This window comes from Spinacia oleracea, chromosome 3, assembly GCF_020520425.1.
Source record: "Spinacia oleracea cultivar Varoflay chromosome 3, BTI_SOV_V1, whole genome shotgun sequence".
Classification (NCBI taxonomy): Eukaryota; Viridiplantae; Streptophyta; class Magnoliopsida; order Caryophyllales; family Amaranthaceae; genus Spinacia; species Spinacia oleracea.
In genome coordinates, this window is record NC_079489.1 from 61248649 (window position 1) to 61366294 (window position 117646).

A 117646-nucleotide genomic window follows, 5' to 3' on the forward strand; every position below is an offset into this window, starting at 1 on the left:
TTTCCAGATTTCATATTATGCTTGAATAATAATTTAATTTTCAAATTATGTAATTGCCTTGAAATAATGATTTTTAATTATTTAAAGCATGAATTTTAAGGTTTTTGTAGTTTTGAAACCATGGTAGGATGATTATAAGTTATTAAAGTTATTGTTTTTATAATTTCAAACATGTTAATTATGTTTTGGAGCAGTTTGAAAGTAGTTATATTGCTGGAAATTTAAAGTATGATGCTTTGAAGAGTTTTCAACGAATTTCAATAATTAATATAATAATTATGATGCTAGGAAACCAAATATTCAAGTTTCGATATTGGAAAATGTTCTAATTATGTTTAGGAGGGGTTTGAAGCTCCCTAATGTTGCTGAAAATTCAATATGAATTGATATGAGTCTATATTGGTTGTTGTTAGGTGGAGAATTCTCCGTAGGCGACTTTTGAATTCTTAAAGTGGTCTCGCATTTTGTTTACACAAGGTACGTACATACCTGTGTGCTTGGAATGTGTGCTAATTATTGAAACCATGTTGAATTGTTGATGAACTTGGTTATGTTGATATCGTTGATGAATTTAGTCAGGTTGAATATTGCATGTTTAATACTGTTGGTTGGACATATTGAACCTATATTGCATTTTGAGGATTATAGCATGTTAGTATGGATGGTTGATACAAACATGTTTGATTGGGAACACTAGATTACTTTGTATATAATTCAGATCAGTGGATTGTTGTTCCCTTTTAGCTTTTTCACTACTTTATGAGGGCCGAGGACCTCATTTAGTAAGTTGAAACCTTATACCCATATACAGGGTTGATCAGTATTAAAGGAAGGATTGGAGTTAATTGGAATGAGTCTTGTTTGATGCCTTTGTGATCACTTACTTAATTCCAAGATAAAAACAGTTGTAAATAAATGTGGATTGTATGCCTTATGTGATTGTTGAGTCATAACAGGGTGTCAATTTGTAAATCATGTAAAGTGAAACTGAGTAGCAATAGCTTTAGACTGTGCACGTCTAAAGTGACGGACAAACAGGAGTTGGGGTTCATGGTGGTAGCCCATGGCCTTTATCTCGGACCGGATTGATCACCGTGTCCTATTTTTATTCAAACGTTCCTCGATATCGCAGGTCACTGAGGTTACGGAGTCGCGCCCGTACCTCGTCTTCCTTAGTGAAGCCTCTAGCTAGAAAACTCGGTCCATTGTCTATTTCAACTAAAATAATATTATTGTTATTAAAGTCCAGTCTAGCCTAGTCTAGTTAAGTATGGTCGTCAAATTATCATGTTTTGTCTGCCCTTGTTTATGTTCATTAGTATCATGTTAGGGTTGTTCGTTAATAGTATCATGTTAGGATTATTATTGTTTTAGTATGTAGTACTCAGCTTTGCTGATTACGTGCTTTGTTTGTGCATGTTGATCATGGCTATGCCTTATTGATCCTGTGATGACCCAATCTTGGTGAGCAGTCTCTAGGGATCAATAAGCATCGTCCATTACAGGTTTGAAGGTGATGCATCATGGGGTTCGGGATTGAAGAGCTGTGTAGTTATTAAATTGTTTTGTTTTAAGTTTGATGTTGAATTTGTTTGGCCTGTTTTAAAGAGACTCGAACTTTGTTTTAATTAATTACGCTGACTTTGTTTTGTCGGTTGGTTTTAGATTTTATTCCGTAGTTGACTTATTTAAATTATTAAAGTTAGTTATTATGTTTTCCGCTGCAAAATTCTGAATAAGCCGATACGTTTTCACACGGGCGATAATGCCTTGATAATTCTCTACGTTTTATATAAAAAGGTTATTTTAGAAAAGAGACAATTTTCGGGGTGTTACACTATCACTACCCTCAATTCCACCCCTCCGCCTCTCCCTTCCCCTCCAATCTTGGTTCGCTGGTACCCCCCTCCACTCGGCACCTTCAAACTCAACTTCGACGGCTCCAGTAAATCTTCTTCAGCAGCAGCAGGAATCATCATCCGTAATAATGAAGGAATTTCGATTTCAGCATGTACTTTTAATCTTGGTCAAACTCAAGCTTTCATGGCTGAAGCCATCGCTCTCCACAAAGGTCTACAAGAAGCTAGGCGTCTTCAGATCGATAATCTCCTCATCGAAGGTGACAATCTTCTTATCATTAATGCAGTTAAAGGGGTGTGGTCTACTCCTTGGAAGATCAGTAACATTATTTCTGATATCAAACATCTCCTCAACCTCTTTACCACGTGGGATATCAAGCACATTTTCAGAGAAGCAAATTCGGCTGCAGATTGGATAGCGAATGTCGGTCACCTAATTGTTGGAAATATGTATATAGATCCTACTACTAGCCAGAGATTAGCTACTATTTTGTGTAATGATTACTCAGGAGTGACTCTCGTGCGGAGAGGCTCCTAAGTATATTCTCCTTACCCTTCAAAAAAAAATATATATATATACTAGAAATAAAATAGGGTTAAAGTGAATTATGTGAATAGTGCAAAAAGTCAAACCGGTGCGTGTATTCCGGGACGAAGGGAGTATTTGATACTACAAATATTATTGTCTAAGTTTGTATGTATTAGGATTCTAGAGTTAGAGTTGTATAGGCAATACTTTTTTATAAATATGATGAACATATCAATGAACGAGAGCATTCAACCTTTGATGATAACAAGAACACGGTAGTTGTTCATATCCATGACGACAATTAAATTCCTTGACGGCAAAATTCTTCGCTCTTGGTTGGTCTCTTTTAGCCGGAGTCGGTTTCTCTACACTTACGCTTTAAAATATGAACTTTATGGTAAAATTGGTTCAAATTATTAGGTTACTGGGGTATAATTTGAATAGCTTTTACATCAGTTTTGATGCTTTCGAACTACTTAAGCATAATGTTTGAAAAAAATTAGTACTTCATTTGTGTACGTAGTGTAGTTGGCACTTGGCAGCTGAAGGTATAAGAGTAGGAAGAAAATCTCCCGAAGCTCGTTCTCTGGAAGATTGATAATTGATGATTTTTCTTTTAATAATTTTTTATTAATTAATTAGGGACCTTTTGGTAATTTTATTTTCTGCATAAAGAAAATATTTTCTGCATTAAGTAACACCCTATAATAATTGTGGGGTCATTCCTAATTTAGAAGTGTAACAACTAATCTGAGACGGACGAAAAATAGAAAGTGTAACAACTAATCTGGGACGGAGGGAGTAAATGACAAAATACAAAATCTGAAGAAAAAAAAATAAGGGTGTAGCTAAATGCATAATTAATTTTCTTAATAAAAAATCGAAAATGACAAAAATAACCTCAAAATGTAAAAAAAAAAATTGTCACCTTCCCACTTGATCGGTTAATGACGCTTATAAGTTGAAGGAAGAACGTCGTTAATGGCGGATGAAATCAACCTCTTTATATGAAATCCTTGGATTTGGATTTTATCATCCCTGAGTGCCCCGATTCTGCAGGGGACATGTTTGAAAGGCTTGCAAAAATTCAAGCCCCCATACTTCAAGGGGCAAGCAGATCCCACCTTCATAGAAAACTAGATTAGGGAGTTTGAAAAACTATTTGGGGCGGTAAACTGTCCTGAAAACATGAAAGTAGGCCAAGCTTTCCTTTACCTAAAAGATGAGGCCGATCTGTGGTGGAGAGAGAATAGAACTAGGCTAAGTGTTGTTGAAGGATTTAATTGGGACTCGTTTGTTGTTGCATTAAGGGAAAAGTTTTATCCTCCTTTCATGAGAAACCAAAAGGCACAAGAATTCATCAACCTTAGGATGAAGAATATGACCATTGCTGATTACTATAGCAAGTTTATAGTGTTGTCGAGGTTTGCACCTGAGGTTGTATCCACAGAGGAGCTAAAGGCTCAGAGGTTTGAGCAAGGGTTGACCGATGAGATCCAGCTGGGATTAGGTGGGGAAACCTTTACATCCTTAGACATTGTGTATGGGAGAGCTGCCCATATTTATGGCTTGCAGTTCAGAAGGGACAAGAAAAAAGTTGTTGTTGGGGATAAAAGAAAAGAGTTTAATGCTGGGGGAAGTCAAGGGAACTTCAAAAGGAATAGGAATGGAAATGGTAACGGGATGAGAAACAACCAGGGAAATAACTACAACAATAGAAACCAATCTGAGAGAACGTACCACTGCAAGAGGTGCAACAATAACCACCCTGGGAAGGACTGTAAGGGAGAATTGGTGATTTGCAACTACTGTCAGAAAAAGGGGCATAGAGAGTTTGAGTGCTTCACTGAGAAGAAGAGGGAGCAGAATGGTAGTAGGATTGGTAACCAAGGGAAACCAGGGTTTAACCATTCAGGGAACCAAAGTTCAAAGCCTGTAGGGTCGCAAAATATCCAGGGAAAGCACAATAAGTCTGTCGATGAGAACAACAACCATAATAAGGCTCCGGGTAAACTGTTCGTGATGAGTAGGAATGAAGCTGAACATTCTACAGACGTAGTCCATGGTAATTTTTCTATTAACTCCGTGCTAGTTAAAACGTTGTTTGATTCAGGGGTAATTCATTATTTTGTTTCGTCATCTGTTGTTAAGAGTCTAAATGTAGTAGATTTTGAGGTGATTGATTTACCTGTTAGTGTACCTACTGGTGTAACCATAAGGTGTATCAAGTTGTTTAAGAACTTGCCTTTGAAGATAAAATATTGCGTTTTCCTTCTGATTTGATAAATTTTAATCTGGGAAACCTAGATGTAATTCTGGGAATGGATTGGCTAAGTTTGTACAAGGCTAAGATAGACTATGAAATTCAGAAAGTAAGTTTAAGGAACCCTATTGAAAGGTTGTCCTCATATAGATATTTTAAGAAGTCAAAGAACCTTTAGTTATTTCTGCAATGCAAGTGAGAAATCGATTAAGAAGGGGTGTGAGCTATTTTTCTGTAGTGTGCTAGTTGGGAGTAAAGAAGTTGGAGTGAAGATCGAGGATGTTCCTAGTGTGAATGAATTCATTAATGTGATTCCGAGTGAAATTGCGAGTATGTCACCAGCTAGAGCCTTTGAGTTAACTATAGAGTTAAATTCTGAAACGACACGTATATCTAAAGCACTGTATAGCATGACACCTCCTAAAATGGGCGAATTAAGACACAATTGCTGATATGTGTGTTTTATATAGAGTTTTTACCCCCGTCCCTTAGTACTTTTTGATCTCAAATGAGCTCTTCGGAGCGATTTTTAGTACTAATGTGCTTCTTGTAGTGTGTTTGTAGTTTCAGGTTCATCATTGTAGGAATTAGCACATTTTTGTGCATTTCCTACACATTTGAATCAATACAAGAGATTATGTACTTTCGAGAGCACAAACATAAAGTTTGAAGAGTTTTGAAGCAAAGCGAATAACGAAGGAAGTACAAAAATGACTATAGTCCACTATTTTAAGCATAACTCAAGTTCTACAACTCCAAATGATACAATTCTAACTGGGTTGGATTCTAGACTTCAATATCTTTCCAACAAGTGGTCACTCGCCTAATTCCGACGAATAACGAAGGAGATATGACGTTTTGAAGATAGAGGATCGTGCAGTTTCAACACGCGCCCGATCGGGCGGGCTTCGCCCGATGCGGATCGGGCGGTCATTCTGGGCGTTGTTCTGGGCATTTTGCAAATGCCCGATCGGGCGGAATTTCGCCCGATCGGGCCGACTATCGAGCACATCGCCCGATCGGGCGAAGCGTCGCCCAATCGGGCGACGCCAACCTCCAGCGTATTTCGCGTGTTTTTATTTCCGATTTTGGGCTCTATTTTGGGCAAACTATAAATACTAGCCCCTTATATTTTTAGTGACATCTATTATTCTAGTTTCTAATACTTAGTTTATTTCTAGTTTTCCCTCCAATTGTTCAAATACTTAGTTTTAAATTTCAAGTAAAGATTCAAGCTTTATTATTTATTTGTTCTTCAATTCGGTATTATTTCCTACCTTAATTTATTTTGTTGCTTTAATCATGTTTTCCATTATGCTAATTGCGTTGTTATTTATTATCATGAGTGAGTAGTTTAATTTCTAGGGTTTAGGGGATCCATGAATGCATGATTGGGATTATATGTGGACTTGATTATTGATTGAGTTTATTTCTAGTTTATTTCTAATACTTAGTTTCTAATACTTAGTTTATTTGAGTTTGATTAACCTTAGATTATGCGCCGAGAGGTATAAATATGATGTTTTTGGTCTGTGGCTATTAGATAGGAATTATTTCTAGTACGTAGCGAGAGCCCGCTAGTTGTTCTATCCTAAGGAATTCATAAGATTCGAGAGATGCATGATTTCCTAGTTATTATTGTTAATTGATTGTTATTGTCCGTTGTCCAATCCCGGTTTGTGCTGCCCTAGATTCCCTTAATATTGTTATATTCCAGTTTGATTTTTTGCCTTAGCTTAATTTACAAACCAATCCAACTTTTTGTTACCAGTAGTCTAGATTAGTTAATTAATAGTAGAAGAACGTTGTTTCCCTGTGGATACGATCCCTGCTTCCCTTGCTATATTTTTAGTTGGTGAACGTTAGGTTTATCTTTGATAGGAGTGCGATTTAGCCTGTCAAATTTTGGCGCCGTTGCCGGGGAAATGGTTTTATTTTCTGTTATTAATTGTTTTTTTCTAGATTATTGTTTGTTACTTCTCAAGGGACTCCCGTTCCTTGAGATCGGATCTCACGACTGTTTTCTAGTTTTTGCTTGTTTATGCCCAGAACTGTCCATACCAGCGATCTGACTTCGTTCGATCCTGAACCTGAACGGACCTTTCGTAGACGGCGTAGATTCGTTGAACAGTTGAGAGACTATTCTGACTCTAAATCCGATTATCTGATTAGCAATCTATTTCATACAGATTCAGAGATGGGTGACCAAGCATCACCATCGCCACCGCCACTTGTGCCAAGGCTTACAGACTATTCTAAACCAAGTCTGTCTATGCTTCCCAAGGCAATCATGCCTTCCATTGCGGTCGAGAATTTCAAGATCGAACCCCAGCTGATAAACATGATCGAGAGACACCAATTCGGTGGGGAAAAGGGTGAAGATCCCAATCTCCATATTCAGTCTTTCATCCAGTATTGTGCCACCATTAAGCAGAAGAATTTAACACCGGAGCAGACTATGGAGATACTCTTTCCATTTTCATTGAGTGGGAAGGCAAAGCTATGGATTAACAGTCTCAACCGCGCAGCTATGAAAATCACCGATTGGAATTCCTTGGCCCTTGCGTTCTATGTTAAATATTTCCCACCTGAGAAGACAGCTCGTCTGAGGGGTCAGATACTATGTATCTCTCAACAAGCAGATGAGAGTTTGTTCGAAGTTTGGGAGAGATTCAAGGATTTGCAGAGAGAGTACCCGCATCATGGTTTGGATGACTGGTTTCTGGTTCAGTAGTTCTATAATGGTCTGGGTAATGAGTCTAGGTGTCTTTTGGATTCAGCTGCCAGTGGGAGATTTATGCAACTGGAGGTGCCTAGAGCTTTAGAGGTGATTGAGGAGATGGCCATCCATAGTGCCCAATATGGGAATCCTAGAAGTTTTGCCGACCGGGGTGTTAAGCATGAGATGAATTCTATTGAACAACTTACTGCTCAGCTAACTGCCCTACATCACAAGCTAGACAATATACAGATCGCATCTTCCCAATCCACCCAACATGCTAGTGTCGCTGCAATGAGTGCCCAATCTGCCAATGTCTGTAATAGTTGTGGGATGCAAGGCCATTATGCACAGGAATGCCGGAGCTCTATCGAACAATGCAATGCATTCCAGTCCTACAAGAAGAACAATCCGTACTCCAACTCTTACAATGAGGGGTATAAAAACAACCCCCTACTATCATATAGGAGTACTAATGTCCAGAACCCCCATCAGATTCAACACCCTCCACCACCACAACAACAGTACCAACCGCCACCACAACAGTCATACCAACCGCGGAGTAACTACAACCCGCAGCCTAGTGGACCACCTGGTTTTCCTCCACAACATCAACCCACACAACCTGATCCCATGCTTGTAGAGATGAGGAATATGATGTTGGAATTGCAGAGATCTCTGAGCGAAAAGGATGCCAAAATCGATGCCCTCACTGCTCATAACAAGATCATGGATAAACAGTTGGCACAAATGGCTACTACTCTTGCAGAGAGATGTCAACTCCCTTCACAGCCTGTGACCAGAGAGTCTGTAAATGTTGTCACTTTGCGGAGTGGATATGAGTATGATGGGCCGCCTATGACTATAGAGGAAGAGGTTGAAGTATCTGTCAGTGGTGCTGTGCCAAGAGAAAGTGAGAAGGTGGTCAAGGAGAAGGAAGCTGACACAAGGGTTGAGAATAAAGTTGAGATACAAGTTCCACCTATCAAACTTCCCTTCCCTCATCGTCAGCTAAAGAACAAGCTAGACAAGCAGTTTGGTAAGTTCTTAGAAGTGGTAAAGAATCTGCAGGTAACGGTCCCTTTCACCGAATTAATTACTCAAGTACCTGCATATGCTAAATACATGAAAGACATCTTGACTAGGAAGAGAGAATTTAGTGAGGTGGAGACTGTTGCATTTACTGAAGAGTGCAGTGCCTTACTACAAAATAAGTCTCCACCCAAGTTGAAGGACCCCGGGAGTTTCTCTATCCCGTGTAATATTGGCAACCTTTTTATTGACAAAGCCTTATGTGATTTAGGTGCCAGTGTTAGTGTCATGCCCCTGTCTGTATGTACTAAGTTGAACATGGGTGATTTAAAAGTTACCAACATAACTCTGCAAATGGCTGATAGATCTGTAAAATACCCCCTAGGTGTTTTAGAAGATGTGCCTGTTATAGTGGGTAAATTTTTTATTCCTATTGATTTTGTTGTGTTGGACATGGAAGAGGACAGGCAGATTCCTATTATTTTAGGTCGACCTTTCCTACACACTGCGGAGGCAATCATAGATGTCAAAAATGGTAAGCTGACCTTGAATGTAGGGGATGACAAGGTTACTTTCAATTTAACCCATGTTGCTAAGAGCCCTATGGTAGAGGAGTCATGTTTTGGAGTCAATGTTTCTAATGATTATTTTAACACTGAATTGACTCATACTAACTCTAATAACTCCTCGGAAAAAGCGCATGTTTCAAATTGTTTTGCAGGTGGAGGCGATCGGAGTATGAACTCTTTGGCATGGGTTCGAAAGGAAGCACGATTTGATGATGCTGAGACCCGAAAGGCCGAAAGCTCGGTGAACGGTGGGCACCGCATTCATGATAGGGGTCGTGATCTGTCATTTCCAGCACCACATAGCTCATCCAAGGCATTTGAATTGACACCAGATGGCATCATCTATAGTGCCCCCATTCGATGAGTTGTCGTGGCTCTCATCCCCTTCCTTTCGTTGTCTACACATAAACTGAGATTGTGTAATGGGGACATTGCATCAATCTAATAGGGGATGAGTATTTCACTATCCATTTATTGCTTTTCGTAGTGTATTTTTCGCTTTCGTTTGTGTGTTTTAGTATAATTTTTGAGCAAGTGTGTGTTTCATTGTAGTTTTTGGTGTTAGAGAGGTGAGAAGAGGGTATTTTACGGTTTGGACGTTTAATGCTGTGCAGGTCTAAGGCTCCAAGTTCGAAAAAGTTGAATTCAAGCTGAAACGGAGTAGTCTGCGTTTCGCCCGATCCGGATCGGGCGAGGAGCGCCCGATCGGGCGCTTGTCGATTCAAGGAAAATGTTGGAAAATCGCCCGAACGGGCGACGGTTGCCCGATCGACTCAAAGGGCGAGTCAAATTCCCGATCGGGCGGTTGGTGATGACGTCAATTCGAGGGTTTGAGATGATTCTGGGTTGGAAATAGTCGGAAAAAATGGGCAATGCATTTCGCCCGATCTGGATCGGGCGAGGAGCGCCCGATCGGGCTCGCACAGATTCAACGAAGAGGTTCGAAATTAGCCCGATCGGGCGATCTGCTGCCCGATCGGGCGATTTGCGAATCAGCGACAAATAAGCCACGGGTTGCTCACTTTTCTCATGATACCCCTTGAGCCAATGAGGACATTGTCTGCTTTAGCTTGGGGGTGTGAGGGGGTCGAAAAAGCACGAGGCTAATGCGTGACCTCGTCCCTCGTGGACGTGACGTTTCTTTTTGTCAAATCAAGTGTAATTGGATTTCCTGTGAGTTTACACCCAATTGACTAGTAATATAGGAGTCGCCATTCAGTTTTTAACGACAATGAGAAAAACAGACAAAACCCGGTTATCGTGACATAAAGGGAGTGCAATTATGTTTGACCACGATGGCCATAGGTTCCCTTGTGATCCCTGGTGTGGGGATCTCTCAACGTACACCCGCAAGGTAGAGATTGAGGGTTCGGGGGACTGTAACTACCGAGAGGAGTACTCGCTCTTCGATAACTCCAGAGGCAGGATATCCTTACTAGCCCAGCATAAATAGTTGAAGGGACATGCGTTAACTATTAAACTAATCTGAATTGATTTTAACAATATGCAACACATAATACTAGATCGATCGTGATTATCTTGTTTAGATTGATTTAAGGGACTTAGCATGATAGTTCAATTTCCCAATATATTATCTTTATTAGGCGTGATAGAACAATCAGATTTAATAGTTTAACAGTTTTATAAAAGGGCGAGGAAAGCGATTAAATCATGCGAAGGGACACATTACGACGCACCCTTGAGAGGTGCGTCACGGTTCTCAGAAAACTAACCACTTTGGCTTTGCTATTTCTCCTTTTATTTAACGAATCTCAAGTTTCCGGGCTTAATTCTTCAGCTACAAGGGACAGGATACGTTGTGTTCGATTTTTGGAACGATTGCGACAGAACGCGGGATCAATTTCGCAGCGTGAGGCTTAGGCTTAGGGGTTGGAGTCAATACTCAGAATATGAGTTGTGTGTTGTGTTCCTTTCACGTCGAATTTGGGGCTGTATTTATAGGGAAGAGTTCGTGGAAAGATAGAATTTTAGTGCTCTAATCCAAGAAGAATTAGGAGAGAATACGTACCCAGGTAATTTCAGCGCCCAGGGCTGGGCGCCGAAGATTTCGGCGCCCAGAGCCAGGCGTTGAAAATAGGGTCTGGCCGTATTTCCTTGTCAGATTTGGACTCGTGGAATACGGAGTCTTTGAGACTTATCCGTGTCTTTTAGCGCGTATTAACTTTATGACGGAATGCGTCTGGGCCCGTTACGAACTCTAGGCTCGTTAGGATTTTAATTAATACGTAACTCTTTATTTTCGAATTATACTAGGAATAGGATTCCTCTTGCAAATTCTATCTCTTTTAGGATTTATGTTGGAGTGTAACACCTAATTCTGACAGGTTTCTATCTTTTATGTCTTCCCACTTTTAGCAACTACCCGTTACGGTAGTTACTATTTTTAGCAGGTTTCTATAAATAGCAGGTTCGGGTGAAATGAAAAGGGTGATCGAGATTCGTTATTTTATAGGAGATGCGTTGCCAAGTGGAGATTTATGTTCTCATCATCGAACCTTCCCTTTCGGGAATGGGGACAAAAGTAGGTGTCTACAGGGGGGTGTTTCACTCACTTGTACATATTAGGTATGTTTTCCTTTTATTTTTGCATTTACTTATTTTTGTGTGTTTATTTTGGTGTGTTTACTGTTTCCTAGAGTAGTTTATTGCTTTGAAAAAAAAAATACAAAAATACGTTCCGATGAATACAAAATCATGCTTCCCTGTACCCGTTTGATTGAAAATTGTTTTGATTCTTGGTATTTGATGGCGAGCAACGTAGATGTGTTAGCCATGATTTAATATTCGATTACGTTTATGCCATGACATGAGTCAACTCTGACTAACTATTTGTGGACTTGGTGCTTGGCTAGTTGACTTGGTTAGGAATGTGTGATAGGTTCCTGGTGTGCCATTGATTTTGAGTATTGGTTTGCAACTGTTAGTAGTGTTTTATGACTCATATACATGCACATTGTGGAGGACGAAGGCATTTTTTTCTATTTAGGTAGCCTTCAGATGAATTTAGATACGTTTGTTCCCTCTTTTTTCTACCCATGTTGTGCTTGTGCCCTTTATTCGGTGACTAACCACATTACAAGCCCGTGAATTCCCCATTGGTTACTAGTTCCAAGCCTAGCTTGGGGGAGCTAATAGTAGTGAGGTGAGGGAGTTGTGGTATGGTACATTTTGAGCATATTGAGTATTGGAAAAGGGAGTTCTTCTTATCATATTTGTTGTTGAAATAATGAGTTGAAAAATGAAAGAGATGAGAAGAATAAAACAAATGTGAAGGTTTCTAAAAGAAAAAAAAAAGATTGAAAAAAAAAGAGAAAAATCTATTATTCTCAGAAAAAGTTCAAAGTATTGTTTCAATCAAGTTTTGCAAGTTCATATCCTTATGCGTGGTTGATTAGAATTGTGAAAAAAGGCAAGAAAGTATAGTGTGGTTTGTTTGTTGTTTTATTCATGTGTTGAGTGGGAGAGTTGGGTCATCATTTATGGTTGATCGTGGTTTGCTAGGATTTATGCTCCCCAAAGCCAAGGCTTTAAAGCTCACATTATACCCCAAACTTACCGCACCCTTACCTAAGCCTAACATTACAAGCTTTGAAGACCTTCCGACCTTTGTGCATAGAGTCGTACTTATGTGAAAATAGTTGTTTATCAATGCAAGTTATGACATGACACATTTCGAGTCGACTACTAGGTTGAGTGTATGTTTTTCTAGACACACGAGTGTTATGAGTTTGGGATGGCATTGTTCACTTATATGTTGGGAGGAGAGCGAACGGGTACATCTTTTATCCGCCACATAAATGAGTGACGAGTGTGTGAGCACTAGTCTTGAATTCCATTGTGCACTTGTGGTTTGCTTTGCATGATGATTGTTAGGGAGGATTTGTGGTTGGGTGGATTTGATTGGTTGACATTGATGCATGCTCGTTGGATTTTGCCTTGAATTATGTTTTTCGTTTTGAAATATGTTGGGGGTGAAGTTGGTCTTGTATTCATCGATGATTTCCTTGCTTAGGGACAAACAAGGATCTAGCTTGGGGGAGTTTGATATGTGTGTTTTATATAGAGTTTTTACCCCCGTCCCTTAGTACTTTTTGATCACAAATGAGCTATTCGGAGCGATTTTTAGTACTAATGTGCTTCTTGTAGTGTGTTTGTAGTTTCAAGTTTATCATTGTAGGAATTAGCACATTTTTGTGCATTTCCTACTCATTTGAATCAATACAAGAGATTATGTACTTTCGAGAGCACAAACATTAAGTTTGAAGAGCTTTGAAGCAAAGCGAATAACGAAGGAAGTACAAAAATGACTATAGTCCACTATTTTAAGCATAACTCAAGTTCTACAACTCTAAATGATGTAATTCCAATTGGGTTGGGATTTTAGACTTTAATATCTTTCCAACAAGTGGTCACTCGCCTAATTCCGACGAATAACGAAGGAGATATGACGTTTTGAAGATAGAGGATCGTGCAGTTTCAACACGCGCCCGATCGGGCAGGCTTCGCCCAATCCGGATCGGGTGGTCATTCTGGGCGTTGTTCTAGGCATTTTGCAACCGACCGATCGGGCGGAATTTCGCCCGATCGGGCCGACTATCGAGCACATTGCCCGATCGGGCGACGCCAACCTCCAGCGTATTTCGCGTGTTTTTATTTCCGATTTTGGGCTCTATTTTGGGCAAACTATAAATACTAGCCCCTTATATTTTTAGTGACATCTATTATTCTAGTTTCTAATACTTAGTTTATTTCTAGTTTTCCCTCCAATTGTTCAAATACTTAGTTTTAAATTTCAAGTAAAGATTCAAGCTTTATTATTTATTTGTTCTTCAATTCGGTATTATTTCCTACCTTAATTTATTTTGTTGCTTTAATCATGTTTTCCATTATGCTAATTGCGTTGTTATTTATTATCATGAGTGAGTCGTTTAATTTCTAGGGTTTAGGGGATCCATGAATGCATGATTGGGATTATATGTGGCATTGATTATTGATTGATTGATTATAATTTCTATAGCTTATTTTTATTGCTCGTCAATTCTGTTCGGCCGGACTATTTTGATTTGAGCTTAATTAACCTTAGATTATGCGACGAGCGGTATAAATCTGATGTTTTTGGTCTGTGGCTATTAGATAGGAATTATTTCTAGTACGTAGCGAGAGCCCGCTAGTTGTTCTATCCTAAGGAATTCATAAGATTCGAGAGATGCATGATTTCCTAGTTATTATTGTTAATTGATTGTTATTGTCCGTTGTCCAATCCCGGTCTGTGTTTATGGTGAACCGTTGCCCTAGATTCCCTTAATATTGTTATATTCCAGTTTGATTTTTTGCCTTAGCTTAATTTACAAACCAATCCAACTTTTTGTTACCAGTAGTCTAGATTAGTTAATTAATAGTAGAAGAACGTCGTTTCCCTGTGGATACGATCCCTGCTTCCCTTGCTATATTTTTAGTTGGTGAACGTTAGGTTTATCTTTGATAGGAGTGCGATTTAGCCTGTCAGTTGCAAGTGTTGTTTGTTAAGAAGAAAGATAAGAGTATGGAATTGTGCATCGATTTTAGGGAGCTAAACAATGTTACCATCAAGAACAAGTATCCTTTGCCTAGAATAGATGACGTATTTGACCAATTGAATGGCAAGAGTGTGTTTTTGAAGATTGATTTGTGTTCGAAGTATCACCAATTGAGGATAATTGATAAGGATATACCTAAGACCTCATTAAGATTCGTTATGGTCATTCTGGGTTTACAGTAATGCCTTTTGGGTTAACCAATGCACCTGCCATAATTATGGATTTGATGTTTCTATGAATTCCTAAATATGTTCGTTGGTGTATTTATTGATGAAGTGCTGATTTATTCAAATAATGAAAAGAGCATTGAAAACTTGAGTATTATGTTGGAGACACTTATAAAGAATCAATGGTATGCCAAGTTCTCTAAGAGCGAGTTTCGTTTGGAGAAAATAGCATTTTGGGGTCACTTCGTGAAATCCAAGCTGTGAGTGAGTGACCTATTCCAAGAACGTGTCCGATATCTAAAGTTTCTAGGCCTAGATGACCATTATAGGAGGTTGTGAAAGAATTTTGGAAGAAAGAAAAACCAATGACCAACTTGTTGAAAAAGGAATCGAAATTCAAGTGGAGTGAGAAATGTGAGAAAGCTTTCCAGATTTTAAAGGAGCGTTTGACCTCCGCACTCGTTGTCACGTCAGTTGAAACCTTACGAGGCTAATTACCCTACCAATGACCTAGAGCTAGCTGCTATTGTATTCTCCTTGAAGATTTGGAGACATTACCTTTATGGGGCAACATGTAAGATCCTTATCGACCATAAAAGTCAGAAATTTTGGCAAAAAGGTCCAGTGAATCTTGGGGACAACATTGAAAATGAGTATTGCTTTCCACCCTGCAAACGATAGACAAACTAAGATTACTAACGAAATATATGTTGAGAACCTGTGTTATGGATTTTAAGGGTAATTGGGAAGACCACCTAGATTCGATTGAATTTTCGTGCATTAATAGTTACCATGCGAGCATTACGATGTCACATGTTGAGGCATTGTGTGGAAAAAGTGTAGAAGTCCATTTGCTGGAATGATTTGAGTGAAAATATAGTATTGAGGGGCAGATTTCGTTGAAGGAAATATATCCTAAGTTATTTTCTGAGGTAAGTTACGAGGGCGTAACTCGTTTTCTTTAAGAGGGGTAGAATGCGATAGAAATTCGCGCTTTTTACCTATTTTTATGGTGATTTTATGCATTTTAAGCCTATTTTTTTTAGCAAATTATACATGTTGATGCAAGAAAAATGTGTCCATGAGTAACACAAGCAACTTTAAGTTGACAAAAGAGTGCACATGTGTGGCACAAGTACTTCTTTACGTAAGAATAAGTTGAAAACTTTTGAAAAGGGTGTGAATTTTCGTGTCAAGTTTCGGGACGAAACTTCTTTTAAGAGGGGTAAATTGTAATTAATCCCCCGTAAATTTATAAACGTTATTTATATAATTTAACGTATAGTTAATTATATTTAAATAGAATTTACGAATTTAGAAATAAAAATGTAATTAACGGATATTTATTTTTATACGTTTTAAATATTTCAACGATTTATGAAATTAAAATAATTTTAGAATTTTACGTTGAAAAGAATTCGAATTACGAAAAAACGTTCGATTGAATTTAGAAAAAAATCCTAAGCGGTGTTGAATTCAAATACCAAACTTAATCCTATTCCTAGCCCAATTTGGTGAAGCCCAACATGATAAACCCAAATTTCCTTCCTCCCTTCTCTAATCCTAATTCACGTGAAAAAAAAAAAAAAAAAAACAAAGACAAAACCCTCCCCTTTGAAACTTCACGTGAAAACCCAAAATAAATAAGCAAACCCCATCTCTCTCCTTCCCTCCTTCACGTTCGTGGCTCTGCTCAGCCACCAACCTGCAACCGCCGCACCACCAGTGCACGCGCAACCCGCCGCCACGCAGCACCGCCGACCGGTAAGCCACACCTCCCTTCTCACCTTCGTTTTTTCTTTCCCCCCCCTTTCGTTCTTTATCTCCTCCTTAATTGTGCGTTTTGTTGCTGCGAAAGCTTCCACCACCGCACGCACCACCAGGTCTTTTCCACCGCCCATCCGCGCCGCTCGTCAGCACTGCCTCCGGCCGCGCCTCTAAGTTAACTAAATTAAACGTTTTAATTATATATTATTAATTTAAGTTATGTTTTGAGTTAATTATATTTATGATTTTTATGACTTCTTTATGACTTTCAGATTGTAATATTGCATAATCAAATTATTAATTTTCAGATTTCATAGATTGATTGAAACGAGAATTTGAATTAGTTAAAGCGGGAATTCTAAGTTTTTATTGGTGTTGGATCATGGTAGAATGATTAGGATTGATTAAAACTATTATTTTTATACTCTAAGTATGTTAATTTGGTCTTGGAAAAGTTTTTAAACGTGTTATATTGCTGGAAAGTTAAAGTATGATGTTTTGAGGAGTTTTCAACGAATTTCAATCTTTAATTCAATAATTGTTATGCTAGGAAATCAAATATTCAAGTTTTGATATTGGGGAAGGTTCTAAATATGTGTATGATGTATTTAGAATGCTTTATTATAGTTGTGAATGATTAGAAGTTGATTGGGAATCTTTGTTGGTTGTTTTAGGCGCTGTAGGAGACTTTCGAAAGTGTTAAAGTGGCCTATCAGTTTGTTTACACAAGGTACATACATACTTCTGTGCTTGGGGATGTGTGCTTATATTGAAACTATGTTGTTATGTCTTTGAACTTGGTTATGTTGAAATTTACATGTTTAATGATGTTGGATGAATGTGTTGAACATGGATTTTATTATGAGAATTATAACATGTTAGCGTGGATGATTGATGCAAGCATGTTGGTTGGGAACATTATATTATTTCATATATATTGGTTTAGATCGATTGATCGTTGTTCCCTTTTTAAGCATTTCACTACTTTATGAGGGCCGAGGACCTTGTTTAGTAAGTTGATCCTTTACACCTATATAGAGGTGGTTAACCATTGGTAAAGGAAAGGTTGAATTAATTGGAATGGGTTCTTGATTGATAACTTTGTGATTGCTTACCTAATTCCAAGATAAAAACAATTGTGAATACTTGTTGATTTTATGATTTATGTGATTGTCGGGTCATAACAAAGTATTAATTGGTAAATCATGTAAAGTGAAACTGAATAGCAATAGTTTTATACTGTGCACGTCTGAAATGACGGACAAACAGAAGTTGGGGTTCATGGTGGTAGCACATGGCCTTTTCTGGGACCGGATTGATCACCGTGTTCTATTTTATTCAAAAGTTCCTCGATATCGCAGGTCACTGAAGTTACGAAGTCGCGCCCGTACCTCGTCTTCCTTAGTGAAGACTTCTGGTTGGACAGCTCGGTCCATTGACTATTTCAATTAAAATAATATTAATGTTATAAGTCTAGTCCAGTCTAGTCTAGTCTAGTCAAATGTTATTTTCAAGTTAATATGTTTGGTTTCCCTTACTTATGTTTTATTAGTATCATGCTAGAATTGTTCGTTTAATAGAATCATGTTAGGATTACTATTGTTTTAGTATGTAGTACTCAGCTTTGTTGATTACGTGCTTTGTTTGTGTGTGTTGATCATGGCTATGCCTTATTGATCCTGTGATGACCAATTTTGGTGAGCAGTCTCTAAGGATCAATAAGCGTTGCCCATCTACAGGTTTGAAGATGATGCATCATTGGGATCGGGATTAGAGAGCTTGTATTTATTATGATTTGCTAAGTGACTTGGTTTGTTAAATTGGACTTTAAACTTGTCGTATTATCTACATTACTTTATTTTCGTTGATTGGTTTTGGGAATTAACTTTGTAATTGATTATTTATAAACCTAAAGTTAGTTTTATGTTTTCCGCTGCAAAATTCTGAATAAGCCGTTACGTTTTCACACGGGCGTAATTCTCTATAGTTATATTATAAAAAGGGTTATTTTAGAAAAAGGAGAATTGTCGGGGTGTTACATTTCTAACATATTTCATGGACTTTGGGTTTCCTATTTTCTAAGTAAGCCAATAAATTTCTATCACTAAGTTCAACCTTGGAATTCGACTACCCTTTTGGGGTGGGATTGCAAAAATCAAGTCGGTGTTAGGCTTCTTTTTTTTTATTGGCCAAGTTTGAGTTCTTGGCATGTGCTAAATGCGAAATGTCAAGGTCCCAAAACTTGCATTTACAAAATCCTAAATACAGGTATCCGAAATAGGAAAGAAGCAAAAAAAATACAAAAAATTACCCCCTATAATATGTGAATTAGTTGCTTTCAGAAAACAATTCAGGTTATTATAATATAACCTTAGGTTAGGAGTGTGTCAACCGACCAAAGGCTTGTAAGCCTTATGGTCGGCCAACACAACATCCCGCAAGCACGTTCAGCGCTGGGCATTGGGCCGCGCCCTAAGCTAGCGGCTAGTGCTGCTGCTGTTGTTGTGTTCCAGCCTGCGAGCGCGCCAAGCAGCATGGACATGGGTCGTGCGCTGTTGGGCTTGATATGCGCGATGCTGCTACTCCCATGGGCCTTGCGCTTGCGCGCCTTGGCTCGTGGGATGGCAGCTCCCTCGTATGCGTACGATAGGCCTTGCGCCCAATATCGATCGTATAGTACTTGAAGATCCAATGTCGTACGATGCGATTAAGATCCAACGATTTATCGTATATTTATATTTTTCGAACTAAATTCCCGATTAGGCATTAAATGAATTTCTGATTCATTTAATTCGGCGATCTGTTATATGTCATTGTTGTGACCTTGTAGGTTCAAACAAGAGTAAACTACGAGCCTAATAAGGATTAGAACTCACTAATCGGATACATTGCTCCAACTAGCTGTTCCGATCACTTGATCTTACTGAATTAATTATTCCATAAGTAATTTGAACCTTAGTATTAGAATAATGCACCTTGGGTGAAGGACACATTTCCTTCACTGCGATATTCTCCTCTCTGAACTCCATTAGTAGCGATAATTGAGCTAGTTCTTAATGTAATCCCCCGTAAATTTAGAAACATTATTTATATATTTTAACGTATAGTTAATTATATTTAAATAAGAATTTACAGATTTTAGAAATAAATATATAATTAACGTATATTTATTTTATTACATTTTGAATATTTTTAACGATTTACGAAATCAAATTAATTTTAGAATCTCACGTTGAAAATAATTCGAATTGCGAAAACCGATTGAATTTAGAAAACGATCCTAATCGATTTTGGGTTAAAATCCTAAAACTAAATCATAAACCTAGCCCAATTTGGTGAAGCCCAAAACATTAAATCCACAACTCTCCCCTCCTCACCTCTCTTTCAATTTCACGTAGAAACAAAAAAAAAACAAAAACAAAAACAAAACCAAAACCCTTTCCTTGCTTCAGTTTCACGTGAAGTATTGCTGCAGCTTTCCTTGCTTCAACGCCGCCGTCAACCACCATCGCCTGACCGCCGCCTGCACCACCGTATACCTCGCCGTCGGCGTCTCCTCCTTCGTCCGGTAACTCCTCCATCTCTTGCTTCGTTTTTCTTGCTCCCCCTTCGTTTCTTACGCTCTCCTCTTGGTTACGTTATTCCTGTTTTCGCGCAGCGAGACTGCCGTGCTCGCCACCAGCACAGCCGTCGCGAGTTCTTCTCCGTCGCCTGACCGCCGACCTGCTCGGTAACTTCTCCTCCCTCCTTTCCCTTTTCTTTTCGTTCTCCTTACTCGGTGGATATTTCTTGCTTTCCTCAATTGTTTTCCTGCTATTGCACAGCCACCGCACGACCCAGCCACGTCGCAACAACCACCGGAACCACCACTCGCTGCCGCGCCTCCCTTGCCGCCGGCCAGCATCTCCTTAAACCTTTATTTGGTTAATTTCTTAAACTCTAAGCTATTTAAATGTTTTAAATTATGTTTTAATTATGTAATTTATGTTTTATTGAATTAAATGTTTAGTTTTTATTATTCAATTATGAATTTCAGATTTATATATTTTACATAATTGAATTATTAAATTTCAGATTACATAATTTGATTGAAACGAGAATTTGAATTATTTAAAGCACGAATTGTAATTTTAATAGTTTTGAAATCATGGTAGGATGATTATAAGTTATTAAAGTTATTATTTTTATGATTTCAAACATGTTAATTATGTTTTGGAGTAGTTTGAAATTAGTTATATTGCTGAAAATTTAAAGTATAATGTTTGCGAAGAGTTTTCAACGAATTTCAAACATCGAATTCAATAATTATGATGCTAGGAAATCAAATATTCAAGTTTTGATATTGGGGAAGGTTCTAAATATGTTTAGGATGTATTTAGATTGCTTTATTATGGTTGCGAAAGATTAGAAATTGATTGGGAATATTTGTTGATTGTTTTAGGCGGAGAATTCTCCCTAGGTGACTTTTGAAAGTGTTAAAGTGGCCTATTAGTTTGTCTACACAAGGTACGTACATACCTGTGTGCTTGGAATGTGTGTTATTTGTTGAATCCATGCTGAAAGTCGTTGATGAACTAGATTATGTTGGAATTTCATGTTTAATATTGTTGGATGGACATGTTGAACATATATATTTCGTTATGAGGATTATAACATGTTAGTAGATGATTGATGCAAACAAGTTTGATTGGGAACACTAGATTACTTTATATATATATTGATTCAGATCGATTGATTGTTGTTCCCTTTTAGCTTTTCACTACTTTATGAGGGCCGAGGACCTTGTTTAGTAAGTTGAAACCTTATACCCATATAGAGGGGTTGATCAGTATTAAAGGAAAGGTTGGATTTAATTGGAATGAGTCTTGATTGACATCTCTGTGATCACTTACTTAATTCCAAGATAAGAACAGTGGAGAATAATTGTTGATTGTATGACTTATGTGATTGTTGAGTCATAACGGAGTTTAATTGGTAAAGCATGTAAAGTGAAACTGAGTAGCAATAGCTTTAGACTGTGCACGTCTAAAGTGACGGACAATCAGGAGTTGGGGTCATGGGTCGCCTATGGCTTTCTCTGGGCCGGATTGATCACCGGTTCTATTTTATTCAAAAGTCCCTCGATATCGCAGGTCATTGGGGTTTACGGAGTCGCGCCCGTACCTCGTCTTCCTTAGTGAAGAAGAAGAAGTTTCTAGTAGACAGCTCAGTCCATTGACTATTTCAATTAAAATAATGTTAATGATACAAAGGTCTAGTTCAGTCAAATATAGTCTTCAAGTCAATATGTTTTGGTTATCCTTGCTTATGTTTTATTTAGTATCATGTTAGGATTGTTCGTTTAATAGAATCATGTTAGGATTATTATTGATTTAGTATGTAGTACTCAGCTTTGCTGATTACGTGCTTTTGCTTGTGCATGTTGATCATGGCTATGCCTTATTGATCCTGTGATGACCCAATCTTTGGTGAGCAGTCTCTAAGGATCAATAAGCATTGTCCATCTGCAGGTTTGAAGATGTTGCATCATTGGGATCGGGAATAGAGAGCTTGTATTTAGTTTTGATTTGCTAAGTTGACTTGGGTTTGTTTAATTGGACTTTAAACTTGTTAGTTGATCTTATTTTCGTTGATTGGTTTTGGGATTAACTATGTAATCGATTATTTATAAACCTAAAGTTAGTTTTATGTTTTCCGCTGCAAAATTCTGAATAAGCCGTTACGTTTTCACACGGGCGATAATGCCTTGATAATTCTCTATGTTTTATATTAAAAAGGTACTTTAGAAAAGGGAGAATTGTCGGGGTGTTACAAAGTGGTATCAGAGCTAAGGTTTTACTTTGATAAATTTTTAGGCGCATAACTATCTAGTTATTTAAAATAAACTTCTTAAAATCGAGCTTCTACGTATTATAGTGTTCAAAAATTGGTACTTTTTTTTGGGGGCCGATTTCCTTTTTTCTAGTTTGAAAGTATATAATATTTCTTATTTAAGTTTGAAATTAAATTATTTATTCAAGTTAAAGTGATACTTTCGACATTTTTATTTTTCTTATTATTTATTATTCAAAAAAAAATGAGTACACTTATTTTTAAAGAAGTTCAAATTTTTGTTAGTTGTTTCAAGAGTTAGAATTCGTTATTTAGGAAATATAAATGTTTTTCGAATTAATAACTTTATTTCCGAATTTATTCGCTACGCATTTCCTTTATTTAGTTTACTTCATTTATTTTATATTTTTATTTATGTTATTATTCTATATTATAATTTTCTTATATTATCGTCATTTTACTTTGTTATTTAAATTATTCCAATGCTTTAGTTTATGAGAGATGGGTAATATAGGAAAGGGCATATAGGATAGAATTATATGTGCATTAGTAGTAAATTGCTAGCATAAGAAATTAATTGCTATGCGTGTGTTAAATGTTTAAGTGTTGCATGTAAATGTGCATAGAAATTGTTTGATTCCACCAAACTTATTGTTTTATTAAATTCTGATTATGCTTTGGTTGGGAAATTGTTAGTAAGATCTTAAGTTGTTTGTTTCATGAATAAAATGCTTCTTTCCAAGTACACCAACATAGGATCCTTCGAGAAAATCGACGAATACTGAGGATCTAGATTTCACTTCACAAATTTTCAAGGAAGGAACAGATAGACAAGATGCCTTAAACATTTGAAGTTGTAATAGTTAGTTTGTTCTTAAATGTTTTGGAGAATAAGTAGCAAAGCTACAACAGTTTAAAGTTAAAGCAATAGGAGTTTGAGTTATTATTTATTCTTTTTAGGGATGTAATAAACCTTTATAGAATTAGCAATAAAAGTTCAAGTATTATTTTCATTTTGAGAATTCCATAATACTCCAAGCTCTAAGTAGTTCGCAAGAGATTAATTTTTTTATTGTTTGCATACTCAATGTGAATTGTGGAACAATTGAATTGCCACAAGAATAATAAGTGATTTGAGTGCATAAAGGAAATGAGGGGAAATCTAGACCCTTATGACCGATATGATTCAAAAATGTTATGCCTTAGGTGAATATTTTTACTGGATGAGTGATGATTACTCTAATGATTGTGTACTTTCCTGGATAATTGTTTGTTGATGCGATCTCTATGGTCAAATCAAAAATTTCCTTTTAGAGAATACATATAAGTTATGCATCGAACCTCAAATAGAATCAGTAATTTCAGGTCGCATAATAGAATGACCACCAACAATAATGACCTAGCTGCTGCTATTCGCCTCTTGGCGGAAAAGCTGACACATGAGAGAACTAAAGGCCCTTATCCTTCTGGGGGCATGTTTGAGAGACTAGCCAAGGTTAAGCAACCTTACTTTAAAGGGCAAGCTTGTCCTACCTTCTTAGAAAATTAGGTTAAAGAGTTTGAGAAAATGTTTGGGGTTGTGAACTGTCTTGAGAACATGAGAGTGGGTCAAATTGTACTGTACTTGAAAGATGAAGCTGAATTATGGTTGAGAGAAAATGAAGCTAGACTTAGCGTTGTTGAGAGATTCAATTGAGATTCGTTTGTTACTGCCCTAAGGAAAAAGTTTTATCCTTCTTTTATGAGAAAGCAAAAATCACAGGAACTCATAAACCTTGGGATGGGGAGTATGACCATCGCTGAATACTATAGAAAATTTATAGCGCTGTCGAGGTTTGCACCTGAGGTTGTAGCCACAGAGGAGCTAAAGGCTCAGAGGTTTGAGCAAGGTTTGACTGATGAGATCCAATTAGGATTAGGTGGGGAAACCTTTACATGTTTAGATATTGAGTATGGAAGAACCGCCCATATTTATGGTTTGCAGTCCAGAAGGGACAAGAAAAAAAAATTTGTTGGGGAGAAAAGAAAAGAGTTCAATGCGGGAGAAAACCAAGGGAATTTCAAGAGGAATATGAATGAGAATAGGAATGGGAATGGAAATGGAAATAGAAGTTTTCAAGGACGGAACACTCAGGGACCATATAGAATGACACCTCCTGAAATGAGCGAATTAAGAAACAATTGTAAGAGTCGTTTCGTTAAGGGGTATATTAGGCCTAGTGCATAACAGTGGGGAGCTCCTGTGTTGTTTGTTAAGGAGAAAGATAAAAGTATGGAATTATGCATCGATTTTAGGGAACTAAACACCATCGAGAACAAGTACCCTTTGCCTAGGATAGATGACATATTGGATAAATTGAATTGGGCTAGTGTGTTCTCGAAGACTGATTTGTGTTTGAAGTACCACCAATTGAGAATAGCTGATAAGGACCTAAGACCCCGTTAGGATTCGTTATTGTCATTATGGGTTTAGAGTAATGTCTTTTGGGTTAACCAATGCACCTGCCATAATTATGGTTTGATGAATAAGATTTTACACGAATTCCGAATTAAGTTCGTTATTATGTTATTGATGATATCCTGATTTATTCAAGGAATGAGAAGGAGCATGACAAACATTTGAGGATTATTTGGAGACGCTTAGAAAGAATCTAGTTTTATTAGATGAAGTATACAAATCTGAAGTCATGTGTGTATAAGTGACACCGACGGAAAAGTGAAGGACTAAATTGATTGAAAACTACGTTACGTAAAGGAATAAATTTAAGAGAAGATTCGAGTGGTCCAGGATCGTTAAAAATCATTTGTTGTCTTGAAAAGATGGGGGGAATCATATGAATTGGTGAAAGAGCTAAGAGTTAAGCCCAAAAGTTATGCATCCATGAGAGGCGTGATGAGGTTCGGTAGAAAGGAAAAGTTGAGCAGAAGGAGTTTCTGTAGATCCTGCTAAGATTCAAGCTGTGAGTGAGTGACCTACTCCAAAGAACGCGTCCGATATCTGAAGTTTCATAGGCCTAGATGACCATTATAGGAGGTTGTGAAAGACTTTTGGAAGAAAGAAAAACCAATGACCAACCTGTTTGAAAAAGGAATCGAAATTAAAGTGGAGTGAGAAATAAGAGTAAACTTTCCAAGTGTGAAAAGAGCGTTTGACTTCCGCACTCGTTGTCGTGTTAGTTGAAACCTTATGAGGCTAATTAACCTACTCATGACTTATAGCTAGCTGCTATTGTGTTCGCTTTGAGGTTTAGAGACATTACCTTTATATGAAAACATGTAAGATCCTTATCGACCATAAAAGCCTGAAATTTGGGAAAAACGTCCAGTTAAATCTTGGGACAACATTGAAAATGATACTGCTTTCCACCCTGCAACCGATGGTCAGCCTGAGAGCACTAACCAAACTACGGGAGATATGTCGAGAGTGTACTATTGGCTTTAAAGAGAAGTTGGGAGATCGTTTAGATTTGATTGAATTTTCGTGCATCAATAGTTACCATGCGAGCATTACGATATCACATGTTGAGGCAATGTGTGGAAAAAGTGTAGAAGTTCATTTGCTGGAATGATTTGAGTGAATATATTGTATTGGGGACAGAATTCGTTGAAAGAGAAATATCCAAAGTTATTCACTAAGATGAGTTACGAGGGCGTAACTCGTTTTCTTTAAGGGGGGTAGAATGCGATAGAAATTCGCGCTTTTTACCTATTTTTATGGCAATCTTATGCATTTTATGCTCATCTTTAGCAACTTATTCATGTTGATGCAAAGTAAATAGATTCTCCGCATAAGAAAAAGGTGTTCATGAGTAACACGAGCAACTTTAAGTTGACAAAAGAGTGCACATGAGTGGCACAAGTATTTCTCCAGTAAGAATAAGTTAAAGACTTTTGAAAGATGTGTGAGTTCTCGTGTCAAGTTTCGGGACGAAACTCCTTTTAAGAGGGGTAGATTGTAATCCCCCGTAAATTTAGAAACATTATTTATATATTTTAACGTATAGTTAATTATATTTAAATAAGAATTTACAGATTTTAGAAATAAATATATAATTAACGTATATTTATTTTATTACATTTTGAATATTTTTAACGATTTACGAAATCAAATTAATTTTAGAATCTCACGTTGAAAATAATTCGAATTGCGAAAACCGATTGAATTTAGAAAACGATCCTAATCGATTTTGGGTTAAAATCCTAAAACTAAATCATAAACCTAGCCCAATTTGGTGAAGCCCAAAACATTAAATCCACAACTCTCCCCTCCTCACCTCTCTTTCAATTTCACGTAGAAACAAAAAAAAAAAAAAAAAAAACAAAAACAAAACCAAAACCCTTTCCTTGCTTCAGTTTCACGTGAAGTATTGCTGCAGCTTTCCTTGCTTCAACGCCGCCGTCAACCACCATCGCCTGACCGCCGCCTGCACCACCGTATACCTCGCCGTCGGCGTCTCCTCCTTCGTCCGGTAACTCCTCCATCTCTTGCTTCGTTTTTCTTGCTCCCCCTTCGTTTCTTACGCTCTCCTCTTGGTTACGTTATTCCTGTTTTCGCGCAGCGAGACTGCCGTGCTCGCCACCAGCACAGCCGTCGCGAGTTCTTCTCCGTCGCCTGACCGCCGACCTGCTCGGTAACTTCTCCTCCCTCCTTTCCCTTTTCTTTTCGTTCTCCTTACTCGGTGGATATTTCTTGCTCTCCTCAATTGTTTTCCTGCTATTGCACAGCCACCGCACGACCCAGCCACGTCGCAACAACCACCGGAACCACCACTCGCTGCCGCGCCTCCCTTGCCGCCGGCCAGCATCTCCTTAAACCTTTATTTGGTTAATTTCTTAAACTCTAAGCTATTTAAATGTTTTAAATTATGTTTTAATTATGTAATTTATGTTTTATTGAATTAAATGTTTAGTTTTTATTATTCAATTATGAATTTCAGATTTATATATTTTACATAATTGAATTATTAAATTTCAGATTACATAATTTGATTGAAACGAGAATTTGAATTATTTAAAGCACAAATTGTAATTTTAATAGTTTTGAAATCATGGTAGGATGATTATAAGTTATTAAAGTTATTATTTTTATGATTTCAAACATGTTAATTATGTTTTGGAGTAGTTTGAAATTAGTTATATTGCTGAAAATTTAAAGTATAATGTTTGCGAAGAGTTTTCAACGAATTTCAAACATCGAATTCAATAATTATGATGCTAGGAAATCAAATATTCAAGTTTTGATATTGGGGAAGGTTCTAAATATGTTTAGGATGTATTTAGATTGCTTTATTATGGTTGCGAAAGATTAGAAATTGATTGGGAATATTTGTTGATTGTTTTAGGCGGAGAATTCTCCATAGGTGACTTTTGAAAGTGTTAAAGTGGCCTATTAGTTTGTCTACACAAGGTACGTACATACCTGTGTGCTTGGAATGTGTGTTATTTGTTGAATCCATGCTGAAAGTCGTTGATGAACTAGATTATGTTGGAATTTCATGTTTAATATTGTTGGATGGACATGTTGAACATATATATTTCGTTATGAGGATTATAACATGTTAGTAGATGATTGATGCAAACAAGTTTGATTGGGAACACTAGATTACTTTATATATATTGATTCAGATCGATTGATTGTTGTTCCCTTTTAGCTTTTCACTACTTTATGAGGGCCGAGGACCTTGTTTAGTAAGTTGAAACCTTATACCCATATAGAGGGGTTGATCAGTATTAAAGGAAAGGTTGGATTTAATTGGAATGAGTCTTGATTGACATCTCTGTGATCACTTACTTAATTCCAAGATAAGAACAGTGGAGAATAATTGTTGATTGTATGACTTATGTGATTGTTGAGTCATAACGGAGTTTAATTGGTAAAGCATGTAAAGTGAAACTGAGTAGCAATAGCTTTAGACTGTGCACGTCTAAAGTGACGGACAATCAGGAGTTGGGGTCATGGGTCGCCTATGGCTTTCTCTGGGCCGGATTGATCACCGGTTCTATTTTATTCAAAAGTCCCTCGATATCGCAGGTCATTGGGGTTTACGGAGTCGCGCCCGTACCTCGTCTTCCTTAGTGAAGAAGAAGAAGTTTCTAGTAGACAGCTCAGTCCATTGACTATTTCAATTAAAATAATGTTAATGATATAAAGGTCTAGTTCAGTCAAATATAGTCTTCAAGTCAATATGTTTTGGTTATCCTTGCTTATGTTTTATTTAGTATCATGTTAGGATTGTTCGTTTAATAGAATCATGTTAGGATTATTATTGATTTAGTATGTAGTACTCAGCTTTGCTGATTACGTGCTTTTTCTTGTGCATGTTGATCATGGCTATGCCTTATTGATCCTGTGATGACCCAATCTTTGGTGAGCAGTCTCTAAGGATCAATAAGCATTGTCCATCTGCAGGTTTGAAGATGTTGCATCATTGGGATCGGGAATAGAGAGCTTGTATTTAGTTTTGATTTGCTAAGTTGACTTGGGTTTGTTTAATTGGACTTTAAACTTGTTAGTTGATCTTATTTTCGTTGATTGGTTTTGGGATTAACTATGTAATCGATTATTTATAAACCTAAAGTTAGTTTTATGTTTTCCGCTGCAAAATTCTGAATAAGCCGTTACGTTTTCACACGGGCGATAATGCCTTGATAATTCTCTATATTTTATATTAAAAAGGTACTTTAGAAAAGGGAGAATTGTCGGGGTGTTACACTTAATGTGGTTGAGTTCAATATCATCACGCCTTTCCCGTGCATTATTTTCCATGAATTCGAAAACCCTTGTTTCATATATTTTTTTCACTCCTTGTTCTTCAATGGCGGCGATTTTTATTGTCCATAATTTTCTGATGTTTAAATGGGGTATGCATGCCTTTTTTATTCAAGATCTGCGTTCATAAGTTTATGATTTTCAATATTTTGTGGCCTTCAAATTTCACGAATATCCCCTCTAGTTTTTACGGATTTTTCATGAAATACCCTGACTTTTTCCATAATTAACCAAGCACCCATCAAGTTTCAATAATTAATAAAATACCCCTATTTCAATACTTAATACCTCAACTACCCTGGTGACGTCATCAACCCCAATTTAACCTAATAACCCCTAATTAACCCACTAACCCCTAATTAACCCACCCATTAACTCATTTCCGCCTTTTTCTTTCTCTCTCCCCCTTTATTCTTCCCTGTTTTTTTTCTCTTCGCCGTGGATTACCCCTTCCACCCTCTTCCCAGATCCCCAATTGACCACCACCACCAACATTTCCGACACCCTCACGACTCAAATCTTTGTTTAGGTTTTTTGCAAATCTTGCTCACTGCCATTCTTGTCTCCTTCTCACCACCCATTCTAGTCGATTCACAATCGAACTCCCTCCTCCATTCCCCCATATAATCTCCAGTCTTCCTCTTCCCTCTAAACCAGCCGCCACGCCTGAACCTGTCACCACCAGCTTGTCGCCGCCTAAACCTACAACCCATCGTGTCCATCGCTGATACTTAGAATAGATCTAGAAAATTCCCACCCAAAATTTCTAATTTCAATTTCAGCTCAATTCTTTCAAAATTCAGCACAACAATGGCAGAAGAAGACGAACAACATCAATCACATCCACAAAAAGCTTCGTCGCTAGGGAAACACTCTTACCGGTTTTGAATAAGCTGCAAGACATATGCTCGCAGTCAGGGGTTTCGATTTAGGGGAAAACATAAAATCAAAAAATTGATAACAAAAGGAAAAATTAGAGAGATAATGGGAAGAAAATTGATTTGGGGAGGAATTGATTTCAATGTTCTTTTAAAGAAAACCAGAGTTTGGGGAAGAAGAATGGTTGCGAAATTTCCATTGAACAAAAGTAAAAGAAAAAAGAAATGGGTAGGTTAAATAGGGAGTTAATTAAGGGGTTAATTAGAAGTTAATGAAATACGTCATTTATTTTTGGTGTATTAAGTATTGAAATAGAGGTAGTTGGGGTATTACGTATTGAAATAGGGGTATTTTATGTATTATTGAAACTTGATGGTCATTTAGTGAATTATAGCAAAACTCAGGGGTATTTCATGAAAAATCTGATTGGTTTATTATAGGGTCAATGACGTCATTAAAAGTATTTGTTGTATTAAGTATTGAAATAGGGGTAGTTGGGGTATTTTATGAATTATCGAACTTGATGGGCGTTTGGTGAATAATGGCAAAACTCGGGGGTATTTCATGAAAAATCCGTATTTTTTATTGTTTGAATTTTTTTTTTTGCAGCAATGGTTGTCTATAATTTTGCAGTGTTCCATCACAATATTATGGATATTATTAAAAAAATTCAATCTTTTGGCTGGGGGTTTTTATGGTCTAGGGTTTTTCCTGGTTGATTTTAATGTTTCTTCGGTTATGTTTGATTTTGTAATTAGGTATTGAATGTCATGGTAATCAAGTAAGGTAACTCTAAGTAAGAGTGAACTGTTGCTTGGGGTTCAAAATCTTCCCTGATGTTGGTGGTTCTTTGGTTTTCAGCCGATTTGTTGTGTAGATTGTCCCTGTAAGTAAAATTCTTATACCCGGTCCAAACTAACTTACTTTGGACCAAAACTTAATAAAGGAAACATAATAGTTTCGCACCTGTGAGCTTTATCATTATTCTTTCTCTCTCATTCTTCTGAAATTCTGCTATTTCCAAAAAACTACGCTCTTGTTTTTTCTCTCTTCGTACCTTTTTCTCCATGAATTATGGCCAAATTTTCAGATTCTTTTGTTTACAGATTTAACAAATTCATCTTGAATTCAAGTTTTTCATTTCTAATTGGTGATCGATTTTGCAATTGGGTGCTTCACTCTATTTATTATGCGATTGATTATAGAGTTTTCTCTGAATTGCAGTTGGAATTGCTGGAGACCAATTAAAAGTTGCATCAATCTGAAGCTCATGTTCATTCGAAGGTCAAAATTCAGGTCAATTTCATCTTGTCTCTTCTTCGTGTTATTTTATACTCCTAATCATAAAGTTGGTAGGTTTAGATTTATGATGCTAGAATTTCGAATTCGTAGCATAAATTCTCTGATAGGTTTTTGATTCTGAGTTAATTTTTGAATTTGGGGTTTCAGCTTCTTTAAATTTGTTGATTTTGTGTAGTTTATATAAGCTAAAGGATGTAACATGGTTGGTGTATTGTTTAATTTTGTTCCTTTTTTGTTTCTTTTCCTGTTTGTTCATGTATTCATCTTAAACTAGTTGTGGAGTCTTTTATTTCTAGGATTCGCTTTGTCTTTTTTTCTTCTTCTCTCGAGATATAGTGACTCTTTTTAGTGAATCAATTACACCAGGGATAATAGGATTACTTTCATTTAAAAAGGGTGTTTATTTATTTTAAGGGTCACTATGAAAAGCAGAGGGTCACTATATACATAAAAGGATCATTATATACGTAGAAGGTTCATCGTGTTTAGGAAACATCAGGACTGCAGACTAAATACTAAAAGATACTAAACAGAAGTCTGAAGTTATCCGTTATTTCCATTAACGAACTTTTTCTGTCGAAAGTCATAACAATTTACTTCTGTAGCATAGTAGCATGATCCAAAATTTACTTGAAAAAGGTAGATTAGTTTACTAATGTCATCAGCTACACTAACCAAAGAGTTAAGACTATGTCAAATTGTCGATAAATACAAGTTCTAATTTATTGGGATATATGTAAAAGCATAGAGCAATTTTTTTAAATAGGCAACCTTCTTACAGGCTCTTAACGTTGAGCTCCAATTGATACATCAATTGCAGTCTTTATACCCAATTTCTTCTTTATGTTGAGCCAATGACATTCCTCAAACAAGCACTTTGCTTCCTTTGTTGGTTGAGCCACATCTACTGGGCTCAGGAATATAGGCCCCTACGTAGGTGTTCCATCCTCAAATGAATAATGGGTCAGCCTCCGAATACCCGAACCATCTATATTTGCAATGAAGATCTCCCCATAAGCTAGGTTGGTAAGCTCGAGCAGTTTATTTACCAATACTACCATTACTGTGATATGTAGGTTATCTACCACAAGAAAGGGTGTTCAATTTATTTAAGGTTACTATGGAAAAAAAAGGGTGACTATATACGTAAAATGGTAAATATATGTTTTTTCGATTCTAACACTACTTATGTTTTTTAATAAAAAAAATGGTGATATGAGGTCTATTAATTAGCACAATTGGTAGATACGGAGATGCTTTCACCTTTTTCAATGTATTCAGGGATATATTTTGTGCATCATTGTGGTTAGTGTTTGGCTGGATTGAAGTTAAGGTTATGAACTTAAAACATGTTTCGTATTTGATAAGAATGATTCGTTACATTGAGATATAATGATTCTTTTTAGCCAAAGGGTAACCGTTGGTAGAAAGGGTTACATACTATGATTCTAAAAAGGTCACTATATTTGGAAAATTGTGTTTGATTATTTATTTACGGGTCACTATGCGTTAAAAAGGGTAAATGTATATGTTTTTGGGAGTTGAGTTACTTGTTAAAGGAGATGCATTTCTAAAAAGGTCACTATGCGCTAAAAAGGGTCACTACATATGTTCTTGGGAGTTGAGTTAGTTGTTAAAGGAAATGAATTTCTAAAAAGGTCACTATGTGCTAAAAAGTGTCACTATATATGTTTTTGGGAATCGAGTTAGTTGTTAAAGAAAATGCATTTCTGAATGTAAAGCCTATTAGCCCAATTGGTAGAGTTATGTTCTTTTCCACATGATGTAGGTTCGAATCCTACATAGGCTATTCCAACATATTTTATTGTGTATATTTTAAATAGGGTCACTATATGTTAGAAAGGGTCCCTGCATATTTTAAATAGGGTCACTATTTATTAAATATAGTTCATTTAAGAATGTAGCCTGGGTTAGGGTGGGGTGTGAATCATTTTTATTTTAAAGACCAGAAAACATAACTTATCCAAGATATCTGTCTATCAGAGTAAGACATGTAAAGATCTCTCTATAAAAAGAGAAATGATTTACTACAAGGTACAGGAGGTCCATGAACACGCAAAAAAAACCCAGCAGATCCTCAATACTATTAATGATTCATGATTTTGTCAGTAAAACTCGAAAGTAGTTATGGTCAATATGAGGAACTTACCTCTAGTTGATAACTTCATATGGCAAAGGAGACTAGAAGCTCCCGAGGTAACCTATTTTTTCCTAAAAATTGCACTAATATTGTTAACAGGATTACCCCCTAATAGACACATAATTAGCTACTAAGCACTACACTCATGTTCAGCACTTCAGCCTCTGTCCAAGTCGATAACAGAGGATCAACTACGCCAAATACACCCAAACATTTCCTGAAATCAAACTCGAAATGACCACAAATTATAAACACAATCACAATGCATATACACTGATCTTATCAAAGCTTTTTACAAAAATACAATCAATAGCCTATGTAGGATTCAAACCTACATCCTTTGTGCAATGCAAGTACACAATGCTCGTCCAGTTGAGCTAATATCCTTACCGAAGACCCCTAGGTCAACCTGGTGTACACCATATACAAAGAAAAGAGGTAGCTTACACAAAACTACAACTCTATTTACTACCTCAGCTCCATGTGTAGTAGGAAATTAATTCTTAAGTAATTGCAGCATAATATGCTCTCCAATATCAAAACACATAAGAATCACAAATCCTCCCCCTCAAAAAAATAGAAGACGAACACAGACATAAATAACCTGCTAAATCCAGGAAAACCAAAATGAAATTCAATCTCAAAATCCGCAAAAATTGGACGAAATTCATATCAAAAATAGGATTTCGAAATAAAGTACTAATATTGAAACACTAACACGGTCATTACCTCACATTATAAAAAAGGACGATTATAAATTTTATTGAAATAGGGATCACTATATTTTAGAAAAAAGATGATTACATCTAAATAGTGATCACTGGATTAAAAAAAAAAACAGATATAAAAAGGTCACTATTTGTTAAAAGCTTGAAAAATGTACAAAATTTATACGATTTTAATACCATTTAATGATAGTAATGAAGTACATTACTCATGTCATCCTCAAGCTTGGATTATATAAGTAGGAGGATAGTGCAAAGAGATAAGAGTGCTTATATTTTTTAATCTTTTGAGGTTTTCTACCAGATACCAAATCTACAATTGAATTCGATAATTAGACCTAATAGAACTGGACTAATTGACGCAAGCAACAGAAATAAATTAGATCTAATCAATAAAACAAACTTCAATAACACCATCGGAGAAGATTAAACTGTATGCGCAGGATTGAAAATACCATCTACATCTACAAAATCGTTCAAATACATCGATCGAATTCTTAGCACAATTTAAAACAGATTTAGGTTTTCGATTTGAAATACCTCTGTTTATTTTTGCTTGACTGAAACTTGATAGTGGATTTGTGGAGATGAATTTGAGATGTTTAGTTGGGTTTTGAAAGGAAGAAACATAAAGTAACGGCGTGCGCGTGAGATATGGAGATAGTGAGTGGGTAATAGAAGTTGTGTATTTGGGATTACTCCGTATTTCAGGACTCTGTATCTGTAAGTTCGTTTGCACGTGTAAAATCTGGGTCCACAATAACTTATGTCGACCAGGACACCAAGTCCACACAAGAATAACCCTCTTTGTAATATCCTCTTGTGAGCTCGCTTGGAGTCGCGGTCAAGTTTTCTTGGTGAGTCACTGAGCTCTTTCCTCTATTCGTGCTTTATTTTGATAAATTAGATTTGGAACTTGTGTTATTTTGTTGGTTGGTTTTGTTTATACATTATGGGATTATATTGTTCATTTTTTTTTGGGATGTTTCAATTTGGTTGGCCTTTTCTTTTATTTGATGCATAGTGAATAGAGTGATTTATCCGAAATTGAACTTAAATTGAATAACCATGGTAGAAGATAAAACATTCAGTTTTAGGAAATATCCCACGCCAATCGGTGTCTTACTCTCTTCTACATTGATGTTTTTTTTGTGTGAAGTTAATTCCAAAGTCATAACGAATTGAATATCTAGCATGTGTTTGTTTCATCATTCAAATGTTATCAAGTGTGAAGTCGTGTAACAGTTCATGCTTGATATAAAACAGTTCAAACTTTGTTGCATTCATGTTTTAGATGTATTCTCTCTGACTCATATTGAACTTTAAGCGATCCAGTTGCGGTTAGGATACACATGCTTTTCGTTGATAAAATCAAAGCCACTGGATTTTTTTTCCTTTTAGAAACAAACTCTCTGTTGGTCTTCTTTAGAAGGTTGCATGATCCATCCATATCTCGCCTTTGGCAGAATCCGTGCTATTTGGTTGTTGTTAACTTTTACCTACATTACATTTTTTTAAACGAAATATTTATTTAGGACGTTATTTTAATAAAATAGCACCAAATGAATGATTTATTTCAGATGTTTTTGAGTAAAAACGTAGGAAATTATTGATTTATTTGAGACTCTTTTAGGAAAGAAGTCGCAAATGAATTTGTTGTGTTTTTTAATGGTGCTAATAACAACCTATTGATTTGTGGCCCCTCTATTAGCAGTTATGCCAAAAACGCCGCGAATGAATGAAAAACTGTCGCCTTAAGTAATTTTTTTTCTACTAGTGGCAATGATGGAAGCATTTCATGAGCTAGAGCCTAAAAGACTAAGTAATGTGTGACATTCCCTACAGCATGTTTGCGATGAGATGTTAAAGGCAAATGGGTCAAATGAATATGGTTTTACCACATGTAAACAAGCCAAGACTAGAAGCTGAAGGCAGGTTGGAAGAGCAAGTGAGAGCTCCAATGTGGACAGTGATATAAGCACATGAAGCAGTACATGGGGACAGGCAGACAAATGACCAAGAGAACATTACATCAACATCAAATTCACAAACAAACAATTCATCAACATCCAAAGCACACACTTATATACCAGAGAGTTCAAATGCATAAAGAAACAGAACATCAAATACACAACCCAATATTGCTTTAACATCAAATGGGAAAGAGATATAATAGGGAGTTTAAATGCACTGAGAAGCAAATACAGAAAATCAACTACACTAAGAATTTTTTAATTTAGAGCAGGTGTAATGAAATGCATCAGTTTTATGTTTTGGAGGCATGTATTAAAAGTAACAAATACATACATTATGTCCCTTTTGTAAGCTTGTATATTAGCAATACATGTAGGCCAAACATTTTTGAAAGCTTATATGAATGAAATTCAGTGTTATGTTTTACAAATTATAGGACTTCAATCTCAATTTAGTTCATTTTCATCATTTGATCGATCATGTGTTTCATAATTGAACATGACTTTATTGTACTTCTGCCGAATGGAATGATTGATATTCACATTGAGGAATGTGAAAAGACATTCACTCCATTCAACATAAGTCATCAAGAGTGGTAATGTTTGAATAAATAATATCAAATTTCAACGTTTACGTCATTGAAAGACACAAACCATTACCACTAACACAAACATGGAACAATCTTAGTGTAGTTAATTTTCATCATTGATCATGTTTTCATTATTGATCATGACTTTAATGTCCTCCTGCCAAACAACATGATTAATTTTCATATTGTGGAATGTGTAACATAAGCCACTAAGACTGAAATAATATTAGAGTTTCAACATTGATATCATTTAACAACACTAACACATAAAGGGGGTAATTTATGAAAAAATATTTTCAGATTAACAACATTGAAAGACATAGCCCTAACCATAAATACACATTAAGTTGTGGTGCTATCAAAGGAGTATGAGTGACAATATAAACTACAACATATCACACATTCCCTTTGGAAGCACCATATTTAAATATGTCATGTCTTAGAATGTCCCCAAACATCGCAGAAACAAACCCTAACAACTAAAACTTAGCACCCAAAAAGCCTCAAATCAGTCAATATAGACTTAACCGCAAATGGCACAGAGTTTTTAGAGGAATTTAGAGTTTAAGTCTCAGCAATTGAAGACTCGTCACAAATTTAGAAAACAAGATTATAATTATATGACATTAAGCGGTACACGTGTGAACAGGAAAGTGAGTGTACGCCATGACATGAATTGACTTAATATCTTGATTCTAATTGGCATGTGAAAAAGAATCAGATTTCATTAACATTTCAACTAGAAAAAATATCTAGTCAAAACAAACCAATCTTCATTCGACACGGATTCCAACACATTATCTCAGAATGTCCCCAAGCATCACAGTCACAAACTCTAACCACGTAGACTTAGCACACAAAAAGCCATAAATCGGTCATTGATTTTTGACTTGTTGCTAATGGCACAGAGTAGCTAATGTCATTTAGAGTTTGTTTCTCAATAAATAGAAGACTCATCATTGACCAATAAATAAGGAACATCAATATCATGATAACATCATCACGAAATATGGACATCAATATCAAAGGGGACATCAATCTCAAGATAACATCATCTTAAACATTAACATGATCATGATAAAAATAAAAATAGGGGCATACTCATCACAAGACATGGACATACTTATCATAAACCAGGACATACATCATCATAAAACAGAGCATGATAAATCATCAATAACCCTGGCGAGCAAGAGATAACACTTGTTGGCATCCATATTAACAACATACATCCTCTAACAGGCATCCATGATTTAGAATATTTATCTATGGTTTCTCAAAAAAACAAGATGTTTGATGAGAGAAGAGGTGGATCAATTAGAGTTCAAGATAAAAGACGAAACATAGAAAATGAGGGGAGAGAAAAGAGAGAGATGAAATTTATCGAGTGAAATGAATATGATGGTTGAAATTTTCTAGATTTAAGGAGAGAGAATGGGTGGTGAAAATCTAAAAAGGGGTGTGCATCCATTAATTGAGGGTTAAACTCATCCCCCTTTCTAATTTATTTATTTTAATCCAAGGGCACCGTTTTTTGGATAGACTTGGGACAAATGAGGATTACTTTATGGTGATGAGGGTATAATGAGAATATTTCAGTACTATAATTTTGGGATGTCCGACATGGAGAAAAAGACTATAATTATGAGACGAAGGAAATATTATTTTATTCAACTCTAACATTGAGTCTTAATTTAAGACTTGGTAATGTGTCATATGCTATGTCAGCATAATTCGAGCCTTAGACTTGGTGCTAATTATGGGCAACCAATTTTCCCTCTATGATGCATTACACAGTTGAACTGGTGTTATTTTTTGGTGACCTCCTTTGTTTAAACATCTAGCCGTTTATGATCAAAGAGTGAGCGTTATCTTATTTAGGCGATAAAGAAAAAGAATCGGATATTTCATGAAATACCCCCGAGGTTTAAGTTAATTCACCAGGTACCCTCGTTGTTTCAGTAATCTACCAGGTACCCCTCAGGTTTCATTTTCTCGCATTAGATACCCTTAATGACACTAACTGACTAACGGCGTTAAGTAGGCGTTACTGTGCTTTGACTCTTTTGCCCTTATTCTGGCGCAATTCTAAGTAACTGACATAGACAGCCAGGTCTCCAAAAATTCAAAACCCCAACCTCTCTTCTTCCTTCTTCCTCTGTTCTTCTCTCGAAAAACCACGCAAACCCTAAAAATAATTTCACGATTCTTGAGGAGATTTTGGGGGAAATTATGTGGAATCGATAAATTGGGGTCTCCATACTTCAATTCACACTCTCGGAAGCCGAAAGTCCAAGAATTTCGGGTTTTTCAAGTTCATCGGCAAAAAGGTCGTTTCGAAGTAATCAATCAAAGGAAGGGTGATCTGAGTGTTTCTCTTCTTCAAAAGGTACTCTCTTTAGTTCGTTTTGTTTACTTGCATGTTTTGGTTGATTTATCTGCGAAAATTCTAGGGTTAGGGTTTATTTTTTGTGATTGGTTTATATTGATAAAATTGATGTTGTTCAGTTGATTATGGGTTGATAAATTTGATGTTGTTCAGTTGATTATGTTTATTTGTGCTTTAATTCTTGTGTTAATATTCTGTAATTTTTCGATTGTTTGTTTAGGAATGAGGAGAGCATTGTGGTTGTTGTGTCACTATAATGGGTCAGATTTTGATGTTAGGATAGAGGATGTTCGTGCCACTGATTTCATGGGGATGCTTAGGAGTATTTTTTTGGATTCAGTTAAGCAAGGTGTGTTCTTGTCTAGGAATTTTAGATTGTATTATAAGGATCCTAAATCGGGCAAGTCAATCGAGTTATATGAAGATGGTCATGTTCAGTTGATGTTTGATGAGTTTAGGGGAACAGATACTATATAGGTATTCTGTGAGAAATCAACATTAGACCAAAGGGTTATGTTCAGGAAACTTGTCAAAATAATGGAGGATGAGAAGCGAGCCGAAGAAGAATCTCTTAGATGTAGGCAGGAGGAAATTCAGAGGGCTAGGGAGGAGGAGTTGAGGAGAGAGCAGGAAGAGTTATTGAGAAAACAAGAACAAGAGGAGTTGTTGAGGTACACTGTGGCTGTTGAGGTCCCGATAATATTGTGCGATGACATGAGTGTTGAGTATTATAGGGTGTATAGTCAACCTGAGGAGATGGTAAGTGGGATGTCACAACCACCACCTGAATCACAACCACCTACCCATCCCTCATCTCCACCACAAACTGATCATTCCCACCCCTCTCCACCACACACATCACCTACCCATCCCTCTTCTCCACCACATACATCACCTACCCATCCCTCATCTCCACAAAGATCTCCTATTCAGTCCCCCCTTTCACCCCCACAAACAGAGCCACAAACAGAGCCTCAAACTGACCCTGCTCCACAACCTCAACCACAATCAACTGCTAAGAAGCATAAAACTCATCCACCTAGACAAGCAGGGTTTAGGGTTCCTAGAAGTAGTGCTAAGAGGCTTGGCATATTTGTAGCAAAGGAGAGGAGTTCTAACAGAAGCAGTGGCAGGTTTAGGAGGGGTGGGCAATCTGAGGAGATTCCAGTCAGGGAGGGTGATGGTCCTATGTCAGAAGATGATGATGAGGAGAGTGAGGATGAGGAATTTTCTGTATCTGATGAGGGGGAAGATGATGATGTGACACAGTTTGTGGATTCTGATGTGGAGGAGGAAGACCTTTTGGAAGTGGATGTGGGTGAAAAGACCTTTGAGGATTCATTAGACGGGGAATCACATTTCGATAAGGTGTACAAGAATGGAAAACTTGTGGGGGAGATGCTTTATGGGGAGATTAAACTGGAACCTTGGATGATTTTCTCAAGCAAAGAACATTTCCTAGAGGTGTTAAGGGATTTCTGTATCCAAGAAGGGTTTGCTTTGACTCCGGATAAGCATGATTCCAAGAGGTTCACAGCAAGGTGTTATCAAGAACAATGCAACTGGAGGATTCATGCATCTATGTTCATAGATGGGGTTAGTTGGGCAATTAAGAGTCTGACAGGGGAGCACAAACTGTGTGGCAGATTAGATTCTAACCCCATGGTTAGTTCTGAGTGGTTGTGTAAGAAACTCATGGAGGATATTAAATCTAATCCTGACTATCCTGTTGAGGGCCTACAAGAAAGATGCAGGGTGTGTTAGGTTATGATTCATATGACAGTTCATAAATCATGCGGAAAAACCATAAAGCCAGGAAACATATTATTTACACATAATCATTTAGCATAGTTTAGATGCATACTCTTTGTTGCGTGCCTTCCCTAGCTGCGCCCGAACCGAACAAGAACAAGTCTTTAGGACTCCAAGTGTCGTCCCTCCGTAGATAGTCCACAGCACGTCCGGATCCGCCTTAAGATTGACCAACTAGAATCGCCCTTAAGGTTCTAATATTTTCGGTTAGGTAGGCAAGAATATTGGCTGATTTTTCTGCTTAAAAATCTTAGTTTTGAATACTTAAAACTTGTGTATAAATTATGACCCCTAGGCCTTTATTTATAGAGTTATGGAAAAGGAATCGTAATCCTAGTAGGATACGAATTAATTGGAATTAGAATCCTACATGAATTCTATTTAATTAATTTATCCAATTAGGAATAGAAATTTAATCATACACTGACTCTTGCAGTTTTAGGAATCACGCATGAGCACAAACTCACACACACACACGGCAGCCTCAAGGGCTGCCCATGCGCATGCGAGCAGCAGCCCACGCAGCGCGGCCCACGCATCCGTGGCCTTGGTGCGCGCTGGGCTTGTGGCGTGCGTGCTTGCTGGGCGATGGCCCGGCTTCGTGCTGGGCCTTCGTCCGGCAGGCCTCGTCCGATGCTAATTCGTACGATACGCTTCCGATTAAATTTCCATTTCCGGAATCTATTTCCGATTCGAACAATATTTAATATTTCCGATTCCGGAATTAATTTCCGTTTCGAACAAATATTTAATATTTCCGTTTCCGGAATTATTTTCCGATTCCGGTAATATTTCCGATTCTGACAATATTTCCGTTTCCGGCAATATTTCCGATTCTGGTAATATTTCCATTTCCAATAATATTTTCCGATACGTACCATGTTTCCGTTTCCGGCAACATCTACGACTTGGATAATATTCATATTTCCGATACGATCCATATTTCCGTTTCCGGCAATATCATCGTTTCCGGAGTATTCATTTCTTGCATGTGACGATCTTAGCTCCCACTGAAACCAAGATCCGTCGGTTCCGAATATTCATAGATGGAGTATTTAATGCCATTAAATACTTGATCCGTTTACGTACTATTTGTGTGACCCTACGGGTTCAGTCAAGAGTAAGCTGTGGATTAATATCATTAATTCCACTTGAACTGAAGCGGCCTCTAGCTAGGCATTCAGCTCACTTGATCTCACTGAATTATTAACTTGTTAATTAATACTGAACCGCATTTATTAGACTTAACATGGAATGCATACTTGGACCAAGGGCATTATTTCCTTCAGTCTCCCACTTGTCCTTAGGGACAAGTGTGCATTTCCTAATTCCTTTGTCGCTCGATGCTTGCTCTTGAACATAAGGTAAGAGTTGTCATCCTTATTATGTCCATAGGTGTTCCTCGGTTTCAGAGTTCAACTGATCAAATAAACAGATAATCATAGCCTATGATTCATCCGAGCACGGCCATGCATTTCACAGTTTCTAGCTCTCCGAGTGGCCTTGTACAACTTTTAAGCATCTCTTCCCGATTTATGGGAGGACAATCCCAATCTTGCGATCTTGAGATTAGACTTCGTTTGATAGGTGATTACCTGAGCGTTGCCTTTATAGCCTCCTTTTACGGTGCGACGGTTGGTCAACGTCAAAGCAACCAGTTCTCAAACAAGTAATCTCAAATCACTCAGGTATTGAGGATTTAGTGTCTAATAATTTAATGAAATTTACTTATGACAGACTTTCATCTCTTACAGTAAAGTTTCATAGGTCTTGTCCGATACTAGTCTTCCCAAAGTAAGTATCTATGCAAATGATTATGACATTGCCATGTCCACATAGTTCAAGAAACAGAACTACTAGTCATCTTGCATTCTAATCGTCTAACGTTTTCTATGCGTCCAATTTTATAGAAAACTCCGATTAGGGACCATTTTCAACCTTTGACATTCAAGTTCACTTGATAGACATTTCTTAGTCACAGGACTGGTCCTGACAGTCTATCTTGAATATATCGTCAAATTTGAAGGGACTCATCATTTAATACTAAACCAAGATTAAATGGAATATGAAAATACATTTCATATATGATAAATGTTCAACCCCAATGTTTTATAACCATGGGCCTCAAACCCATCTTCTAAAACAATTCATGGAATTCAAAGCTATGCTTGATTTCCAGTGCTACAACGTGAGTGTTGCTTCTCACTTATTGCATAGGTTTAGTTATCATGCTTTGCCAATCTTAATATCCTTTTCATCGAATGTTCTTCGAGATATGATGATAAGATCTTTTCGAGTTTGTTTATTATGTGATCTAGTCTTTCTTACTACATTAGTGGTTCTACGCATTTTGCAATGAAGAACCATTAAGTTAGCAGACGTTTTTCTTGCTTCAAGAGTGGTTCCACGCATTTTTCAATGAAGAACCATTAAGCCAGCAGATAGGTGATCTACCCAAGTTCAGTGAAGAACTTTAAACAACCCTGTTTTATTGCTTCTTAGGCAATAATTACTTTTACTTCAACTGCATAGGTTGCTAGTGATGCTTTGTTTGGATTTACCTATCCAAGCAGTTCATAGATATGTGGAAGACTCTCCAACTATATCTTAGAACATAGAAATTAATATTTTAATTTCCCACGCAACAACTCATGGTCTCCAATCCATGTTGCCATTTCAAAACACGATGCTCTATAGCTCGTCCTTATCAATGGTTAACTCCAAAGGGTCTTGCTTGATCCTTTGCCAGTGTTTATGCGTGTAGCATCAATATCTAGCGTATCTTTATTTCCTTGAATCAAGAACTATTCCTATGTACCTTTTCAAGTACCATAAGTATTCTTGGTCTCAATCTAGTTGATCTTCACTTAGATCAATAGAGATTGGTATATGTTCGTCATGGCTAAAGTCATACGATACGTTTTTGGCGATCCTCATATTATATCATACATGATAAATTCTTTTGCAGAATAATTCCCAATTGAATTCTATTCATGTAACTTTAGCTCATTCAATTTTAGTAGATACTGAATCCAGCTAAATTCTTTGACATATAATATAGGTTAAGAATCTCATTTAGACTCTTTGATGTTTAACTTAGTAAATGCTTATACATAGTTCAAACATTCTTTACTTAGATTTATTCACATGGGTCGAATATCTCCAATGGAGACTTTCGTGTTTGATTTAGTAAATGCCATTACTTAATCCAAAACAATATCATAAGATCTTTGTAAATAGATCTTAATACCCAGTATGTACTAAGTTTCGCCATGGTCCATCATTGATGAATAATTTCAAATCTAAGTCATTAGCATTTGAATGTTATTTCACAATAGAGAGATATGTGTGTGATACACATAGGACCAATTAAGTTTTATGTACTCCCACTAAACTTCTTATACATCTATAAGAATCATGTACATTTTATGAAACTAAAATGCTTATTAGCTTCACTTAAATACAGTTCCAACTCCCAATTGCTTGCTTAAATCTGTACTTAGATTTTATAAGCTAGCTTTCCTTTTCAAGCATTTATTTGGATCCACAAACTCTATGACATACCATGTACATATTGTATTCCATCATTTGATTGAGGAATACGTTTTGTCATCCAATTGCCATATGTACCAATATGCAATCATTGCTTGAATTATAGACTTAAGCATTACGATTTTGCATGAGGTTTCAACACAATCCATGCCATGAATTTGCTTTTAACCTTTAGCAACTAATCTAGCTTTGTGTGTGAACACAATTCCATGTTTGATGGTTTTTATCCTTAAAACAAACTTGCAACCAATAGGTGTGAAACTATTCTTGCAAATCAACAAAATTTCAATTTTGTCATCAAAACATTGAGTATGTTTTATGGCCTTTAACCAATTAAAACATTTGAGTCTATATATGGCCTCTAACCATTTTAGGGATTCTGGATTTCGTCATAGCTATCTTACAAGTCACAAACTCATTAATCTACATGATAATAGTTTGACTGTAAGTTGTAGGTTTCTTCACTATTTAATAGAAGAATTGCATAGTTTCAGTGAGTTGAACTCTATGCCTACTTGGGTATAGAACATCAAACAATAGAATATCAATAGTCACTTGAAAGTCCTTTGAATATTCTATTCTCCTTGAAGCACTTGTAAAGTCTTCTAAGAGATGTTTATTCTTTAAAGCCACTTGTAAAGTCCTTACAGAATAAGTTCGGATTTTCTGAAGCACTTCGAAAAGCCTCCGGAATGTCCGTTTATGTTTGTTGTTCGCCTCGAAGATTTTCGAGGTCTATTTTCTCCCACTTGTCATTTTGGAAACGAATCTCCAAAAGGACATTATTTCGAGCAAACAAACATTATGTTCTCAAAAATTCGTGGTAGAAACAATACCCTTGTGTCTCATTTGAATAAATCACAATGAAACATATATCTAGACTTGGGCCTTAGTTTGTCGAATGACAAACACTAAGCTCCCACTGAGTTTTGCAATTCTCTAGATATTTTATAAAAAGTTATTCTGAAATTACTTTTCAAAAGCTTTGACGAATTTGGTTTAGTTTGGTGGTAGTTGAGCATTTTGTTTTAGAAATTATAGGAAAAGTCTTTATGATTCATCATTGATCGAATCAAGTACTAATTGACTTCGATCATTCCAACGTAGATATGCCATATCTTATGGAGCTAGATTGTGAAATTACAACACACAATCATTGATGATCATATTTGGTCTCAAGTAATCATCAACATGATCTAACCTAGATCTTTTATGATTTCTTGCCGAGTGGATTTTATACTTCTGAATCTTTGAACTAGCCAAACAGATTCAACTTATATCACATTTGAGTAAATAAACCTATATTCACTCAAATCCATGTGAAATAATAAAGTCATAAAACCTTTCTTTAGCTTTGAACTCTATCGTCTAGGCGTTCTAACAATAGTTCATATTCTTTGTTACTTTCAACAAGTAAGACTAGCTTGTCTTAAGTTGATCTAGAAATCAACCAACTTTCAAAAGTCCATCAAAATAGAGCTTATGAATGTTAACTTGTTGATATGGTCTAAGCAACAATGCCAAAGATTTAATGGAACTCAAATCAAGGGTTTGATTTGAACCTAGTAAAGTTCTTTTAAGAGTTGTTTGTTTTAATCAAGCATATTGACTCAACCAGTAATTGACCATTTCATTCAAATAAACAAACAAACAAGCATTGTTTTTGTTCTTCTGAATGTGAGTCTTTCTGTGTTTGAAGCAGAAATTTAGGTATGCTGATTATGGAACAAAATAGCCATTAAGTTCCAGCCTTTGAAAGGACTTAAAACAAACTAGATGACCCTACAACTAATGTAGCATTGCCATGCTTCATTTCCCACTTGTAGGTCATTAGTGTATCCTAGCTTCCATTGTTTGAGTTATTATCGAAGTAAGAACCTCAAGCGGTATATGATACCAGGGAAGTTTGATTGCTAGGTTACTTCTCTTTAAACATAAACTTATAGGTAGAAACGAAATCGTAAATTCCTTTCATTTGTTCCTCGTTTTCCTATTTCTTGTACCTTTTCTTATAGTCTTAAGAATTGAATTCTTTAGTGTTGACTTTTATACTTTGTTAGACATGTCCAATGTCACCAACAAGGTTCTTTACCATTTTAATTTATGTTGAATATTTTGTTTCAACTAGATGATCTTACCAGAAGCTTCTAAAGTTCTCTAAGCATCGATCTATTCGAATGTCTAGGGACTAGACCCATTCGAGAATTAAATGGACAAAGGATTTTAGGTTGTTAACCATTGGTAAAGCTGAGCGTTTAAACTCAATGCTTTATGATCTCAAAACTACAGTGTATTTTGAATTCACAAGCACCAATTGGTTTGCCATTCGATTTTGATACTCGAAAACAACCATAAAAGTCGATATAAGAAACGTACATTTTAAATTGCTCACTTTCTCTCATTTCCGTGAATCGTTCTTGGATTCACTACCAATCGAGGAAATTTACTGTTACCTTTCTAAAAGGATTTATTGCAGTGCAAGATATTTAATTATAAACAATAATTAAAACATACATTGAAGCATGCAAAGTCTAAACATTTATCATGAATAATAACTTGAAATTAAAGCAACCATGCAATTCAAACAAGTTATTAGCATTTTATTCGATTTTATTGTTCCGGCAGGTGTGAATAAAATGATTCCAAGATCCTAAAATCATTGAAGAACTAAGCACAGTTTGTCGACTTAATCCTAAAACATTTTAGGTAAGCAAAAGCCTTTTGCTAATAGTCTAGAAACTACTCTTGGTTGATAGGTACGTCTAAGAACTTATTAGGTAAACCTATCGATTTTGCCACGACATAAAAGGACTCCTTACTTATATCGTTGAGTTTCACCAAAACTAACATGTACTCACAATTATTTGTGTACCTTGCCCCTTTAGGACCAATAAGTAACACCTCGCTGAGCGAAAACTATTACTAGATTGATGTAAAGGATATCCAAGCAAGTGTATATTTTGGCATGGCACCTTTTAACTCAATTTTTAAGTTTGGAACTTAAGGCTCTTACTATGTTGGTTAGATTTTAAGTGAACTAAAATCCTTAATCATGCAACATAATCAAGCTTTTGATCTCATGCATTTTAAGACATATTTAAAACAATAAATAACTTAAAACATGCATAAGATATTTGTGATCTAGTATGGCCCGACTTCATCTTGAAGCTTTGACTTCAAAGTCCGTCTTGAAAATCTCCGTGGGAGGCACCATTTTCTTCAAATAGGATAAGCTATAACTAATTACAACTATTTGATGGTTCGCAGACCATATTTGAATTGAAAAATAACTTTGGTACTTTAGACCAATTACATCCAAATTAATGGTACGCAGACCATATTTTCTATCCTATTTGGGCCATACTAGTCACTTCATAACCTGCAAAACAGTACATATACAATATATACCATTCACCCATTCATTATCATGAATGGCCCACATAGCTGGTTAGTAAAACACATTATGCATCACATAAACATTTGCAGCAATTAATCAAGGGCACCAATAATCTACCAATTATTCAGTCCTTATTAATTCTAATCAAGTTGTTTTAACCTTAAGGATTTGTAGACCTAATCAAGAGTTTATGACTAAAAAGCGCTCCCACTTAAACCAATAAATTCATATGCTTTACCAATTTTAAACATAAAAATGTATTTCTAGTCTAACCGGAAACATACAAATTTAATTAAAATTTAAAGCTCATATCAATTTATAATTGAATCCAAAAATTTAATTTAATTTCAGTCGCATTTAAATTAATTTATGATTTTAATTTTAGTAAAATAATTAGAATAAATTCCATTTATTATAATTATAATATTCAAAATCAAAATCCAAAAAATTAATTCAAATTATTAATTTTAAAATTAATTAAAATTACGTGAACTGAAATTTTCAAATTAAACATTCAAAACGATCTAATCGTAACGCAAACACCCTACGCGTTGCACGCCCATGGGCCGTACGCACACAGCCATTGCTGGCCATGTGCGCGCAGCCCATGCGCTCGTTGCATAGCTGCTGCTGTCCTATCGCAAGCCTCCGCACAGCGCCCCATCGCACGCGAGCTATCGCTCGCAGTGCGCGCGCGCGAGATCGCTCGCTGGGCGCGCGACATCGCTCGCTGGGCGCGCTGGCTCGCTCGCTGTGCGCGCGAGCCATCGCTCGCTGGGGCGCGACATCGCTCGCTGGGCGGGCGACATCGCGCGCTGTGCGCGCGAGCCATCGCTCGCTGGGGCGCGACATCGCTCGCTGGGCGAGCGACATCGCGCGCTGTGCGCGCGAGTAGTGCTGGGCGCAGCGCTCGTGGCACGCGAGCTTGCGCTCGCTGCGCGCGAGGCTGCGCGCACTTGTGCGAGGCAGCGCGCGTTGTGGCGCAGCTCGCTTGCTGCCCACACGCGACTGCCTTGGCTCGCCCCTCGCCCATGCCCATTCGTTTATTGCTCGTGGCACACGACACAAGGCAGGGCTGCTGCCTTGTGCTCGTGCACTACGCCCTTGCTCATTGCATTCGTGCCGCACGGGCGACGAGCTCCCTTGCTCGTCGTCGCATGCCCGCATTATACAACACCCCTTAAGGGTAACATGAAGCGTCCATTGCTTCGTGCGTGCAAGTTATTTGAACGAATCGCATAAAAGTTTAAAATTTATATTTAAAATTAATGACAAATTAATAAATAATATTAATTTCATAATTTTAGGGCGAAAAAATCGAAAATTTATTATCCAATTGATTTCCGATTGATATGGATTCAAGTCTAGGTCATAAAAATTTAAAATTTATCGTAAATTTACAATTTTTATGGTGGTTTTTAATCATAGGTTTCTAATTAAATTACAATTAATTATGAAAATCAAATTAATTCTAAATTATTCTAATTTTCAACAAATTAATCATAATTACAAATTAGATTGCATAATTAACAAGACTAGGCATTCAAACTTGTTAAACATATGCAGTAGGTCAATCAAAAATTCAAGATTTATCAACAGGAATCGCAAATATTTAATTTAACATCTTAAACTTACGAAATTTTGCATTCGAAAAACTAAAACCTTCGAAAAGTCATAGTTAAACTTCGAATTTGAGAATTCTGGGTTCGGCAGAAAAATACTATTTTTGTCAAAATTTTAGAATGCCTTTTACATGCGGAATTGACACAAAAATCACTCAATTCGGATGAGTAATGAAGAAACTGCCGAAAAACTGCGTACATATAATTAAATAAACGCAATTTGCAATTAATTAACAATTACGAAAATTAATCACCCCTTTTAATTCTTGCAAATTTGTAATATTTAACCATGTTCATGCAATTTAGATTATGAAAATAATAAGGGGCTCGTGATACCACTGTTAGGTTATGATTCATATGACAGTTCATAAATCATGCGGAAAAACCATAAAGCCAGGAAACATATTATTTACACATAATCATTTAGCATAGTTTAGATGCATACTCTTTGTTGCGTGCCTTCCCTAGCTGCGCCCGAACCGAACAAGAACAAGTCTTTAGGACTCCAAGTGTCGTCCCTCCGTAGATAGTCCACAGCACGTCCGGATCCGCCTTAAGATTGACCAACTAGAATCGCCCTTAAGGTTCTAATATTTTCGGTTAGGTAGGCAAGAATATTGGCTGATTTTTCTGCTTAAAAATCTTAGTTTTGAATACTTAAAACTTGTGTATAAATTATGACCCCTAGGCCTTTATTTATAGAGTTATGGAAAAGGAATCGTAATCCTAGTAGGATACGAATTAATTGGAATTAGAATCCTACATGAATTCTATTTAATTAATTTATCCAATTAGGAATAGAAATTTAATCATACACTGACTCTTGCAGTTTTAGGAATCACGCATGAGCACAAACTCACACACACACACGGCAGCCTCAAGGGCTGCCCATGCGCATGCGAGCAGCAGCCCACGCAGCGCGGCCCACGCATCCGTGGCCTTGGTGCGCGCTGGGCTTGTGGCGTGCGTGCTTGCTGGGCGATGGCCCGGCTTCGTGCTGGGCCTTCGTCCGGCAGGCCTCGTCCGATGCTAATTCGTACGATACGCTTCCGATTAAATTTCCATTTCCGGAATCTATTTCCGATTCGAACAATATTTAATATTTTCGATTCCGGAATTAATTTCCGTTTCGAACAAATATTTAATATTTCCGTTTCCGGAATTATTTTCCGATTCCGGTAATATTTCCGATTCTGACAATATTTCCGTTTCCGGCAATATTTCCGATTCTGGTAATATTTCCATTTCCAATAATATTTTCCGATACGTACCATGTTTCCGTTTCCGGCAACATCTACGACTTGGATAATATTCATATTTCCGATACGATCCATATTTCCGTTTCCGGCAATATCATCGTTTCCGGAGTATTCATTTCTTGCCTGTGACGATCTTAGCTCCCACTGAAACCAAGATCCGTCGGTTCCGAATATTCATAGATGGAGTATTTAATGCCATTAAATACTTGATCCGTTTACGTACTATTTGTGTGACCCTACGGGTTCAGTCAAGAGTAAGCTGTGGATTAATATCATTAATTCCACTTGAACTGAAGCGGCCTCTAGCTAGGCATTCAGCTCACTTGATCTCACTGAATTATTAACTTGTTAATTAATACTGAACCGCATTTATTAGACTTAACATGGAATGCATACTTGGACCAAGGGCATTATTTCCTTCAGGGTGATGTTTAGGATTGAAGTGAAGTTGAGGTTGTTGTATAAGGTTAGAAATATGGCTAAGGAGTTGATTCATGGGGGGTTTAGTGAGTCCTATGGTCTGCTGCCAGCTTATGCAGAGATGATCAAGAGGACAAATCCCGGAAGCTATGCTCTTGTGACATGGACTAAGGAGATTGTTGGTGCAACCCCTCACTTTAAGTCATGTTTCTTTTCCTTTGCTTGCATGATCAAGGGGTTTTTTGAAGGTTGTAGGCCAATTATTGGCATTGATGGTGCTCACCTCAGTGGAACCTACAAGGGACAAATGCTCACTGCAATTGCCATAGATGGGAACAATGAGATATTCCCAATTGCTTATGGGATTGTTGATGGAGAAACTGGAGACACTTGGGCATACTTCTTCAGATGCTTGAGACAAATGTTCAGAAACTTTGGTGTGCACAGAGAGGACTGGACTTTCATAAGTGACAGAATGAGGGTAAGATTTATTGCTTTTTCATAGGGGTATCTGGTGAAAATCTAAGATACCTCAGGGGTATCTGGTGAAAATATAAGATACCACAGGGGTATCTGGTGAAAATATAAGATACCTCAGGGGTATCTGGTGAAATAAAGTTTATGAATTACCAATGAATTGTTTATGTGTCTAATGTAGTGTTTATGTGTCTGATGTAGTGTTTATATGTCTGATATAGGGTGTGGATGGTGCTGTTTATGAAGTGTTCCCCCAAGCAACAAGGAGAGTGTGTGCCCAACACTTGTACTCCAACTGTAAACAAGCTGGCTGGCATGGAACTGCCTTCCATAAGTCCTTCTGGGTTGCTGCAAATGCATACAACCCATATGTGTACAACAAGGCAATGGAGAAGATTGCCAAAATTGATCCAAAGGCTGTGGATTATCTGTCCCAAGTGCCAGAGCAGTGGTCAAGGCACAAGTTTGAACCGCATGTGGTTTGTGATCACAACACCACCAATTTTGTTGAATCTTTCAACGCTTGTACCAAGCCTTTTAGAGACATGCCAGTGTACACTCTCATGGAAGGTAAATGTTCTGTCTTTGGCTGCATATGTTTTACACCACCCATGTCCTTTTTTTTAATACATTTTCTGTTTTGCTGCTTTATTTTGTTTGTGCTTGGATGCTTGGATCTAATAGAGGCTAGGAGTTGGTGCATGAAGAAGATTGGGTCTAGATTTGACAAGGCTGTAGAAATGGGACCAAACCAATTGACTGAATATGCTGCTGGGGTATTAGAAGAGAGGAGTCAATAGTCTAGGTTTTGTTCTGTAACAGTTGCTGGGGGAGGGGAATATATATGAAGTGAAAGAGGGGGATGTCAAATACCCTATTAAGTTTGATGCAAGGACTTGTGGTTGTGGAGTATGGCAAATATCTGGCATACCTTGCAGACATGGCCTTAGGGTTATTTACCACCAAAGACTTGAGGCTACTGATTTTGTGTCTCACTACTTCAAAGGGCAAGCATACAAGTTAACTTACTCAGAGCACATACACCCCATGCCTGACCCAACCCAATGGCCTTCTTTTGACCTTCCTATTATCCTCCCACCACCCATGAAGAGAGCATCTGGTAGACCCCCTAAACTGAGAAAAAGAGGTAAACATGATCCAAAAAGGGGAAAGAGAAATAGCACTGTGAGGTGTGGTAAGTGCAAGGAGGTGGGACACAATGCAAGGACATGCAGAGGTGGGGCCACTGCAAAGCAAAAGAAGGCTGCTGCTGCTGCTGCTGCTGCTTCTGGTTCTGCTGCTGCTGCTGCTGCTTCTGGTTCTGCTGCTGCTGCTGCTGCTTCTGGTTCTGCTGGTGCAGCTGCTGCAGCTGGTTCACAGCAAGGGAGAGATCAAGGTGCTTCCAGTTCACAGCAACAACGTAATGCATCAAGTAAGGGAAAAAGGAAGCGTACTTGATTTTGTGATTTATGCATAACTTTTTGCTAAACTTATCATGTATATCTTTTGCCAATGGGAGCAAGTTTTTGTAGAGCTACACTTAAAGTTTTTGCGTGTCGGGGGCACACTTTTGTAAAGCTACTTAATTCGGAAATGAAATATCATATTATTGATGAAATGTCATCATTCACTTTCTCATTACAAATACTAGAATAAAAAACATTACAATGCCAATTTTGATAGTTCCATGCATTAATTTCTTTTGTTGCTTGAGTTTCTTCTTCATTTGGTGAATTTCTTCATTCAAGCTTCTGTTTTCTTCAATTTCTCCTTCCTTTGTGCTACCTCTGTTGTTTCTGATTGGCAGTGGTTGCTCAATGCTTCCCTTGCACCACTTGAAGTTGTCACATAAGTCACACTTGTAATATAGTCTTTGAGGATTTTTCATTGTTTCTGAACTTCTTATTGCAAATTTTTTCCCACATATGTTGCATGTTTTGTTTGGAACTACAACGTATGAGGATTGATACGTTGTAGAAGAAGATTGGGAGTGAGAATATGAGATCATTTGAAGGTGAGTTGGGAATTAGGGAAAATATGAGTTGGTTAAGGGGAAGAACAGAAATTTGTAGTGAAGAGTTGCAGCGGCTCCCCCTTTAAATAGAGAAGGGGTGTCTGGTAAAAAAACTAGCCGTTGGTGAGCAGGGGTATCTGGTGAAGTTACCATAAAGCACAAGGGCACCTGGTGAAAATCTATAAAACCTCAGGGGTACCTGGTGAAATAAATTACGAGAGTACCTGGTGAAATAAAGTTTCTAACGGCCACTTAACGGCAGGGTTAAGTCATGCGAGGTACCTAGTAGATTACTGAAACAACGAGGGTACCTGGTGAATTAACTTAAACCTCGGGGGTATTTCATGAAATATCCGAAAAAGAATTCATATGAAATAAGAAACAAAAGAATAGAAGAAAAAGTAAGTGTAAAGTCGAACAATCGCATGTTTAACACACAGGATGCAGCATTGCCAACCAAACTGACCAAGTGCAATTGATAAGAAATGACAGTAAAACTCTATAAAGACTTTGGATAGCATTTCTTTCATGCCAGGGAAAATATACACAGTGCTGCGCAGCTGAAAAGTGACGGGAGTTGAAGTGAAGGTATCACTGTGAAGCAACTAAAATTTCAGGAAGGGAAGTTGACGACAAAAGTGAACCTTGGGTCCATCTCCTCAGCATTTCTAAGGCTGCCTTGGGTTGATCCATAGGAACCATATGACCAGCGTCATGAACCTGTTAAATGCAACATGCGCATTAGCATTGTCAAATTACTATCCTGTATCAGAGAAGCAATTTACCATAAATTGATACGGGAAAGAGATTGAGAACTAAAAACATAATAAACCTTGAGGAAACTCAGAGGGCCATGGCTCTTAAGTATTCCTGCCTCGTAGCCATCAACTTCAAAAGGAACCTCAGCTGATGTTTCAAAATCTTGCTGACAACTCCATTTCATAGCGTGTACCCATCTTGAGTTACCTGGTTTATACAAAAATACAACACAACATGAAGCAAAAACTAGAGATTGTTTTCAAGTATGGAGATCAAATTGAGATTAACATGTCCCATATATTGTTTGTACAATTTACCAAGCCAATTGCAGATGAGATCGTATTCTCCAGCATATACAAGCAACTGAATCCCATCCTCAAGAAGAGCTGGGATGCCAACCTCAAGATTTCTCATCCAATCAACAAGCAAGGCCTGATGCACAGTGGTGCTACAAGACTGGAAATCAATGTCACCAACACCAAGGGCAGTCCTAACAGATTGCTGATTTAACAACTTTTCCATGTTTGAGAAGTCATAGCAGAGGGGACCCTCACACTTTTTCCTGATATCATAATACTGTAAATACCAAAAAAGTTCCAGAATTCATCAATTTCACGTAGCAGTATTTCTTAAGAAAAGACTGTCATTCGTTTTATTATCCTCAAAACAAATAAAAAAAGGGTAATCAGAAGGTGAATTTTTCTAGTTTAAGAAAAGCTCTTCTTTCTCCATCAACTTCAGCAAAGAATTAATTCTTCTAAACATACTTAAATTATTCCGACAAAAATGAAAGATGCAAAGCTCATACATTAGTACCACCAATTTGCAGTTTAATGCTTGCAAATATTGTGTTGCATAGTAGGTATGAAGCCATACAAGAGACTGTACCCTTTGTACCTGAAACAAAAAGACAAATTCATTAATTAGAAAATCAGGATAAAGGTATATATGGGTAATATCGTCAGATGGTTTTTTTATTCTTTTTATCCCCATATATTCCCAAAATTAAATTAATTAATTCAATTACTCAAAAGTCATCAATTTATTCCTTATCCCCTATTTTGTTCTCACAAGTAAACAGTTTTTCATCAAAATGAATGAAATTTGTAATGAAGAATGGGATAGTCAGAAACAGAAACAATTACCACAGAGTTTTACTGCCGTTTCACACAGAGGAACCATCTTGGTGATCACATTGTAAGATGATTTCTTGATCAAACCCATCTCTAGTGCATAATCAGGATAAGCTTTATACTGCACTGCAGGATCAGTTAGCCCATTCCCAATAGCAAATCCCTGTTTGATGGGTTCAAATGCATTATGGTTGGCAAAAGTCAGAACATATATTCAAGTATCTCTTGTGAAAACACCCCCAAAAAAAGTTGCAGACCTTGAGGTTGATATGGATTCCTTTCTTAGCTTTGTTGCCTCTATGAACACAAGCAGCAAAGGCAGGAATGTAGTGACCAGCATATGATTCTCCAGTGATGTAGAAGTCATTTTTTGAAAAATCTGGGTGCTCGGTAAAAAATGCCTAATATTTAAAATGGAATTCACCAAATCAGAACACCAACAATGAATTAATGGTCATATACAACCTAATGACCTATATCTTGTGATTTCTGGAAAGGCAAAGGAAGCCAATTAAAGGCTCGTTCGTCGTAGTTTTCGGATCTTTTGAAAACTAAAAACAAGTGGAAACAAAAAAAGTAGTTTGCATTTTTTGTTGTCAGTTATCTAAATTTACGCCGTTAGTATAAGTACGACTAATTTCAAACTCATTATACAACGTAATGACTTATACCATAAGATTTTTATACGCCAAAACCCAGAAATTGAGAACTGGCCGTTATACCAAATGGGCCATTAGGAAGTAGTTCTTCTCGCCTAAGAAAGAAAAAAAAGAATTCCAAACAAATTCTGCAATTTGAATAAAATCAAATCTCTGAATTACTGAAATTTTACAATAATAAAAACTCCTCTGAATAATGGTAAACAAATGTAAAAGACAACTACAGCACACAACTAAAGACAGAGAGGAGGTCTCAATAACAAGCACAGTGAGTACGAAAAGATAAATCCTACATAAACAAGTGCTATGCTCAGGTGCCTCAGATTTTATACTTCGTATTAGTGTTATGTTTCAAATAGCAGTACCCTTTTACAGTCGCAGAAGAATAACTCCCCAGGATTTTGATACAAAATGAAGAAGCCGGCAGAGAGTACACACGTAGAATAGAGGACCTATTATCTGGGATTCAAGATCAGTGCAAGATACATAATGCCAAATTACTTGCTGTCTAGGAAAAAAAACATGGCTAGTGGAATATTATTCTCTGTCATTTTCATGTTTCTAAAGCTGGTCCTCAGTTCATCATGTACCTATTTCCACTTTCTACGGGGGCAAACAAGGGTGAGACCGTGGGAGTAACATTTCTCGTATAGTCACATTGTAGAAGAAAGTCTCATGATTCATGAGTGTAGTAGAGCTTGAACAAAATGTTCATAAACAGTTGTTGAACAACCTAGGTCAAACTGTCTAAATTCAGTAAAGCTTAACCAAACATGATCAGTTATTTTCAAGCATGCTCAAAGAATATGAAGAGCTTGAACAACATAAGTAAAACTTATATATATTTATGAATAGGTCAATGATAAATTTATCATCTTCAATACTCTCACTTTTTAATTACTCAGCAAAACTCATGGCCTGGCCGGCATGTTTCCAACATCTCAAATGGATAAGAGTACTTGGGTGTGACCTTGTGATTGTTTGATCCTTGATACATAACACGTCGATGTCAAAACAGCTTTTTGCCTTCTTGTCGGATACTTCAGCAATTTCAAGACACCCAAAAGTCCAAGTAACATAGAATTACATGTGAATTACATGTAATGATGGTACGTTTTCTGTATAATATTAACTCCCTGTGATTCCACAGAAAAAATGTTGGCTACTGCTATGTTTAATTATGTCCAAAAGAATCTATTTCACCTCATGTTTGCCATTTTTTTCTTAAAGTATACTTCCTTTGTTCCAAATTAGTTGACATGTTTCCTTTGGCACACATATTAATGAAAGGTGAGTTAGAAAGGAAAAAGACAAGTATGCCCTTACCCACCTAACCCACCTAACCCACTTACCCTTGTCCTTTTTTTCCATTAGATGCAACTGGTTTTTTTTAAGATATCCATCCTTCTGGGGATTTGGGGATTTCAGGACAAGCTGCAATTTCAACTTTCTTTTGAGGATTTCCAATTAATTTTCTTAATTATATTTATTTTTCTTCGTAGATCTGTTGGAGAAAATCAAGTGTTTAAATAAAATCAACTGAACTGGAAGCATATCTAGAAAATCTAGTAACGGAAAAGATGGTGTGGAATTAGAGGCAGGAGGTCAATGCTTTGGAAAAATCATCACTCCTCTCTTCATGGAAGCTCCTGCCATCAACGCGCCACCTCTGCCGAAGTTCCTCTCGCCGGAATACATAGCCATGGAACTCGGAAATGAACACCTTCGCGCTACAGATTGAGATTGTGATTTAGATCTGAACATCTCCATTGGAGGGTGTTGGAATAGGAGGTGAGAGAAGATGAGAGAGTAAGATGAGACGGCGGCTCGTGATTTTGTCGGCAAATTTTGTCGGCTCGTGATGGAGGCTGTGGAGCCAGTAGAGTGGTTATGGGCAGTGCAGGAATTGGGTCAGGGAAGGGAAGAAAGAGTTGAAGAGGTCAGTTTGTACGGGGAAGAGAGGAGAGAGAAGAAGGGGGTAAAATTGACATTTTAATAAACAAAACTTACCTAAAGCAGAAACGTGTCGGCTAAAAAGAAACTTCCCAAAAAGGAATATATGTCAACTAATTTGGAATGGAGGAAGTAGAAATTAAGCCACGATTTCAAAGATCATCTAACTTAGAAGTTAGAACAATTTCTATGTGTAGGATACTCGATGGTGTGCGATGGTGTGCGATGGTGTGAGCTCTACTGGTAAGTCGATAAGCGTTCTGTAACTAGAAAAGCATACCATTGTTTCATTATCTTTATCGTTACCCCATTGCGCTCCCGCAAGAAGTGGGGTAAGGGGGGGTCGGACGTATGCAACCTTACCCCTGCAATTGCAGAGAGATTGTTTCCAATTTACCGAAAAGCGATAATGGGACGACAACAGGACGACCATCTTCTACTTCATGGAAAGGAAGAGAAGAGTTATTAAGAGTCATTTTCATTTAGTCCATTACATCCCACGGCCAAAAGAACAAATGAATCTTTTGCTCTATCAGAAATGGACAAAAGCATACCATTGTACAGTATAAAAATGATACTCCCTCCATCCCTCTTTGATTGCCCCATATTCCTCTTTAGGGTGTCCCTTTGAGATTGCTTCATTCCTTAATGATAAGTTTTCCCACTTGTTGTCTCTCTATCCCTCTCCTCATGGGTTGACTTTATCAACCCATATGCAAATTTTTCATCCAATTCTTAATAAAGTGACTTTTTGCTATTGGGCAATCAAACAAGACGGAGAGAGTATTTATCAAAAGGTAAAAAACAACAAAGCCTTAGTCCCAAAATGATTTGGGGTCGGCTAACATCAATCGTCATAGGAGATCGTCATTGTAACCAAAGCAAACCAGAAAGGAGCGGGAAGTTAAAAGAATAAATAATAAAGAGGAAGAAAAGTGGAATTATATTACATTAAAATATTTTAGGAGATAATAAAAATAAAAGTTTAAAATAAATATACGTAATATAAGCACATTTCAAAATAGCATTTAAAAAAACAAAAAAAAAGGTCAAAATGGAAGATGTATAAGTCAAATGAAGTCATCAACGTATATTCTCTCCCTCCACTCTGTCCTATCCAACGCCATATTCTCCTCATCTCAAGTAGGCCCATATCGTGCTCAATCACCTTGCCACCCTTCCCCTTGCAATTCTATCACTTTGCCACCCTTCTAACCTCCTAATCGTGGCATCGCTTGATCTTCTGCTTACATGTTAATGGGGTTACATTTTAACGGGTTAGATTCTACCACAATATTAATTTAGGGAGTAATCTTTCATTTCTAAGGTTTGGCAATAGTCTTGTAGTAAAAAAAAAGCTCCTTTTCTCTTCCTCAACCTCTTTAGCCATAAACGGCAGCCACCATGACGGTGATAAATTAATACCACCATGAGCATCGCCTCACTAGAAGGATCAGAAGCCCTAAACTTTTATTCAAGTGTTTCATCAATTAATGGCTCCAATTCGAGATCTAAGGTTTTCGAAAGTAAATCACTCGCTGACGAACAACCACCGTTATTGGCCGGAATCAATGATGCCTCTCAACTCCATCGGTGGCAAGGGCTGCCTTGATGGTGGCCTATTGATTATGTTGGGTGGATATATATGGAGGTGAAGAAAAAGAGTGACTCAGAGAGTTTGGTGAGGAAAGAGTTATTTCTACGAGAGTAGTAATTACCCTAGGGGGGAGGTGGTCAGGTGGGTGACAATTAACCCCCATTTTAGAGGAATAAGTTACCCCATTAACTAATTACCCCAAATCCAAACTATAAAATAAAAAAATAAAAATAAATAAAAAAAAAACTCAAAATTGTTATTGCCTTATCTTTTCCCCATCTATTACTGCCATACCAGACGGGTCCTCAGTTTTACATTCAAGCCTAAATGTAAGTGAATTGGGTAACCATGATCCATTTTCTCTTCATTATCACTGTAGTCGCCACTCTGCTTAAAAAGGTCGTTTCTTCCTTCAGCTAATATAGCCTCAAAAGGTACTTAGGCATGCATATACAATGATTCATAAAGAAATAACAAAAGACACAACATTGTTGTATAACATACACAGGGACTAGGGAGTGACCCAATTCTTCTCAAAGAGATAGCCAAAGATAAGTTGTATAACATACATAGGGACTAGGGAGTGATCCACTGTCTAAGACCAAGTTCACACATTTCCTTTAGTTATTACATGTCACAAGAGAGATAAATATTTCAACCAAACATCCTAGAAAGAACCATGTAGAAGAATAAATCACAAAGGATTTATGTTCCTAAAGACCGAGAGAGCGAGAGGATAAGAAATAAGCATTGTTTAAGAGAGACCAACCTGTAAAAAGTCATACAAATCATTGCTAATCCCACTCTCATCACGTCGTATATCACGTCTGTCAGTGGAGTAACTGAATCCAGTCCCAATAGGCTGGTCAACAAAGATAAGGTTGGCAGCCTGCAGAATAACAATGAGTCATGCTATTAAACAGCATTTTCAATAACAGCATTCAACTAGTTCTTGGAATCTACACTCTTATGCATAATTTTACAACCAGTAGATAATTTACAATTCTAAATAATGGGCTACAGCTCTAAGAAACTTTAAATATTACCTCGAGAAAAGGATTACTCCTAAAACTGAAATGGACAAAAGGAGATATGGAAGATTATTAGCCATAATCTGATCATCCGTTTTTCAAAAAATATAACTATTCTACTCTTAACACATTCTACATTTCAGGCAACATGTGAATAAGAAAGTTACACACTTTTGTATGAAAAGTAATAAACAGCTTCGCCAGATGAAGTAATAATCATTTCATGCTACTAAGAGACTTCATCAATAGAGGCTACTCAGGTCATGGAAACTGCAAACTGGGCATACACAAGTACACAACCACTTTTTCAGCATTCCCCTTCCAGAAACACGCTTTTGTGAAACGCAAAGCAGCTGAGCAGTAGCTCTACGTTCGCTATATTCGCAATAGCGAAGGCATGGATCAGTAACCTAAGTTAATTTAATTTTACAGCCTGTACTAAATCCTTACCCCTCCGACATGGATATGGAGTATTGTCAATTGATTTTATAATGGAAAAAAGGATAGAAAATTTTAAAAATAGAGTCGTGTTCGACAATTAGACACATACCCGTATAAGACACTCCAAATAACATAGACTTCAAGTTTTGTAGCCTCAAGGTTGTTGCTACTCAGGACAAAGATCCTACCAATTAGACAGTAACAATCTACTTGGGCATGCGGCCTCGAAGTTTGTTTACTGCCACAACATTGATGACTGTATTTCATCGTTCAAAATATCTAAGCACATAACCCATGCTAAAATAATATCAAGGATTCATGATTGGTAAGAAGAATTTGATTTTACAAGAGACAATAACACATGGAGCATTGCACAATTCACATATCTTTATGTAGTTCAAAACGAAACCAAAAGCTCTGAGTGACTAAAGAAAGTACCTGGTCCCAGCCATACTCATTCCACACAAGGGACAGGTTGTTCGCAATCTTGAATGGCCCATTTTCATAAAAGAGAGCCAACTCACTGCTGCAACCAGGCCCTCCAGTTAACCAGATAACAACAGGGTCTTCTTTTCTGTTCCGTGATTCAAAGAAAAAGTAGAACATCCTACAAATGATAAAGACGAAAACTTTCAGAAGTTTCAGCACAATCGACAAGTAACCACACAAATGAAAGAACATGGAATGTATGCCTAGTTGCCTAATTTATTTACAAACAAAGGAGAACAACAGAAGCAGAAAGCCTTACTGAATAAACACCACTTGACTTCCCATAGTTACTTCTAGAGGCAGACCGTAATTAGGACCAACGATGGCCAAACCCGCAAATTCTTCCAAGTCATTTAATAGAATGTGCTAATAACAAATGCATAAAGAGTCGACATAGTTAAGACTCAATCAAATTGCTATATATAAATGTAAGTTCGTATGACTCTAACCCAACCCATCGACAAATAAGGTCGCTAACTTGCCCTGTATCTCAAAAAAAATCGGGACTTTGTAATTTTCTTCAAGTTCACTTTGTATCACGATATATACTACTCCCTCCGTTTCTTTTTGTTTGTTACATATTCCTTTTAGGGTGTTTCACGATGTTCGTTACGTGGGAGAATCTTTCCTTTTATAAACTTATTATACTATCATTTTTTGTGTAATCTTTTAATTTTAATCGGTACAATTTTTCAACTCATTAAATATCTTTACAATTTCCCAAGTATGTTAAGTAAGCAATCTTTGTGCTTTTCCATTATTGGTTCATTTTGATAAATAAAACAATCTTATTGGTTGTTGGAATGATCAGAGGATTGAGGTTTTAGTTGAGTTTAGTTTTTTAATAAAAAAGAAAAAGAATATTCATTATACGTTAATAAACGTGCAAAAGTCCAAACGTAACAAACAAAAAGAAACGGAGGTAGTAATGAAATATTCCCTTCATTACACAAAATTTTGAATGGTTACTCAATTTGGATGTCCTACAATAACTTGTGCTTTCCTTTCACGGTACTCAATGAAGAGAATTCTCTTCATTACTTTTATCAATATCCAACATTCCAACAGTTTTTCGAAATAAATATGTTTTGACTATTTACCTCCTTCCAAATTTGTACAAATCAAACAACAATTCTTTAATCTCTTTGCCAACAACAGCCATGCAAATCTTTGTGGTAACTTCCAAAACAAGCTAAAAGACACGATAGCAAATTAGCAACAAGAACAACAACCCAAAATCAACCTAATGCTGAAAAAATCAACAACTTAAAATTTTAATTTCACAATTATCTATTTAAAAAAATCAAAGAGTATGAATACATACCTTGCATTATGAGAGCGTTGAATCTGATAATAACCAGCGTGATGGCCCAATTCTTCAACAGAGGCACCTTTAGGGTCGTAGAAATTGGGAAATTTAAACCTCTTTTCGACGAGTTCTTGGCCACTTTGAGAAAAATCGACATTGTCAGAGCTATTGATTATGTTAATTGGGTTTTTAGGGAACAAATTGAGCTCTTTGCTGGGATTATCGGCCCCAAATTCATTGAAAATTGAAAACTTGGCTGAGGCGAAGGAAAAGAGGATGAAAAGGGCAGTGACGACAACGATCAACTTTTCCATATTTCTAAGTTATGCTCCGTTGGAAGGAAAATAAACGAGTAAACAGAGTTTGTAAACGGTCACTATATTACGTGGACCTTTCTAGGCGAGCATTCTTCAGATCGAGGATCCACTGGCAATGGCGGATCCTAGAATTTTTAGATAGTGTATCCCTGTCTTATTATCACGCCCACGTCCATGACCACGTCCTCAACCATTTTTATTGTGTGGTATTTTCTTTTTCCATTATTGAGTGTCACATCCTCTTCGGGGAATGGAGCAGAATTAGTTGCACTTGATTCTTAATTTTTTTCATCAATAACTCTTTTTTTTTTTCTCGGCCACATGGAGACAAATCTCTTTTCACAGGATTGTGTTTGCGGGACAACATTATTTGAGTGAAAGGTAGAATAGGTTTTCTCCATCATTTTTGCATCAATGGTTTTCCCTCCACATGATTTCAACTGTGAAGTAATTCTGAACATAGCTGAATTATATTCAGTTACAGATTTAACGTCTTGTAGTCTTAAATGTGACAAATCATGCATAACTAGTTCTGGGTATTATCAGAGTTTTCTGTTGGTCATACGTTTCCTTTAGGTTACTCCAAAGGGCGTATGGAACTTTTATGGCCAAATACTCACTCTTAATATCTTAATGGAGGTGATGACGAAGAAATATCATAGCCTTTGCCTTATTTTGGCTTGTTTGATTTATTTACTTTATTGATTGTATCACCAAGTTTCTTAGAATCTAGGTGAATTTCACCATTTAACACCCATGACAAATAAATTTTTTCAGTAAGATCAAGGACCGCAAATTCAAATTTCGTAAGCTTCGACATAGTTCACTATAGAAGGGAATATTGCAAATTAGAACTTAAATGACAAACGTATTCTAATCAAGTTGTGATCCAATACTATAGTTTAAAATAGGTAATCATAAGAAGCAAGCCCTTAAAGTAATATGTTAGGAGAAAAAACTTTTTTATATGATTAATAAACTATTCACATCAATGTATTCCGAGTATAATCTGGAAATTGTTATAAAGTATGCGTAAATTATGCTCCAAAACAAGACTCTTAAGAGTATTGTGCACATGAAATAAGGGAAACAAATGGTGCTAAATTCTGCCAAATCAAAAACCTAACAAGCAATATTTACCCAAACGCACACAAAAGGGTTGTTACATAAACAAATTACTAATAACCGGTGATTTTGGCAAATATCAAACTACGTAGCACCTAAATTTCCAAAAGCTAATCAAATCATGACTCATATTTTACAAACTTTAAGAGGTAAATATGCAACTTCCAGTATCACTCATCTTTTAAACATATGTGATACGAATGTGGGAATTTTAACCAATTTGCGGCAATCATATCGCAAATTAAAACAATGAATAATAAACAATTGCGGATTATGGCTGGAGAAGGTTGCATTTTTAGGACACTTTGTGCCTAAGGAAGGAGTTGTAGTGGATCCTGCAAAGATCAAAGTAGTTAGTGAATGGCCTACACCTAAGAATGTCTCGGATATTCAAAGCTTTCTTGGTTTAGCTGGATATTATAGGCGTTTTGTGCAAAATTGTATTAGTGTTTCACATGGAAGTTTTTATGGTTATGCTATTGTACGGGATCTCTAGCATACTTTGAGCCTAGTGGATATGCTGCAGTGCATTATTTATTCTACCGCCTAGTAGAATATGTTGGGAAGTTTATGTGAATTGAACTAAGGACTATTCGTGCTATGGGCACAACCCGCTTGTTAACTGACAATGTCGGGTTATCTCAACAGTGTTTTGAGAAGGAACACAACCCGCTTGTTAACTGACAATGTCGGGTTATCCTTCGAGAAACTTGATATAGAAACCCCTGATATTTACATGAAGAAAATTGTGTTTGGATGTGAATATCATGCTAAAGGTCAAGGGCAACCTATCTTAATGAGAAAGGATACCATAGCAGCCACTATTATTACTTTCTTACCTAACAAATTTCCATACCTAGAACTCAAGGAAACGTTTAAAGACATGCATTCTGATAATGGAACTCCAAACTTGGCTAAGTATGGGACTAGGGATGGTAGATGGAAATATGACTCAGAAATTCTGACCACCATTATTGAGGCGGCAGAAAGTGGGTTTAGGGACGGTAAAATCGTAGGGAGTCATGTTGGGGATGCAATTACAGAAGAACCTATGGGAGTAGGGGTAAATAATGACCTAGAGGAAAATGATGTAGCTGTGGAGAATGAGAATGTAGGGGTTGAGGCAGAGAATCCTAATCCAGTGGCCCATGAGCCAACCATTGAGATTTCTAGTGATTCAGATGCAGAGCTCGAAAGTGAACAAGAGATGGCAAGTGAGCCTAATCAAGATGAAGACATGGAAGAAGATGCAAACCCTGAGGAAGACCCCGATGAAGACCCTGAGGAAGAGTTCGATGATCTTGAGATCTAAATTTCACTTCGCAAGTTTTCAGGAGCAATGGATAGGCAAGAGGCCACAAATACTTTGAAGTCATAATAGTTAATTAGCTCTTTTATGTTTTAAAGACTAAGTGGCAATGCTACAACAGTTTAAAGTTAAAGTTTATTGAAGTTTGAAATGTTCTTTATTATTTTCAAGGATGTAATAAACCTCTATGGAGTTAGCAATAAAAGTTAAAGTTTTCAAGGAATTGTTCTTTATTCTATTTTGAGGATTCCATAATACCCCAACCTTTAGGTAACACGTCATGGATAAATTTTTCTATTGGTTGCATACTCTGTGTGAATTGTGGATCAATTTAATTGCCACAAAAATATTAAATGATTTGAGTACATAAAGGAAGTGAGGGCCAATCTAGACCTCATGACCAATATGATTCAAAATGTTATGCCTTATGTGCAGTGTGTGAATGTCTTTCGTGAATTATTGAGGATGATTTCAATGATTATTGCATCTTGTAGACGATCGTTGCACCTTCGTAAACGATTGTCGTGCCTTCGTAAATGATGTGTATTAATGTGAACATTGTTGGTTGAGGCGATCTTTATGGTCAAATCAAATATTTAAATTGTATGGGATAACGTATAAGTGATGTTTCAAACCTAAAGTACAGTATACTAATTTCAGGTCGCGTTCTAGAATGGCCAACAACAATGATCTAGCTGCTGCGATTCGCCTCTTGGCGGAAAAGCTAACCCAGGAAAGAACTGAGCGCCCCGATTCTGCAGGGGAAATGTTTGAAAGACTTTCTAAGGTTAAGCCACCGTATTTCAAGGGACAAGCAGATCCAATCTTCCTGGAAAACTAGATTAGGGAGTTTGAGAAACTATTTGAGGCTGTGAGTTGCCCTGGGAGTATGAGAGTAAGTCAAGCTGTCCTATATCTAAAAGATGAGGCCGATCTGTGGTGGAAAGAGAATGGGGTTAAACTTAGTGATGCTGAAGGATTTAATTGGGATTCCTTTGTTACTGCTTTGAAGGGAAAGTTTTATACTCCTTTTATGAGAAAACAGAAAGCTCAAGAATTCATTAACCTTAAGATGGGGAGTATGACTATTGCGGAATATTACAGTAAATTTATAACACTATCGAGGTTTGCACCTGAGGTTGTAGCCACGGAGGAGCTGAAAGCTCAAAGGTTCGAGCAAGGGCTGACTGATGAAATTCAACTGGGATTAGGTGGGGAAACCTTTACATGCATCCTTAGACATAGTGTATGGGAGAGCTGCTCATATTTATGGTCTGCAGTCTAGAAGGGACAAGAAAACTGTGGTAATTGGGGAAAAGAAAAAAGATTTTAATATTGGGGGGAACCAAGAGAACTTTAAAAGGAATAGGAACGGAAATGGAGATGGAAATGGAAATTTCCAAGGAGGAAACAATCAGGGGCACCACAACAACTCGAACCAATCTGAGAGAGTGCATCATTGCAAGATGTGCAGTAACAATCACCCTTGTAAGAACTGCAAAGGAGACGTAGTGACCTGCAACTATTGTCAGAAAAGGGGGCATAGGGAGTATGAGTGCTTCACTAAGCACAGAAAGGAACAAAATAGTAATGGAGGTGGAAACCAAGTGAGGTTTAACCAGTCTGGAGGTCAAAATTCAAAGCCTGGAGGGGCATAAAACAATCAAGAGAATTATAATAAGCCTGGAAATGATAGCAACAACCCGAATAAGGCTCCAGGAAAATTGTACATGATGAATCAGAATGAGGATGAACGATCTGCCGATATAGATTTTGGTACTTTTTCTATTAACTCCGCGCAAGTTAAGCATTATTTAATTCGTGGGTGACTTGTTCTTTTGTTTCGTCATCTGTTGTGAAAAGTCTAAAGTTAGTAGTTAGTAGTTTTAGTGAAATGGGAATTTTGGGGATAGAATTCGTTGAAAGAGAATTTTGGTTAGTTATTCCCTGGGGTGAGTTACGAGGGCGTAACTCGTTTTCTTTAAGGGGGAGAATGCGATAGGAATTCGCGCTTTTTACCTATTTTATGGCATTTTTATGCATTTTATGCTCATTTTTAGCAACTTATACATGTTGATGCAAGTAAATAGATTCTCCGCATAAGGAAATGTGTTCGTGAATATTGCAAGTAAGTCTAAGTTGGCAAAAGAAGTGCACATGAGTGGCACAAATACTTCTCCAATAAGAATAAGTTGAAAAGTTTGGAGAGATATGTAAATTTTCGTGTCAAGTTTCGGGACGAAACTTCTTTTAAGAGGGGTAGATTGTAATCCCCATAATTTTATACATTTTATTTATATATTTTAACGTATATTTAATAAAGAATTTACGAATTTTAGAAAAATATGTGATATGTGAGTTTTATATAGTGTTTCACCCCCGTCCCTTAGTACTTTTTATGTGTCAAATGAGCTCTTAGGAGCCATTTTTAGTACTAATATGCGTTATTGAGTGCGCCTTGAGTTTCAGGTTTGATTATGAGAAAATCGGTCTTTTTAGACCCGTTTCATGGTGATTTAGGCCACTACGCGAGCCCGAGGAAGTTCGGGACCTTTTTCGTCGACTTTCGGGAGCCTTGGATGCTTATGGTCGAGCCCCGAGAGTTAGACTCGGTGATATGGGCAAAGGATATCGATGATTGCAAATCGCTCTGTGAGCTGAGGGCGAAATGCAACCATCGGGCGGAAAGAAGAGGAATATTAAGTCATCTACGCGCGCCCGATCGGGCGCACTCCGCCCGGTCCGGATCGGGCGGCCAAATAAGAGCAGTTGTCAAGAATTCGCAAACCGCCCGATCAGGCGGAATTTGGCCCGATCGGGCCGACTGTCGAGCACTTCGCCCGATCGGGCGAAGCGTCGCCCGATCGGGCGACGCTAACCCCTGCTGCTTTTTCGCGAGATTTAATTCCGGTTTTTGGCTTGTATTTTGGGCAAACTATAAATACTAGCCCTTTTATTTTTAATGGGGACTTTATTTTCTAGTATCAAACACTTAGTTTATTTTCCTAAGCTTAGTTTTCTCTCTAAATTGTCTCAAACACTTGGTTTTATTTCCAATCAAAAGTTCAAACTTTATTATTCCATTGTTCTTCAATTAGGTATTGTTCTTTATTTCATTCATTTATTTTGCTTTAATTATGTTTTCAATTATGCTAATTGCTTTGTTTATTATCAACATGCTTGAGTAGTTTAATTTCTAGGGTTTGGGGATCCATGAATTAATATGATGGGATATTGAATAATTGTGATTGTTGGCATTGTGATTAAGTCCTATTGATTGGTTTATTCCACTATTCAATTAGATTTGCGCAGGTTTAATTGCGTAGTTATGCAATATCAAGTTAAGATTCGAGAGATGCAATTTGATGTTTAGGCTTGTGTCAATAGGTAGAATTGGGATTAATAAGTAGCGAGAGCCCGTTAATTCTAAGTCTATGACTAGTATCGATTCGAGAGAGCATGCTAGTCTAATTAATTACTTTGTTGATTATCGTGATTGTTCATCGTCCTGGATTGTTAATTGCTGGTGAACCTATGCCCTAGGTTTCCTTAATATATTGATTCATACTTATTTAATTATCGTTCGTAGTCTTAGTTTACAAACAATCAACCAAATCTTGTTCCCAATAGTTTAGTTTAATTAATTAATAGTAGAAAGAACGCCTGTCTCCCTGTGGATTCGATCCCGACTTCCCTTGCTACCTAGCTAGTGGACCTTAGGTTATTTTTGATTAGGTGATACGACTTTAGCCTGTCAAACTTTGGCGCCGTTGCCGGGGAGACGATTTTATTTTCTGTTGTTGATTGCTTATCCTAGATTATTTTTTGTTACTACTCAAGGAACTCACGTTCCTTGAGACCGGATCTCACATTGTTTTGTAGTCTTACTCCATTCGATCCTGAGCCCGAAAGAACCTTTCGTAGACCAAGAACTTTCATTGCACAGTGTGGGAATTACTCTGATTCTGATCATAATATTGGCGATCTTTTTCCTTCAGATACACATTCAGTTTCAGAGATAGAGATGGGTGACGAAACTCTACTACCGCCACCTACCCCACGGCTTACAGACTATTCTAAGCCAAGTCTGTCCGTGTTACCAAAGGCGATCATGCCTTCTATTGCAGCTGAGACCTTCAAGATTGAGCCTGCATTGATTAACATGATTGAGAGACGCCAGTACGGTGGGGAACCAGGTGAAGATCCGAATCTTCACATACAGTCCTTCATCCAATATTGTTCCACCATCAAGCAAAAGGGATTGACTCCGGAGCAGACTATGGAGATACTTTTCCCGTTCTCTTTGAGTGGGAAAGCTAAACTGTGGATTAATGGGTTGAATCGGGCGGCTTTGAAAATCACTAATTGGGAGTCCTTGGCTCTTGCTTTTTATGTTAAATATTTTCCACCTGAGAAAACGGCTCGTCTGAGGGGTCAGATATTAGGTATCTCACAACAAGCAGATGAGAGTTTGTTCGAGGTCTGGGAGAGATTCAAGGATTTGCAAAGAGAGTACCCGCAGCATGGTTTGGAAGATTGGTTCTTGATTCAACAGTTTTATAATCACTAGTAGAAAAAACCCTTATTGCAGCGGGCTTTTAGACCCCTGTTGCAGCGTACATCGTATGCTGCAACTGGGGGGCCTGCAACAAGTCTGAACTTGTTGCAGCGTACAATGTTCGCTGCAAAAAGTGATTTGTTGCAGCGGGCTTTTAGATGTACGCTGCAACAAGTGCCAAAAAATTGGCAAAATTTTGGACTTGTTGCAGCGTACATATATATGTACGCTGCAAAAGACTCAACTTTTTGCAGCGTACATTTATTTGTACGCTGCAACAAGTCTGAATTACTCAATTTTTTGCAGCGTACATTTATTTGTACGCTGCAACAAGTCTGAATTTTTGCGAAATTTTTTTCCCTTGTTGCAGCGTACAACATATATGTACGCTGCAAAAAAGCACTTTTGGCGGGAAAATTCTAATTTTGTTTAGGGATACCTAGAGTGCCTTGCACCAAATATAGAAACCTGTCAAAACAATAATAGAATAACGCAACCTGTATAACAATTATAAAAACAACAACTGGAGTTTTGTATACTATATATCCCAAAACCAAAGTGCACATATTACATTTAAATATAAGTTCCAATTTCAACATAAACATACATTTTAATATAAAATTTATTCTATAACAACTAAACCAACTCGATCAAGCGCGCTAAAGCCAATAATAAATACTTGTTGGTAAAAAACTTAGCCCATTGCTCACGAACCACATCAAATTCCTCGCATAAGGCGCAATCCTCGGAGTGTAGACCTTTACAAAAACAGAAATTTAAATTAAACATTAGATTAAATACAAATTAAATATCACATTTTAACATTCAAGAAACTAATGACAATGTCCTAATAGTCTAAAATGAGTCCTTAGGTTCTTTAGTTCAAAGTTGGGAGCGAAAATGTCATTTTAGCCTAAATATGACCTATAACGACCCAATGAGCCTATAGGTGCATAAATAGATTGGAACGAGTCTTAGATCGTTAAAATTATGCATATTAAACATGTAATAAGTTTTAAATGAGTCCTTAGGTTCTTTATTTTAAAGTTGGGAGCGAAAATAATTATACTAGGAACCATTTAGATCAAGAAATTGCAAGAACGTTTCACAGATGGGGGTTGTCATTGTATGCAGTTGTTGTTAGCCATAATTTAGGTGGTCACATCCCTGGTTAAAATAAATCATGAATGACATTACTCTAACAAGAAAAGGCTGATGTGGAGAGGGTAACACGACAACTTATATTAACTGGAAAGAAAAAGGAGATGATAATTGTGGATGGTTGGAGTGATCATGACACTTTATTCCACATGGCTACGTCAAGGCTAGGTGACGAGTCAAAACATCATGGATCACTATAACTTCTACAAGTCTGAACTTAAGCCCATCATAGAGTAACCTCCCAAGTCCCAAAATATTTAATACTCAAATTTGAATTAGAAGAATGAAACAGCTATGATTAAATATTGCTTAAACTTCATACACCCAAGCATGAAAAACACTATCCCCAACTAGGAAGAATATTTCAAGCGAGAGTAGTTTTCCAAAAGCTTGTATAGAAGAAAAAGCGAGTCTAAAGAGGCCTAACTCCTAAGCGATTGGATATGCAACATAGATATGATGGTTTAACAGAAGAACAAAAAGAAATGATCGACCCTCTACAGCTCTTGTTACTATCATGTTTAGTGAAACATAAGTTGAACAACGTACCAATTAATGCAGCACGGGAAGAATAGTGAAGAGATTCAAGTTATGTGCATGGACCTCAAATATCTCATGGAGGCAGAGAATGAGAGAGAAAAGCAATTGAAGTGACGCAGGCTAGTGACCTATCCCATCTCATGTAAAGTTGCACACCTTTCATTCACCTTTCATCTATGGGATTTTATCCTTTTTCTTTTGTAAGTAATAAGAAATTATCTTACATTAAAATAGGTCACAACACTCCATTTAAAATACAAATTGTTATAAGTTTCTTATTTTCATTACTATTTTTATTATTCTACGGGAATTTTATTAAATAAGAAACAGTATCTAACTATATTTATCATTTGCTCTTTTATAAAAGTAGTGTTTTGAGTACGCAAAGCACTTTGCAGGCCACACTCCCTCCTAAAGCTGTATTGTTGGAAAATGAAGGAATAATAAAAGAGTTCATTTATAGGCATAAAATTTTCCATAATAGTGTCAAGTGTGTGTCCTGTCATGACTCATGAGGACGCAATTAAAAAGTTCCTCTTTAAGTGAAATTGGAAAATTGAAACACGAAGTAGAAACAGAGATGGAAACCCAGAACCAAAGGACACAAAACTTCAATACAAGCATTATCATACCTGAACTATGAAATCCCCTTCTTCGAGCTTCTGAACACCACCAATTTTAATAAGATCTGCAACATTATCCTATCACAGAAACCTAATGAGCTGATTTTGGTTAAACTTATAAAAAAAAAAAACACAAGCGTACTAAATAGCAGATAAATTATCTACCATTTCCCAACTATACCTCATTGTCTGCAAGACCATATAAAGCAAATGCAGCATTGTGCTGTAGAGGACCATTTTTTGAATCAAGAAGTTTTAACAATGGCACGATACCGCCACATTGAACTATACCAGCTTGATTGTGTGAATCCTTCAAAACAAATAAGAGTAAGATTCTTTTTAGTCCAAAAGCATCATAGATTATGGATCACTGTGACCAAATAAGAAATATCACAAACAGCGTACAGGCCCACCACTGGAGAGAAAAGACTACTATTACAAAGAGAAACGAATGTAAAGCATAAGAACAACAGAAGCAGCATACCTGAGCCAACCTTCCAAGAGCAAAAGCTGACATTTCTCGAAGCTGTGCATCTGGCGACTGAAGCATCACAATCAAAGGTGGGACAGCACCTCGCTGGACTATGTGTACCTGCATAATTATCATTGGTGACAGCATCATGATAATTTTATCCATAAAAGCTAAGCAATCTAATGTGCAGAAAGTATCATTTCCAATTGCAACTAGAGAACAAACCTTGGAATCTGAATCAGCCGAGGCAAACTGCCCAAGGAGTAAAGCTGCTTCTCTTTGGCTCTCAGAACAGCAGGAGCTGTATCAAGTAGACAAGATGAAACAGATGATAAGATGCTCAGGAAGGGTATAGTAAACTTTGAACAGAAAACTCAATTCACATACTTGAGCAGCCCAATGACAGGTTGCAAGGCACCAGCTAGGAGAACATCTTTCTTTATGCTAGGAGATGAGTGGACCAAATTCCCAATAACACCAACCTGCAAAGCTTGACACACCGGCGCAAGTGATGAAGTGAACAACCAACGACAATCTATACATAGAATTAATCACAGCTTCACAGCTTATTCTGCAGAATAGTAAAGCACTAACCGCTTCATAGTGAATAGCTGGATCCTCGGAACGAAGCATTAATATTAGGGTAGGCAAAGCATTGCATACATCTTCTTGATGCTACTCAAGTTCCCTATTTCATGAGGTATCGACCCAGAAAACTGTTTTGCCCCAACATCCATTGCCGTAATGTTATTCAATAAGCCAATTTCTTTCAAAATAATCCCAATCAGATGATTCCCATGAAGAATTCTGAAAAAAAAAAAATAGTTAATCCCATCAGTTTAAACTCACCAAAACCAAATTCACTAATTATACAAACATACAATTCTTGTAAATTGGTCAGTAAACCCAATTCAGGAGCAATAAATCCCTTCAGAGATGAACCAAGAATATTGAACACATTGAACCCTAATCTGAAAACGAAAACATATGCTTGAATATAATTTTACTAATAAACAGAAAGAAAATTATCTTACACAGTTGTAGCTGCAACACAATATTTAACTTAAGATCAGCATGTGTTGTCCATTTTTCATACCTTTAAAAAAAATGCATGATGATTTACTTCCATACTTTGGATCTTGAAACCAAAGATTTCATATCACAGACGATTACAAATCACTTGCAGGATATTCCTATATAAATACTTCCAGTATGCTCAAACATTGACCTAGAGTGTCATCTAGGTTCATGACAATCATGTCTATGTGCTGAAGTACCAGAATTTGATCATGCACATTCAGTCACTGATTTCAAGATAATCCTACAACTAGGATACGCATTTTTAACTAAGAGAAACCTACAACAGAATATCAATTTCCTTACTCAAGTATGCACTTCAGTATAAAGAGGAGCAGAATATAAGATTGATTGGATAATGAATTACAATTTTAACTTTTCACAACCCATTGCCTGTCTTGACCATGATTTGCAAAAAACTTTAGGTCTAATTGTTCGACTTAGCTTCAGAAAATAAGTGTACAACCATTCGACTAATCCATTATAAAGTTCAGTATATTTCTGCAGTTCTGCCTTTCAGGACTCATGCACTAACCAATTTGGACAGGTGGTTCAATGACTCACAATTTCAACAGAACTACTAAAGCCACGAGAGTATATTTCTGGTAAGGGACCTAGTAACATAGTAAAACGCATAACCAAGATCATACTCTGTATAAACAAAATTTACTGACTCACTTTTCTTGGCGGTGGAAAAAGGCATAGGTGTATATCTAACATGGTAAGCAATTTCATTACTAAAGGGTCTTTTGCAATACAGTGGGATTCTAGAGATCAGCTTATGCTCAAATAAGTAAGTAGAGTACACATCAGTGGCAGGATCAAATAGCTGAACTAAACAGTAGTTCATAGAGTGCATCCCATATGAAGAGATCTAAAGTAGCATAGCACCATTTACAGAGTGTTTTTTCAAAAAAAAAAATCACAGAAGTAAAGCCAGCCAATTATCCGTCATCTTAATTTCATTGAAATCAGACATTAGAATCAATCACTTACTCCACTAGTTTTCAGCTCATTCAATGAAAGGAAAACTAAAAACTCCATTTAAACTCAAAGAACAAAACAAAACAAAACAAAAAAAACACTCCACTTAAACTCAATGCATTTGATTTGACAATAGCAAACCTGTCAATCTCGTAATGATCTAACATATGGAGAAGACTCATTGTGATTTGTGACTCACATTGGAGTTGGTATCAACTTTCACATCGGTGGTAATATTCTTGTTTGTCAACTTAGTGCTGACATCAGCCAAAAACAACTCGCCCTTCTTTGTCCCAGTAGAAGTGATAGCCTGCAAGAAAACAAGTTTACATTAACTTTAGAAAATTAATCATGCCATACATGTCTGATTGACTTATTCTCTACATATAAATTAAGAAGTCAACAACAACCTTTAATGCAAACATACATCTTAACTTAATTTCTTTAATCGTGACTCACAACCCTAAATCTTCAGGACACAATGCAGTTCCTAATCAAATTACATTGTTATCTCGACTAAACCCACGGAATACATGAAGCACACAGATTCTAATTCGTAACGCTGATGCTGGCAAATGAAAGAGGAGTTGTCCAGTTCACAAGACATTCCACAAACCCCATAAATGAGAATCACAACCCAGGAACACAAAACCTTCCCTTTTATAACAAGCGCAGGACAGCAAAACGAGTTTAATCTCCATAGCAACATACAAAGAAGTCAACAACTCACACAAACTATACTCAAACACAATCACCTTCTTATAATCTTGTAGAGCCCTCATTTGACCACTCAAAACTTCTCCATCATTTCACAAGCGTAAACAACAAAAACATCCAAAATTCCAATACTATTCTTAAACTAAACCCTAAATATCCAACATTTCGCACAAATCAAGATTTTGTATGAAGTAATGAATGATTAAAAACCCATAAACATCATTTGAACAAACCCTAAGAAACCCATAAATCATCGAACTCAAAACTATGTGATTTTGTCAATCATAAACCTAAAATTGAACCCTAATCTGAAAACGAAAATCAAAAACTAAAATTGAACCCTAATCTGAAAACGAAAATAAAAAACGAAAATAGAAATTGAACACACCATACCGAAACCACCGTAACCACGACGCCGAGCAACCACCGGAACCACGACGCGACGGGGAGATGCTGAACCACGGAACCAAGACAGCGACGCAGGGCTGAACCACGGAACCACGGAACCAAGACAGCGACGCAGGGCTGAACCACGACGCGACAGGGAGATGAGCAACCAACGGAACCAAGACAGCGACGCAGGGCTGAGCAACTCTTGGGTTCGACGGCGACGCAGGGCTGAGTTCGACGGCGACCTTGGATATTTGTTTAAGGGAAAAGGCTTGGAGCTATAGCAGAGAAGGAACAACGTACGTACGTTTCTCGTTTGAGCGCGGTTTGTACGTTGCAACTAGGAAAGTAAAAATTTTAATTTGAAACGCGGACTTGTTGCAGCGGGCATTAACATGTACGCTGCAATAACTTCGGGTTGTTGCTGCGGGCTTTTATTTTGTACGCTGCAACAAACGCATTTGTTGCGAACAACTAAAATGTACGCTGCGATAACCCTTTAAAGGGTTTGACCCGCGTTGACCGACTGGTTGTTGAAGCGTATTTATACTTGTACGCTGCAACAAGGGGGCTGCAACAGGGGTTTTTTCTACTAGTGAATGGTTTGGGCAATGAGTCTAGATGTTTGTTAGATTCGGCTGCCAGTGGGAGGTTCATGCAACTTGAGGTGCCTAGAGCTATGGAGGTGATTGAGGAGATAGCCATTCACAATGCCCAGTATGGGAATCCTAGAGGTCTATCTAATAGGGGTGGTAAGCATGATTTAAATTCTATTGAACAATTAACTGCCCAATTGACTGCTTTACACTATAAGTTTGATAATATGCAAGCAGCCAATGCTCAATCTGCCCAACCTGCTAGTGTAGCTGCTATGAGTGCCCAACCTGCTACTGTTTGTGAAAGTTGTGGAATGTGTGGTCATTATGTACAGGAATGTAGGAGCTCAGTTGAACAATGCAACGCATTTGAATCCTACAAACAAAATAACTCATTCTCCAACTCTTACAATGAGGGCTACAAAAACAACCCTCTACTATCCTACAGGAGCAACAATATCCAGAACCCTCACCAAGTCCAACATCCACCACAACAACCATACCAACCCCCACATCAACAATCCTACCAACCACGGAACAACTACAACCAACAGTCTAGTGGACCACCTGGGTTCCCTAGACAACACACATCACCTCCACCACCACAACCTCAAGCCACACAGCCTGACCCTATGCTAGTAGAGATGAGAAACATGATGCTTCAAATGCAAAAATCTCTAAGTGAAAAGGATGCAAAGATCGATGCTCTTACTACTCACAACAAGATCATTGATACACAGTTGGCACAGATGGCTACTACTATTGCAGGGAGGCCACCAGGCCAATTTCCTTCACAGCCCGAAAATAGGGAGACTGCTAATGCAATTACATTGAGGAGTGGTAGGGATTATGATGGTCCTTCTATGCCGGTTGAGGTTGATTCTGGGGTGTCTGCTAGTGGTCTGGTCAGTGAGGAAATCCCAAAGATAGTTATGGATGGTAAGGAAGCTGAAAAGGTAGTCAATGAGAATGAGGATACAACTGAGGTTAAGAAGGGGACAGATATTCAAGTACCACCTATTGCACTCCCCTTCCCAAACCGGCAACTCAAGAATAAGCTAGACAAGCAGTTTGGCAGATTCTTGGAAGTGGTCAAAAATTTGCAGGTAACGGTTCCTTTTACTGAATTAATTTTACAAGTTCCTGCTTATGCTAAATTCATGAAAGATATTTTGACCAGGAAACGTGCTTTTTGTGAGGTAGAGACTGTAGCTTTCACTGAGGAATGTAGTGCTTATTTGCAAAACAAGTCTCCACCTAAACTTAAATACCCCGGGAGTTTTTCCATCCCATGTAACATTGGCACTATATTTATTGATAAGGCTTTATGTGATTTAGGTGCTAGTGTGTCTGTCATGCCTTTGTCTGTCTGTACTAAACTGAATATGGGTGAGCTTAAGGTTACTAATATCACTCTACAAATGGCCGACCGTTCTGTCAAATACCCCTTAGGTGTTTTAGAGGACGTCCCTGTTAGAGTAGGTAAATTCTATATACCTGTAGACTTTGTAGTACTAGACATGCAGGAGGATTCTCAAATTCCCATAATCTTAGGTAGACCCTTCCTTCACACGGCTTTGGCGGTCATAGATGTTAAAATTGGGAAATTGACTTTGTCTGTTGGGGATGATAAGGTGACTTTTAATCTGAATAGTGCCTTAAAAAGTCCCATGCTAGAGGAAGAACAATGCTATCGTATAGATGTAGTTGATTTTATTACTCGTGATAAGGTCTCCCAAGTTCTCGAAAGAGATCCCTTGGAGGCAGTGCTTTGTTGTGAGTCTTCTACAGGTGATAACAGTCCTTGGAGTGCTGAAGTGGATGCTCTGGAGTTGGCTCTTAATGGTGGAGAATCTGAGCCGGAGAGCACCAAATTAAAGAGGTTAGTTCGGCCGATTTGTCCTGTTAAAGAGGTAAAGAAACCCGAACTTAAGCCTCTTCCTGCTAACCTTAAATATGCGTTTTTAGATGATGAACAACTTTTCCCTGTGATCGTCAGTACTGCACTTGATGCATACCAGTTATCCCAATCCTTATTGTGTTGAAAAGGAACAAAAAGGCCATTGGGTACAGTATTGATGATTTAAAGGGTATTAGCCCTGACTTTTGCATGCATAGGATACATCTAGTTGAAAATCATAAACCATGCATTCAACCCCAGCGTCGTCTAAACCCTGTCATGCAAGATGTTGTAAAAGCTGAAGTTATGAAATTGCTTGATGCGGGTATTGTATATGCTGTGTCTGATTCTAAGTGGGTGAGTCCTGTTCAGGTAGTGCCTAAGAAAGGGGGGACAACTGTGGTGAGAAATGAAAAAAATGAGTTGATACCAACTAGGGTAGTCACAGGTTGGCGCATGTGCATTGATTATAGGCGTCTTAATGTTGCTACTAAAAAGGACCATTTTCCCCTTCCCTTCATTGATAAAATGTTAGAAAGGCTAGCCTGTCATAAGTTTTTCTGTTATCTGGATGGTTATTCTGGTTTCTTTCAAATTCCCATACATCCAGACGACCAGGAAAAGACCACCTTCACCTGTCCCTACGATACCTTTGCATATCGTAGGATGCCTTTTGGTCTGTGTAATGCACCCGCTACTTTCCAACGTTGCATGATGAGTATCTTTTCTGATTTTATCGAGTCTATCATGGAAGTGTTTATGGATGATTTTAGTGTCTATGGTACTTCTTTTGATTCTTGCTTGCTAAATCTGACTAAAGTTCTGAAAAGATGTGAAGAGTGTAATTTAGTCTTAAACTGGGAAAAGTGTCATTTCATGGTTACTGAAGGGGTGGTCTTGGGACATTTGATATCTGATAAGGGCATTCAGGTGGATCGAGCTAAGGTCCAAGTGATTGAACAATTTCCCCCTCCAGTTAATGTGAAGGGTGTTAGAAGTTTTCTTGGTCATGCGGGGTTTTATCGCCGCTTTATCAAGGATTTTTCTAAAATTGTTAAACCACTTACCCAGCTCCTCCTCAAGGATGCCCCGTTTGTGTTTACTGATGCTTGTCTCGAGGCCTTTGACAGGATTAAACAGGCACTGATTTCGGCTCCTATCATTCGTTCTCCCGAGTGGGATCCTCCGTTCGAGATAATGTGTGATGCAAGTGATTATGCAGTTGGGGCAGTTTTGGGTCAGAGAAAGGAAAAGGTTTTGCATGCCATCTACTATGCAAGTAAGACCTTAGATGAAGCTCAAGTTAATTATGCTACTACTGAGAAGGAACTTCTAGCCATAGTCTATGCCTTGGACAAGTTTCGCACCTATCTGATTGGGTCCAAGGTGATAGTCTATACTGACTATGCGGCTATTAAGTATCTTCTCTCAAAGAAAGAAGCCAAGCCCAGACTTATTCGATGGATACTACTGCTACAGGAGTTTGTTCTGGAGATTCGCGATAAAAAAGGGGCTGAGAATGTTGTTGCAGATCACCTGTCTAGATTGAGATATGATGACGGTAAAGTGTCTACACCGATTGATGATTCATTTCCGGATGATCACTTACTTGAACTTGCCAGTCAGTCACCATGGTTCGCAGATTTTGCTAACTACATTGTAGGGGGTATTCTTCCGGCCGATCTTACATATCAACAAAAGAAGAAATTCCTACATGATGTTCGGTTCTATTTTTGGGATGACACTTATTTGTTTCGTGAGACTGCTGAAGGGTTGTACAAGCGTTGCGTTCCGGAATGGGAAGTCCAAGGTATCATCAGTAGGTGTCATTCTTCACCTTATGGGGGTCACCATGGACCGGCAAAGACTAACTCTAAGTTGTCGCAATGTGGTTTTTACTGGCCTACTATGTTCAAGGATGCACAGGCTTTTATTATGGCTTGTGATGCGTGCCAGAGGGCCGACACTATTTCGAGGAGGTATGAGATGCCACAGAACGGGATTCTTGAGGTTGAGGTTTTCGATGTGTGGGGAATTGATTACATGGGACCATTCCCATCGCCCAAGGGTAACTTGTATATCCTTGTTGCTGTAGATTATGTGTCAAAGTGGGTGGAAGCCGTTGCCTCACCTACCAACGATGCAAGGACAGTCATTTCCCTGTTCAAGAAAGTCATCTTTTCGAGATTTGGGGTTCCGCGCGCTTTGATTAGTGATGGAGGGTCACACTTCCATGAAAAGCATCTCGATGCGCTTTTGCGCAAGTATGGGGTTTATCACCGCACTGGGCTAGCCTATCACCCTCAGACAAGTGGGCAAGTTGAGGTCTCTAACCGAGAGATCAAATCTATCCTTGAGAAAGTGGTGGCGAAGTGTAGGAAGGATTGGAGCGATAAGCTAGATGATACTCTATGGGCATATAGAACCGCCTTTAAGACACCTATTGGTACCTCCCCGTATCGGTTGGTGTATGGCAAGGCGTGTCATTTACCAGTAGAAATGGAGTATAAGGCTTATTGGGCAATCAAACAGCTCAACATGGATGCAAAGTTAGCCGGTGAAAAGCGGTTACTTCAATTGGGTGAGTTAGATGAATTCCGACTACAAGCCTATGATAGTGCCCGAATTTATAAGGAAAAGACCAAGAAGTGGCACGATAACCACATTCTGCATAGGGAGTTCGCGGTGGGCGACAAGGTTCTGCTGTTCAACTCTAGGCTTAAGTTGTTTCCTGGAAAAATTAAGTCTAGGTGGTCTGGGCCGTTCACCGTGACTATGGTAAGCAAGTTTGGGTCAGTTGAGGTAGAGAACACCAGTGGTGAGCGCTTTAAAGTGAATGGGCAACGTCTGAAGTTGTACCACGAGGGGGCTACTGTAGGAGTGGTTGAGGTTCAACACCTCAATCCTTCCGCCCTATGAGTTGCATATTCGAGGTAACGAGGTCGAGCGGGACCTAGAAAATAAACCAGCGCTTTGCGGGAGGCAACCCGTATTTTATTGCTTTATTAGTGTAATATTCTGATTTTTTTTTCTTGAGTGTGTGTTTTGTTAGCATTTTTTCATGTCATAAGTGTGTTACGATATAGTTTTTGGTGTTAGAGAGGTGAGAAGAGGGAATTACGTTGTTTGTGTGTTTAATAGTGTGCAGGCCTAAAGTTCCAAGCTCGAAAAAGTGAAGTTAAGGCTGAAACGGAGCATACTGCAGACCGCCCGATTCGGATCGGGCGAGGTGCGCCTGATCGGGCGCGCGTCGACATAATTAAAGAAGTTTGTTTTTGCCCGACCGGGCGAAGGATGCCCGATCGGGCGGGTTTGTCGAGTGGAATGCCCGAATCGGGCGAAGGTCCGCCCGATCGGGCGGATTTGGCGAGTAAAATGCCCGATCGGGCGAAGATCCCCCCGATCGAGCGGTTGCTGATGACGTCACTGCAAGGTCAAGGGTGATTTCTGGGTTGAAAAAAGTCAACAAAAAGAAGTATCGCAAATCGCCCGATTCGGATCGGGCGAGGTTCGCCCGATCGGGCGCGCACGGATCAAAAGAAAAAGATCGCAAATCGCCCGATCGTGCGAGATGTTGCCCGATCGGGCGAAATGAGATTTCAGCGATTAAAGAAACACGGGATGCCCAAAACCTCATTCTCCTCTTCATCTTCAACCTAACTTTCTCTCTCTTACTCCATTAAACCCCAACCTCCAAAAACTTCCAACCACCATATCTCCCTCAAATCTCCACCAAATTCACCAATCTTTTCACAAAAATCATCCTCTCACCATCCTCTACAACATATACCCAACCGATTTCAGTTTACTCCAATCTCCACAAAACCCCCAAATTCACCCAAAAAGCTTAAAAACCTCAAAAAATTCAGATTTTCATCCATGGCAAACCGACCAAAGAGGAATTGCACAAGGGTACCACGGAATCAGCATGAAGCTTCGACGAGCCGAGCTCGGGAGCCGACACCACCACCTCCGCCGCCGCAATTTGAGCTCGACCAGGATTTTCCGGATATTATTTTCGTTTCGGAGGAGCAACGAGCACGTTTCATCCACCTCAAACTGAGGGAGGTAATCCCTACTCGCTTTATTTGCCAAAAATCTTTACATGAAATGGGTATTGAAAGAGATGTCAAACGGGTCTTTATTGGTGTTGGAATGAGAAATATGTATAGCATGCTGCGTCTTACATTTAGACGGTTAACTTTGGAATTTTTGAGCTCTTTCAACTTGCGTAAAGAAGGTTATCGAACTGTGTCATCGGTTCAATTTCGTTTGATGAACCGAACTGTTACTATGAGTTTAGCTGATTTTGGTAACATTTTTGGGTTGTCCACCGCCCATAGTAGGAAACCTGGGGGAGCCCATAATAACTGTGAAATGTGGGGAAAGCTTACGGGTAATGCCAATCCCAGGAGTATGCAACATTTGCATGCTTCCAAGATACAACACCCGGTCCCTATTATCTTCTACAGGTTTCTGGGGTTTACGATTTTTGGGAGGGAGGAGACTCAAAACATCAGGAGCACAAAGCTTGAGATTCTGGGTGGCTTTGTTTTAGAAGGGGAGAATAGTTATAAAATGAACCTTGCCCACCATATGGCCTCTCAATTCTACTCCATAGCCACCACCACCCATACTCCTCGCATTACCATTGGTGGGTTGATCACCCACATAGCCATGACCACGGTTAACTTCAATGAGGCTAACCAGACTCCAGTTCTGGGTAGCAACCTACTTGACTTGGCCTACTTTGCTGGACTCCGCCGACTACAGGGTGAGCACGGGTTGTTTAGACCGGGAGCCATGTATTGGATGTTTGAGGGGCAGAGGCTTTTCACCTTGCCTGACCCTCAAGGCCGCACTAGTTTCAGATCCGGTCAGGCTCATTACTTATATGTTGGATTTGAGCAAGAGAAACAACCTGACCCCCAGCCCCAGCCTGACCCACAGCCAGAGCCCCACCAGTACCAGCCAGAGCCTCGCACCTACTTTAGGAGGGGGCGTCGAGGGGATGAGGGGAGGTCTCAGGGTGGCCCGACATTAGGGGAGGAGCAGGGGTCCATTCATGAGCGGTTGAGCAGACTTGAGCTCGGTTTCCATGAGTTCGCAGCTGATCACCAGAGGACCATGTTCCCGTTCTACGATCAGTATGCCAGGCAGGGCTACATTGCCCCGGATTATGAGCACCCTTCCTGGTTTACCTATCCCGCGGAGGGATATGGAGTTCCTGGTTCTATGGGCACCTTCACACCTACCCAGTACGGAGGGTTTGGAGCGGATCCTAGCGGGCATGGTGGCAGAGGCGATGGTGATGATGGTGATGATGGCCAAGGCCATCAGTGATGTTGTTGATGATGATGATGGTTCGGTACCTCTTGAGCCAATGAGGACATTGTCTGATTTGGTTTGGGGGGGGGGGGGGTTTCACATTACCTGTACATATTAGGTATGTTTTTATTTTATTTCAGCATTTACTTATTGTTGTGTGTTATTTTGGTGTGTTTATTGCTTTCCAGGGTAGTTTATTGCTTTGAAAAAAAAAATACAAAAATACGTTCCGATGAATACAATATCATGCTTCCCTGTGCCCCTTGAATGAAAATTGTTTTGATTCTTGGTATTTGATGATGGGCAATGTAGATGTGTCAGCCATGATTTGATATTCGATTGCTTTGATGCCTTAACATGAGTCAACTCCGGCTAACTATTTGTGGACTTGGTGCTTGACTAGTTGACTTGGTTAGGATGTGTGATAGCTTCCTGGTGTGTCATTGATTTTGAGTATTGGTTTGCAACTGTTAGTAGTGTTTTATGACTCATATACATGCACATTGTGGAGGACGAAGACATTTTTCTATTTAGGTAGCCTTCAGATGAATTTAGATATATTTGTTCCCTTTTTTTCTACCCATGTTGTGCTTGTGCCCTTTATTCGATGACTAACCATATTACAAGCCCATGAAAGCCCCATTGGTTACTAGTCCCAAGCCTAGCTTGGGGGAGCTAATAGTAGTGAGGTGAGGGAGTTGTAGTGTGGTACATTTTGAGCATATTGAGTATTGAAAAAGGGAGTTTCTCTCATCATGATAGTTGTTGAAAAAAAAAATGAGTTGAAAAATGAAAGAGATGAGAAGATGTGAAGGTTTTCCAAAAGAAAAAAAAAAGAAAGAAATTGAGCAAAAAGAGAAAAAAAAAAAAGTTCATTATTTTCAGAAAAAATTCAAAGCATTGTGTCATTCAAGTATTACAATTCCTTATCATTATGAGTGATTGGTTTTATAGATGAAAAAGGGCAAGAAAGTATGGTGTAGTTCATTTGATTGTTCATGTGTTGAGTGGGAGAGTTGTGGTCATCACTTGTGATTGATCATGGTTGTATTTAGGATTTATGCTCCCCAAAGCGAAGGCTTTAAGCTCACATTTTTCCCAAATTTACCGCACCCTTACCTAAGCCTAACATTACAAGCTTTGAAGACCTTCCGACCTTTGTGCATAGAGTCGTACTTATGTGAAAATAGTTGTTTGTCAATGCAAGTTATGACATGACACATTCCGAGTCGACTACTAGGTTGAGTGTATATTTTTCTAGACACACGAGTGTTGTGAGTTTGGGAGCGCATTGTTCACTTATATGTTGGGAGGGGAGCGAACGGTTACATCTTTTATCCGCCACATAAATGAGTGACGAGTGTGTGAGCACTAGTCTTGAATTCCAATGTGCATTTGTGGTTCGCTTTGCGTGACGATTGTTAAGGAGGATTAGCGATTGAATGGATTTGATTGGTTGACATTGATGCATGCTTGTTGGATTTTACCTTGGATTATGTTTTCATTTTGAAATATGTTGGGGGTGAAGTTGGTCTTGTGTTCATCGATGATTTCCTTGCTTAGGGACAAGCAAGGATCTAGCTTGGGGAGGTTTGATATGTGCGTTTTATATAGTGTTTCACCCCCGTCCCTTAGTACTTTTTATGTGTCAAATGAGCTCTTAGGAGCCATTTTTAGTACTAATATGCGTTATTGAGTGCGCCTTGAGTTTCAGGTTTGATTATGAGAAATCGGTCTTTTTAGACCCGTTTCATGGTGATTTAGGCCACTACGCGAGCCCGAGGAAGTTCAGGACCTTTTTCGTCGACTTTCGGGAGCCTTGGATGCTTATGGTCGAGCCCCGAGATTTAGACTCGGTGATATGGGCGAAGGATATTGATGATTGCAAATCGCCCTGTGAGCTGAGGGCGAAATGCAACCATCGGGCGGAAAGAAGAGGAATATTAAGTCATCTACGCGCGCCCGATCGGGCGCACTTCGCCCGGTCCGGATCGGGCGGCCAAATAAGAGCAGTTGTCAAGAATTCGCAAACCGCCCGATCGGGCGTAATTTGGCCCGATCGGGCGACGCCAACCCCTGCTAATTTTTCGCGAGATTTAATTCCGGTTTTTGGCTTGTATTTTGGGCAAACTATAAATACTAGCCCTTTTATTTTTAATGGGGACTTTATTTTCTAGTATCAAACACTTAGTTTATTTTCCTAAGCTTAGTTTTCTCTCTAAATTGTCTCAAACACTTGGTTTTATTTCCAATCAAAAGTTCAAACTTTATTATTCCATTGTTCTTCAATTAGGTATTGTTCTTTATTTCATTCATTTCTTTTGCTTTAATTATGTTTTCAATTATGCTAATTGATTTGTTTATTATCAACATGCTTGAGTAGTTTAATTTCTAGGGTTTGGGTGAATTAATATGATGGGATATTGAATAATTGTGATTGTTGGCATTGTGATTAATTCCTATTGATTGGTTTATTCCACTCTGCAATTAGATTTGCGCAGGTTTAATTGCGTAGTTATGCAATATCAAGTTAAGATTTGAGAGATGCAATTTGATGTTTAGGCTTGTGTCAATAGGTAGAATTGGGATTAATAAGTAGCGAGAGCCTGTTAATTCTAAGTCTATGACTAGTATCGATTCGAGAGAGCATGCTAGTCTAATTAATTACTTTGTTGATTATCGTGATTGTTCATCGTCCTGGATTGTTAATTGCTGGTGAACCTATACCCTAGGTTTCCTTAATATATTGATTCATACTTATTTAATTATCGTTCGTAGTCTTAGTTTACAAACAATCAACCAAATCTTGTTCCTAATAGTTTAGTTTAATTAATTAATAGTAGAAAGAACGCCTGTCTCCCTTTGGATTCGATCCTGACTTCCCTTGCTACCTAGCTAGTGGACCTTAGGTAATTTTTGATTAGGTGATACGACTTTAGCCTGTCAAAATCTATAATTAGCGTATATTTATTTTACTACATTTTGAATATTTTTAACGATTTACGAAATCAAAAATAATTTTATAATTTTAAGTTGAAAAGAATTCGAATCACGAAAATCGATTGAATTTAGAAAACAATCATATTCGGTTTTAGATTCAAATCCTAAAACTAATATCCTAAGTCTAGCCCAATTGGGAAAAGCCCAATAGTATAAACCCATAACCCCATTACTCTAATTCACGTAAAACAAAAACACCAATCCTCCTTCCCTTTTCTATTTCACGTGAAACCAAAAAAAAAGAAGAGAAAACCCTCTTCCTCCTCTTCACTATTCACGTAACAAGAACCCTAAAAAATTTCCTCCTCCCTCACACTGCCGTTTCTCTCTCCTTCCTTCACGTCAGTCGCTTCTGCCAGCCGCCGGACCACCGTCACTAGTCTCCACCGGTAAGCCATCTCATCCCCTTCTCCGTCGTTCTCTTTTCTTTTTCGTTCCCACAGCTGTTCGTCCTTCCTCACCATTACTCTCCTCCTCTTCTTTGGTTTCCGTGCAGCCCCCTCGCCACCAGCCCTACCGCCGCCAGCGCAGCCGCCGGCCACCGCACGGTAGTCTTCCCTCCTTTCCTTCTTTCTCTTTTGGTTTAAGCTTTCCTTTTTCTTTCTTTTCTTGTGGTTTCTTTGCCCCTCCTCACTCGATGCACGTTCGCAGCCACCACCACCACCTTGCTTCCACCGCGCGACGCCGCCACCTCCAGTCGTGCCTCACACCGCCGGCTAGCGTCGTTCCACCCTCTGTGCTTGGTTATTTCTTAAACCCTAAGTAACTAATTATTTTAATTATAGTTTGTTAATTTAAATTACGTTCTTGAATTAAATTTATAATCTTTATGGTTTGAATATGATTTTCAAATTTGGTGTAGATATTATAAACTAATTATTTTCAGTTTTGGTTGATTAAAATATAAGTTAGGGTTTAATCATGTTTTATTAATTCGAATTATTTTTTCTTGAATTAAAGTTATAGTTTTTATGATTTAAATTATAGATTTCAGATTATACGAATTATATAATAAAGTTACTAATTTTCAGATTATATTACATTGGTTAAATTAGTGCCTTTAAGTAGTAAAGTGTGACTTTTGAGGTTTTAATGGCTTTAAATCATAATAGAACGATTATATATTATTAAATTTATTATTTTTATGATTTTAAAGATGTTGAATATATTTTGAGCAAGTTTTTAATTATTTTAGATTGCTGGAAATTTAAAAAGGAAAGTTTATTGGAGTTTAAGATTTGGGATCCTCAAAATAATAATTATTATGCTTGGAGGTTAATTAGTTAAGTTTCGGTATTGGAGAATGTTCTAAATATGTTTAGGATGCATTTAGAATGCTTTATTATGGTTGCCAATGATTAGAAATTGATTGGGATTATTTGTTGGTTGTTTTAGGCGGAGAATTCTCCTTAGGCGACTTTTGAAAGTGTTAAAGTGGTCTATCAGTTTGTTTACACAAGGTACGTACATACATGTGTGCTTGGAATGTGTGTTATTTGTTGAAACCATGTTGAAATTTGTTGATGAACTTGATTATGTTGGAATTACATGTTTAATATTGTTGGATGGACATGTTGAACATATATATTTCGTTATGAGAATTATAACATGTTAGTAGATGATTGATGTAAACATGTTAGTTGGGAACATTAGATTATTATATATATATATATATATATATATATATATATATATATATATATATATATATATATATATATATATATATATATATATATATATATATATATATATATATATATTGATATATATATATATATATCGATTGTCATTGTTCCCTTTTAGATTTTCACTACTTTATGATGGCCGAGGACCTTGTTTAGTAAGTTGAAACCTTATACCCATATAGAGGGATTGATCAGTATTAAAGGAAATGTTGAATTAATTGGAATAAGTCTTGATTGATACCTTTGTGATAACTTACTTAATTCCAAGATAAAAATAGTTGTGATTAGTTGTTGATTGCATGACTTATGTGATTGTTGAGTCATAACAAAGTATTAATATGTAAACCATGAAAAGTGAAACTGAGTAGCAATAACTTTAGACTATGCACGTCTGAAGTGACAGACAATTGGGAGTTGGGGTCATGGGTCTCCTATGGCTTTTTCTGGGCCGGATTGATCACCGGTTCTATTTTATTCAAAAGTCCCTCGATATCGCAGGTCATTGGGGTTTACGGAGTCGCGCCCGTACCTCGTCTTCCTTAGTGAAGAAGTTTCTAGTAGACAACTCAGTCCATTGACTATTTCAATTAAAATAATGTTAATGATACAAAGGTCTAGTTCAGTCAAATATAGTCTTCAAGTCAATATGTTTTGGTTATCCTTGCTTATGTTTTATTAGTATCATGTTAGGATTGTTCGTTTAATAGAATCATGTTAGGATTATTATTGATTTAGTATGTAGTACTCAGCTTTGCTGATTACGTGCTTTTGCTTGTGCATGTTGATCATGGTTATGCCTTATTGATCCTGTGATGACCCAATCTTTGGTGAGCATTCTCTAGGGATCCATAAGCATTGTCCATTGCAGGTTTGAAGATGATGCATCACTGGGGTTCGGGATCTGGAGAGATTTGTGTAGTCGTTATTTTATTTCATTTGAATTTGGTTTTGTTGAACTTGTTTTAATGGACTTGAATTTGATTTGAACTAATTATGTCGACTTCAGTTTGTTGGTTTTGGGTAGTTGACTTATTTAAATTATTAAAGTTATCTATTATGTTTTCTGCTGCAAAATTCTGAATAAGCCGAAACGTTTTCACATGGGCGATAATACCTTGATAATTCTCTATAGTTATATTTATAAAAAGGGTTGTTTTAGAAAAAGGTGAATTGTCGGGGTGTTACACCCCCTTATTCTATTTCACGTAAAACTCAAAACCATCCTCTTGTTTCCTTGCAACTCACGTGAACTCTCAACCCTCAAAACTCTGCTTCCATTCACACTAGAGGAAAAAACCTTATAAGTTGCTCAACAAAAGTTGCCCATATACAACAAGAGCAACTTATAATGGTTAAAAAAAAAAAAAATGAATATAACTTTCCGAACAATTTGAAACAAGGGCACCTTAACCTAAGTCTTTCATTTTTCACGCAAAGAACATCAGCCTTCAATTCCCTTCTGTACTACTCACGTTTCCTTCTCTCGTCCACACTCAAACTCCGGCCACCATCACCGCGCACCATCACCACCGACGTTTGGCCCTTCTTCTTTACCGGCCTCCAACCACCGGCGCGGCGCAGTGCTTCCTCACCGTCGTTCTTCGCTGGCCTCCAACTATATAGGGCTGTTCTTCACGGCCTAGCCAGCTGCGTCACTTCACCGGCGACGAGGCACTAGGTCAATTTATGAGTTGGGGGATATTGAAATGTGATTCTGCTTGCATATGCTACTGAATTTCTGTTGGGATGGTGATGGGGTGCTTTTTTGGGGTTAGTTCTTTAAATTTTGATGTTTTTTATCTGTGGCATTGAGTGCAAATCTTTATTTTGAGCTTGCCCTTGATGCGAAGTGAAACTAGTTGTTGCGCAGGTATTACTTTGATCATTAATAACTTGAAATTTGTACTTCTAGTTAACTTTTGCTGGTGGCATCTGTAGAATTTTGCTTTAAGGTGAATTACAAACCATTTTTTCATTTATATGTTCTGCTGTTAATGTCATTATTGACCTCCTTTCATCTCGTAGTACCTTAGTACTCAGTAATCAGTGTAGACCACTTACTACGTTGCCATGATGTTGTTCTGTATTGGCTTTGTTTGTATGTGCTGTCTCTGCACTTTGCAGTGGTTCTGTGCTGTTAGTTTTTGTTGGACTTAGTTATTTAGAATATCAGAGAAATCATTGTTAATTTCATGAAAAAACCTAGAAGTCATGGGGCTGTTCCTGTGTTTCAATTGCTTAGTATTCTGAAAAATTGGTTTAGGATTATGTTCATTTTTTGGCAATTACTTAAAAGTAATGAAAACCCTAGCTTATAAATATTTCAGGATCATGCTGTTCGGAGGTTGCTTTTGCCTTATCTAACTCTATTGTCTGTCAAAAACTTGTAAACTGTGATCTGAATTCTGAAGTTTTCCATAGTATGTGTTGAGCTGTAAATACAACTATTATAGAAGACATCTAGTGTATGCCAAAGCAAGTGAAAACCAAATACTATTGTGTTCATTAAGGTTGTTAATTATGAGATTTTCAGTCATGCTTGACTGTTGACGTATAGTTGTATAAAAGACATTTGATGTGCAGAGCTCCAGGGAGTAGTGTTGAGGTGTCAAAGGAAATTGAGCTCTTGATCGTGATGGAATATTTAAATATTTGTTTACACATCAAGAATGTTAACAATTGATTTAGTTGGTGAGCTGAAAAGGTGCACCCTGTACAATTTCAATGAGATGGGAGATGTTAGACACCTACTCAAAGCATTTAATCACCAATCCATGATCTAAGTACCAACTCAATATCGATAAGATTCTGCTTATAGTTTTCTCGCTTCCTTTTTTATTTCCCCGATGGTGGGAGGGTAGTGGACTGGTGGGTGGTTGTGTGTTAGCCAGCTATTCCCTTATTCCTTGAACTATCTGTGGTGTTTTAAACTTTTTGGGTTGCAGAATAGTCATGAATACTCTAATGAAGTTTAAAGTACCCCGTAATGGGTTCTGACTCTTCTGACTTCCAGTGTCGCATTCTAACTAAATCGTTATAATACTTGTTTTGGTTGGCAGGAGCATGCCGAATTTTACTCTCAAATGATTATCCGTGGGGGTCTACGGTTGTCTATTGAACCAGACTCAAATACTGTTTGAACTAAACTGGGAGTAATGCAACATTTTTGTAGTGGCTTTTTTCCGAGTGTAAGTAGTTTCGGAAAAGTTTCTCTAATCACGACAGGATATGGGGATTATATTATGAACCTTTACAAGTGGAATATTAATAGTTGTGTTAGTTCGGGCCATGAAAGCTGGGATATTTGATGCTTACTTGTCTTAAGTTATCACGTTTATTTTTATTGTACTTTACTTTTTCATCCTGGACAGTGTATATATAATTATATATACATTTAGTCTTAATTAGAATATTGTTAATTTTTCCAGTGTGATGAACTTGTGGAACATGGAGCTTCTGTTGGAGAAACACCTGCAGCTGTGGTCAGGAAGTGCAAGTATACGACTGCAATGTTGTCTGATCCATCAGCCGCCATTTCGGTCCGTAAATTAGTTCTGAATGCTTTGTTAAATCTTGTTTTTGTATCCTTATTTATTCACAGCTTCATGATTCCTTAGGTTGCTTTTGATAAAGCTCGGGTCCTTGAGGAAATCTGCAATGGGAAAGGCTATATTGATATGTAAACTGTCGATGCAGATACATCCGTAAAGATCAGTGAGGTTTGAACTTTGAAGTGTACTAGTGAAAACTCGTAAGTTTTTTACTATAGTTTAAGTTCGTGTAACTTTGATATCTTCCTAAAAACTTTCAAACCTTCACGTTTTGCATTTTTTTGTGGTTTGATGTTCTTATTGACACCTTTCATGCTTTACATTGTATTACGGTTTCTGATGTAGGCTTGCCAATCACAATAATTCAAAATCTTTCATGCTTTATACTGTAATCTATGTAGTCAAATAAGCAAACTGAATAATTCAAAAGCCTGGTCTGTTCATGACAGAATCATATTGCTGTATTATGTTGAGGTATCTTGGTAACTAACCAGAACACAACCAGTGACTAACTGGCTATCTTATATGGATTTATGGTAATAAATAATAATGATAGAATTTCCTTAAATCCCAATTCTGGAGTGATCCTAGACCATAGTTGGTGCTTCGATGCACTTTTTGTAATTGCAACTGTGAGTTAAAATTCCATCTCCCAACAGTTTCAGCTGATTGTTTACTAGACTGTGTTTTGGTTCACTCTTCATTTTCGAATATATTTTTGCTTCAGTAGTCTTTCCTATGCACTTTTTGTAATTGCAACTGTTGTATTCTGTAGAAAATACACTCTTTACTTTTGGTTTGAATAGGGTCTAGATAACTTGTGCGCCTGGAAAATTCAAGTTGATTACCAGTATGGTAGTATGTGATAAGATTTTACGAGCAAGATAGCCAAGAAATCAAAGCATGATGAAAAAGAAGCAAAGAAACTGCAGGACAATGTACACTCTTTGCAGCTAAGACTTTCTGCCAGAGAGCATATATGCAGAAATCTCCAAGAGAAGGTACTGTTGCTACTCTCTCTCTGAAGATGATATCTGCAGTTTGCTTGGTCAACTTGTCCTAAGTTGACATTGTTTGCAGTAATCAAAAGTTTATAAATATAAACTAAACAACTTTCATATTTGGTTGGTTGCTTTTTTGTTCTGTTCTGTATAAGATATTGGTGCATTCCCGTTGTGTATTAGCTAGCAATTTGTCCCCTGAGTATGAACATATAATGGAAATATGGTAGAATAGGTAGGAATTTGTTCACTCTTAGACCAATTAAAGGGTTCAAATGGTATTTCTAAACTAGCTGAACTTTGATGGATGGATGGCCTTCAAGAGAATTGTATACATGTAGAGTTCACCTCTTATATAATCGAATGCATAGAGATTGTATGCGTACAGTTTAAGCTAGTGTACAATATATTTGTTTCCCTAGGACTGTGGACTGATAGCTTTTGAGTTGTAGCAAAAAGACTTTATCACTTGGGCATGGCAATCATTAATCAATGATGCCTTTATCGTAAGTACTTTAGCAGGCTGATATAAAAACAAGTGCAGGCTGATATAAAAAAAATTGCAGCAGCATCACCAACGTACCTGAATAAATAAAAAGCTAAACAAATGTTCTGATTTATTAAACCTGATTTGTATTAGCTTTGTTTACGCAAGAGTGCATGACATAAACTGTTGATCAAGCATGTGTGTAAACACCATTAATCTTTATTATCCATTTAGGAACAGAAGGAGTATGTATAGTATAAAATTGATATTTTAGTTTGAATTTATACTAATTAAGTGACTTATTTGTCTTTGGTTCATTGATTCTGATCTAAGTTTTGTTTATGCGTTATAGTATTTGCTGATGAAACATGTGTGGACAAGCCATTAATTTTTATTATCCATTTAGTAAGTTGTGACATAGTCACATGTGAGTTAAACCAAGAGTCAACTGACTGGATTATTATTAAACTTATATTGGCCGAGTTTAATTAAATCACCATATTAGCCACAAACAATCATGTAATAGCTCTTCGGGAAAACAACCATCTGCTGATCTATAGCTGAACTGATCAGTTTCTGATCTGTTGAGCGGCTGATCAGCAGCAGCAGATCAGCTGCTGAACAGATCAGAAACTGATTAGTTTAGCTGCTGATCTGCTGCTGTTGATTTGCAGCTGAACAGATCAGAAACTGATATGTTCCGCTACAGATCAGCAGCAACAGATCAACAACTGAACAAATCAGAAACTGATCAGTTCGGCTGCTGATCTGCTGCTGCTGATCTGCAGCTGAACAGATCAGAAACTGATCTGTTCCGCTGCAGATCAGCAGCAGCAGATCAGCAGCTGAACATGTCAGTTTCTGATCTGTTCAGCTGCTGATCATGTCTTGCGCTCGGGAATATATGCTTAGGACTTGCAATCAAATAAAACTTGCAATCATATTTTACATTCAAGCATTTAATGTTAATTAACTTCCAATGAATTGTGGAATTGCAGAGTGTTGATGAAAATGAATGTCAAAAAAGCGCACTTCCTCAATGGAAATCAATTAAGGTAAATAATAACTTGTTCACTACTTATTGTACGGCCAAAACAATTACATTTCCTATTATCTAATATATGTTGTCTTTAATCTAGTGCGCCCAACAAGAGGGTAGGGTCGAGTGTGGCTATTACGTGATGAAATTCATGCATGACATATTCAAAAGTTGCAAGGAAGTTCAAGATCTGGAAAAGGTACATAAAATAGCTTATTTATGATGTATTATTAGGCTAGAAATTAGTTAAAAAAACTATTCGCCTATAATTGGCATGAACCGTCGAAAATGCCCTTTTGGACCAAATATGACCTATATCGTCCCAAATGAGCCTTATGTGTGCATAAAGAACTTGAAATGAGTCTTATAAACATATAACTAATCATATGAATCATGAAAAAGATTTAGAAAGTTTCCTTAGGTTCATTTGTTAGTAGTTGGGATCGAAAATGCCATTTTTGGCCATAAATGACCTATATCGACCCAAATGACCCATAGACATTCATAAATATCATGAAATGAATCTTATAATCATATAACTAATCATATGAATAATGAAAAACGTTTAGAATATCGAAATAGGTTCGTTTGTTGGTAGTTGGGATCGAAAATGCCATTTTTGGCCAAAACTGACCTATATCGACCCAAATGAACCATAGGCGTGCATAACGAACTTGAAATGAGTCTTATAATCATATAACTAATCATATGAATCATGAAAAACGTTTAGAATATAGAAATAGGTTCGTTTGTTGGTAGTTGGGGTCGAAAATGCCATTTTTGACCATAAATGACCTATATCGACCCAAATGAACCATAGACGTGCATAACGAACTTGAAATGAGTCTTATAATTAGATAACTAATCATATGAATCATGAAAAACGTTTAGAATATGGAAATAGGTTCGTTTGTTGGTAGTTGGGATCGAAAATGCCCTTTTTGGCCATAAATGACCTATATCGTCCCAAATGAGCCTTATGTGTGCATAAAGAACTTGAAATGAGTCTTATAAACATATAACTAATCATATGAATCATGAAAAAGATTTAGAAAGTGTCCTTAGGTTCATTTGTTAGTAGTTGGGATCGAAAATGCCTTTTTTAGCCAAAAATGACCTATATCGACCCAAATAACCCATAGACGTTCATAAATATCATGAAATGAGTCTTATAATCATATAACTAATCATATGAATAATGAAAAACATTTAGATTATCGAAATAGGTTCGTTTGTTGGTAGTTGGGATCGAAAATGCCATTTTTGGCCAAAAATTATCTATATCGATCCAAATGACCCTTAGGCATGCATCACGAAGTTGAAATGAGTCTTATAATAATATAATTAATCATAAGAATCATGAAAAACATTTAGAATATGGATATAGGTTTGTTTGATGGTAATTGGGATCGAAAATGCCATTTTTGACCATAAATGACCTATATCGACCCAAAGAACCATAGACGTGCATAACGAACTTGAAATGAGTCTTATAATCATATAACAAATCATATGAATCATGAAAAACGTTTAGAATATGGAAATAGGTTCGTTTGTTGGTAGTTGGGATCGAAAATGCCATTTTTGGCCAAAACTGACCTATATCGACCCAAATGAATCATAAGCGTGCATATCAAACTTGAAATGAGTCTTATAATCTTATAACTAATCATATGAATCATGAAAAACGTTTAGAATATAGAAATAGGTTCGTTTGTTGGTAGTTGGGGTCGAAAATGCCATTTTTGACCATAAATGACCTATATCGACCCAAATGAACCATAGACGTGCATAACGAACTTGAAATGAGTCTTATAATTAGATAACTAATCATATGAATCATGAAAAACGTTTAGAATATGGAAATAGGTTCGTTTGTTGGTAGTTGGGATCGAAAATGCCCTTTTTGGCCATAAATGACCTATATCGTCCCAAATGAGCCTTATGTGTGCATAAAGAACTTGAAATGAGTCTTATAAACATATAACTAATCATATGAATCATGAAAAAGATTTAGAAAGTGTCCTTAGGTTCATTTGTTAGTAGTTGGGATCGAAAATGCCTTTTTTAGCCAAAAATGACCTATATCGACCCAAATAACCCATAGACGTTCATAAATATCATGAAATGAGTCTTATAATCATATAACTAATCATATGAATAATGAAAAACATTTAGATTATCGAAATAGGTTCGTTTGTTGGTAGTTGGGATCGAAAATGCCATTTTTGGCCAAAAATTATCTATATCGACCCAAATGACCCTTAGGCATGCATCACGAAGTTGAAATGAGTCTTATAATAATATAATTAATCATAAGAATCATGAAAAACATTTAGAATATGGATATAGGTTTGTTTGATGGTAATTGGGATCGAAAATGCCATTTTTGACCATAAATGACCTATATCGACCCAAAGAACCATAGACGTGCATAACGAACTTGAAATGAGTCTTATAATCATATAACAAATCATATGAATCATGAAAAACGTTTAGAATATGGAAATAGGTTCGTTTGTTGGTAGTTGGGATCGAAAATGCCATTTTTGGCCAAAACTGACCTATATCGACCCAAATGAATCATAAGCGTGCATATCAAACTTGAAATGAGTCTTATAATCTTATAACTAATCATATGAATCATGAAAAACGTTTAGAATATAGAAATAGGTTCGTTTGTTGGTAGTTGGGATAGAAAATGCCATTTTTGACCATAAATGACCAATATCGACCCAAATGAACCATAAACGTGCATAACGAACTTGAAATGAGTCTTATAATCATATAACTAATCATATGAATCATGAAAAACGTTTAGAATATGGAAATAGGTTCGTTTGTTGGTAGTTGGGATCGAAAATGCCATTTTTGGCCATAAATGACCTATTCTAAACCATAGGAGTGCATAACGAATTTGAAATGAGTCTTATAATCATATAACTAATCATCTAAATCATGAAAAAGGTTTAGAATGTGGATATAAGTTCGTTTGTTCATAGTTGGGATCGAAAATGCCATTTTTGGCCATAAATGACCTATATCGACCCAAATGACCAATAGGCATGCATAACGAACTTGAAATGAGTCTTATAATCATCTGACTAATCATATAAATAATGAAAAGGGTTAGAATGTGGAAAGAGGTTCGTTTGTTGGTAGTTGGGTTCAAAAATGTCATTTTTGGCCAATATAATTGTTTTCGCGACCAATATAATTTTTGTTTTCGCATATGAAACTTAATTTAATTTATTGGTTTGCATGTACGGTGTTCTTTTAAAGGTTTTCATAACTCCAAGGGAGGGGCCCTTTACCAAAAAGGAGTTGGATGAAGTTGGAGACAAGTGGGCTATTTACTTCAACGATTGTGAACTACCCTCAGTGTAATAAATAGAGCAGACTTGTAGTTATTCGTGACTCTTAGGCCCTGTTCTTTTTGGCTTAATTTCAGCTTCAGGACTTATTTGGCAGTTCAGTTTAGTTCATTTCAGTTCAGTTCAGTTCAGTTCAGTTCAGTTCAGGAGCATTCAGTTCAGTTCAGTTCAGTTCAGTTCAGGAGCATTCAGTTTAGTTCAGTTCAGTTCAGTTCAGTTCAGTTCAGTTCAGGAGCATTCAGTTCAGGAGCATTAAATTCAGTTCTGTTTAATTTAGTTTAATTCAATTCAATTCAATTTAATTTAATTTAATTTAATTTATTTTAATAATAATAATTATTATTATTATTAATATTAATTATATTATTATTATTATTAATATAATGATATTATTATTTATATTATTGTATTACTTATTATTTATATTTATATTATTATATTATTATATTACTTATTATTTATACTTATATTATTATATTACTTATTATTATTATATTATTTATAACTAAATATTTAATAATAATTAATATAATTTATTATTATTTATTATTTATTATTTATTATTTATTATTATTATTTATTATTTATTATTTATTATTTATTATTATTATTATTTATTATTTATTATTATTATTTATTATTATTATTTATTATTTATTATTTATTATTTATATTTATTATTTATTATTTATTATTTATTATTTATTATTTATTATTTATTATTTATTATTTATTATTTATTATTTATTATTTATTATTTATTATTTATTATTTATTATTTATTATTTATTATTTATTATTTATTATTTATTATTTATTATTTATTATTTATTATTTATTATTTATTATTTATTATTTATTATTTATTATTTATTATTTATTATTTTATTATTATTTATTATTTATTATTTATTATTATTATTTATTATTTATTATTTATTATTTATTATTTATTATTTATTATTTATTATTTATTATTTCTTATTTCTTATTTTTATTATTTATTATTTATTATTTTTTATTTTTTATTTTTTATTTTTTATTTTTTATTTTTTATTATTTATTTTTTATTATTTATTATTTATTATTTATTTCGGTAATATATTCTGATAAGTAAAGTTCAGTTCAGTTAAGTTCAGTTTAGTTCAGTTCAGTTCAGGAGCATTCAGTTCAGTTCAGTTCAGGAGCATTCAGTTCAGTTCAGTTCAGTTCAGTTCAGTTCAATTCAGTTCAGCTCTAAAGAACAGGGCCTTACATTATTTTGTCATTTAACGATTTAATTAATTACATTTGAATTATTTCGTTAATATTATTGGAAATTTGAAATTTATATCATTTTTTAGAATGTCAAGCTGATGTTTGATGAAACAGAAATTATATTGCAAAATCAGAAATTATATTGCAAAATATTAGGAATTATATTGCAGATTTTTTTTTTTTAAACAAAAAAAAAAAAAACTCAAAAGTAGCCCTTGTTTGCAACAAGGGCAACTTATGTGCTGCTTATAAGGTGCCCTTGTTTGCAACAAAGGCAACTTATGTGCAGCTTATAAGGTGCCCTTGTTGCAATAAGGGCACCTTATAAGTTTCACATAAGGTGCCCTTGTTGCAAACAAGGGCACCTTATAAGATTATAAGTTGCCCTTGTTAAGGGCAACTTTTGATAATTTTACAAAAGTGACCCCCCATTGGTGGCACTTACGAAGGGCAACTTATAAGCCACTTTTAAGAGCAACTTATCAAGTTTTTTCCTCTAGTGTCACGTCGTCCTTGCTGCTCAGCCGCCACCACCGCCGGATTTCCTCACCGCCGGTAATTTCGTCTCTTGTTCTCCTTTTTCTTCGTTATTTTTCTTTCTTTCGTTCTTCTTCTCACGTTGCTTCGTATATTGCTCTCCTCAATTGCTTTTCTATTTTCGTACAGCCTGCCGCCGTACTCACCGCCAGCACAACCACCTTGTCGTCGCCTGACCGCGGCCCTGTGCACGGTAGTCCTCTCGTCTTTCTGTTTCGTTGTCTTGCTTTCTTTCGTTCCCCTTTCTCGGTTCTCACCCGTTTCTGTTGTTGCGGCAGCCAAACACCATCACCGGTGCGCCGCCGTGCCCCACCTCACCGTCGTTCCACCACTGCCGCGCCTGTGCTCCGCCGGCCAGCATCTCCTTGATTCTTTATTTGGTTAATTTCTTAAACCCTAAGTAAAATAATTATTTTAATTGTAGTTTGTTAATTTAATTTATGCTTTGATTTAATAAATTTATGATTTTTATGACTTAATTAGAATTTCAGATTTATATATTATATTTAAATAATACATTTAATTTTCAGATTATCTAAATACATTGAATATTAATTTTTGATTATCTAAAGTATGAATTCCAAGGTTTTAATAGTTGTAAATCATGGTAGGACGATTGTGGATTATTAAATTTATTGTTTCGATGTTCTAAGAACGTAGATTGGCATTGGCAAAGTTTTTAAATGAGTTTATATTGCTGAAATTTAAAGTATAATGTTTGCGAAGAGTTTTCAACGAATTTCAATCAATGATTCAATAATTATTATGCTAGGAAATAAAATACTAAAGTTTTGATATTGGGGAAGGTTCTAAATATGTTTAGGATGTATTTAGAATGCTTCGTTATTGTTGCGAATGATTAGAAATTGCACTACAAGAAAAGGCATTTTTCGCAACAAAAAATGTCGTTGCAAAAGATATGTTTTCGTTGTTAAAGGTGTCTTTTGCAACGACCTTTGTTGTTGCAGGGTCGTTGCCGGTAAGAGCGTTGTGAAAGGCTTTTGCAACGACAATTGTTGTTGCGAAAAATCTTTCTTTTACAACGACTTCTTTTGTTGCTGTACTTTTGTCATTGCAAAACAAAATGCCCGCGTAAGATATTATAAATTTTTTTGCAACATGGCTGTTGTTGCAATAACTTTCTTTCGCAACGACTCCTGTTGTGGCAATATAATCACTTTTCTCAACGACTTTTCTGTTGTAATACAATTTCTCTTTTGCAACAACTACATTGTTGCTTTACAATTCTCTTTTGCAACGACTACATTGTTGCATTACATTTCCTTTTTGGCAACAACCTTTTTTTGCTGCATTACATTTCTCTTTCACAACGATACAATGTTGCATTATATATCTCTTTTGCAACGACTTCGTCGTTACATTTACTTTGCATTAGGATTCCAGCAATACTAGTGCCTGTTGTTAATCTCTAATACAAAATACTTCTTACAACCTGTATCCGAAATTACAATAATATTTATAGAAGATGTTAACCGTGACCGTAAAATGTTACTAACATAGTAGACCATCCAAAAGTACACATATTTCTTGTCATTGCCTCGCAATAACTCAAAAGAAGTCCTTACATAGTTCTAGGACTACGAAAATTGCATCATAGACTTTCCACTGCCAAAATATTATTTTCACCACCTCCAACATCCAAAAGAAAGCACAGTCTTCAATCACAACTCATTTCTCTCATCCTGCATAATTGTAATCACAATTGAAACCATATGTTGAAATTAGGTTAGTTAGAGAAAAGTTTCAAAATAATTAAGGTACATAAAACAACATAACGTCCAATATACACATATAAGCAACATATGCAATATTATAAGCATGTGTACGAACTGCTTGGAGGTTATTTGATTGACAAAAAAGAACTTGAATGAAAGTTTTATTTCCACACGAAATTTGCTTTATTTCGTTTACGTAATATTTTTGATAAGTAAAAGGTACTATATATATGCTTGCATGTTTGGAAAAAAAAACTCCAACTTTCTACTGTAAAACGAAAGGCTCTACACTAACCCATTAATATAATGTTTAGAGCTTGTCAATGTTCAACCCTCTTTTAGAAAAACTTAATGTATATTAAAGGGCAACAAAGTACAATTCCTTCTCTGTATCTGCGCCACATACACAAACAACCTTCATCACAGGCCAACATTGGCAACACCTAGCTAATAGAACATTATCAAACCTTATCCAAACAATAGAACTCAAAAATAAAGGATCCAGAGCTATAGGCTAGGTTTGGGTATAGCTACATGACCACTTTATAATGTGACAATTTAAATGATATAGAATCCATTACCATCAGTAAATGACTTTATGAAAGCAGTTTATGTGAATATCTATGTCAATTAATAAAAATATACTAAGAACGTTTACCTGTTTTTGGGACTATGAACCTCTAGTAATTCCAAGTTGTTGCAACAAATCTCTTTTAAAATCTTCCATTGCTTGTTGTTGTTGTTGTTGTGCTTTGTATTCTTCCAGTTCTTGTTGCTGCCTTTTTTGTTCTTCTTGTTGTTTTTGTTGAATTTCTTCTAGTTCCTTTATCCTTTGTTCTTGTTCATGTATTTTCTCTTGTTGTTCAGCAAGTCTGCGTTGTTCCATTTGGTATTTTCCTTTAGAATAACTGCGTAAAGCAGTCCCTTTCTCGCGAACATACCCAGACCTATGATCCAAAACATGAATCAATATCTCCTCTTGGGTCATTGAATCACCAGCCGTAGCAACAATATTTTTCAACTTTTCCTACAACATCGAAAGAAGTTCAAAACTAGATTTTAATCATACAAGTAAAAGAAAAAATAAGAAAGTAAATGATACAAATAGCGTTTTTCAAAACTATCAAACATACATGGATTATTTTTGAACGTGTTCCATCAGCCCATTCAAGTTTATCCTCTTTGTTCGTATGAGTATGCTCAATAAGCCATATCACATCCGCAGACGGCTTCACACCATCATTCTCTTTTGTCTACCACATCATAAATAATTTTAGTACATTCACTATGAAATAAAATGCATAACATGCGCATATTAATATATTTAACTATTAAATAAATCTTACCATTATATCCTCAACTTCAACAAAGGCTAAATTTCCAGTGGTGTGAACACATCTGTTCTCAGATAATCGATTTTTGGAGTTCCTTTGACTTACAATCTACATGATCAAGTAAAACGGTCTTTATATTCTTGCATAGCTCATAAAAAAACCAAGTATTTTTTACTTAGAAAAAAGTACCAACTGACAACTGTATGAAAAAAATACAATATGAAAAAACTAAGAATTTCTTACTTAGAAAACTAACTGACAACTGTGGTGGCAATTAATCCTAGCAATTAATTCCTAGCATATGCAGTGTGTACTTTTTCATGACTTAGAGCTGTCAATTTTGGTCAATTATTGCAAGCACCTCAGAGCATAAAGAATGATACTCCTGATTTTAAAGATGTTGTTCTGATAATCTAATTTTGTATCATCTATGTAACAGTTTCAAAGATTTAAGGTTCGCAAACTATTGCAACCACCTTAGAGCTGTCAATTTTGGCCAATGTTGACCATAGTTGACTTTTCTTATTAGAAACCCATAAAGCTAGAAAAACACATTTTAAATGATAAATACCTTAAATTCATCTGATCCATAATGCTCTACAAGCCATTCCCATTGCTCTTGGGGCAAATCTGGTGGTGGATTTTTTATGCGCTCACCATCATCTTTTCCACATTTAGGGCTCTTGTAGTAGTAATGTAATCTACGTTTCCATAGCTGTAGACACCTACTTTTGTCCCCATTCCCGAAAGGGAAAGGTTCGATGATGAAGACGTAAAAACTCCACTTGACAACGCATCTCCTATAAAATAAACGAATCTCGATTCCCCTTTTCATTTCACCCGAAACCTGCTATTTATGGAAACCTGCTAAAAATAGTAACTGCAGTAAAGGGTAGCTTCTAAAAGTGGCAAATCATAAAAGATAGAAACCTGTCAGAATTAGGTGTTGCACTCCAACATAAATCCTAATTAAATGAGATAGAAAACTGCGAGAATCCTATTCCTGACCGATTTCCCAATCTAGTGTTAGAAATTAAACATATTCTCATTCTAGTGTTTTCCCATAAATAATTCCATAATCTAGTGTCCACATAGGATTGGTAATTACAAACCTAATATTATTTCTCCTAATCCTATCCAAATTGTATTTAATGAAAAAAAATCCAAGATTTGCCACTCTTTTACGCAAAGTGAAAAATATAACCCATTTCATTGACTGAGATTAGTTCCCTCCACTATTTTTTGTTTGACGATTATAGTTCCCTCCATTGCCTAAACTCACCAAGTTTGCTAGAAATTAACCCAATTACATTACACTATTAACACTTAAATCAGATGGCTTCGTTTTGTCATATAATTGTGTTACTTTTTTTTTTTTTTTTGGTAAAATAGAGAATAATGTTATGTTACACTTAAATCAAATGGGTGTTGGTATAATGTGCAATTTGGCTGTTGTTTTGTTCTTGTATATTTCTTGCACAATATGTAACGGGTATGTTGTAAACACATAAGGAGATCTCAAGTTTAAGTGTAGAGCTTTGTGAAGGGTAGGAACTAATAGTCACTGTGTTCGAAATTAAAAAATCGGAGGTACATGATAGGATAAGTTACTTAGAATTTGATGCCTCTCTCTTGTGTATATTCAAAAATTGCTGGACTTGGCATGATTGTTCGTGATACAGAAGGGGATGTCCTGATGTCTGCAGGACTACCTTATGTTGGGGTGATCCCTGTTGCACAAGCCGAGGCCAAGGGGATTTGTTTTGGTCTAAGATATGCTCATGATTTGGGGTTCCGTTCGTCGGAGGTTTAAACTGTTGCCATAGCATTGTGGAAATGATCCAATCAAAGAAGACAAAAAGAAGTAGAGCACAGGTTGTGGTTAATGATATTGTAGCTTTAGCACGCAACTTTACTTATTGTAGCTTTAATTATGTTAGTAGAGTTTGTAATAAGGTGGTCGACTCTATCGCTAAAGCCTCTATATCTTTGGAAGGGGTGAAAGTATGGATGGAGGAATGCCCTTTGAATGCTAAGCTACCTTTCTGTCAAACACAACTGATAACTATTGAAGCAACCACCTGATCACAACAGACCAATATGAGCTTGCAGAAACAACAGAGCACACAGCAAGCATGCAGTACAAACAGTCAGCCTGATAAATTCCATGTTCATGATGAAAAATATCAACCTTGTGGTGCATAGCTTTTTCTGTATTAGTATCCAAGTCCTTAGTTACTTTTATAGTATATGCATGACCATCTAACAACCTTTTCTTTGACAATCGACGTCGCTCCACAAAATATGAGTTAACTCGATAGAAAGTAAGCTTCACAAGTGCCGTGATTGGCAAGAAACGAGCTCCCTTAAGTACATTGTTGAACACCTCTGCTAAGTTGGTTGTTTTGAGGCCATATCTATAGCCTCCATCGTGACAAAGTGACCACTTTGAAGCATTAATCTTTCCTATATATTCACGAGCCTTCTCATTCATTTTCGCTATCATATTCAAACCATAATCAAATTTCTTCTTTTGTTGTTGGAAAGCTGTCCAACCAACTTTGTTTTTCAACTCTCTGTTTTTGAATTCCGTATTGACATTTGAAGTCAAGTGACGAATGCAAAATCTATGGTACGCATATGGCTCGGTCCAACCACTATTATCTTGAGTCATAGCTTTCATGATACCCAAATGTCGGTCTGAAAGTACACACAATCCAGTTCGTTGTGTCACAAATCTCCTAATACATGCCATAAACCATGGCCAACTATCACCATTTTCTCCTTCGACGATGGCAAAAGCAAGGGGAAATATTTGGTTGTTAGCATCAACACTCATAGCTATTAGAATTGTCCCCTTATATTTTCCATACAAGTGAGTCCCATCGATAGTGATAATGGGTCGACAATGTTGGAAGCCCTGTATTGAGGGTCCAAATGCCCAGAATACTCTTTGAAAAATCTCAAAATTGGGATCTGCAGTTCGATGGTTAGCAAAGTGCACAACAGTCCCTGGATTAGCTTTCTTCATTTCTTGCATAAAGTGCGGGAGTATTTGAAAGGACTCCTCCCAATCACCAAATGTATAAGCTATTGCCTTTTGTTTTGCGAGCCAAGCCTTCTTATATGAGATTGTGAAATGATATTGTTGCTTGATAACCTCAATTAGGACACGAACTTTAATGGAAATATCTGCCTCCACAAGATTCCTTATATGGTAACTAATGAATTTAGAGTCCATGTTTCGATGATCTAGTTGAAGAATGTCGCTGACGCATGTGGAATCATGAGGACCTTGGTAGGATACAATTGTAAACACATCAGAAGAATAACTCTTCTGTGAACCTCTGAGCTTCCAAGAACACCCAATTGGTTTCCGGCCACACTTGAACGTGACTGTGTGAGGTCTAGACTCAAGTACAATAAAACGTTGATTTTTTTTTATAGAGTAGCTAGTAACAGCCTCATTCAATGCACCTTTGTTGGAAAATTCTTGTCCGACACAAAATTCAGCACCTAGTTTGTAAGACACCATAGAAATCCAAGTAATCCATTTGTTTACTTCATCATCATTAACATCACTTAAACGGGAAAACTCTTGAACCGTAGCACCTAATGCCACAACATTTTCTTCTTCATCTACTTCCTCCTCTACAATGATATCATCACCAACCATATGTAGTTCTTCATTGGCATCTTCTCCTTCTCTGTCTACTCCATCACTATCAACATTATTACGATTCAAAGACACAAATTGAAGCTCATCTAATCCTATTGGTTCTTGTTGCAGGTGGTTGGTAATAGGAGATGTACAAGTATCCAAAAGACTGGTATGAGTTCCATAATCAATATTCATTTGATTTATAAAAAATTGGTCATCGTTGAGCATCCGTGTAAATGACCCAACTAATGGATAATTTGAGTTTTCCATTTTCTACAATACAAGAAATATAAATCAGGTGTATGACCCATTATCCAAACACAAATACACACATTATTCATGAGCAAAACAAATCAAACCCAAACTATTTAGGAAATTTTGATAAGCCTACTTATTTCAAATACTCTTCAATTGCACTATGAAATATTAGACCTATAATTAGTAGAAATAAGGTCTAATTCAAAAATCAAGAGTTAGTGGTGAAATAGGGTCTAACTAATTATCAAGAATCAATTTCTTATACGAACTTGAATACTTGATGCCTCAACATTTTTTTTCAATAATCAACTTCCCCACCAATGTTTTCTGTAATTGATTGTAAAACTAAGACAATTTTTAGGAAAGCATTACCTGGTAATTATAATTTGCATTTGAAGGTGGTGATGGCTTGATGCGCAATGGTGGATTGTTGCTTCTTCAACTTGAAGGAGAATAAGAGATATATATGCCTGACTCTGCCTTTGAAGGAGAAAAGCTTGACTCTTCTTTTGAAGGAGATAATTTGTTATTGCGGGATCGAAGAAGGTGAAGCAATTTTATTTATTTTTTGATTTTAATTATCTGCCGTGGTTTTCATTTTTTTGGGGTTTATTTAGGTTCGGGAAGTCCGTGAAGGAAATAATGCCCTTGGTCCAAGTATGCATTCTATGTTAAGTCTAATAAATGCGGTTCAGTATTAATTAAACAAGTTAATAATTCAGTGAGATCAAGTGAGCTGAATGCCTAGCTAGAGGCCGCTTCAGTTCAAGTGGAATTAATGATATTAATCCACAGCTTACTCTTGACTGAACCCGTAGGGTCACACAAATAGTACGTAAACGGATCAAGTATTTAATGGCATTAGATACTCCATCTATGGATATTCGGAATCGACGGATCTTGGTTTCAGTGGGAGCTGAGATCGTCACAGGCAAGAAATTAATACTCCGGAAACGATGATATTGCCGGAAACGGAAATATGGATCGTATCGGAAATATAAATATTATCCAAGTCGTAGATGTTGCCGGAAACGGAAACATGGTACGTATCGGAAAATATTATCGGAAATGGAAATATTGCCAGAATCGGAAATATTGCCGGAAACGGAAATATTGTCAGAATCGGAAATATTATCGGAATCGGAAAATAATTCTGGAAACGGAAATATTAAATATTTGTTCGAAACGGAAATTAATTCCGGAATCGGAAATATTAAATATTGTTCGTATCGGAAATGAATTCCGGAATCGGGAATTCAATCGGAAGCGTATCGTACGAATTAGCATCGGACGAGGCCCGCTAGACGAAGGCCCAGCACGAAGCCAGGCCGTCGCCCAGCGAGCCAACGCACACCAGCGCACGCCAAGCCTCGACCAGGCCCAGCGCAAGGCCAGGCCCAGCCAAGGCCTTGGGCGCGCGCGCGGAGCACAGCAGTGGGCCGAGCGCTGTGCGCCTAGCGTGGGCCGCAAGGCTTGCGCGGGTGTACGGTGCTCGTGCATTGCTTGTGCGGGAATCCTGAAGCAATCAGGATTCAAAGTGTGATTAAATCCTAAAACTATTAGATAATGATTATTTAATTAGAGTCCTAGTAGGGTTATAATTAAATAAATTAGTATCCTAATAGGATTCCAAAACCCTTTCCATAACTCTATAAATAAGTGCCTAGGGTCACATATTTTCAGAGATTATTCAAGTATTCAAAGTGAGTTTTTGAGAGAAAATTCAGACACATTTCTTGACTATAAGTGCCGAAATTCTTTAGTACCTTAAGGGCGATTCTAGTTGGTCAATCTTAAGGCGGATCCGGACGTGCTGTGGACTATCTACGGAGGGACGACACTTGGAGTCCTAAAGACTTGTTCTTGTTCGGTTCGGGCGCAGCTAGGGAAGGCACGCAACAAAGAGTATGCATCTAAATTATGCTATATGATTATGTGTAAATAATATGTATTCCTGGCTAAATGGTTTTTTCCGCATGATTTATGAATTGTCATATGTATCATAACCTAACAGTGGTATCACGAGCCTCTTATTATTTTCATAATCTAAATTGCATGAACATAGTTAAATATTACAAATTTGCAAGAATTAAAAGGGGTGATTAATTTTCGTAATTGTTAATTAATTGCAAATTGCGTTTATTTAATTATACGTACGCAGTTTTTCGGCAGTTTCTTCGTTACTCATCCAAATCGAGTGATTTTTTTTGTCAATTCTGCATGTAAAAGGCATTCTAAAATTTTGACAAAAAAGTATTTTTCTGCCGAACCCAGAATTCTCAAATTCGAAGCCTAACTATGACTTTTCGAAGGTTTTGGTTTTTCGAATGCAAAATTTCGTAAATTTAAGATGTTAAATTAAATATTTGCGATTCTTGTTGATAAATCTTGAATTTTTGATTGACCTACTGTATATGTTTAACAAGTTTGAATGCCTAGCCTTGTTAATTATGCAATCTAATTTGTAATTATGATTAATTTGTTGAAAATTAGAATAATTTAGAATTAATTTGATTTTCATAATTAATTATAATTTAAATTAGAAACCTATGATTAAAAACCACCATAAAAATTGTAAATTTATGATAAATTTTAAATTTTTATGACCTAGGCTTGAATACATAATAATCGGAAATCAATTGAATAATAAATTTTCGATTTTTCGCCCTAAAATTATGAAATTAATATTATTTATTAATTTGTCATTAATTTTAAATATAAATTTTAAATTTTTATGCGATTCGTTCATATAACTTGCACGCACAAAGCAATGGACGCTTCGTGTTACCCTTAAGGGGTGTAGTATAGTGCGGGCATGCGACGACGAGCAAGGGAGCTCGTCGCCCGTGCGGCACGAATGCAATGAGCAGGGGCATGGTGCACGAGCACAAGGCAGCAGCCCTGCCTTGTGTCGTGGGCCACGAGCTATGGATGAATGGGCATGGGCGAAGGCAAGGCATGGCAGTCGCGTGTGGGCAGCAAGCGAGCTGCGCCACAACGCGCACTGCCTCGCGCAAGCGCGCGCAGCCTCGCGCGCAGCGAGCGGAAGCTCGCGTGCCACGAGCGCTGCGCCCAGCGTTGATCGCGCGCAATTGCTCGCGCACAGCGAGCGATGGCTCGCGTGCATCAAGCGCTGGAGCGCGCGCAGCAAGCGCTGGCGAGCGCGCACAGCGAGCGATGGCTCGCGTGCATCGAGCGCTGGCGCGCGCGCAGCGAGCACCACTTGTGCGATAGCTTGCGATGGAAGATGCAGCAGCTATGCGAAGAGCGCATGGGCTGTGCGCACATGGCCAGCGATGGCTGTGTGCGTGTGGCCCATGGGCGTGCGATGCGTAGGGTGTTTGCGTTGCGATTAGATCGTTTTGAATGTTTAATTTGAAATTTTTCAGTTTACGTAATTTTAATTAATTTTAAAATTAATAATTTAAATTATTTTCTTGGATTTTAATTTTGAATATTGTAATTATAATAAATTCTATTTATTCTAATTATTTTACTAAAATTAAAATCATGAATTAATTTAAATACGATTGAAATTAAATTAAACTTTTTGGATTCAATTATAAATTCATATGAGCTTTAAATTTTAATTAAATTTGTATGTTTCCGGTTAGACTAGAAATACATTTTTATGTTTAAAATTAGTAAAGCATATAAATTTATTGGTTTAAGTGGGAGCCCTTTTAGTCATAAACTCTTGATTAGGTCTACAAATCCTTAAGGTTAAAACAACTTGATTAGAATTAATAAGGACTGAATAATTGGTAGATTATTGGTGCCCCTGATTAATTGCTGCAAATGTTTACGTGATGCATAATGTGTTTTACTAACCAGCTATGTGGGCCATTCATGATAATGAATGGGTGAATGGTATATATTGTATATGTACTGTTTTGCAGGTTATGAAGTGACTAGTATGGCCCAAATAGGATAGAAAATATGGTCTGCGCACCATTAATTTGAATGTAATTGGTCTAAAGTACCAAAGTTGTTTTTCAATTCAAATATGGTCTGCGTACCATCAAATAGTTGTAATTAGTTTTAATTATAGCTTATCCTATTTGAAGAAAATGGTGCCTCCCACGGAGATTTTCAAGACGGACTTTGAAGTCAAAGCTTCAAGATGAAGTCGGGCCATACTAGATCACATTTATCTTATGCATGCTTTAAGTTATTTATTGCTTTAAATATGTCTTAATTATGCATAAGATTGTGGCTTGATTATGTTGCATGATTAAGGATTTTAGTTCACTTAAAATCTAACCAACATAGTAAGAGCCTTAAGTTCCAAACTTAAAAAAATTGAGTTAAAAGGTGCCAGGCCAAAATATACACTTGCTTGGATATCCTTTACATCAATCTAGTAATAGTTTTCGCTCAGCGAGGTGTTACTTATTGGTCCTAAAGGGGCAAGGTACACAAATAATTGTGAGTACATGTTAGTTTTGGTGAAACTCAACGATATAAGTAAGGAGTCCTTTTATGTCGTGGCAAAATCGATAGGTTTACCTAATAAGTTCTTAGACGTACCTATCAACCAAGAATAGTTTCTAGACTATTAGCAAAAGGCTTTTGCTTACCTAAGATGTTCTAGGATTAAGTCGACAAACTGTGCTTAGTTCTTCAATGATTTTAGGATCTTGGAATCATTTTATTCACACCTGCCGGAACACATAACTTGAATAAAATGCTTAATAAACATTGAATTATGCATGTATGCTAGGATTTAAGTTTATTAAGAGAAACTGTGAATGGTTATTTATTTGTTTATTCTTTTCAATTGTAGTTTTTAATATGGCAAACAACAATTCATTCAACATTCGATCAATTCTCGAAAAGGAGAAGTTGAACGGAAAAAATTTCCTTGACTGGCAAAGGAACTTGCAAATAGTTCTTATGCAGGAAGAAAAGGAGTATGTCCTAGATGAGGCGATGCCCGAAGCCGCAGGCGACGGGGTCACTCAGGCAGCCCTCAATCGTTGGATTGATGCCAACAAGGATGTGAAATGTCTAATGCTCGCCACCATGAGTGCGGATCTGCAGAAAACGTTCATCAACTCAGATGCTTTCACAATCATCAGTGAGTTGAAGAACATGTTCCAAGATCTGGCTCGAGTCGAAAGATTCGAGACTCATAGGCAAATTCTTGAGACAAAGCTTAAGAAAGGCGAGCCCGTAAGTCCACATGTTCTCAAAATGATTGGACTCGTTGAGAATATGAGTCGGCTGGATCAGCAATTTTCTCAGGAAATGGCTATAGACACCATCCTCCATTCTCTTCATAGCGGGTATGATCAGTTCAAACTGAACTACAGTATGAATAGTCTGGACAAAACGCTCACTGAGCTTCACGGTATGCTGAAGACCGCTGAAAAGACGCTCAAAAGTGATAAGCAGGATGTGCTTATGGTGCGTGGGGGCAAGTTCAAGAAATCTGGAAAGAAGAGGAATGCTAAGAAAGGTGGCGACAAGGCCAGCCCAACTAAGCAAACTGGCGCCAAATCTGTAAAGAGGAAGGTCAGTCAACCCACTTCTGAATCCGAATGCTTCTACTGCAAGAAGAAGGGGCATTGGAAGAGAGATTGCTTGAAGCTAAAGGAAGATCAGAAGAACAGAACAGTCGTTCCATCTTCAGGTATTTTCGTTATCACTAGTAGAAAAAACCCTTGTTGCAACCCCCTTGTTGCAGCGTACAAGTATTAATACGCTTCAACAACCAGTCGGTCAACGCGGGTCAAACCCTTTAAAGGGTTGTTGCAGCGTACAAATTAATTGCCCCCTGCAAAAGAGATTTTTGCAGCGTACATAATAAAAGCCCCCTGCAATAGGCCTTTTATTTTGCAGCGTACATGGTAAAAGCCCCCTGCAATAACATATTTGTAAATTTTTTTCGCTGCAACTTTAACTCAGACCAAACATTTCTATCTCAAATCTCATAGCAGCGAATATCCCACGTACTCTCAGTACTCCCTTCTTCTTCTCTCGGCTTACCCTGCTTCTCGCCGGTGGTTCTCACCAGTGGTCGTCGCCGCTGGGTGTCGCCCGTCGCCGGTGGTACTCCAGCAAGAGTCTATTTAACTTCCTCGCCTCTCACTGGTGGTTCCCTACTCGAAAAAACAACCGGCGAAGTCATTCCCTGCTCGGAAAACTAAGCTATATCCAGACTCTATCTCCTCCTATAGTTCGTTTGTCTTTGCTATCTCAATTCGTAAGAAACTTCGTCGATTGCACAGGTATATTTCTAATCTATTCGTCAATTAACATGTCTGTGGTGTTGGGGTTTGTGTATGGTTCAAATCGCCAGATCTGGAGTTGATTTAGCAACTTTTTGTATGTTGGTGTATACCTATTATTTTTGGTCCATTTCGTTAATTGTTTGGGGGAAATGATTGGTTTTTTTTAGGGTTTGTTCGAATGATTGAGTTCTTTTTAGAGTGTTGAGAAATTTTTATAAAAGAAATGTTCTGATGGTCAAAATGTGTATAAACTAAACTTGTGATTAGATGTGAAAAATGGCATATTTAAGGCTAATTTTTGTCCATATTAGCTTGCAAAATCATGAAACATAAACTTTTTGGAGATATAAATATCTGAATAAAAGAACAGTACGGACTTGAGATTGTTCTTTAGAAATCTTGCCCAATGATTATCTTAGTATCGTAAATAAAATGTATGATTTGTTAGTGGATTGAAATTTTCTGAGGGAAATAACCACACTGTTTTCTTGCTAGCTTGGCCAAACTTTGTGTTGGTATGCTTTGAGCCTCAAGAAAGCTAATAATTATTCTGATTTCTTTGCTGTATCAATTGGAGCACACACTGATGCCATGATATGATAAGAATATGATAAGATGAAGAAAGTAATGAGTGCTATAATTTCTAATATGTGTTTAGGCATGTATATCTTTCATAACTAAATGTCAGAATACATAGAAAACTATTTATTACCTATACACCTAAATTCCTGAATGTGATACAGATATACAATAGCTAACGAGGAAAACAAAATGAAAATTACATACCAATTTTTTTTTTTTTTTTTAATATAAAAAAGATACATACTTCTATTTAAAAAAGTATATCTTAATGATGGTTTGGAATTGCTTGTTTTTGGCACGCATACAAATTGGAGGTGTACATGCTCAGGCTGTTTGACTGTTGGAGTCCCCTAGTCCTAGGCAGTATGTAATTTCCTTTTGTTTTCATTGTGTGCTTATCTGTGGTAATATGACATGGGGGATGGATGGGAAATGGCGATGGAGAGGCAAGTGATGGAGGTGGGATTGCGGGAATCAGACCCATACCTTCAACTGTTATTGGTGAATTGGTGTCAGTATATACATAGTGAATTATATTCAATGTTTTTTACTCTAGAAATACTACTGTAGACTCTATACTTGAATAAATGAGCTAAGAATCACTGAACAAATGACCCAAGGATCACTTTCTTACCGTGTGATTGTTTTGTTATATCTTTAGGCAACTGGCAGAGTCTGGTGCACATGTTGTCATGGCTGTGAGGAATCCTAAAGCAGCTAATGAGCTGATCCAAAAATGGCAAACTGACTGGTCTGGGAAAGGCCTTCCTCTAAATATTGAGGTACTAAGAACTTGTTTGATTTGTCTTAGACATTATGTCCAGGGAAGTTTCTTGTTTCTGTTATCCAGGTAATTGGTATGACACCGACACCCTGTTTGGTTACATGTTTTTTAATGTTTTCGTTTTATTTCAACAAAACATGTTCAGACAAATTCAAATAAAATGAGGTTTTTTCATACAATTTCAGACAATTTCACAAACAAAGAAGCAATTTCAGATACTTTTAAACAAGTTCAAATAATTTCTGATAATTTTAAATACGTTCAGATAAGTTAGGCAATAAGTTGAGTCAAACAATGACATCGTTGACAGTTCGTTTTATTGTGAAACATTGCATATATGTAAATTAATTCTTTCTCATTGTTTTTGTTTGCCACCCTTTTTATGTGCTACTGAATATGTGTTAATTCAACTTTTTCATCGTTGGCATGTATGATATTCTGGGGTTTTAGTACGAGCAACTAATTAGAGGACTTTATGTTTTTCTTCCCTATAAATGGGGGAGAGAAAAGATAGAAGTCTCATTTTACATCCAACACTACTTCGTTGCTGAAAGATTAGCTTTTAATCCTTCCTTTGTAGGTTATGGAACTTGATTTGCTATCTTTGGACTCTGTTGCGCAATTTGCAGAAGCCTGGACCTTTGCATGTACTAATAAATAATGCTGGAATATTTTCCATTGGAGGTTCGTTTCCTTATTACTTGTATATCCTTTCCCCTGATATTTGCTACAGGATAACCTTAGTCATTGTCATGGTCTTTTCTATTTTATGTTCTCACCACTTGCTTTTCTGCCTCCTTTTTGCGAATGCAACTTTCTTGTAAATGGGAACTTTTTTATGGTTGGAACACTATCATCACTTTTTTAAAAAAAAAAAAACTCCCTATGTCCCAAATTACTTTTTTAGACTTTCATTTTTATTTGTTCCATATTGGTTTTTACAGTTCTATTTCGATAAATGTCTCACTATTATTATAATGACATTTTCGCTCCAAACTATGAACTAAAGAACCTAAGGACTCATTTTAAACTTAATAAATGTTTTATATGCTTATTTTTAACTTTCTAGAACTCATTCCAATCCATTTATGCATATTTAAGGCTCATTGTGTCGTTATAGGTCATATTTAGGCTAAAGTGCCATTTTCGCTCCCAACTTTGAACTTAAGAACCTAATGACTCATTTTAAACTTATTATATGATAAATATGCTTAGTTTTAAGTTTCTAAGACTTATTCTAATCTATTTATGCACATTTAATGCTTGTTTTATCGTTATAGGTCATATTTAGGATAAAATAAGGCATTTTCGCTCCCAACTTTAAAATAAAGAACCTAATGACTTATTTTAAACTTATTACATGTTTAATATGCTTAGTTTTAAGTTTCTAAGACTTATTCTAACTACTTATACACATTTAGGCTAAAATGACATTTTCGCTCCCAACTATGAACCAAAGAAACTAAGGACTCATTTTAAACTTACTAAATGTTTTATATGCTTAGTTTTAACTTTCTAGGACTCATTCCAATCCATTTATGCATATTTAAGGCTCATTGTGTCGTTATAGGTCATATTTAGGCTAAAGTGTCATTTTCGCTCCCAACTTTGAACTTAAGAACCTAATGACTCATTTTAAACTTATTATATGATAAATATGCTTAGTTTTAAGTTTCTAAGACTTATTCTAATCTATTTATGCACATTTAATGTTTGTTTTATCGTTATAGGTCATATTTAGGCTAAATTGAGGCATTTGCGCTCCTAACTTTGAACTAAAGAACCTAAGGACTCATTTTAAACTTATTACATGATTAATATGCTTAGTTTTAAGTTTCTAAGACTTATTCTAATCTATTTATGCACATTTAATGTTTGTTTTATCGTTATAGGTCATATTTAGGCTAAAATGAGGTATTTGCGCTCCTAACTTTGAACTAAAGAACCTAAGGACTCATTTTAAACTTATTACATGATTAATATGCTTAGTTTTAAGTTTCTAAGACTTATTCTAACTACTTATACACATTTAAGGCTTGTTTGGTCGTTATAGGACATATTTAGGCTAAAATGACATTTTCGCTCCAAACTATGAACTAAAGAACCTAAGGACTCATTTTAAACTTACTAAATGTTTTATATGCTTATTTTTAACTTTCTAGAACTCATTCCAATCCATTTATGCATATTTAAGGCTCATTGTGTCGTTATAGGTCATATTTAGGCTAAAGTGCCATTTTCGCTCCCAACTTTGAACTTAAGAACCTAATGACTCATTTTAAACTTATTATATGATAAATATGCTTAGTTTTAAGTTTCTAAGACTTATTCTAATCTATTTATGCACATTTAATGCTTGTTTTATCGTTATAGGTCATATTTAGGATAAAATAAGGCATTTTCGCTCCCAACTTTAAAATAAAGAACCTAAGGACTTATTTTAAACTTATTACATGTTTAATATGCTTAGTTTTAAGTTTCTAAGACTTATTCTAACTACTTATACACATTTAAGGCTTGTTTGGTCGTTATAGGACATATTTAGGCTAAAATGACATTTTGGCTCCCAACTATGAACTAAAGAACCTAAGGACTCATTTTAAACCTACTAAATGTTTTATATTCTAGTTTTAACTTTCTAGGACTCATTCCAATCCATTTATGCCCATTTAAGGCTCATTGTGTCATTTTAGGTCATATTTAGGCTAAAATGACATTTTCGCTCCCAACTTTGAACTTAAGAACCTAAGGACTCATTTTTAAATTATTATATGATTAATAAGCTTAGTTTTGAGTTTCTAGGACTTATTCTAATCTACTTATACCCATTTAATGCTTGTTTGATCGTTATAGGTCATATCTAGGCTAAAATAAGGCATTTTCGCTCCCAACTTTAAAATAAAGAACCTAAGGACTCATTTAAAACTTATTACATTTTTAAGATGCATAATTTTAACGATCTAAGACTCGTTCCAATC

At 36.9% G+C, this 117646-nt stretch overlaps 4 protein-coding genes, 3 long non-coding RNA genes and 2 other non-coding genes across 12 annotated transcripts; 4 read left to right on the top strand and 5 right to left on the bottom strand.

Annotated features, from left to right (window-relative positions):
* Positions 1-7253: 7253 nt before the first annotated feature.
* LOC130470989 (small nucleolar RNA R71) lies at positions 7254-7360 on the bottom strand. Its single transcript, XR_008931696.1, has one exon. It is a non-coding gene; the product is annotated as a small nucleolar RNA R71 (small nucleolar RNA).
* An 8728-nt stretch (positions 7361-16088) lies between these two features.
* Positions 16089-18426, top strand: LOC130469062 (uncharacterized). Of its 2 annotated transcripts, XR_008929441.1 has the most exons (4): positions 16089-16499; positions 16594-16676; positions 17177-17232; positions 18208-18426. It is a non-coding gene; the product is annotated as an uncharacterized lncRNA (long non-coding RNA). The 2 variants fall into 2 exon arrangements; XR_008929440.1 differs by lacking the exon at positions 16594-16676 and having other exon boundaries at positions 16114-16499.
* Positions 18427-19565: 1139 nt separating this feature from the next.
* LOC130469063 (uncharacterized) lies at positions 19566-22232 on the top strand. The gene is made up of 4 exons (XR_008929442.1): positions 19566-20070; positions 20161-20232; positions 20327-21008; positions 21979-22232. It is a non-coding gene; the product is annotated as an uncharacterized lncRNA (long non-coding RNA).
* A 29007-nt stretch (positions 22233-51239) lies between these two features.
* Positions 51240-53119, top strand: LOC130469724 (uncharacterized). The gene is made up of 5 exons (XM_056839167.1): positions 51240-51665; positions 51883-52231; positions 52346-52437; positions 52484-52856; positions 53022-53119. Exons 1-5 carry the CDS (start codon positions 51240-51242, stop codon positions 53117-53119), a joined length of 1338 nt encoding a protein of 445 aa, XP_056695145.1.
* Positions 53120-54045: 926 nt separating this feature from the next.
* On the bottom strand, positions 54046-63532 carry LOC110804625 (serine carboxypeptidase-like). Its single transcript, XM_022010225.2, has 9 exons — positions 63062-63532; positions 61687-61855; positions 60546-60665; positions 55825-55968; positions 55580-55730; positions 55243-55331; positions 54752-55010; positions 54508-54641; positions 54046-54395 (listed from the first exon to the last, which is right to left on the bottom strand). The coding sequence occupies exons 1-9, from the start codon at positions 63358-63360 to the stop codon at positions 54267-54269; spliced, it is 1494 nt and encodes a 497-aa protein (XP_021865917.2). The 5' UTR covers positions 63361-63532; the 3' UTR covers positions 54046-54266.
* A 6688-nt stretch (positions 63533-70220) lies between these two features.
* Positions 70221-70327, bottom strand: LOC130470990 (small nucleolar RNA R71). The gene has a single exon (XR_008931697.1). It is a non-coding gene; the product is annotated as a small nucleolar RNA R71 (small nucleolar RNA).
* A 2238-nt stretch (positions 70328-72565) lies between these two features.
* Positions 72566-73784, bottom strand: LOC110781623 (ARM REPEAT PROTEIN INTERACTING WITH ABF2-like). Its single transcript, XM_056839168.1, has 7 exons — positions 73746-73784; positions 73539-73633; positions 73377-73452; positions 73164-73271; positions 72861-72989; positions 72689-72757; positions 72566-72592 (listed from the first exon to the last, which is right to left on the bottom strand). Exons 1-7 carry the CDS (start codon positions 73782-73784, stop codon positions 72566-72568), a joined length of 543 nt encoding a protein of 180 aa, XP_056695146.1.
* A 16439-nt stretch (positions 73785-90223) lies between these two features.
* Positions 90224-100570, top strand: LOC110783203 (uncharacterized). 3 transcript variants are annotated; one of them, XR_008930555.1, is made up of 10 exons: positions 90224-90601; positions 91891-92019; positions 92260-92370; positions 92449-92582; positions 93189-93383; positions 94869-94925; positions 95010-95108; positions 100041-100095; positions 100207-100270; positions 100356-100570. It is a non-coding gene; the product is annotated as an uncharacterized lncRNA (long non-coding RNA). The 3 variants fall into 3 exon arrangements; XR_008930553.1 differs by lacking the exons at positions 100041-100095; positions 100207-100270; positions 100356-100570 and adding an exon at positions 98192-98435 and having other exon boundaries at positions 90226-90601; XR_008930554.1 differs by lacking the exons at positions 91891-92019; positions 100041-100095; positions 100207-100270; positions 100356-100570 and adding an exon at positions 98192-98435 and having other exon boundaries at positions 90226-90601.
* A 1913-nt stretch (positions 100571-102483) lies between these two features.
* Positions 102484-107658, bottom strand: LOC110783211 (uncharacterized). The gene is made up of 6 exons (XM_056839169.1): positions 107439-107658; positions 105229-107081; positions 103719-103848; positions 103160-103255; positions 102947-103066; positions 102484-102840 (listed from the first exon to the last, which is right to left on the bottom strand). The coding sequence occupies exons 2-6, from the start codon at positions 107076-107078 to the stop codon at positions 102484-102486; spliced, it is 2553 nt and encodes an 850-aa protein (XP_056695147.1). The 5' UTR covers positions 107079-107081; positions 107439-107658.
* Positions 107659-117646: the final 9988 nt, after the last annotated feature.

Coding starts and splice junctions, on each gene's coding strand:
- LOC130469724 (XM_056839167.1), top strand. CDS start 51,240: ATGGCTAAGGAGTTGATTCATGGGGGGTTTAGTGAGTCCTATGGTCTG. Junction 52,438..52,483: donor TGACTGAATATGCTGCTGGG/GTATTAGAAGAG, acceptor GTTCTGTAACAG/TTGCTGGGGGAGGGGAATAT. Junction 52,857..53,021: donor AAATAGCACTGTGAGGTGTG/GTAAGTGCAAGG, acceptor CTGCTGGTGCAG/CTGCTGCAGCTGGTTCACAG.
- LOC110804625 (XM_022010225.2), bottom strand. CDS start 63,360: ATGGAAAAGTTGATCGTTGTCGTCACTGCCCTTTTCATCCTCTTTTCC. Junction 60,666..61,686: donor ATGAGTATGGCTGGGACCAG/GTACTTTCTTTA, acceptor GTTATTCTGCAG/GCTGCCAACCTTATCTTTGT. Junction 55,969..60,545: donor ATTTGTATGACTTTTTACAG/GTTGGTCTCTCT, acceptor TTTAAATATTAG/GCATTTTTTACCGAGCACCC.
- LOC110781623 (XM_056839168.1), bottom strand. CDS start 73,784: ATGCTTCGTTCCGAGGATCCAGCTATTCACTATGAAGCG. Junction 73,453..73,538: donor CCTGTCATTGGGCTGCTCAA/GTATGTGAATTG, acceptor TACTTGATACAG/CTCCTGCTGTTCTGAGAGCC. Junction 72,593..72,688: donor AAGGGGATTTCATAGTTCAG/GTATGATAATGC, acceptor TTTCACTTAAAG/AGGAACTTTTTAATTGCGTC.
- LOC110783211 (XM_056839169.1), bottom strand. CDS start 107,078: ATGGAAAACTCAAATTATCCATTAGTTGGGTCATTTACACGGATGCTC. Junction 103,849..105,228: donor TATTGGTCTGTTGTGATCAG/GTGGTTGCTTCA, acceptor ATGGAAACGTAG/ATTACATTACTACTACAAGA. Junction 103,256..103,718: donor ATGGATCAGATGAATTTAAG/GTATTTATCATT, acceptor TTGATCATGTAG/ATTGTAAGTCAAAGGAACTC.